The following is a 144,179-nucleotide window of genomic DNA, read 5'->3' on the forward strand; positions in this document are numbered from 1 at the left end:
TTTGAAATTGAAGTTCCATGAATAAGAGCATCTTTGCTATCTTTCTCTGAAGTCAATCTAGCTAACTTTTATTTTAAATAACATAAAATAAGAATATAACATTTGTAATATGCATAGGTAAAACAAATTCCAATTACCAACTGAGAAAGTAAGTTTATCTTCTTCCAGTAGTGCCATAAATGAAAAGTCTTTGTCATTTCATATCTTCAGATTACTTTTCAAAATAAGACAATGATTCCACAACAAATACAATTTTATCCGGGAACAGGAGTCAGAAAATTTTCCCTGAACCAGGAATGTGATTCCAGTCTACATTATATACTGAGATACTTAATTCAGTTCTGCATCTACACTGGGCTGGTTTATAATATAAACTCAGGTTGAGTGATCAACATGTTGAACAAAGTTTTTCCAGAAGGCAGTCTTTGGCATAGCCCTAGTCTCTATTTCTAACGGTATCCCTATGACAGTTAAACAATCTCCTTTCTTACCATTTTTTCCTCATGTGGACAACTAAGGCACACAGACGTTAATTAATCATTAATAAACTCAGAACCTTCTGAATTCTGCTCTTAGATAAAGTCTGTTAAAGTTGCTCTTTCATACATCCAGCTTGCTCATGGCTATTGCTACATCCAATGCGGGGGAGGCTGCTGGAAAGCTCAGCTGGGCTGAGGGGAAGAGAGGAAGCATGGGACCATCCCCTTTGGCTGCAACCTTCAGCTATTCTGCATCAAGTGTAATGTGAAATTGTACTCTAAACCCAATAAAAATCTGCTCTTCCTTCATAATCAGTTAACAACTCTTTGCATATCGACACAGTATTCAGCCCCTAAGACAGCAGTGGGAGAAAGGAATGCTTTAAGCCTGGTGTAGCTCTGTGCACCCTTCCTGGGCTGAGAGTTATGGAGCTAAACAATGCTAGAGCTCTGATACCTAATGTTTAGAATGAAATCTAAGTGATTTTACCAAGTATTCCTAAAATATCTTCTTTTCTTCTTGCACACAACTGAAATGACACACACTGAAAATAACAATGAAAATAAACTATAGATAAAGGCAGTAATTTTACACAAGAAAAAACTTCTTTACTGTGAGGGTGGATAAACACTGACACAGGTTTCCCAGGCAGGTTATGGAGTCTCCATCCTTGGAGACACTTAAAACCCAGCTGGACACAGTCCTGGTCAACGTGCTCTATCTGACCCTGCTTGAGAAAAGGGAGTTGGACCAGATGATTTCCACAGGTCCCTTCCAACCGCAGCTTTTGTATGATTCTGTGATTTTGTATATAAAAATAGACTATTACTTTATTTTGACAAACCATCAAACAAATGTTATTAAGTCACATTAATTAAAAGGCTGAATAGTGGCTGCTATTAAAAAGTCAGCTTTTGCTAGAAGCTGCAGTGATGCTTACAAATACACTCCTATAGGACATGAGAGGAACGGCTGTTATATAATGTTATTATTATACAGCCTCAGCATCATCACTGCTTCTAAAAAAGATAGATGCCGATGCATTGAGTAATTTAATCTTGGTATTTAAATCAGAAACCCAAAATGTGAAATTTAGAAGTACAACAAACTTTGATAAACTAGCAGCTTGCTTTCTTCGGATTTAGGTTTCGGACAGGGTTCATCCATATTTTATGCTTCAAGTTAAATATAAGATGCATAATTCACTGAATAGTACAAACACCCTCAATAGTATCTGTGAGTTAATAATTAGATTTTCCTCCTAACACAGCACTCAGTCTTTATAGCTCTGTTCACTCTTTCTAAAAGGAGAAATAGGATGGCTTCCTGCAGTTTTATTTATTGCTATTAATATAATAAAATTTTGCACAGAAAATCTTCCTTTTTATATGTAAATGTTTTCCTTTTTCTAGAGGCAGAGTAATGGCTAAAAAAGTTGTTTTTAGCTGTTTGTTTAACATACTATGACCTTACTTTCTTTATTACAAAGTAAATACAGAAAAAAAACTGAATTCTTAGAAGGTTTCCATATAAAACAATGTACATGAAATCCCCATGCAATGTGGGCAGAAATAACTACCAAAAATTTCTACCGTTAACAAGCAAATATGACTCAAAAGAATTTCAGACACCCTATAACTGCTGCCTCTAAGAGCAAATCTCTCAGTCATTCACTTCTATAAGTGTTTCTTCAGATTGGACTACTTTCTAGGGTAAATGCAAACAAAAAACGCAATATTACACTCAATTCCCTCCCATCTTTTTCAAAATCCAGCTGGGATATTTTAAAAAGTTTTCTTTGATACTAAAAATGTGCTACCTTTTACTCAGCCAAAGGCTATACCATTTTAACTGTTCTGAGTTTCTTCAGGCTGAATTTACGGAAAAAGAAAACCACCAGCAAACTCTTACTCAGACTTCTACACTCCATTAGTCTATAAGCTTGAGCTCGAAGCAGAATAAGTTAATGTAAATGTTGCTTTTATCCATTTGTTTTCATACAGCACAACAATGTTTTCTTCATTATAAAGTAAAATCAAAATAGAATTGAAAAGGCAGGAAAATTACTTTGTTTCTACAGCATGCCACGGCTGCGGGGGCTGGGGGTAACTAGACCAGACAAAGAGTCACCTTAGTATTATTTCAGACAGTAGTTTATCAATCAAATATGACTTGTGAAGTGGAATATTTGAAAACAAAGCAAAGGGGACAAGAACTAGAACGAAAATTACCTAAATCTACAAGAGCCACCTACAAAGCAGCAGTGTTTTTATGGTTCTTGGACTGACAGTCATGATTTTCGCAATCTTTTAAAAAGGTTTCTATTACCACTAATACACAGGGCAAAATGAAAAAATGATGATCCTCCAGAAATTGTGTTTTCATGGATAAACCTGCACTGGCGAGCAACGCCCAGAAAATAACACTTGGAGTCTCAGATTTGCCAATAGATGAATCTATAGATATAAAATAGATTTGTTATAACGAGTTCAGTAGTGTCAAGCCAGAACTAAGATGTGTGTCTGGTAAAAGTGAAGAGGTAAGGGTTCACGTCCCAAAGCCTCTGACTCAATGATCTCAATGCTCATCTTCTCATTGTTCAGAGACCCATTAAACTTTTTTTCCCAGTGAGGCAGGATAAAACAAAGTAACATAAGGGCTCAGATGTCCTTCGATAAGTCATTTTAGCTTTCTATGTCCAAATTCCCTATTAAAAATTATAGTATTCTCCTACTTTGTCAGCATTCTGTGAGAATGTATACAATGAAGAAAGTAAGGTTCTAACATGCTATTTTAATAGGGCCATCAAGTGATGTTTCAGGCAGAATTTTAGATCTCATAAAATGATTTGGGTAGGCCACAGATGTCCTAATCAAAGTCTTCCATTCATTACTGTGGGCTTTATGCCCAAAATCACTCAACAAACATTGCTGAATACAGAAGCAGCTTACTTTATTTTTTATGCATATTCACTGAGTTCTAACTCTTTGTTTGCTTGAAGAACTTATAAAAATGCACAGTACAAAGCAAGACATAGTTCTTTATTTTTATCATGGTTCTGAATGCCAGAACCTGGCAGCACAAAATGTGGCTTTGCTGTAGTACCTTGTTGTGGCTTTTGGAGACTTGTCCAAATAAGCTCTACATTCCTTAGATCCAAATCTAGTGATTCTCACTGTACTTTTTCTAACTATAGTTCTGCAGTCAAAATATAGCTGCCTTTGTTGCTATTGACTTTAGCCAGAATTAGAGGATGAACATCCTGTAGCTACTTTGATGATGGCAGCTGATAACCAATTTTCAGAAACTTGGCAGCAGATATATCACCAACCTTTCCAGTGCCTCTTCATTCCACCACAACAAAATAACACTCTCAGGAGGGAACACTAATGCAACAAGAACTTAATGCAGGAACAAAATTTCAGCTCATGGCTTGGGCCTTGGGTTCTTGCCTGAGCTGTGCTATAGATGTGTCTGTTCACAATGCTGTCTCTAGCTCTGTAACCTGGATGAGCCTCAGATTTTTTCTGTAGCCTTGTCTCCAGCCCTGTCTCAACTCCTGACAGGATCACCTGGATGGACTCTGGACCTGGCTCATCACCTCTCCTTGCCCAGAGCTGTCTATGTGCCCCCTTACTAGCACCTGCTTCTGCTAAAACTGTTCAGGTACTGGGGGTCTGTGCCCTCATTGGTAAGGAAACTGCCCATGCTACAGTCACACTTGTTTTGTAGTTGGGATTAGGATTAGAAGAGAGACAAAGCCTAGGGTTCTAGTGGTTGGGAGGCTGCCAATGGCAGATTTGGGCTGCAAAAATATTCTCTCTTGAAAATTTTTATCTGGGCCATGGCTGGCATTGTCTGAGGTTAAGACCCCAGGTATGGTTAGGATTCAAGGAGAGAAAAAGACTGAGTCCTGTTGTGGTGGGGCTGCAATGGGGTTGCCAAGGGTTGGTGAGAGTTTGGGCTGCAAAAGGAATCCTTCCCTGAGGAGCTCCTCCTCAGGACCACAGCCTGAGGTCATGAGCTAAGGTTAGTGTTCAACTTTGGAAAATGACAAAGCCTACTGCTACGGTTAGTGGTGGAAGACAGACAAAGCCTAGGTATTCAGTTATTCTGGAGTGGAATGGGACTAGCAAAGGAAGGGTTGCAACCAAAAAGTATGCCTTTTGCATCTCAGCCACAACCTGGATCTTGGATTAAGGCTCAGCTCACATGCAGTTTAAGAGTAAAGTTTAGTATTAAGATTACAGTTAGTATAGAGACAAAGTCTGGGGCCCCATGCAGATTGAATCTGCAAAGGTGATGTGAATGGAATGGGTAGGCTTCAGAAAGAATTGTCTCCTCAGAGCTCTTTCACACGGGTCTTGACTTAGGGTGTTGGGCTAAGGTTCAGCCCATCCCTACTATAAGAGTTAAAGTTAGTCTTATGAGAGAGACACAGCTTAGGGTCTAGTTTCAGTGGCACTTGCAAGGGGACTGCCAAAGGAAGGAACAGGCAGGAAAGAAAATTCTGCCTTGACAACAGTTACGTCTTGGAAATGATGTGGTGGTCCTTGGCTAAGGCACAGCCTACACCTGTGGTTAGAGTTTGGATCACTACATATTTCTGTATTGACAAATTTTTTTTTTTATTTAGACTGCCTCCTGTGTTTTTTAAGTCATCTGCCTGTTTCTCATTTAGATTTCCCAGATCCTAGAAGAATAAACCTGATCTCACATACAGACTGCATATCTTAGTGTGCCAGGCCCTCTATCACACATAGAGGGTATCTATCACTATTACGTCTTCTATCAGGACTTTCTGCGTGGCAGTGGGATGGCACAGTTCACCCTAATAGGATTCTCTGCCAAACCTCAAGCTCCTCTGTTGTTTCTTAAAGAAAACATGGAAGAGCTTTGGAAATATCCCTAGCAGCATTATTGCTATTGAACCACTTTGTCAGAGAGTGAGATAAGAGGCAAATACCAAGCAGCCAACAAGGACTACTGGCACATCTTCAAATCCATACAGCCTGATAGTGTTTAAACTCTGGGTTCTTCTGTTTAGGTATTTTGAAAAGAATTAAACTCAGGTTTTCATGTAAGCCCCATTCATATCAACTCTAGGGAAATCCATGTTCTCTGAACAAATTATTGACAGGTAAAATATAGGGCTTTGGATTCAAGAACAGGTTCAGATCTTCTGTTTTGCTTATGAAAGGATTTTTCCTTGTTTGTTTACCACCTTCTGTAAACAACAGAATGTATAGCCAGTATGAGCATTCTTCCAAAACATGGTTACTTTTCTAAAGTTTAAACTACTTTTACAATATAAAAATGGAGACTTTCAAATCTGAAATATTCAGAAGTTTGCTAGATTAAGACTGAATCTTAAAACTTGGAAAGGGATGAAATGAAGTGTTACTTAAAGAGTTCAAAATGCTTGCATTTTTGAATGCTACTCATGTAGCCACAAAACATATAAAGAATTCTGTACTTCCCAATCTGAAACAACTAAATTGTATATAACTCTCTGCTGATGCCAACTTGAATGTAAGGGCTAGCTGGGTTTTTTCCTAACCCAGTTCAATTAAAATATTTTATGGACGACCATCCAGGGAAAACAATCAGGAATTAAAACAAAAAATTATTTACTCTGTAGCTGAGAAAATAACAAACTTTTAAAATACAATATCTGTTTGTTAGGAAGAAGGGGAAATAGAAAATGAATTCTATACCACAGGAAACAGTGACATACCACAGTCTCTTGCTGGCAGATGGACTTGTATCAGCAAGATAATAAAATACAGATTGCAGGACACAGAGAAAAAAGAACATGTAACAATTCTACTTACTTTTGAAATTAAAATTAGAAGTTCTTTTTCCTTTCTAACTGTAGTCAAGGAATTAGCATTGAAGGGAGAACTCGAGCACATAAATTATCTCGGATATTGCAAGTTAGCTGATAGGTTTTTTTTCTGTTCCATGATATTAGACAACAGCATAATGGAAATAGTACCTGTAGAAGAAGTACCATTGACAAAAGTTACCACTTTTGTGGATAAGCCAACATTCTTTCTCATATAATGTGAATGCAGAACACTGAATGATACACAGTGACTTGGGGGCCCATCTCTGCCCCACATTCCTGAGTCCAGTCTTTTGTTATTGTGGCAACCAAATCCAGTAATCACTTTTAGAAACTAAAATGTCATATGTGGTATTGACTGAGAATGGGTAGCTTTCAAGTCTTACATATTTACTAGCGTAAACAGAGTTCTAAATAAATATTCTCCCCCCTAATCCTCTCAAGAGCGATAACAATGTAAATTGATTGGACCTAGTTTCCCGTATGTACTGGGGAATGGTTGTCAACCTCTCCACCTACATATTGACTGCAAGAATAAATTAACCAATAAATTCTGAATAAATAAGGAAAGGAGAACTAAATAGATGGAATCTCTGATACTTGGATGATTTATTTTAAAAAGCCATTTGAAGGCCCAACTATATAATTAATAGGTAAGGTACAGAAATAGTAATTCTGAAAGTTATATGAGATATAGTGACACCTCATACTTTCAGAATCCCATATTCTGAACTGTACATAATTACTTTTATGTTACAAAAAAATCAAGATATGAAGCTTAAAGTTGCAGTATTAAAAAGATAAAAGCTGAAACCAGTATAAATCATTATGTTGGTATAAAATAGATTAAAGGTAACAGTCAGGAAAGGGAAGTACAATAAAGGTTTTCTAGAGCTACTGAAAAAAGATGTAAGCTTTGTCAAGGGGATGAAGTAGCTTACAAAAAGGTTCTGTTGCTTACATTTTCGATCCCTTCCTGTGGGCAGCAGATAACAGTTTGTCTCAGAAAGTTATCTTAAAGAACCTCTTGGAGGTTGAGAGTGAAATGATGTTTGCTGTGAAGCCAAAATAGAAAGAAAAGTTGAAAATAGTTTTGTGAAATGGAAGGAGAGATGTTCATGTATCAGTTTGGAGACCACCTCTACAGAACATATAAATTGTTTTTTATTATAAAGAAAATGGTTAATATGAAAGTTGCTAAACATGATATAATAGGGCCTTCTGTCACACCATATATATTTGATCAGTGAAAACTCAAATTGCCTAGAAGCAGATCATAAACAAGAGGTGACTCTTCACACATTGTGCAGTTAGGCTGTAGAACTCCTAACTGTGAAAGAAGACTGTGTGAATAATAAGAATTTACACTGAGTGCTACTAAATACTTAGAAGTTAAATATCTGAGGTTCAGTTCCTCTCCGAGCCACAGTTAGAATATGAAAGACATTCTGGAGAACTTGTCACATATGCTTGCCCTTTACTCCTCCTATTTGCTTTCAATCAGTGATGGAGATGGATTGAACCTTAGTCTGACACAGACTTCCAAGACATCAGACTAAACCATGGAGAATATGTTTGCCCAGCATAGGGAATTATTCTCTTCCAATTCATCTTTCTTCTTTACCCACCTTCAAGGCTGAAGACAGTGAAGGAAATAGAATGGAAAAATACTATGATAAAGAGGCAGAAATGACAAAGAAGGGAAAAACATAAGACTCTCTGGGGAAAAGACAAACAAGTGAACAGGCTTCTGGAGAACTTTAGCTTCCCTTCTAATATATGTAAGAACACATCAAAGGTGGGAAAGGCAAGTTAGGTTTAAAATAGTGTAATGGAGAATCAACTGTAGCAGAAGGTAGGAATTTGTTTATTTTAATACATGTTTTTGGTTTCCTCAAGTTCCATCTTTTCTGTGCTTTATCTTTGTAGTTTTTTAAAAAAAATTGTCAAGTGTGACTCTCTCTTCATGACTCTTCTAACAGTTAGCAGATGTCTCCTGAAGGAAAATGGGAAAAGGTGTGCAAAACTTTAGAGCAAATCACAGGACTTGGTCCCAGATTCTGAAAACATGCAGTTAAGTTTCTGCTTTCTAGAGAGGATGACAGCTAGAGTTTTGCAGCCTGAGAATCTGGCTAAGGACACTGAAAAGCAGTAATAGAATTCTGGCTAGACTCCAGAGGTTTACAACATTAAGAGAGCTGGTGGGTTTATCTTCTCGCATAAATTTGGTGAGTAACTGGGTAAAGTTGTTTGGCCTATTTTCCCCTTGGCTCAGAGCCCACTTCAAGATGAAAACAGTTGCTGCTATGATAATAAAAAAAAAAAACAATCTGAGCAGAAAGGGTACCCATCAGGAAGGCAAGCAGTAAGTGAGCGTTAAAGCTTTGTTCCCCATAGAATCAATAAATAATGCAGGCTGAAAATGCCCTTTGGAAGTCGTCTGGTTGTTCTCTCGACCACCACTAAAGCAGGGCCAATCTGCAAATTAGATCCAACTTCAGAGTTAAGACTGGGTTATTCAGAACGTTTTCCAACAGTTTTGAACATCTCCAGGGATGGGGATACCAGAATTTCACTGGGCAACTTGTTCCAGTATTTGACCACTATCATGGTGAGATTTTTTTTCCTTATGTCTGATTGGAACTCCCTGCATTGCAGCCTGTGTCTGTTGCCTCTTGTCTTCTCTTTTTGCACCTCTGAGTCTGACTTCATCTTCTCTATGCCCTTCCTTTGGCTCACTGAAAATAGCAGTCTCCTCTTTGTCTTTTCTTCTTCAGGCTAAACTAACCAAGTTCTTTAGCCTGTCCTCATTTGTCATGTGCTCATTTCTGTGGCCCTCCACTAGACTCAATCCAGTATATTAATGTATTTCTTGTACAAGGAAGCCCAAAATGTGATGCAGTGCTCTAATGCTAAATAAAAGGGAATGATCGTTCCCTCAATATGCTGGCTACACTCTTGTTAATATGGACCAATATGTTCTTGGCCTTCTTCATCACTAGCTCATATGGTGATTTTTTGTTCAATTTCTTCCCCACAGCAATGCTGTCTTTCCAATCAGAACGCAGCCTGTACTGTTGTGTGGGGTTTTGCCGTTCTAAGTACAGGACTCCGCCCTTGTTGAACTTCATAAAGTTTTTGTTCATCCATTTCTTCGATGTGTTAATGTCCCTCTGCACGGCAGCCCTGTCCTCAAGTCGACCACCTCTCTCTGCCCCACTTTCATATGCTAGCAGTGAACAGGAACAAGGGGTTTTGCTTATACTGGAAGGGGTTTTTTTATTCTTGGAGATTTCTGACTGATCTCTTTTATGGTCAGAAGTGCACATCAAAGGTATAAGTTATGTCAACGGCTATATTTCTTCTACTCTTTACAGATATGTAACAGCTTCTGATAAATTTTGTCTTCTGGGCAAACATGAAATGAAACATCAGTTTCTTCCACAACAGAATTCTGAATGATCCTGCTGCCATGACTCATAGCATCTTTTTAATAGAAGTAATCTCTTTCAGAGGGAGAAGCAATATCTGACTTTAAAGGCACATTGTTGACAAAAAATATTCAAACAACAGATTTCTAATTTTATCAACATTTCACGTATAATTGTTGAGGAGAAGAAAGTGGAGAGGACTGAAATAAAATTTCCACCAAATTTTCAGAATAAGAAAGACTGAATTACTCAAGGAATAAACTCACAATTAACAATAGTGTAAAAAAAAAAAAAAAACAAAGTAAGAAATACATGATTAAAACCCCAAGACTACAAATCAGACTCCACTACTGGTGAGTTTTACAGGGTGCAATGCTGTGCACTATGCCCAAGGACCCCAGGCCCCAGTTGCTGCTGGATCACAGTGCGGATCCTCATCAGGGTAGAACACAGGCACTGAATGTTTATAATGATACTGAAGTCGTGATAGCAGTTTTTTCACCACATTAGGATATCTTTCGGACAACTCGTTTTTCTCCTCAGGATCATTAACAACATCAAAAAGCCAAAGTTTCTTTGCTGGTGGATCAGACGACTGAATCACTGACTCATTGAACAGAGTTGGCGGAGGGAACCAGTGACTGCAGCCTACAGAAACAGGAATAGACTAACGGTTAATTCTCAGATACACAGCAGTAGTGTGGAGAGGCAGTTACATTGTAATCAAGAAAATCACTGGGTTGCTTGTCAAGCCACTGGCCAGTGGTTGTTCCTGCAATCCTTAACTCTAGCCCAGCACCCAAGTCTCCATAGACCAGGACTACCTCTACAAGAGTCTTATTTGTACAAAGGAGCTGCACCATCGTTAGGAAGGCAATAAGCTTCACCTTTGGGATTCAGAATTTCATTTCTCTTAATTTCAAAGCAAGTCATTTCATGGACTTTCTATTTGATAGTTTTTCCACAACAGTGAAAGTCACTTATATTCTTCGATGTTGCAAGGGTTTTGTATGCATTGTATGCATTCTAAAAGTGCCCCACCTAGATTCTGGCACATAATCAAAACCCTGAAAACTTGGGAGTAAATAAACGAATTGATAGCTTATTAAATAAAATGAAATTGGGGCAGGGGGAAGGGAAATATGACATGTTGGATGAAAAGGAGTTACTTCAATACCTGGATATCCAGTCAGTAACTTCCATTTTCCATGTCGAATTGCTGCATGCATGGAGATATTGAAAAGTGCATCATCCCATGTAAAAGAACTGTTCTGTGATAAAGATGTCCTGTTGTCAATGCCAAGACCTTGACAGAAAGTAAACTAAATTAGAAACATTGTATAAGCATGAAGTCATTTTTAGAATTCTGTTAGAAAACAAACCAGTATAATTTGCTTATTTTTTGTGTGTCAAGTGCAGTATTTGTTTTATATACGTGTGTGTGTGTGTGTGTGTGTGTGTGTGTGTGTGTGTGTGTGTGTATGTGTGTGTGTGTACAAAGATCTGTGTTACAATTCACTGGATATATTTAGCTCTTAGATCTTGAATTGCCCCACAAAAAGTAATATGGTTGCCAGTGGAGAAAGTCACTTCTGAGTTCAAATAACTCTGTGGGCAATAATCTCATATACAAGCACATATTAAGACGACTCATGATTGTAATTGCTATGTTGTTCCAGTTAGGAATACAGGATTGAAAACTCTCCTGATTCAGTGCTAATTCTCCTAGATCACTCCAGTGAACAAGTCATAGGTCCTGACTTTTATCCACAGACTGTGAGCTAACTCCCTCTGGAATAAGCTGGCTGCATTCACACAGATCTGCAACTGGCCAGAGAGGTAATTCTAAGGCATAGCAACTGAGGGAGCGAAAGGCATGTCTTCATGTGTTTCGGGTAGAAAGTCAAATATGACACAGACCCATCTCCAGATACTGCAGCAAACTCTGTCAAGTGTCAGCTATGCCCAAATTTCCTCTCAGGAGGAATCTTGTAGCTCTTTCTAAAGGAAGCTCAGAAAAAAATTAACATACATGTACCAGGGATGATCAGAAGTCCAGGTCTTTACTGAAAGCAGGAGGGAGTCAGACAGACACACCAAGAGCATCCAAACTAATAGCCATCTCGAATCTCAGCTTTTATAAACAAGATCTGACTTTAAGAAATAAATCCAAGACTTTTATATTAACTGTATCAGCTGATAACTGTTTACAAAAAGAAAAACTAAAGGCAGTTCTGTAATCTGACTAGAAACAAGACATCAGGAGGTAGAGAGAAACCAATTTCGATTTTCTTGCATCTTTCAAGAGATAACTTTCAATTAATTTAGGAAATCTAAAGGACTCAGCAGGCAGACTTTTGCCACTAAAACAAACAATCAAAAAAACTTATACAATGGTGTGAGATACTTAGTATTAGAAGCAGAACTAGAGGCTTCTAAAAAGAGTAAATACTGTTAAGTCACAGTGAGGCAAATATACAGATAGATCAGACAGAAGAGAGCAAAAGGAAGTCTGGAAATAAAATGCTGGGACACAATATCTCTAGTTTTTATGAAGATCCTGGTAAATTTCTGTTTTATTACTGGTCTTTATATTTGGAATCGTTTTTTTTTCTTTGATAAGCGCTTCTTGTGCATACTCAAGTTCCCTGTTTACATCTTACTTCTATAATGTTTCCAGATACATACAGCTATAAGAGAGGCCCACTTGTTTAGAATAAGCATATACAGATAGGGAGGGCTCAATTCAGTTTAGATCACGAAGCACTGAAACTGATGATTTTTAAAAAAACAAACTATAAAAAGAGAAAACCTAATAAAAATCTCCTAGAAGATTTTCTTGTGGAAAATAAATGCACACATGCAGACATGTGTGATGTCTGTAGCAGATACATAATTTTTAAAAGATTAATATTGCTTAATTCTCATCATTATATTATGTATTATTCTGTCATGCTCTTTGTTACTGGGAATACTCATCTTTGCCATTTACCTTCTTAAAGAGCACAATGAAAGATAGCCAGCAGATCAAAAAAACACAAGCACGTGATTTGTACATTGAATCCCAAAATTGCAATACTAGGGTTTGGTCTAAAGGAAAAATTATGAATTCACATTTCCAATTTTAAGGTTTAGCATGGAGAAAATTCTTCCAGTTGCTGATCTAGTGTATGTGAAGCCACAGCAATACACAATATAAGTTATTTAAAATACTTGAAACAAACAGTATGAAAGATTGTATTTTTAGATACACTTTTCAAAATATTGTTGGAATGCCATGTATCAAACTCATAATAAAGCTCTAAAAGCTAAACTGATTTTTAAAAAAATCTTTATTTGTTTCAGGTAATGAAAACAAGTAATTCTTAAAACTGAGCAAATACTTTTACCAGAGCTTGCAGTTGAGGTTGTCTGATAGAGTATTATCTATGAGAAAAAATTACTGAAGAGAAAAAGGCAAGTGCACTCACACTGAGCTGCATATGCAGAACTCTATCAGTCATGCTAATTCACCCAGTGCAAGTCTGTGTCTTCTGCCAAAGAAATGTACTGTTTGTTGTTCGGCCAAGCACATTACTTCACAGGCAGTACAGGTCAACTTTTATCAGACATACCAGCCACAGAAAATAGACTGATGCTCACTGGAGTGAGCTCAACACAGCATATTTATAGGACTGCCAGATTACGTAATTCATCCCATCATATAATTTGTCTCAAACTAGTATATTCCTTCCTCCAACATTTACCTGACTTTCTTCTTCCTTTCAGCCCTGCTGTTAAGTTTCCACCTCTGTCTTTATTCTTCAGCTTCTGTTATTACAGATGAAATGCAAAATTATTGGACAGTCTTCTCCCTGCAGTATGAATTTTACAGAATTCCCTTTTCCAGTTTGGTAGACTAAACAAGTCACATTCTTTTTGTTTTCTCTATAAAATGTTCATTCCCTAGGATTCTCAGCAGTTTTTCTCTTCATCTGCTCCAGCTTTATTTTCTTATTTTTTCAGCATGGTTGACCAGACAGCAACAATAGCCTAATACAACTAATTCAGCAACCAGACAGATGCCTTTTATGGATCTGTCTTATCAAGTCTGCCCTCAAATGCCCACATACTCACTTTATAGAGTTAGGGCATATATCAGAACTACGATGCCTTTGCCTATGCAAAGAGGCTAAAAAATTTTTTTTTTCTGCCCTGTGATCACCAATGTATCAGTGGCCAATTAAATACTAAAATTTTTCTTTTACCTTAAAAATATATGATAGCCTTTGCCCTCAGTTTTCTTATTTTCAAACAGAAGCTTCTTTCCTGAAGCTGCCTTGTGAGCATCACCAGATGCTTTACTTCCTTTGAAGTATTCTATTGGGAAATTATACTTTTATTACCTCAGAAAGCAATGGAATTTCATTCAGCTGTTTCTTTTTAAATATTTAATGCTACAACCATTAAATTAATCTAAATATTTTACTGTTTTTGTGGCAGTAGTGGGTTACCAAAAAAGTATTTAAATAGATTTTATAGCTCTGTAGAAAAAAATAAAAATATAATACTTCAAATAATATTGCCCTTGGATAAGTGACTTCAAAGTTTATATAATATTCCAAGACCATCCTCAGTCTTAACAGCCTGAAAACTCATTTTATGTCAGATTTTAAAAGAAACTGAGGTGGCCAACCCCTCCTTATCCACAAAAGTAGTTTATGATCTAAATACTTTAATAAATCTGGCCCTCAGCCCACTATGAAAACCTCAGCTTAGTTGATTTATTTTCATTGTTGCACATAATTTGTCTCTATAAACAGACATATTCCTCATTTTGGCATAAATTGATTAATAATTTCCAATAGCTTATCTGTATCTTCAAGAGATCTGATTTTCAGAAAAGAGACATCAATCAATTCTGCTTAAAAATCATCGCACAGATATCAAAATACATTGAAAAAACAATAGTTGCATTTGCAAAAATAGTTGCCATTTTATCAGTTTGAATATTCCATAGCATACCCTTCAGGTTAGAAGCTGAAAAATTTACTACCAGATAAATGTACAAATAACATCCTGAATTACGACCAGAGCATAGGAAAAGTGAGTGGTCTTTCAGAGCATTAAGTCTTGCTAATGCACCAGCATATGTACAGCATCTGATGTTCAGCATCAGTCAAAAAAGGAAAACTAATATTAGGAATGGCAAAAAAAGGAACACTATGCCACAGCCTAGCTCCATGGCATGCCTCACGTTGGACACTGCGTGCAGCTTTGGTCCCCACATTACAAAGCGGATACAGAAAAACTAGAAGACGTTCGAAGACATGAGACGACAAAGGTATGGGACAGCTTCTATATGAGGAATGACTAAACGTCTCTTCATCCTCAAAGACAGACAACTGATGTGGGACAGGACAGAGATCTGTGAAATTGAGTGGCACTAACAATCTGAATAGCGAACAACTCATCATTCCTAATTTGGGGAGAAGGGCCCTCAACTAACCTATGAAACCCTATTCAGAACAAACAGGATATATTTTGGTATCACTAACTCAGCTTAAGTGTGGAATTCCTTGCCATTGGATGGTGTAGATGCCAAAAATTCACACAGCTTGAAGGAGTGATAAAACTGGAAACTGGAAGAAAAATCCATCAAGGGCTGTTAAACACAAAAATACAACCCAAATACAAGGAGCTCCATGAGCTGCAGGTTGTGGGGGAGTTCACGGGGGATGTATTTTTATGTGCTTGCCCTCTCACACTTTTTCTTACACTACGACCACTCTTGGAAACAGGACCTATATGAGCAACAGCAATTTTTGGTCTGACACGGCACAGCTATTCTTATTTCCATCACATACAAGATTTTACCACATTACTTTCATTTCAGGACAAATACTTTGTTTACAGAAAAAGTGATATGCCCAGGCAGATTTACACAAATTCTTTATTATATTAATCTTTATGTGTAGTAAACTAAAAGGGTAGATATTTTCATAGAAAGGTAAGAATATACAATTAAGATTTAGATTTTACTGTAGTTTCAGAATTACAGGTACATAAGTCATTTCTAGCATACCCTCTAGTTTAACTTGTAATGCTTTTCTTAAAAGAAGGGATGGCATAAGTAGATTAGAATATTCATTTATATTATCAGTGCCTTCCAAAGCACAGAACAATCCATATCAATGCAAGCAAGTCAGTTACTTGCTTAAGGATTGTTTTTCATTTATCTCACAATGAAAATAAAGAGTAAAGTCACTAAAATAATGGATTCACACCAGATTTTCACCACTGTGATTAAGAATCTGATATCTACATTATTTCTTGCTTTAGTCATACAATTTTAAATTAAAAAGAACACAAATATCACAAAAAGACAGGTTTTGCCATACCAAATAAGTTCCTTGGTACATTCAATTTAGCAGTGTGTCCCTGAAAGTAATTAATACCTGACAACTAAAACAGAAAATATAAACCAAAAACTCCTTACTCTGACTATGTCATCTGAGCAATCCTTTCTTTCATTTCACTTTCATTTCACTTTCATTTTTCTATGCTCTAGGCTTGGAATGTGCCTAGCCCTGGACTTTCCTTCCTACCCTTTCAACAAACCCCTTTTGACCTCACTGAGTACTCCACGTGTGCTCTTGAGCCAACACATCATTTAGGTTGGACTGGTAGCTCTTCTGGAGAAAAATATTTTCTTCCTGTGCATTTTTACGTATGCTTACAGCCTCCAAGTAAGTCATTAGTTCACCTATCCAATTGTGCAATGATTATAGGGATGGAAAATAGGAAGAAATATTTCTTCCCAGCCCTTCTAGCAATGAATATGTACATGAGCTTTGATCATCCATTTCTCAGCTTATACAATCCTCCTTACCTATCAGAAACTCGGATATCTAACACAAAAATAACTGATCACCATGAAAAAGACAAAAATGACCAAAAATCTATTTATTTTCTATGTAGCATGAAACCTTTTCTATTCTTCTAGTGTTGCTAGCCAACACTTTGCAAAGTAAACATTTCAAATACTCTGTTTGTATAAAACACCACAGTTTGCATAAAAAGATTTAAGTAGTAAATATCTACCTGTTTGTATAGATTTACAAAGCAAAGCAAAATACAATTTGGATTTCTTTTTTTCTTTTTCTTTTCTTTTTTCTTTTTTTTTGGTAAAAGGCAGGCTCAACTTCCAGGGACTCAGTCTAATAGATAAATTGTGGGAAAATGTCATTAAATGTAATAAAATTATTTAACAAAATTATTTAAGGAAATATTCATTTAATTTCTGTTCTCTAATTTCTAATCATAGAAAGGAAGAAGATAAACTGCAATCTTTCAGCTGAGATGTAAAAAAGGGAATATGTATGGGATTACATATATCTGCTATGTTTATCTAGCCAACTATATATTTGCACAGATCCAACAAGCATATATAAACTATTCTTCTCCTTACTCCCCTACCTCTCTTTTCTCCTTCTAATCATGAGACCAATTCAAGTAATTGGTAGAATCCTAAAATGTGGTGATATAAATAGACAGTACATCTAAAACCAGAATATTCTTCCTTCAGTCTATGATTAAGATGATCCATGCTGAGAAGTTTTCTTGCAGAGTAAGAGATCAAACAACACACAGTTTTCTCCAACATGGCATTTACTGAGATCCTGACCACAAAAGTTAGAGGAACCAAAACAGTATTGCTTGAAGCATGCTACATTTCTGTACCCTATAGTCTTACGTACTAGTGTGGGGGGAAGAAACACTGGGAATTGCTCCAAAACATTGGGTTTTGGAGGGAGACAAAAGAATGTTAGTTTATTATTTATTTGAGAAATAGAGCCCTACACAAGGAGTTATTCTAAACAACCTAGCTGACTGTCAGATGGATTGCATCTCTGCAATTTTCCAGTGCCCTACACAATAAAAACAACCTTCACCTACAAGCAGCTACATACAGTCAGCATCTTTCATAGATAACAGAAGCAGACAAAGCTTGTACCTCCATTTCTTCATTTGCAAAGTAATGGCATTAACAGTTATCTACCTTTAAAAAGATAAAAAGAATACAGTATATTTCCTAAAGGAAAATTCAAAAAATAACAGCATTCTCTATCGTCAAACTTCTGTTTATAATAATATACCAGCAGGCTTAGCCACATGACAGGGAAAACACAAATGGCTCCAAGCTTAATTGCAACCCACTTAATGGAAAAGACTGAAAAGCACGTACTAAGGAAAGGCACAACGAACTAGTTTCTTTAGATGGCTCTCACTCTTCCCAGGGTAAACTGGAAGCACATCTGAACCAAATAATAAAAAAGTGCTTCTGCTTTGCAGGTCAGTAACAAAGTACATTTAAGAGCTTCCAGACAAAGCTATAATACCATCAACATTTCCTATAACGGAAACATGTACGTGTATTATCCAACCTGGGGAGCTAAATAGTTTGACACCTTGCAGTTCACAATGCATACCATACAAAAAGATTCCCTAGATATTCTCCTAATAACTAAAAACGTAGTTCTCCAGACTTCTACTGCAGTAGAAATTTTCAGTCTGTCTAAGCAACTCTCCCTATCACTTAGCTGGTAACTTCACTCCCATATTTAAGTAATATCACAAGGTCCCCATAGCATAGAAGTTTATTTCTATTACACTGTGAATTATTTAAGGGAAGCGGGAAGGATTATTTATGCAACAACCCATTATGAATAGCACAAACCTTACAGAGACAAAGCCTAGTCCTACAGAGAGGAGAGCTGAGACACTCCTCCAAGATGGAGGTTTCCTCCAGCCTTCCTGTTTCACATCATATAACTCATGCAAACATTTTGAATGACAAAAGAGAAAATAAGTCTTTAAATTGGTGATGGGATATTCTGATGGGATTGTGTAATTTCAATTTCACTCATACCAGATTTGTACATAGGACTTGGAATTTATATAGGAATACATGCAAATATAGTGAGTGCATCATTTGGTACAGATTCTCAAGTCTTTTAAATTTTAATTTAATTATGTATGCGTTTTTCTAGCATGCATAAATTTAAAATACTTTGTGTGCACAGAATGTTTTAGATTTGCTGGCAGTCTGATTTTGGGCTTAATCAAACTATTCAACAAAAACAAAATCCAAAGCTGAATTAAGATTGATTCTTCCATACATGATTTAAAAAAAAAGAGAGAGAGAGAGAGAATGGTAAACAAAAAAAAAAAAAAAAAACAAAAAAAAAAAAAAAAAAAGAAAAGAAAAGAAAAGAAAAAAGAAAAAGAAAAATCCAGATTACTTTCAGTTTTCCTAGTTTGGAAGTACCTAAAACTGAGGAGCATGGACAGAGGGGTGGTAAGGAGGCTTAATATGGGAACATAACGTACAAATACTCTTGAGCATAAATCTTTTTTGGTGAAGGTCAGTTTAGCAATTGAAAAGCTGTTCTCATCACACTGATCAGGTTCACACATAACAAAAGTAGTACAAATCTATGGACAGGGTCATCAATCTAAGCTGATACTGGTTTCCATTCTACTTGAATTGCTTTTCTTTATTGTTTGGATTAAGCACCAGCAACTAACATAAGATTTTTCTTTACCTACATATCAGGAGATAATACATTAAACATGGTTCAAGTTTTTCATCTAATATAAGCACTAGACCAAACTACTAATTAGTTGTTACAGCACTGAGAACAGCAAACATAGTACATTTTTCATTTTTATCAATGAATATTAAATCGGCCTCTTCCAAACTATTTGAATATCTTGACTATGTCCCTAACGCAGTATGAAAATTTATAAAGACACTAAAATCTTCAACCAGTCAGATGATTCAACATAACTACTCACCTGAAAGAAAAGAGTAAGACTAAAATTTTCAGAGAAATCTTATTGAAAAATAATAAAAAAAAACAAAGAACAAAAGGAACAGCTAATATTTTTGCAGTCAGAAGATACATTTAGACCATATATATCTTCTATTTATAAATGGAAAATCTTTTTAAATGCCTCATTTGTTTGTCAGTTCAGCAGTTTGGAAATTCACAGTTGTTCTTCATGCATTTAAGAAAGAAACCAGAGAGGAAACCCTGGGGATATTTCTCTCCTCTACAGCTACAGAAGAAAAAAAAGTCATTATAAGTAGATGAAGATTTCCCAGGAACCCTCTCTGACAAAGACAGTGCTTTTTACTATCCTGCAGCCATGGAGTCAAGCATTTCACCATTGAAGGAATGATGCACATGCTCGCTTATTTGGACTCCTGTCTACACTGCACAATGCAAAGCCATGCAAAGCCATCAGAACTGTATATTAAGGGATGAACATCTCTTCTCAGTAATTTGGTGAAGCTTCTGGACCTTCCACTGCAGTATATATAAAACAAGATTGCTGAATATGAATGATACCGATTTGTTTGGGTACAAAGTACCTTTAAAGCCACTTCAACTGCCAATTGTCCATAGACAGAAAATTTTGCACTGTGTGTTATATAGATGCAGTAAGATGGTGCTTCATCGAGATTTTAGTTTAGCATTTTATAAAAAAAAAACTCATGGAAATGTAACAACAAAAACAACCTTTTGCTTGACTGCATTCTTTGAAGCAGACTGTTGCTTAGTTTGATTGCTTACCATGAAATGCACACAACCAAGCACACTCCAGGAGAAGTTTTAGGAAATTCTCTCTAATTGCTCTGATGAAGTACATACAACGTAAAACATGTTCCTCCTGCAACTGATTCTCCTCTGCGATCTAGTGAACAGAGGACAGCAAACGGGGTATAATCTGTCCTGGCCGAGTGTGACAATCTCACCAGTTTGGTCCTATGCAAATTGTCCTATGTTCTTTAGTGGTAACAGCTAAACTTCAGTCAACAAACTGTCAAAAAAAAAAAAGAAATTAGAAATATCTTCCACAAAATGCAGGACATTTTTGCAGCTTCTTGTTTAGAATTCAGAAGCAACTATTCCTGAGAAGAATGCCTACATAATCATTTTTAAAAGTAAAGCATCACTTGGAGTCTACATAAAAAAAACCAATGGATACACCAGAGATAGCTAGCCTATTTTTTCTTGGGATATATGATTTGAAGCAACTTCATTATATTTTCCTTGCAATTAACTTAATATGAAACTCCTACACTTTTGTGAAGAGATGGAAACAATGGCAGGAATCACAAAAAAAAAAAAAAAAAAGGTTATTGAGACATACCACAATACATACAGCTACCATCGTTATCACAATAAAGTCAGGATTTGGGCCCTACTGCATGTCTCAGAATACATATAGATATATATTAAATCTTGACCAATATTTTCCCCATTATCTTTGTAGTTATTTTGAGTCTATTGCAAATTTATTCTTCCTGAGAGAATGTCTACAAGGAAATACAGAAAACAAAAAATCCGTTCTACAACAGGAAAAGTTAAATATAAAAATTCCAGTCGCTGATTGTAATAACTAAACATTCTAAGCTCAGTTAGTTCATTTAAACTGTTTTAATGAAACCTCCATATACAAGGAATATCTGTTCTGTGACCTGGCTGTTTTTACATACATGTTACTTTTTGTATGTTAACAAACCTATAATTAGCAGGTTATTTAGTGCTTCTCAGGCTTTTGCTTTCTTATGAAACACCACAGCAAAAAATCTTAAAAATGAAAAATAAAAGTTGCAAGGGAATGCTGAATAGTATTGTCTAATTAAGAAGCATTTTCTCTTTAAGATAATAAATAAACATCATTGATGAGAGTAGAAAAACATCTTCATGGTTATTTCTTCCAAAAGTTTATCACAGTGTTATGAGGCTGTTACAGATATTTGATGCTTCAGAACACAGATAACTCCTCGCACTGCTGGAGGGAAAATGTTGCATATTTTTTGAAAAGATTCAGAAAAGATTCACTTCATCTACCATAATACTCTTACCTCCAGACATCTACACATGTAAAGTAAATTATTTTTTGCTTGTCTTCGCATTCTTTTAAAGCCTAGTGTTTTTCCTTTGTGCTTAGAATAAATATATAAATAAATAAAATATTCCATGGTAGTTCCAAATGATAATTCAAAACTCAATGGCCCTTTGAAAGTTATGATTTTCCCACTTCAGTTACATCTGTATAACCTTGTCTTTGCCCATCCTTATTGGTAAATCGAATTTGTAAAGCTGCACAAGTAGGTGTGATGCCTTAATTAACAGGCTGCCTGTGACAATCCAGGGGAAAAATTAAAACATTTTAGAAAGACACGAAAACAAGTCTGCTATAGCAATTTCTAAATGGCTCCACAGGCTAATAAGATCTTTGCACACACATACTTTTAACTAATTTCTTTTTTTCTGAACTCTGATGTATGGATCAATTACTTGACCTCAGAAAGGAAACTCTGGAAATGTCAAAGCCTCCTCCAGCCTATACTGTTACAATGAATTACTGCAGAAATAAGGTTTTTTGCTACCTCACAGAGGAAAGACATTTTGTGACCTTTTGCTGCTCTACGGCAATAATGAGTTTTCTACAAAACTCTGAGAATTTCTGTTGCTTTATTAAAATAAAAATGTTTGAGAAATAGCCATGACCTTAACCTTGGAAGAATTAATAGAACACCAATTTTGAAGAAACAGATGAAGCCTGAGGCACTAAAACTTCCTATTGTCATTTTGATGATGCAAAGGTCTGTGCCATACACAGAAACTCACACAGTGAAGTTCACTGACCTTAAATCATTTAGTGAGTTAGCTCCAGTCTTCATTATTATTCCTTTTAATTTTAGTTTTCTCTTAGTGATGCTTGATTTCAAATATAAGATTTACATTAGAATATCATGCTCAGTCTGTTACCTTTCAAAATGCATGTTCTCCTAAACATAATGTTAATGGCAGTAGTAAGCATATAAAAATATTCTTACTGTTGTTTCAAAGTATTCATCATCTTGGTTTTTTTACAATGTTTGATTTTTTTAAAAAAAAAAATCTACTCAGTAAAATCCAGGACTCTTAACAGCCACAAAAAGTCTCCATAAACTTCAACAAGGCCAAAATTTTATATAATTGCACAATAATTAAAAAAAAAAGTTATTCTAAATGAGAATAAGCTACTTTCTAATACAGCCTACAAGATCTAACATAGCAAAATGTGATCTTCTAAAAGGAGCACTTTATTTTTACTTCTCCTAGAATGGAAAAATACAAAAAATTTTTTAGTTCTTTTAATCTTTTTTTTCCGCCAGGAAACAGATTTAAACTGAACTGAATAGTATTGATGAATTACTAATATCAAAGTCCATATTTACAGACCCTTACATATGAAACACACAAACCCCACTTAAGATACTAAGAGGTAACACTGAAACAACTATGAGGTAACACTACATTAAAAAGAAAATTTCCAAGTCAGAGAAATTTCATTTGACAAAGGTAATCTAGCCTCTAGACATTACACATTGAGAGCTGCATAAAAAAATATAAAATATTGGTGTTATTTTCAAATAGATATAGGATCTACTGAAGCACAGAAAAGAAGAACTAACAAGGGATGACTGAATTTCAGATAGGATGCTGGCATTGAGCCAGTCATCAAGTGACTTAACATCTCTAAATTCTAGAAGAGAGCATCTATATCCCAAAGGAAACATGGGATTAGTATCTATAAGACTACCAAAGTGGTAATCATCATATTTAATATTGATATATTGATATTGATATACCTAGTACTGGATACTACAGTGATGGATGCCAAGGAGCTGAGGCAAAGTATAACCACAGGCCAACTTTTCCAACAAGAGCTGCACCTCAAAAACTCCATGGCAGCAGAGCTGTGGCTGGCTTGGAGCTATGGCCTCCCATAGGGATTATGGTTGAGCTTTGCACACGACTGTCAGACCAGCATAAAACACCATGGAAAGTGGTTAAGTACCCTGTGTGGCTCCAGGGCCACATGTTGGTCTCGCTTGACTTTTTAACATAAAGAGGGTCATTTGGGTTCATGACTTACTTGTAATAAAAAGACAATAGAGTTGCTGATGAGCATGCAGTATGTTTAATTTTGCTGAGAAATGGAAATTCTGAGAAACAAATAATGTACTTTTTTTCTGCATTCTTGATCATTTTCCCATTCCAGTTTTCCCCATTCCATTATGTACACCTAGTCAGCTAATTAGACTAGTGGCTTTTCTTCACATTTTGATTCTCCAGGAATGGATTCCGGGTATTAGCCTGGCACAGACATAGAGTATAGTTATCCTATTCAAAGTCCACAGAGCACTCATCTATAAATACCTACACCTACTATAAACCTCTGCTGTTATTGGATAATTCCATTACTGAGGAATGTTTTTTTTCACTTTAATAACTGTAAAACAGCCAGGTCATCAGTAATAAAAACAGGGAAGAAATCACTTCTGGTCTGCAAAGTCTCTGGAATCATCTTTCACCTGGGCACAGTAAGTAATAAATGGTGCCTAGAGGAGCCTAGAGTGTCCATTCCATAATCAAGATGAATCCTTTTGGTATATATGTGGATATAATATATAATGCTGTAGCTAGCAGGCAATTTTAACATCCATGAATGATATATCAGTACCAGAAATTAAATGGTCTCTCTATTGTAATATATATGTTCAATCTGCACAGATCTAGCACCCTATAAGCAATCATTTATTTTAGCAATTAATTGTGCAATATATGAGGTAATGCCTTTTTCCAAATGTCAAGGAGAGCAATGTAAAGTTTGTTCAATTAATTTTACTCAATGCAAGTTTGGAGAAAAATTACAAAACATTTTTAAAAGTTCTCTGAATGTCTGTCTTGGCTGTCTGCCTTTATGAATAGATATCTTCAAAATAAATTGACTACAATTTTATTATGCTTTTGAAGTTTTAGTTTATGGTAAATCTGAAATTTTAAATGAAGCAGAAGTTTTTTCAGCCCCAAACAGCTCCATCCAATCAACATATTTCATCTGAATATATCTTTCTAGTTTACTTAAAGAAGTCAACTTCCTTTTGAAGAGGAGGTAAAAGTGTCCATAGGAGTAGTCTAGAAGATTTTATAAAATTTACTAACTTCACTAATGAATTTAGCAAGTTAGATTAAAAAAAGTGTATACTGACAGATTCTGATTAACAACTCTGAAGTAAAGAGTACATTTTCTTCTACCATTCCATTCAGTTCTGATTCTCAAATAAAAGTGCCTACTATGAGATATAAAATTTCAATACTGCTTCAAGACAGGCCATCTAGCAATGACTGTGTGGTCAGAAATATGTTTGGTTTAGTAGTTATGGGAATTTAGACTTAAATCCAGTTGGTTTTTAATTCAGCTGAATCACCAAAGCTTGATGAAATGCCATAATGCTGTCTAAAAGAAAGCAGATCTTTCACAATGGAAGAGCTGATGTCACCCTCACAGTTGCCAAACCAGCAGATTTTTTTTTTTTTTAGACAAAGCAAAAATGGGACAGAACACAATTTTCTGTTTTTTTCTTTCCCATACATGTAAATAGGATTTTAATTTATGTAACTTTTAAACTATTTGTATGCATTTTATTTGAGCTTTTGTAACATTGACATTGCAGAGAAAAATACATTCAAGGTTGTTTCAAGGTAACTAACTGCTGTTTTTAATTTTCTTAATTTACTACTAAACTCTAAAGTTAATAGAAAATGTGACTGTTTCAAACATAAATGTGGAAGAGACCAGATCTTTCATACCAATGTCCTACTTTTACATAATTGCAAACTCTAATAAATTACAAATCCACATTGAGACACAATTTCTGAGCCATGCACTCATCATTTGGCGGGGAGGGGGAATCACTGGGGTTACGAAGAAACAATCAGAAAGACAAACATAATGGCTTTAGCAAGGAGAGAAAAGAGCAGCTAACTCAGAGCAGCCTGGGTCCCTCTGCATCTGCCGAGCTCACCAGCCTGGTCTAGCACAGCGAGGTTGAAGTAGAGGATTCAGCACCACATACCTCCTCCCTCAGGTTCCGGCTCCACGAGCAGCCAGCCAGCACTAGGAGGGTTGGCTCTCCCCCTGCCTCCCCACTGACTGTCCAGTCGCACAGTCCTGCTCACCCCCACCTTGCTCTGGCATCCATCAGCCCTTCAACGTGGAGATTCAACCCACCTGCCCAGAGGAAAACAATCTATTCCTCACCCCAAATTAGCTGGATTAGTTGAATCAGACCATGGACATGTGACAAGTGCTGGAATAGGTGTGAAATAGGCATCAAGAGCAATAGGGAGGGGAGGAAGTAAAGAAAACTGCTGGATCACTTCACTCCATATCATGAGACAGAAACCTCAAAGTTTAATTTCAGAGCCACCAACAGAAACAGTCTCATCTGTCCCCAGAATTTCCTTCCAGCCCCTTCCTTTGTGCAAAAACTAGTGTTTGGCAAAAGTTGTATTGAGAAACTGATCCTGGGAATATATTAAAGAGAAAGAAAAAGGTTGTTACAATCCAAGCAAATATTTGGCCCAATATTCAATTTATAGCTTTACTAGAGTGGTTTTGGTGACCCAAGAGAGGGGAGAGTGCAACAGAACAGGACTTGCTCTTTGATAAGCATTATCAACCTATACTAGCTTAAACTTTATGAAACTTCTGCCTCCAGCTGAAGTTCCCTAGTGGTTCGAACTGATGTAGCTGTCAGGTGTAGTCCCTCCCTCTGCCACGACCAGCTATACACTTCCATCTGCTCCCAGTCATACAGCCACATGGTAACTTGATTCGACTGGTTGATTTGGTAGAAATCTTTCCTCTTTCTTTTTTCTTTTCTAGGCTAGTTTGACAGGCTAATCTGGCAGAAGATTTTTTCTTGTCATGTGATTTCCAGATCCAGCACAGAAGTGGAAAACGTTGGGAGGAAAGGGAAGATAGATTGCCCAGTATGGCAATAACACAACATCAGACTGGCTTTCCTTCAGAGGCAACGTTATCCCTTCCCCTACAGCATGGTTTAAGGCCTTCACCCTAGTCTCGCACTCCTCTGTGAAAACACCACAACTGTTGTGGGTTCACACTGTAAACCAGTGGTGGGTTCACACTCTAAACCAGATTAGTTCACTCGAGAGAATAAAAATTTAACCCTGATCATTTCACTGGACTGCCACAGGTCAGAGAGCAGCATGATGGCATGAGTCTAAAACTGAGGACAGGACTCCTTTTTAGCACCAAAGGGAATAAATGAGAAATTGCAGCCTGAGATAATGCAAGAAATGTTTATATTTGGATGAAGAATGCTGCCCTCAGAGAGAAATGGCAATTGCTTGAGACAGTAGAAAAAGACCTGTCATCATTTTCTTGTAAAACTTCTACAGTCAGACTAGACTGTTTTTCCTCTTATGTTGTTTATTTTTAACAAAAATACAAAGTACAGTACTTTGATATGTGACTTGTGTATGGCTCTTGCATTGTATTTACTATTGGACACAAGATCCTGAAGAAAGATAGGTGGATGATGAAATGCATCAGATCTGCTGGAGTAATCCCAGCTGATGTTCAGATGTTAGAAACCAGCACGCTGAGAGCTTGAAAAATTGTATGTTATCCCATGAGCAGTAAACACACAGGTGAAGGTGTGCTCTAACAGACCAGAGTGGCAAAAGATGAAGTTAGCTCTATAATCAAGATAGTATTTTCAAGCTTTAATCTGACTTTCTGTTGCATATTTAGTTTTAACAGTTAAGTTATGACTAAATTAATTGCATCTTTTGGTCAAATTCTTCCCTGAAAGAATGCTTATATTGGTATAAAAACTTTGAATAAAACATACCCCAGTTTTCCTGTTTCAGTCAAAAATCCATAGATTACACAAGACGTCCCATGATTCATGTTCTTAAAAATACATACATAATTCAGATGAAGATAAATGTATCCCAGATGAAGATAAACATATCCATTAAATAAAAAAATACATGTATCCACTAAATAAAAATAATATGTACTGAAAGAATGTATGCATTATTTGCAAAAGCACTAAAGAGTTTAGGAACACTGAACATGAACTGAGTACAAGTATAATGATAACTTCAGTCTCTGTGTGCATGCACAATCATGACAATACAATGCCTTTCGTAACGATATGATCAGAGCTCTCCTATTTTATCCCCGGGCTCCTGAAAGGCTTTTTTTGTTATGTTTAATAGCATCTTGAGATTCAGTTTTCTGTTTGCTGTTCTGCAGTACTCGCAAACTCAAAGGTTTGGCTACTCTGCATCTTCCAGTCACTATTTTACTTTCTATTTCAATTTCTACAAAAAAAAAAAAAAATAATAGTACAATATGGACACTTCATCTGGCGTAAGAACCATGAAGATGGTTTAAGTCAAGTGACATTTCAAATGGATTTGGACAGAGGCAAGATGGGCATAAAGAAGGCCAAAGACTTCAACACAGGAGGTGAAAAGGAACTGAGCAAAACATATACATTTTAACACCAAAGGCAAAGGAACACTTTAATCTCAAAACAGGACAAGGAGAGAATGAACAGTCAAGGCAAGAAGAAGACCAAGAATGAAACAGAGTTTTTAATCACCTTAGTGACAGAAAGATTGTATGAGCAATTACTTTAAAATGATTTTTTTAAACATGAACAAAGCTATAACTACTGAAAAAACGTAAGTACCTACATATTTCGAACTTTGTGTCTCCCTAATCTATTAATAATAGATATACCAATATAATTTTTCTGGATCCTGACCATAAATTTGTTACTCAACTTGTACAAAGAGCACAGATATTTTAACAAATAGGTTGAGCTGCATACATAGAAACTCATTCCCAATTACTCAGTCTTCTAAATAGAAAACTAATTGTTCCGCGACATTTTGAGAAAGCATAATTTCACTATCCTGGTCAAATCCTGCATCAAAGATAATAAAATGACCCATTCTGAAAAACACAAAATCATTCCAACTTTCAATCAATTCATAACAAATCAAGCAGTTTATGATAATAGTTCAAGTATAAAGAAATCTAGATTCTTGTCCCCAACACTGGATTATAAATTAATATTCTCTATTGCATTAGAAATGATGCAGGTTATTTAAAAGAATGGTGATCTGAGAAATACAGTTTTATACTACTGTTACACATGATAAAATATTCCTATCTTATCTAATCTATCAGTAACACAATCACTCTCAAATCCTCTGAGAATGATACTGTAAAATCAAAATTAGGAAGAAACACATATATTCATTTGAGCAGAAGCACTGCCTGATCTTGACTGTAAGTGCTATTATGGCAGAAGTGAATTGGATAGCAAGGTTAAATTGCCAAAGTTGCAAGCCTTTGCTGAGAAGGGACAGAGAAACCCTGTGTGGTGCATATGGACATGCAGGAAAATAGTTATATTTTTGTTTTTAATATGACTCTAGTTTTGAAAGGCATATAAAAACAGCTACACATACCCATCCTCCTGCTCTTGCTGGCTAAAAGTCACATCTCATCCAGAATGAAAGTTCTGTTTTCTACACTTTTCCCCTCGCTCCCCCTGTCTCGCAGAACATATATGTGCACACAACAAGCAAGGAAATAACACACAGTGAATAGTGAAGTGTAAGCAGACTAGGGCATCATGGAAACAATCTGTGGAAATACTTCCTGAGCTTTGACTCCTGAAAACTTCCTTTTCTCGTCCCCCTTGTATTTAAGCCAGGAAGCTCTCTATTCAAACACCTCAGCTAAGCTCAGTCTTGACAGTGCTCACAAGCAAAAAGATGGTCTCTGAGGTACACCTCAGAATACCACATCAAGGCAAAACATTAAGCAGGAATGCAACAAGTTATTGAGAGTTCTTTGAAAGGAAATTGGACAGGCTACACCTTAATTCCATCACTACGTAGGAATTATCTAATGTCGGCTGGACAGCACTGCCTACAGATATGTACAATGTTGGTCCTTCTCAGAGAAGCATCATGGAACAAGATGCACATTGCAGAAGACCATCTTACTCATTTCCATCAAGTTACTACAGAGTAACTTCCATTTATCTTGCAGAGAACAGATTACTGCTCACATGGTACCAGTTTCCCTCTGTCTGGATTTACTTCTTCATTTAATGAAACACAGGAATGCTATGAAAACCCTGGAAAGGACACGTTCCAATGTTCTGCATGAAAAAAAATCTCTGCTTGGGAAGTTTGTAGTCCTTAGCAAACTAACAATGTTGAATCATAAAACAGACCACGTTTAGAGAGCTATACAATTAGCAAATTTAAGCTCCAATTCATGTGATTATGGCATTAAAGGTCTGATTCATGTGATTATGAAACAAAAGCAACGACAAAGCTTGGAACTTTTGTTTCACACAAACTCAGATTTTCCATTTGCAAGGTCGATAATACAATCATATTATATAGATATATCAAGATATGGAAGGGTGAGCAGCTCATGGGAGCTACCTACTAACCTGAAGCACTGAAGACAGGGTGGTTTACGGAGGAACACTGCCTATGCACCTCAGGCACACAGCTACTCCTCAACAACCTCACATCATAAAGTGCTTCACTCAATACTCAGCAGCATACACCAGAGCTCTGTGAAATGGAGTGTGTGTTGATCATGATTCAGTACGTACTTACAGAGCCTGGAGAATGATGTTCCCGTACCTTTAAGCTAAACTACTTCCAGCAGAAGGTATCCTACTCTATTTTTTTCATTGGGAAAGAAATACTTTGCTTAAGGAAAACATGGAGCATTAGGAAGACAAACTATGCTTGATAAGCTTTTAAAAATCAATAGCATACTTACATGGGAAATCATCCACAAACATGGGGTCTATGTTATGAAGCAGTTCGACTCTGGGAGATGGTCTTCCTTCACTAAGAGAGATTTCAAAAGGAAATGTTAATTTTACTTTATTGCTCATTAGGATTATGCATGTTTTACATTATTTTTGTAATTCTAATACAAAACAAGTTCATATATATATAAGCTAATTATTACTGACTTTAATCTGATATTCTTTTCAGGCCCAGAAGCAACACCTTTTGCCCCAGTCTTCCCTGACTTCACTGGTGTTTATTGAGATTACTCCTAAGTTTACAAAGTACAGAATTGGGTCTATGCTTACCAAGCATTACATGAAAGCAGAGTTTCACAATACACAATTTTAAAAATCAAATTTAGTAGTGTAAATTAGCATGCTAGACTTGCTATGCCCTCTGCATACTCAAACAAGAACTGTCACTTTAGAGGGCTGAAGGCATTTGGCTAGGTGCCTCACCAAACACTAGAGGCATTGGCTTCAAAAGCCCCACCTTCAATCTGTTATTCAGACCAAGAGGTTTATTTAGACACTCTGTACTGTCTTCTGAAAAAAACGCTACCTCCTTCTCTAGTCATTGACTACACAGAGGCTCATTCCATACTATCCCTAGCATCAATACATTTGCAAGGTAAGTAAAACCTACTCCTAAAAAATTCTATCAAAGAAATTCACTCATTATAAAGTGCTCATGAGTAAGAAGTCATAATTAGAAAGCATGTTGGTTACATCATGAGAACATTTTTTATTATTTGACAGCGAACATAAACATTTTAGAAACTTCCAAATGGCTTAAATTTTCTCTCCTAAAACAAAAAAGAAGAAGGAAAAAAAAAGAAAGAGCTTCACTCTTCACTTCACATAAGATTCTAAAAAGATAATCCAGGCCTCTAAGCCACCTGACATTAAGAATACAAAACAAAGTAATATAAAACTTACAGGAAACCTCAAAAAAAGGCTAAGTTACTTTAATACGTATTTTGGGAGGAAGTATTTTTTTAATTAAACAGTACTTACATGTAGCTTAAAACTTCCTGTAACAACCAATTAAAATTAATATTGGTCTATTCCCTTTCTGAAAAGGCTTCCTGATGCTACACATTTTGCATAAATATAAAATTAACAATGAGGATTACATAAAAGACTAAAGATATTTAGATGATACAGCTTTAATGCACAGGAAGTTCTTTAGTTTATAGCATTAGGAATTCAGTGTGCAAAAACTGACAGAAGGAAATTTTTTTCCCAAAACACATGAAAGGTTAACTTTTTTCCCCTAGTATCTTCATTACTCACACTCATAAGTAAGGAGTGTCTGGCCTTGTTTAGCAAAATTTTATCTTAGATTGAATAGACTCACAGTGCTTCTAGATGCTCCACACAGTTGTGGCTAAGTGTACCTTTCCCCATCTGTTATCTTAACAGGTAACAGTAACACGAACCAATTAGGCCAAGTTAAACTAGGATGTGATTGTAGCATGGGAGCCATTTTTGTAGTAACTGCTCGGGGAGACATTCTTGTTCTGCTATTTCTGTGCTGTCTCTACATTTTTCATTATCCTTTTTAAAGGAAAGCAGACACTAGAATTACACTAAGAAGTCTAGCATCTTCCATCAGTGTCATACATAGAAGGAAAAAATAACTTATTCCTGTATGTTTCTCCTATTCATATATCCAATGTGCATATACTACTAGGCCCAAGGAAGTCCCAGAACTGAGGATACTCGTGCTATTAGAGTAGAGTAGTATTAGTATCACATTAAAGGTACTTTTTTTCTATGACTTTTAATCTATAGGGTGGATAAATGCACACTAAACAACATGACTAGGACTTAATTTGAATGATTATTGCATAGCAGGTAGAACACAAAAAGTAAAGATTATACCTGCATTAGTTTAAGTCTTTCATGCTGTAGAAGTAACTTCTATTGACTGCATTTTTTTCTGTGATTGCATACTGACATTAGTAAATGGGAACTGCTACTTACATACAATCAGGAGATATACTCCCTGAAGCTTATGATATTACTGTGTTAAGGGCTGTAGCACTATATATTGGTAATGAATTTGTCATTCAGTTTTGGTGTTATTTCAATAATTATTACACACAAAATGGAAGTATATAATCAGTACACATTTTTCACAAAATGACAGCCAGCCTAAGAATTCAGAAAAGAAGATGGCACTGTCCATTAAAGAAAGCAGTGGGCTGATGGAAAAGGACATCAGCAAGAGGCAGAATCAACATCCTGGGAAAAACAAGTAGAGAACTTACACTTGCACTAACAGAATTCCCTTTCCCTATGCCTAAACTCTCTCCTCCTTCCCATTTATGGAGCTCTGCCACAGACCTTGGGTGTCCTCAAAAGACCCAGTTTGAACAAAATATCCAACTTGGCAGATATCCTGACAAGAATATTTTACATCAGAAACATGTTCTAGACAGTGTAGCTGGAACAGGAAAGTACTAAGATTTTCTAGAGTATCCTACCTTTGCATCTTAGCAGCTTTCAGTGTAACTGTATCATACAATCCTCTACTTCGAGGACATTTATTTTTACACTATAATATGCTGTTAAATTAGTTCTCTCTCTAACAAATAAGGACCCCTTTTTCTTGGTCTGGGAATTATTATGCTATGTCTACTGAATATTTAATTAAGCAATTAAAAGATGTTTTTCAGAGAATTTCTCTGCATAAAAACTACTGGCTAATGAGCGTGGATTAATTTCAGAGTTAATACGAGAATCAGCTAGTTTACTCTGAGAATGTCATTATCTTCTTTCCTGTAATGTTTTTAAAACTTACAGAAAGATCTCTTATTCTTTAGTGAACTTGAGCAAACATCTACACGTGATCTTTCACAGCAGTCCTTTTTGTTTTTGTTTTTTAATAGGCACAAGGTGTCCTTGGGAAGGAATCCAAGGTCTTCCAGGGTAAATTTGTTTATCTTGCACAAAAACATCCTCAGTGTCACTAGGCAGAAGTATAATACCTTGCCATATATTGTATTTCTCTGGGTTGTATCTGTACACATTTTCCTAAAGTAATTATTTTTCAGATATGCCAGAAATAAATGTTATGCTCAGCTTTAGATAACTCATTCTTCAGCATTCATTTACAACCACAACTAACTGTGAGAATTTTTTCCAAAGAAACATTTAATTCCTCAGATTAACGTAACCGTTTGGTACATAAAAAAAAAATCAAGTTGATCTTACTTTACTTCATCCAAACAATTCTTGTACTTCTGATATTATAAAAATATAAAACTGTAACATGCCCTGCAAAATATTTAAGTAAAACTTAAATACTGATATTATTAGTGAATTTTTGAATATCATCTCTGATACGTACATGGTTTTAAAGCTTCCAGCTGTATTGTAGTTGTATTCATGATTATCTAAGGTATTAGAAGAGTGCAGTCTATTGTAATTTACTTCAGACTGGAGTTTCAATCAGGTGGTCAGAAATATTTTAGGAGTGGAGAGTTGCATCAAAGGGACTTTGCTCATAGTGGAACACACACTATTGCTGTTGGGAACAGGAGGGGCATCAGGGGCTGAATGGGAGAACAGCTGAAAACAGCAGTGGCGAGCTGCTGTGGCAGAAGGCAGCCCATGTAGCTATGAGAACTCTGGAATGGAAAGAACTCCCACAGACATGTCTCCTGGACAGAATTTTGGATAGCCAGAAATGGGCAGCTTAGCTTAGGAACTACTCATCTAAAGATATGCTACAAAAAACATTTTACACAGAAAAGCCTTTTTGTTGGCCTTCATTTTTACTGTAGAAAATTGTAACAGAAAGTCCAAGATTGGCATGAATGGAGAATAGATGGAAATATATGGGAGCAGAGACACCAGCAGGACACACAGTGTGAAAAATTAGCAGGTCATCAAGACCCCAGGACATCTGAGCACAATTTCATAGGACAAGGACATCAGGAGACAGAGAAAACTCTTGAATTGCAGAGGTAGGACTGAACAGAGACACAACTCCAAAAGGGTACAAAAAGTCATATCTAAAATGTTGACATGGTCACCAGCTTAAAAACAGAACTTGGAAACCTCTGCTCTGGTGCTTGGCTGCTGGGCAGACTTTCTGGACACACATGTTCTGGTCCTTGTGAGTGTGAGACTGTGAGCAAGTGAAACCTGTTTCGATGCCCTTTTTTTAAAAAAAAAAATAAAATAAAATAAAAAATCACATTCCTTTCCTGTAAGGTCTCCCTTTGATATTTGCTAAATTGTTGATACAATGTTGCAACAGTATTTCCTACAGTACTAGGTCAGTAGATTCATTCTGAAAGAGCCACAAGGTCAGTGTCCCTGTCAAAGAGTTTCCTAGCACTGTGCAAATTTCAACCTAAGAAGTTCAAACAATGAGAACAACAGTATTGCATTTTCTCAATTTCACCATTTTAGAAAACATACTTATACTATTTGCATTTGTTAGCTAGATAAGAAAGTTTTTGTAAAGTTTTTCTTTTTCTTTTTCTTTCTTTCCTTTTTTTTTTTTTTTTTTTTTTTTTGCCAACAAAAAACATTTGCTTCCGAAGTCAAGTTTTTCATGCCATTTGCTCCTAGCCATTAACTTTCTTCTGGTTCTTGTGTTAAAAAGGTGCAAAATGAACAGTTGCAGACACATAGGTTTTTCAGCATTTCTATTTACCACAAGAACATAATACAACCAATATCATGTTAATATAATTCATAATTTGGACCAGCAAACATCTTAAAATCAATATAGAAACTTCATTTTGTTTAAGGATTTCAGAATTCATATTAAAGAAAATACAAACACACACAATGCCTCTGCAAATGGATCAGTCATTTATAGTTAAGAGATCAGACAGATACTGGAATGGATCCAATACTCTCGGGACTTCTGCGTATATTTGCATTACCCACATACATAACAGGAGGTGTAGGATTAAAGTAATCCATCACAAGGAGCATATGAATCTATTTTTATTAGACCATGCTGAAAAAATATAGTACTAACATAGTGACTGGCTATTAATTTCCACTTTTCAGATGAGGTAGAATATTAACAAATTATATTTTCACTTATTATGAGCTACCTGGTCATAGAAAAGCAATGTATTTGAACTTTCCATCAAACATCACCAAAAGGGCATTGTGCCTTTGTTGTTTGCTATCCAATATTCAAGTGACCTTTTGAGTTATGATCGTGAAATTTGGCACTCGTTCCTCCTGATTATAAGTGAAAACCATGTGAAATTTGACATTTCTGGTGTAGGTCAGTCAAATAGCAATCTAACAATTCACAGAAAATGGCTTTTCTTTTTTTTCCCTCTTAAAGTCACACTAGACACAGACCCTCTTGTCTGGCACAATTAAAAAAATCTGAGCTCACCAATTCTTTAGCTGTGCTAGTAAACATTACATCCAGTCCTTACATGAGCTGGTAAGATTCAGGTCACAGGAGCATGCAGGGGATGCACAGCTGTACCTGTCTTTCCCTATATATAATTTTACCACAAGAGTGACCTGATCTGAGAAGATCAGTTCATGACAAAGTATTTCTGGTTGGAACTAAATCTGAAGCAGACAGGCACTCTGCTGGAAGCTAGAACAAAAGTTAGTCTATGGTTTAGGCTGGGATCTTGTAGATGCTAAGCTCTCCCACAAAAAAAAAAATCAACATGTAAAACATTTTACTGTCTCTGGCTGGACAGGAGACTCCATTTCTTTCTGGCAGTTAATGATCTCCGGTTCAATTATATACATCCGTATCTTCTTCAATTTGGAATAGAGCCATACAGCACAGCAGGGCACAAGGCCACAAGCTCTCTAACAGTCCAACTAGTACAGAACACTACAGCATAGCTTCTCAGAAACAGAGACAGCACCAGAAAAGCAAGCTAGGCATTATCTGAACATAATCTGAGCTCATGGGGTTTGGATATCCCAGTTAATATAGGCAGAATAAGAAGTGTAGAGAGTCAGAGGGAGCCCAGTAAGATTCATTAGTTGGTCTCTGCCAACTCCATTGGAGTTGAGCTATCTCCTGTACAGCCATCCAGGCATTTCTGCACTGTACTCCTGAGTGCTTCAGCTTCTGCCTCCAGCCACACAGGCTTTCTGAAAATATGGATACACTGGACATTATGTTACAGACCTAGCGAAATGGTTATACTTTGAGCCAGTGACAGAAGCTGTACCGTGTTAAACAAACTCTGCTGAATCAAAGCTGAATCTACACTCAGCCAGTTTAAAGTCTGCACAGATTTCCCACGTGTCCAATTCCAGAAGCATACTGCAGAGATACCAATTTTGCTCTATAGCAAGTAGGGCTAGGTCCATAAAATTTGCTAGATTGTACTGTGGTGTGCAAAATCAGCTAATGAACTTCTGGATCTTGGAGGACTTGAAACAGTACATCATGTTTGAGTAATACTGTGTCTGTGTTGATAAATTCAAAATTAAACTAACACCGTTCGGAGATTTTGCATCTGAGACCAGGATTAATCTACAACCTGGATAATTCTCTCATGGGTAACAAAGTTAACTGTACTTATACTTCCCCCCCCCATTTAGGGAAAAGAACATTTACATTTTCCCCTCCTGTTTCAGCTCTGTTCTCTAGGCTCATTAAATTCTTTTCATACTAGAATTCTGAATCAGTCATCTGGCATGCAAGTTACCTGATAGTCTTCCAAACATCAAAGCCATCCAGAGGCTTAGTGCCATTGGTATGTCCTCCAGCAAGGTGCACCAGCGTTGGCAGCCAGTCAGAGATATGGATAAGTTCATGACTTTCTACACCTGTCTGTTTCAGTAAAGGACTTGCCACAAAGCCTACTCCCCTCACTCCTCCTTCCCAAAGGGTCCACTTTCTTCCTCTCAGTGGCCAGTTATTTCCACCTGACAAAGTCTGTCCTCCATTATCTGAAATACAAGCAAGCAAAAGAAATTATTTGTCAGAAAGAAACAAAAGAAGCCTATCTCCAGCATTCACTCATCTATTTAAAAAATATGCTCACAATATAGGAGTGACATGCAAGTACTTGCATACTATTAGGTATTCATACATGTTGCATATCCAGAGCATACTACAAAAGTAAGTTAATTCTTACAAGAGTCTTCAAAATTCTTATAATGAAAAGCAATGATGCCTAGCATTACCACAACCTGATGATTTAGAATGTGACTGTTAAGAGCAGCCCCTGGTGGCTCTAGGGATATGATTCTTGCTTAGGGTGTGAGAGCTCCTGGGTTCAAATCCCAGATGAGCCCTTTGTCTCCTTCTCTGGAGATCTTCAAGGCCTGCCTGGATGCAACCCTGTCTAACATGCTCTAGGTGACTCTGCTTGAGCAGGGGAGTTGGACTAGATGATCTCCAGAGGTCCTTCCAACCTTAATGATTCTATGATTCTAAGCATAATTAGATACCCAAAGCTTTCAGAATCAAAGGCCTTAAAAATTTAGTTCCAACTATTTCCCCAGGACCACATGAAGAGTTACTGTCAAGGCCATCATTAGTACTCAAACCACACTATCATTCTATTTTCAAAAGTACTAAGTTATACTAAGAACACAAAGCTATTATTCCAGTGTCCAGACTCAGAGTTCAGAACAATTTTCAGGCAGCATGTGATTTCTGATGTCACAGAAAACTGAAAGGTTCTCAAGCAAAAGGAGAAAGCCTGAATGAAACGAATTAGTTAAAACAATCTGCAAATATGCTGAATCTATTATGTTTGGTGAGAACATCATATGAGATTGTTACAGAAAAAAGACAAACTGTTATGACAGTAACTCAGAAATATCTACATGAATTAGAGATAGGTCATGTAATTCTTTTTCAACTCTTTGTCTGACTGCTCTTCCACATTTAGAAGAAACTCTACATTCCTGAAACTGACAAAAGCAATGAGGAACATGGTTTGATTATTTGAAGTTCCTTCTGCTTCTACCATATAGTTATTCTTATCCATGCATATTCTAATGATCTTAGAAAAGTTATTGCTAACAAATCTTCCAACTTTAAGCAAAAATATTCTTTATTTTAAAGAGTTAAATATTATTTCCAATTGTAGATATTGAACTGACATTCAGTATTACTTTGTCTTATTTATATTTTGACTATTTTTTTTGATTAAAAACTAGGAATTTGAGGGAAGAAACAGAAAATACATGTCCAATATGTTACAGAACTTTACTGTAATTGCCATACAACAAAATGATCCCACTTCTGTTTCATTAATTAGGAACCAATGTAAACCCCTACTGTGAACATCTGTCTGCTGTGCACAAGAGACTCCTTTTATTCCACTAAAGAATAAACTAATGCATGTCTCTGCCAAGATTTCAAAGTTGGAAGCCTAAGCTAAACGAGGTACTAGAAAAAACAATGCTACCTGAAATGTGTAAAATGTTTGAGGCCCAGAGAGCTTCCAGGAGGGCTATTTGGCAACCAACAGTTTAGAGGGGGGAGAGGAAGGGAGAAGAGAGGGAAGAAATCAAGAGATTCAAGAGTCATCAGTATGAAATACAGGCAATCAAAAACTGGCCACCACTATTTCTCACACAGGGAAGACGATGGGCACTCAGAGCTGAGAACTCAAACAGCAGTTGCCAGTGACAGAGAAGATACTAGTTTTGACAACCCCCTCCACTCTTAGCATAAACATAAGTAGTGTGTGTCAGGAACAGTAGTGTGTACAGGGACAAGAGCCTTCAGCAGCTTTTAACCTTTAGTGGTATTACAGTAAATGTTGTCTTATCTCCACTATACTGGAATAAAGTTTGAAACATACTGTGTAATCAGATTCTAAATATTTAAAACATCTTCCTCCTATCACAAGCTACCGACTTTCTTTATCAGCTCAATAGTAGCATGAGAGTAAGTTCAGCCCTGAATGAGACTATCAGCAATGAAGTAGCAAGGAAATCACAGTAGCCAAGTGTCTCATTGAACTGTAGAGAGAAAAATGTGCATTTCCCGTACTACAGTCTAACTTTATTATATTTACTATTTTTTTTTGACATTTTACTATTTTTAGCTCAGTTGAAGACATTCACACTCTGCCACTTTCATTATGCAATGAACTTCCTGGGACAAGCATTCCATCTAACATACGTCCTGTAAAGAACTGTGTGCAATATCAGCATTCAGACAACATACATCCAAATCAAAAAAAAAAAAAAAAAAAAAGGAAATGGAAAAATGTTGACACGTAAATGAAAAAAACAGCATATGAAACAAGCTTAAATCCACTCATTTTTACTTCTCATTTCCACATTGCTAGAACTTGCAATTTCCTTCTCCCTAAGGAGTTTACATTCAAGTGACCCTTTTCATTTGATTTCCCAAATGAATTATCAGGAAAGTCTTGAAGGAGAGAAAAAGATGATTTCTGTTCTGATTCTTAAAACTTGTTTCTTTTCCAAGTAATCACAGCAGAGCTGGTGTGTCACTGTTCTCTTCTGATAGATTTTATCATTCAGACAATCTAAAAACTTCGACAGCACTTGATATAGTACTGATATCATTTTTCGAATTAAATCTAAACTACTTTTGTGTAGTCTTTAACATGTTATTTGAACATGTTAAAGATAACATTTAAGAGGAGCAAGTTACACAATATTGAAAGATCATAATGGAGTCTATATTGATAAACTTTCAAGCTAACTAGTAAATAATTAAAAAGGAAGAAAGGAGAATAAACAAAAAACAGTCTTTGTATGAGAAACAGATTTGAGACATGAAAAACAATAAATCATAAGGTACAGCAAGATAAAACTGGGTCAAAGGCCTGATTAAAGGTCTCATCAGCTTTACATCTCCAACATGAGTACTTCCTAGCGCATTCACTATTGTTTTGCCTCTGAGCTCCACTCCTTGAAGCCTGATGACCCTGCTATCTTTTCCATGAAAACTCTGTACCTCTTTACCACATACAGACACCTCAGACACTCCGATAGATGACTACATTGCTGGAGAAAGGAAACTACAGCAGGTATATCAAATATTTCAGCAGTTTGAGTTGATCACAGTGGGCAGATGACTCATTTCACCATCCTGCCATGCGTAATTTAGTTTACTGTAGTGCTGATAATTCTGAACAGTATTGCCTAGGCCAAAGGTACATTCCAGTTGTTTTTCTCCCTGAAAATGCTTCACATGGGGCTCTCTAAGTCTGTACTTAATCCTTCCTTCCACTCAGTGCATGTTTTACTTCTGTATAAGGTACTAAGTGCCCAGGGGAGTGGCTGCAATGATAATAAACAAAACAATCCCCCTTTTAGATCTCCACATGCCTACAATCACAGTGCATTCGAGAGGGATAAGAATCAATAAAAACCAGTTGTCTCATGATAAAACACAAACGTTGACAGAAGAGCTCCACAAAATGGCTTTATTAATGACTTCAGACCACAGAAGTATGTAAAATTGAAGTTCTACTATATCTAACCTGCTAAGATGCACCTTGACAACAGGAGACAAAGTGGCTTGCTGCTCTGTGTGTGTACGTAAGTGCGTGCACTCATGCATGCACGCATGCGTAGTTACCTTTCACCTAAAATACAGCTGAGAAAGTATACTATAGATGCTAAAAGTCTGCACAGGTTCAGAAAGAAAGAAAGAAAAAAAAGCAATACAAAAAATCATTGACAATTCTTAAATGAAAAAAAAAGATATCACCTCTGCCTCAGGAATTTCTTCAATGACAAACTTACTACAAAATGCTCTGGCGAAAGGTACCATCAGGCGTTCTAACGCTCCTTCCTAGGCATCTGCTACCGGGTGTTGCCGTAGGGAGGGAACACTTGGCTAGATGGATTTTCAGTCTGTGGCAGTAAAGACATTCTTATGGTCTCCCAAATAAGCTATTCTTTGCCAGTTCCTCATATCCTGAGCCTGGAACAAACTCCAAAGACCATATGGAAAATCCCAGTGGTTTAAAACAAACACTTAACACCTACTTTTAGGTAAAAGACAAATAGGATCATTGTTGCTTCATGTTCTACACTGGCTCCTTATCCAAGTCTAAATCCACTTCAAAACAACTTTTCCTCAATGATTTCTTGTTCATTTTTGCAACTGTTTCTCTCTATGACACATCCTAATACGTAATCTCAGCAGACAGTCTCTGAAGCTTTTAGAATAAAGGTACCAACAAGTGGCACTGATTTATAACGTTTCTTTTTTTTAAAGCTTGAGTCTTGCTACTTTAGCTGAAAACACAAGACTCTCCCCAGCATGATATGACAATTCATTCTTTCCTGGAAACAAACATCTAATAGGATTCTCATTAAAAATAACAGTGAAATTATCTGGAAAATGTAGTGAGCATATCTTTTTCTGTCTGGAAGAATCATTTTTGTAACTACATCTACATTATTTAGACTTCAGTAGTACCTACAATGGATTATGTGTATTACAAAAATTGTTAAACAAACCAGTTCTTGTCCCTAAAGAACGGATGAAAGGTGAGAAAATTAGGCTATATTTAGAAGTGATGTTAGTTGGTATAAGCATTACTTGACTAATTTATTTAGTTTTGTTTATTTCTTAAATGGAAGTATCATATATTTCTAAAGAGTTTTGCTGCTGGCTTCATTCAACTTGCTTTAGTAGGTAGCTTGTTATTTTTATCACTACCCTCATTCTGTGTTATTGTAAGGAGGGGATACCCAAGAAGGTATTAACAGAAGGTGACTGTCTTTCAAACTACTGTGGATTTTTTGCTAAAGGTAATGAAAAGGAAGGATTTGGGGGATGTTTTAAAAACTTTCAAGGTAAGGGAAAATACATTTGTCTTAACCTCTAAGACATAACAATAGAAATAAAGCTTGTGCATCTTGAATATACCTTTAAAAATTAAGACCAACATTTCCTTCTCCCAAACATCTGCTTTTGTAACTAATATTCACTGTCATATACATGGCATAGAATTTAATTTGTTAAATCTGTAATTTGTAAACCATCAAAGATGTTTTGCAGGAGTTCCTAAAGGAACTAATAAACAAAACTAAGTAGAAAGGCAGTTTTGTTTCTTCCAAACTCTTCTCTGAAGATTTGCCAGCTGCCAAACATTCTGACTAATGTATACTAGTACACTATATATATGCAGTGATGTGGGATACATGTAACTAGTAAACAGCTTAATGGCTATAACCTCTTTGAAGACACAGTTCGATAATAAAAAACAGGAATAAAACAATTCCGTGAGCAGTAACTAATGAAGCATATATGGATTCAAATGTTGGGGTTGACTCTTCTTTTGTTGAATTACTCTGCAACTGCCATAATAATCTATTTCATACTATGAAGATAATCCACACAGGCTATAGATATCCCTAACTGCGGGGAAGCGTCAGCTGGAATTTATACCTTATTAGACACTCAGGGAAAAAAATGTTTACTGGAGAATGAACGCTGACATATGCTCTTCCCAGGATCATAAGTATTTCTCTCCTGTGTTCATTCCTTACTAGGACAAGTTCACAGTGGTTACTGAACTCTGGTAATATTACTAGCATCTCTTTCCTCTGTTTGGCTACTTATTTTCTGAGTTTTGTCCAAACTTCACACACCAGAGCTAACACTCTTCTAATTAATTCAGTTGAAACAGATCAATGGCTTCAAAAGTTCCTGCTGAGAGAACAGGCTAAACAGAAACCACTCCTGGCATACTGCAGAAGGCCATTTTTCTAAAAAAGTAAGCTTAACCACCTCCAGTCATAACACAAAAATCAGTATTGCCTATGTACTGGAATGAAACACTTATTTAAATAGCTATAAAAATACCTTTGTGTTTAATCAGTGGGTGGTGGGAGAAACATAAGAGTTTCTAAAGAGCACTTCAGTACAGCATTCAACTTCAGTATACACTTCAACACACTAACTTCCTTCATTTTGTGGACCAGTGGCCAGAGTGATTTTTCTGTGCCTTCTACTACCTATACACAGTATCTTAGTGGCTGTACTAATGGTGTTGCCTTAAATGAATGCCCTAGAACAGAGGTACTAGAAACTCATCTACACTTTAAAGGTTTCCCTCCCTAATTTCCCTCCAATTCTTAGATAAGACCTAAACAGATTAATTAAAAATTGTAAACAATACATAAAATAATTTTGCATTTAATTTTATTCAAAAGCAACGATGTGCCTTGTCATATAGCTACCTTTTACTCCACCAGCAGAATAGATTTTGTTTCAACTATAGTAAGGTAATATTTTTTAAAGAGCACCTTTTTTTTCTCTCTCTCTTGTGACTGCTCAGGTTGCTGCATTCTTCTTACCACCACGATTGAGCTGCATCTTGAGGCTCCTTTGACAAGCCTGGCAAATCGTTCTGACCAACCTCCTTGGAGAGGAGGTCCTGAAAATTCTCCAGGGTTGTATATGATACTATTATTAAACAATTCTAACTGCAGTATTTCTTTCCAGTCTCTGTATTTTCTTATTGCAAATAAGGAGACACTAACAAGCCACTTTACAAGGAAAAAAAAAATCACTCTTACTGGCTACATTTATTATGTATATTGTTAGCGTGAGAACACCTCATAAAAAATATGCAGGGTTTACATAAACTCTCCTTAACAAACTTCTATATGTTCTAAGCCTTCCACTCTCACAAAAGATAAAATCAGATGGTTTAATCTTTGGTTGTATAACTCCAGTTATAATGGCAGAATTGTAATCTTAAATAGGTACTATAGTAATCCTAATTATTACTATAAGTCTATTAACTGTTTTTGGCATTTGAAGAACAAGGAGAACCCAAGAATAAAGAAAATATTTGCAATCAGAATTCTGGAAGTAGAGCATGTAATTGATAATTTCCTTTAGCAAAAATAAGTCTTAACAATGAAAGGTTTCGGTGCAACAGTCCACCAGAACAAGTTGTTTTGCACTGTAGGTTTCACAACACAAAAACAATTTCCGCATAAATAAATTTTGGCAAAAAAGTAACAGAAGAATAAAACTTTGACATCACCAAAATAAAAAAAAAATCAATAGGCAGAATATTTTATGAAAATAAGGTTAATAAATATTGGCAAAGTTTAAATATAACTAGTATGCGTACCCCAGGTTCATTTTTAAAACTAAATCATCCAAAAGTTTGGATGCATATATATATATATATATACACACACACACATATAGAAAGTATACATATTCATATATTCAGAGAGTAGGAAATACCAATCAACATTAAAAGGAAGCATTTAATCTGGAATCAATCAGAAGTAAAAAGAAAAGTGATGTATGCCAAGAAAGTCTCAGTGCTGAACCACTGTTTATCCTTTTCAAACCATAGCACTAGAGTATTTCAAATAATACATCTACAAGGGCAAAGCAAGCAGAAAATAAGGGTTTAAGCATCTAGGATAATAAACACAATTAAGATAGCAAAAATCAATTCACTAATCATTTATTATGTATTATATTTTGGTGCTTAATAACTTTAATCAACTATTACACCCTGTAAAGAGCAAATCTAGCCTAATGCTTCTGCTACAAACACTTGGATCCTTTTTTCTTTTTTTTTTTTCCCCCCCCCTGAAAACAATTACAGTAAGAAGACTGGCAAGTATTTGGTATCTACAGTACTTTTCAAATCCAGCATTCACATGCCTCAGCTTTTTTTCTGTTTTTCACCTCTGCACAAGTTCATACATTTTTAAATTGTTGTAATTTTCTGAAGCTGCAAGAAAGCATTTCCATACCCTGTAATTTCTCCTCACGGGCCCCTGCAGTAAGCTGATCTAGCACACATCTGTCTGGTACATTAACCACACCAAACTCAGTTTGAAAGGTTTGTCTAAAGTCATGCAGTATTTTAAAAGTGCGTATAGACCAGGGAAAATCCAACTCTGTTTTATTTTATAATGGAGATTTGGACATTTCAGTACAATAAAATTAAAACATCCTTGAAATAAAGGACAAAAGGCATCGTCCGCAACATTTATTTTCACGAGTAGCAGAGCTTAGACATAGGCTGCATATAATCTTGCATGAAATACATACACAAAATATTTGAAGGGGAAATATAGTCAGTAATACTTCATGTTGCTTGTTCCAATTTCTTGCTCCTGATTAATAGATTACTTTCTTTGTGAAAATGAGAGTGAAAGTAAGGTTGTTTCTCTTTGCTAAAAGAGAACAATGTAGTCCCTCCCAAATTCTCCCTCTCTACATTTAAAGTAAATAGCTGTTGTAAATTTAACTGAGAAGAATGCCTAAATTCACTTTTAGGTTTCAAGTGCACCCCCCCTTCTCTCTACTGATGAGAAAATATACATTCACATAGTCGACAGACACTCAGTAAAAGGAGGACTAGATAGGATTGCTAAATGACTGCAAATATGTTAGAAAGCACTGAATTTCAAGCATCAAAATTTGTAACTGCCAGAAACTGTCTAATAGCTGGCAACATCTATGTATTTTTATTCAGTAAAAGCATACAGAAGTTTATTTTTAATGTATTTGGGTTTCTTCATCTGCTTCTGGAGAGAGTGGGACTTTTAGAATAAGCCTATCCAAATGACATTATGGATCTAATTAGGATACATATTCATAGCAACTTTTTGAGGAAAAAAGCAGGAAGTGAGGCCACTGTTACCACATTTAGAGATGGCCTGTATAAGCAGCAATTAGCCAAGAGACCAACGCAGCTATACTTCTAGATGTGTGGAAAATATCTGTTATTGATCATAGTTACATACAACAAAAGATTCCCTGACTTCAGATGCAACAAAAGCTTGAAGATGTGCATGGACTGCAGTGAAGGCTGCCAACTTTAGAGGATCATTGCTTCACTTCTCTCCAGTTTTGTGTTTTTTTTTTTGGGGGGGGGGGGGGAAGGAGTGCAGGAGGGAGAAGGGGGAAGGGAGGACAGGAGGGAGGAAAAGAAAAGACTACTTCAATCTAACACTTAAAGAAAAAAAAAATCACTTCCAGGGGTATGAGGCTGCCAAAACTTAGAACTGCATGCAAACAGCACAGACAAGTGATCTAATCTACATGCATTAAAGCCTCATGGTTGCATCCAGAATCTGCATCTTCCCTCATAATATCTTGTAACCTCTTTTCTTGCAGTTTACAGCTATGATTGTATTTTGTCACTTATCTTACAGAAAATAAACACAGCAATCTGGAGCTAATTTAAGTGGTTTAGCATATCAGGATACAGCTGGGAAAGATTTTAAGAAAAAAGCTCCATGTGAACAATAGCACTGCGAAGCTGAACTGCAGAGAGCACAGGAAGGCTGTGCAGACAGCCTGGCAGACAGCTGTCAGCCATTCCAATAACAATCTATGCAGCCAATGAAAACTGGCTAGTGTCGAAATTCTCCAACCAGCCTAGGAACAGTAACAATAAAAATAGGGAATTAAGAAGTTCAGACCTAATGATGGGAGTGTCATGGCCATAATTCAGCATTAGGAACATTTCAGCTGTTCTTTGCCCATCTAGCAATAGAGCAACTCCTCCTGCATGTCTACAGTTTTTATATTTCATCCATTGTGGGCCAGATGTCTTCTTTTTTTTCTTGTTAAAATTAGTGTAGGCACATGCATTGACTTTACACAGTGTAAACTATAACTTGATTCAGGCAACTGGAGAGATTTACATCTGTTTTTTACATCATTTTTCTTTGAGAGGAGTGATTCGAGTTTTTAATCACTTGGGGCCTCAGCTATATCTAGAATATCTTGACTCAATTCATTAGCAAAAAGAAACACATCTGTTGGCATAAAGACATTAAAATGAAACCAAATTCTTTAGTTATTACCTACCACATCAAACATTTAAAAGAGGAACAGCAATCACCTTAACAAGTATCTCTCTTTCTAAGGTAACTCTCAAGCCAAACACAGAAACTACAATATCAGTTGAAATTTTGTCTGCCAATTTTCTAAACCAAATATAAGAATAGAAGCATAAAGAAAAGAATAATATGCATCGTACTAGTTTTAAATTTCAGGAAAAAAAAGGTTAATTACTTTGTGATCTATTGCAACAATTCCATCTCCCAGAGCTATTTCATCTTCCTAGAGATAATATTGAAATGAACCAGGTAAGCTTATTCAGTAGTTATCAATTAGGTGAAAAAGACATTAATCTTGCATAGGTATATTCAGCAATGTCCAGGTGTCTCCAAACAGCTATCTCAGCTTTTACTAAAGGCAATATCCAAAAGTCAAAATGGGGATGGGGGGAAGATACTTGATAAGCTAACATGGCACAGAAGTGCATATAATTAAGAGAAATGGAAGTTTATACAAATAATTTTATTCTCCTTTAATGATATAAACAGCATTTTTCACCAGTTTTCATAAATCTGAGTTTGTCAGCAATGGATTATGTTTTCAAGATGAGGAAATGGCACAGTATATATTTGTCAAATGAATACTTCCAAGTCATTTTCTACTTGTTCACTTATTTCTTTAACATCTTTGATGGATGACAGGTAATAATGGCTAGAATAACATACAGCCAAATACAACAGGAAAGGATGTTAAGTTGGCTAAAATTGACAGAACGTAACATTCTTCTGCCCTTCTTTGTCACACCAGTGCTACATTTAAGTGAACGATAGGAAGCAGCACTTAAACTCAACATTTTTAATCGAACAAAAAATGCTTTCATGCTGAATTTGTAGATTTTTTTCCTCTATATGCTAGAAACTGCTATGTTCTAATTGCTCCCTTTGTCTCAATCTCTGTAATATGCCTGCAAGACTCTGTGGTAGTTCAGTAAGGTCACTGGCAATTTCCTCTTGGCAAGACCCAACCTTTCTCCAACATCATCATCCTTGAAATTTCTGCCACTTTTGATCACATTTCCTGAATCCTCAAGTTGTGAAATACCTCCTCTAGCAACTATCTGGCATTACAGACCACATTCAGTCCTCAAATTTGCACATACAGTTCTCAGTTTCTAAAGGGAACGGTTTGTATGTACAACAGAAACAACCATAGACTTCAAAGGAACAGTCAGATTGCATATTTTGCTGTTGGTAAGCTTTTGGAGTTTTGAGAGTTTTTCAACTAGCGTAAGTAATGATCATTCCTTAGAAAGTTTAGTCTTGAAATTCCATCCTTTAGAGGTTAACTGGCTTCCTATTATGTTTCTGATTCTGGGAGAGAAGTAGAAGAAACCGCAAAGCACTGACAGAATCCTCTGCTCACAGATAGTATTTCACCGTTTACAGCGCTTTAGCCCCCTAGACAACCAAGTATTTCCCAGTACACCTATACTTTAGAAATAATCTAATCCTTTCATTTTTGGAAGAGTTCTTGCCTTCTTTTCTGTGCAGAAATTCCATATCTAATCTAGTGATACTAGAACCATAAAGCTTGTCCACTTTACGATTCAAGTCAGGCTTGCAAAAGGAGTTTGCAATGACTCCAAGTCTACCTGCTGCTGCTCACCATCCTTGATACCATCACCTGTAAGAATTTATCATCTCTTTCATATTTATTAACCAACCTATTCACATGATCACTCCTTAGTCAGCCTCAGTCCAAATCTGCATTAGCAAAGATCTATTGTTTGAATGAAACGAGCAGACTTATCTTAAGCAAGGGTAATGGAGAGAGAAAGGTGGCATCCTGTGTGGAGAAAGAAGGTAAACAGCTGGCTAGCCCTTTAGCGGGCATAGCTGGAGCGAGAGAGCACATTTGTCTCCAGCTACAAAAATGCAATTTGTAGCCTCCTCTGAGCAGCAGGATTGCAGTCATGGTTTTGTCTTCCTCATAAGGAGTTCTGCTCTTCTGAATAGCCTCTATCTGACCCAAAATACAGGTCCAGAACTCCCATCTTCCCTCCACTCCTAATTTGGCAAAGGAGTCACTAATACTTCAAATTCATTTTTAACTCTCTCTCAATATTATGGGTTCAGTGACCCATTAAATTAGCCAAGGTCTTTGGGTCTATTTTTTCCAAATGCCTCCCTCCTTATTTGCCTTAGGCTGCAACAAGAGGTGCTCCTCTGGCTATTGCTAAACCAATTTAAAGAGTTAAGCTAGTTAAAACCTCACCTATCCCAGAAGAGTCAACAGCCCCTAAAACAGACTGAAATGACTGCATGTATGCTTTCTCTCATTCTGTCAAAATTATCTGGATTAAAAAAAGAACAAAAAAGAAACAAACAAAAAAACCCACCCAACCACCTTAATTACTGAAAATGTTCAAGCTACCCAAGGTGTCTTCGAGAAAATCAAATGAAGCACTATGCAGTCTCTGAATGCAGCTGAGAGTCCTCAGCGGTGGCAGTGATGGGCACCTGCAGGCAGAAAGAGTCCTAACCTTTTAGTCCCACACATGAACAGTCAGGAGTGCATCACTGTCTACACTATTCTTTTCCTGAGGCATGCATTTTTATTTTCTTCATTTACATACTTTCCACTAGCTTTAACTTCCCAACCAACGGTAACTGTTAGCAAGCAGTAGACTACATTTACTAGTTAAAGTGTATTCTTTGTGGTCAGTAGAGTGTAACTATTAAGTTCTTTTGAAAAACTGAAGCACAGAAATAAAGCTTTATGGCACATCTATTCAAAGTAATATGTGATATATTCAAGGAGAAAGACATGACTTTGTATCATTTGCAGCCATAATTGCAATTACCATTTTCCATGGGGATTGACATTCAAAGGTTCTCTTGGTGGGTGGGGGTTCCTGCCATCCCCCAGTAACGTCGGACACGTGCCATTTCAGTCTCTACCTCTATGAAACAGCTGGGAAGGCTAACATTCTATTTTTGAGCCTCATCTCTAAATCCTATACCTCAGTCCAATAAATCTTGTTTCCTGGTGTGAAACTTTATTTTATCATGGTCCAAGCTGACTTCCTTATCTATGCTACAACATCCTCTCTGCACCTGCTATTCATGGCTGCTATTTACCGTGGCAACATCCTGTCAAAAATCTAGATCAATATGACGGGTGACATCTTTAGCTCCTGCTGCTCGAGCCTACACATTCGGGCATTTTCTAAATCTTGCATCCTCCAGCTTACTAGCAACGTTTTAAAGAAGTAACCTATTTATTTTTTCACATCCCTCAAAATCTCCTACTATAATTGAGTCCCTTTTCTTGTTTATCCAACTTGATTTCTTTCATCAATCTTCAGTCAAAGGAATTACAAAAATATTCCTACCGTTTCTCATCTTTTCCTCCACAACCTAGTCTGCATTTCACATATGCATTGATTCTCATGCATACAACAGTGTTCCCATTTTGCAAAGCTACTGTCCTGAATTATCAAAAAAACCTAATTCTTCTAGGCACTGCCAGATACAGAAGGCAATGGAGATTTGCAAATTAAAAAAAAAAATCTTATCCTATCTTGCCAGATAAATCATCTTATTTATCTTGCATCTTTCTATTTCAGAAGACAGACCACACATTTTCTCAGGACAAAAGTCACAGTTTCCCTGTATTTTGCATATCACACACACTAATCAGTGATCAGAAATAAAACTTCTCATCTGTCTTGAAAAGTAGCTAAGCTAAATTGTCATAAAGATGAAACCACTTAATACAGAAACTTCTTAGAAACTTCTTTCCAGAAGCACATTGAAGCAGCTACAAGTGCTTCAAAGAAAAGTACAAATCCTTACACTGATCACAGGGGGATTCTTTTTGTAGCCCCCAGAGAAAATGATTTGTAATTCAGGGCATGAAAAGCTTAACTCTCTCCTAAATTTTTCTTAGAAATATAGATGATCAAGAAAACCCAGAGGAAGAAAAAAACCCACAGAACTGGGATATATATATTTTTTCCATTTTAAAGTCAACATCTGTTTAACAGATGCAATATCTTCCTATTAAATACTTGTAATTTGGAGTAACTAACATTCCTGCATGTTAGGGTGGAGCTTTTTTTTTTTTCTTTTTAACTCAGAACTTGTAAAAAGTATGAATTACTAGGCATTTAGCACATCTGTATTCTAAAGAGTCTGTTGGTTTTGCTCTCATGTGAATTAAGCCAGTGAAAAATCTTATTTAACTCATGTTAAAGCAAAATCTTTCATAAATACAGGTCTATTATCAACTGTGCATAAGAATAATACAAAATGATAAAAAGTGAGAGAAGAATATAAATGACAACCATATTGAGCTTTTATTTGGAAGAATTCTTGTTTTTCTTTCGACAGTAGCCTTCACTTCCACATTCATTGGAGAAATGTAGGTTCTTAGAGAATAAGGGCAATGTACAAAAGTGATGCTGTACCTATCTCCTTGGCTAATCGTTTATTAAGAAACTACCTGATAGGAAAATGGTGCATATTTGGTAACATCTTAAAATTTAGTACCTTTAATAGTATCTGGTGATTTAATAGTACCTGATATTTTTGTAAATTCATTGTAAATTCATGACAGTAGTCTAAAAAAATCTACACGACAAGGAAGAAATACCTAAAGGTGTGCAACGAAGTATGAGTAAGGAAAAAAAGAGAAAGTTTTTTCAGCCTGGAGCTTCTCTAAGCTTTTCACCACTTGTAGCGTTATGCTAGGAGACAGTCCCCCACAGAGAGTGAAAGATACTTTAACATTTGGGTACTTAAGATAGGCAACCAAGAAAACCGACAGATATCCACAGGCACTCCAGCACCCAACAGGTCCTAGCAAAATAGGGAAAAAGCAAATTCCTTCCCTCTCCTCAAATTACTGATGCTTTTCCACTGTGCAAAAACTGAGCTCAACAAAAACTCCAGGCATAGCCCTGCTCCAAAGCAAAGAGGTATGGAAACAGTCGAGGATCAGAGTAACCAAAACCAGCAAGGTTCTACAAAATAAAATAAAATGGGCTTTAAGATGATGAAAACTTAAAAACAAACTCACGCTTTTGGGGACCTTTTTCCTTTTCTTGTTATGCTACCGCATTCTGGGCCTTTGAGAAAGGCCTGAACATACCAACCACAAAGAACTCTGTAAAGGAAAAAAAAAAAAAAGAAGAAGAAGAAGAAGAAGAAAGGAGAAAGAGAGTAAGAATCCTTATTTTGTTCACTTAGTTTGAGAGTATCACATTAGCAAACTAAGAAAAGTCGAAGGAGACTTTAGAATAAATTGTAAATGACAAGAGAAAAGTACTTCTCTTCTAATCCTGAATCTCACAGCATCTAAAATGACCCTACTATATTGCTACTGTTAGCTAAGTAGCACAATTCATATTACAGAGGAGGAATTATGGGGAATGATGGACTGAGGACATCTTTCCAACCATTTTTGTCTCACTGATCCAAAATAAAATGAATCTCTGAAATTGACGTCTAAAGATGTTACTTCTTTTTCTCATTTGATAATTCTGTATTTGTTTCATAATACTGAGTTTGATTTGTTCTATTCGATCTTTTAACATGGCACTAAAAATCAAATGCAATTCAACTTTGAATACTAGTGACTATATTTCTTTTAACAATTTTATGTATTTTATGACTGTTCAGTTAATGTTCTGAGTTACAAGAAGTTGTCAGTTTGAAGCCTTTTCCACCTAATGGGTTTTGATTACTCTGTCTCAGAAAGACCATGCAGTGTATCCTAATAAAGATAACAATATACCTGTAGAAAATGTTCTCTTTCTATAGTTGCTACTTCTAGTACTGCTTAGTTGTTGTGGATTAAAGGAACTTTTAAAACTAAACTGGAAATGCGATATGTAAGAAAGGGCACAATCAACCACAATGTGCTATGACCAATTTTTTTCTCTGTCTCACATTAAGGAGAGGAGGCCATCAATTAATGGCCTCCTAGACTGATTTTGATTTTCAAAAGGCTTTTAGCAAATCCTATCTTTTATACTGCACAGCACTCATAGAATACGTACAGTTGGAAACCAAAAAACCTCAAATACTTCCCTTAGCAGTAACATGAAAATTTTACACAAGTTACCATCAACATAGCCAATTGCTTCTAGTGAGAGAAGCATAACAGTTTTTAGTGATGACCTTGACTCTATCTTGGCTAAATATTTACATGGGCCTCAAGAGACAAAAGTGAGCTAAAGGCATTTTGTTATCCTGCTAAGCTATTACAGATTCTCCCCTTCTGCGTGATGACATAAGTTTGTCAATGTTCCTTTCAGGAATAATTGGGCCATATACAGCTCATATCACTAAAAAGAATACTAGTATTTTTATATTGAAATCCAAGGAAATTCTGCAAAACAGATCTTACAGGAAGGCATCATCCAACTAGGGCCTTGAGGGTTAGGTCCACTTTTCCTCCTTCCCCTGAATACATCTAGCAATTACATTTCCCCTTCACTGAAATGAACAAAAACCAACTGCCAAAACCTCAGGACATCTCCTTCTACCTGCTACAGTCAGCACAGAGAATTGAATTACTGCTGCTGCCAAGGGGGGACAACTGAAACAGGGCCACAGCCCAGATACCTGGATCACACAGCAGCAGCAGGTCAGCTTTCTTCCTTGTAGCACTGGTAGTAAGCCTCCTCCTTTTCTTGTCCCTGCCTCTAAAAAACTGTTTTCCACTTTAGATTCATGTTAGAACAAGATTTAAAACCTTTCAGGTTTTATTACTGCTAATATCAGGTAATTAGTAACACTACATCAGTTAAAACAAAATAAAATGACCTAAGAAACAAAGAATAAAATCCTATGTAGACCAATTACATAACTGTATATTAAGGAAGAGCCCAGCTTTTGCAGTTAAATATTCTACTAGTATCCTTTCAGAAAAGGAGCAGGAATCAGATGGCATATTCAACTCACCAAGAGTTTAATTCTGTAAACATTTGGTTTATATCCAGCATTCCTTTACAGGACTGGGGCTTTAAAAGCAAGCATGTTCTTGTATCTAATCAGATCCATACGGAGGTCAGTGTGAGGGTCCATGCACACTGAAGCAGGACTGGGAAGTACATTACAAGTAACTGTGAAATTATTTCATATGTAACTTACAAAGTTTAAGAAGCAAGTTTAGTAATGGTCAGTGTCTCAGTATTCCTGAAAACATAGTATGCCAATGGAGCGACTCACTTTATCTACAGTATTTCCATAAAGCAAATTTCAGAGATTCTCAACTTAAAAAAAAAAAAAAAAAAGAGGAAAGAAAGAAACCACAAGCAACATGCAAGCAACAGCCTTAGACAAAGATATAGGATGGGAAAAAGAAAGTTCTAGGTGAGGGCAAGGGAGAGGGAAAACAAACACCCCCTGCCCCCCCAAAAAAAATTTATCCCCACATCTTTCTTGCTTTACTCTGTTTCTGAAGGGAAGACTATATTCTAAAGAAATCAAAACTGCAGGAGGCTACAAGGGAAGTTGACACCTCTTTTCTACAGTGCAAAATGTTGTGCTTTCTATGATTTTGCTTTTTCTACTGTTGAACTATTGACTGCCTCCCCAATTTCATGGTAACAAAAAGCAAAGGAGGACTACAAGCAACAATGATACAAAACTTTTTTAAAAAATCTATTTAACAGACATGATACCAGTAAAAATCATTTAATATGTATTTATTTTAAAACGAGGTGATGGATATAAGCATGAGTCAAGTCTACATGCAGGATTCTTGTACACAAAGTTTGGACGAAACACTACAAATAACTGCCAGTATCAACAACATAAGTATGCAGTTCAGGTTTTTTAATCTTCTTAATTTTGTGGGTGAATTAAGCATTTATGAAAGAGAATTAAATAGCACTGACTAGCGCCAGACACAATATGAGCATGCACTAGACAGTTTCAATGCACAGCTTTGTAAATGCATCTCATTTTTGACCTCCAACATTCTTGCTGAAAGTCTAGGTCACAGAACAGGACTTCAGAGCCTTTCCTTTGTGTGATTTAAGCTCATGATTGTGACTCACAGTTAAACAGAGAGCACTGTCAATAATAGTGGTAAAGGATCACATTTGGGGAAAGTTTCTCCCCTCTGATCTCCACAGCATGAATAATGCTTATTCTGTACATGTTCCAAGTACGGAACTCCCATTGAGGTTTCATAAAAAAGTACAGAATACATGCAGAAATCTACATTGTGGATAAGCTACTCACAGCATGAATTAGAGAATAACTTTGCCCTTAATTTGAACTCAAGTTCTTCCCCACACTGCATTTGAAAGATCCATTTGTTGCTCTATTTTCCAATTGTTCTACAAATGTGGCAGAAATGTTAAGCTCCCTGATGGCTAACAGGAAACATACATTTCCAATGAAATGGACCAAAATTGGCTGAGATGAGTTGATGAAAAAACATCTGTTCGGTTGTATACTCTCAGTTTAAATAGATGGCTCAATATAAGCAGTAGGAAAGTAGGAAAGTCACATAAAAAATATGTCTCTATAGTACTTATGCAGTATTATAATTTCAGTGCTTAATACAAATTTTTTTGTGTGACAGAAGAACTACGGAAAACCTTTCTGCTGGAGGCACAATAAGCAGAAAAATATACTTTCTCCTATATGATTTTGCTCATGTAATTCTTATTGTCCTTAACACACAGCATAGGGCTTTTATTTTCCATCAAAGAAACATATTACTTCTTCTGCATTAGGGTACCAGGCTTTTACTGAGTTGTGTGTAGCTAAATCAATTTGCTAGTTTTTGTGATTCACTGGAACTGTTTACTATTCTGACTTTTCTGAAGTTGGAAAAAAAAAAGAGTAAAATTGATCTTATGGAAAAAATGCCATACATTTTGATGCATACAAAATTCTATACAAAATAGCTACAAATCTAAATACAAACCTAGATCTACAACAGCTCTGCACACAATGCACTTTTTCATCCTATTCAATTTTTTTTTTCCTTTCCAGTACAGCTTTACTGGTAGACGCTATCCTAGGGTGGACAGTTTCAGGCGACTGCTTTCATTGTAAGCAGCCTCAGTAATTAAACAGGTCTCAGTAGTTACAGACCCTGCTGTGTCAGGTCTACACTCCCATTCAGCATCAGTAATTACCAGAGAAATACAGACAAAAATTTTAACCTAAAAAAACATGTGAATTACCTGACAAACTTTCCATACGCTTTCAGTAAGCAAGTTAAATAAGACATAGTTGAGAAAACTTTGGACTGCTCCCTGTGCCAGAACACTGAACCAGAACTCTGGTGTAAAAGAATCTGATCTATAGTTTAATGGTTTCTTAAACACTATTATTGAGGATATAAACTAGCACAGCTTAAGAGCAATCACAGTACAATAGAACTTTTTGACAGCTGTGCAGAATTATTAAATACCGTTACCATTAAAACTAACTGTTTTTAGTATTCATCATTACTCCTTGGTCTGAGAAAAAATTTGCCAGGATAACTATTGGCTTGCTTCAATCAAAGCAGTAAACGAATCGGGCTAGTCTGTAGCTCTGGACAAAATTCATTTCTCGATTTCATTTACAAGCAAATTTTACTTTAAGTATCAGCATTTGCTTGAAACAGGAAAAAAAATCAAGATTTCACTTATGTTGGAATTATAAATACATAGCAGAAAAACAGTGATCATCTCTGGCACAAGGTCATTATGTATCAAGGGATCTGATTTTGGAAAGTTGGATTTTTCAAGGAAAAAGCAGAGAGAAGGGATTTTTCATGCTAGGAGGAAAGCAAAACAAGCTAGCATTTGCTACAAAACATTTAAGATTTCCACAGGATTCAAAAACATGGAAAAAAAGTTACCTATCTCCTGACTGTCTGTATCATCTTAGTTTTCATTCTGAAATTAACTTTCATCAAAAGGTAACACCTCTGTGAACACCTGCTTTTTATAATATATTTTTATAAAAATAGTCTAGATCTTTCATTACTCTTATCTGTATCTTAAGGTATGAATTCAGATGTCCTGTGTAATACACAACACTACTGCAGAGATGACATTCTTTTATTCCTAAAAATATTTACTCTTATTATGCACACTTTAAATGGGAAAAGTGTGTAAATGAGACCGAAAGCCAACACTGGAATATGAAACACCAAATACATGCACCTTTGCTTACTTCCAATTGACACGCAATCATTCGGATCAATGCAGATACAGTGATCAACTGCACATTTTGCTGTTACAGTAAGCTTGAATGATCAGGACAGAAAAGTAATATTTGGAAGTTTACAAACTCAAATAACTTGCTTGATTGAAGGTGTTTTCAGCTAAGACACGTGTGTATTTCCTCTTTAGAAAGCAGTAGATGCTTGGGCACTTTCCTTGCTAACAATGCACTGAGCCTTTCAGAACTTCCTGATAGGACTCATTAAAGCACCTCTTCAAATCTATAACTGAGCAGGTTTACTATAAATTGTGCCTAATAGCATACATTCAAAATTAGCTCTTCTAACAAGATCAGATACTAATTGCTATTACCAACCTCTCCTTCTGTTAGCTCAAACGATCTGGAATCGAAAGTCTCTCTGAAGTCTCTTACCAGTAAAAGAGAAAAAGCAGAAGTTTATTAAAGAAAAAAGGCACTAGGAAAATGATAAAAACAGTCCTTAAAGAACCAGTAAAGGGCACTGTAGGGCATCCTGTAATTCAGATCTCCCCAGTTTCTACCAAAACATGTAACTGGAAACAAGCAAAAACAAAAAAAAAAAACGGTATTTTATCAGACAAGAGCTGCAATGTGCTGGACTGAAAGAGATTGAAAAGTCTTTATTAGGAAGAAAATAATATAAAGTTTCAAAAAATATCTAGATATCTAGGTATGAGTGTGTGGGAGGGGGAGGGAGGGGAAGGGATTGTATAAACATCAATAATTATGTCCAAGACAATTTGTGCTCTTATCAATCATAATCCTAATATGATAAAACAACCAACTTTTGGAGTGAAAACTGTCCCTGTCACATGCTCCATTATGGACAGGATTTATGTGATTTCCTCTTAACAATGTAAATCATGGCTTGGAGAGAGAAATTCTACATATTTTACCTTTCAAAGCCCTCTTACGGCAATTAACAGAGACTACAGCGCTAATCCATGTTTAAGAATTAACATACATACTGAAAGAAAGAATGGTAAGGAACAAGAAAGTTACACAGTCAAAATGACAAACTATATTTTTAAAGGATTTAAAAAAAAATGAAAGTTAAATAAAACAGAGGATATTAGTTTTAACATTGAACTGAAATCAAGTCAGGCTCTTTTGCTGTAATGTTGGCAAGTTTCCATCTATGTTATTTGTAATATGTTGCAACAACTATAACACATGCTACACAGCAAATCCCTACTTCTCATCTCAAGCCTCAGATCTATATTTGAAGCAAGACTTGGACCCTAAGTCAATGTTAATAATGCTGAGCTAAATTTGTATTACTTCAAGGCTTATTATGTCCTCTGGTTATTTTAAATCAAAGTCTTCTTCAGAAAAGTTATAGTTATGTTGTCTTATATTTTCCAAAAGGAAGAATAAATCTTATGTCTCATTCTTTTCGATTTCAAGTGGACAAAAGTCCATGGATACCCGAGATATTGTGGCATCTTTTTTATTTGCTTCACTTAACAGACAGTAGCTTCATCCTAACCAACCATTTCATTCATTATAAAAGCACTTGTATGTGAAGTATAAAAGCTGTTCTATAAAACCAAATTCTGTTTTCTATTGCACCAGTGAATAATTTTCAAGCTACTGCCTGATATACAAATGTAACACTACATACCTTTGAACTGTCTAGTTTTTTTTCTTATTTACCCATATGAATAGCTTGCCTATCTATACAAAACACAAAAAGACACCAGAGATGTTGATTTACATGGTATACTGATGGAGTCAGACTTGCTAATGACCAGGTTACTTCATTCTTGGCCAAATATTTCCATTAGGCCAATAAGTCCTTTAGGACCTCAAGTTCTTACACACATTTTACGGTATCTTTTTAAAATGTGTTGTAGTTCCATTTGCTAACTGGCATGTTTTCAAGGGAAGCCTAGTTAGGCCATAACATTCACAAATAGGAAGAAACATTACAGAGTTTAATAAAAAGAAATCTACCATGAGAGTAAAGATTAATCACGTTCTAGAACATCAACAAGGGCAAGTGCAGAGTCCTGCACCTAGGAAAAAATAAGCCCATGCACCAGTACAAGCTGGGGGCTGACCTGCTGGAGAGCAGCTCTGCAGAGAAGGACCTGGGAATGCTGGTGGATGACAGATTGACCATGAGCCACCAACGTGCCCTTGTGGCCAAGAAGGCCAAGGGTATCCTGAGCTGCATTGGGAAGACTGTTGCCAGCAGGTCAAGGGAGGTGATCCTGCCCTTCTACTCAGCCCTGGGGAGGCCTCATCTCGAGTACTGCATCCAGTTCTGGGCTCCCCAGTACGAGAGAGACATGGAGCTACTGGAGAGAGCCCAGCGCAGGGCTACAAGGATGATCAGAGGGCTGGAGCATCCGCTGTATGAGGAACAGTTGCAAGAGCTGGGCCTCTTCAGCCTGCAGAAGAGAAAACTGAGGGGGGATCTTATCAATGTCCATAAGTACCTGAAGGGAGGGTGTCAAGAGGACGGGAACAAACTCTTCAGTTGTCCCGTGTGACAGCACAAGAGGCAATGGGCACAAACTGAACCACAGGAAGTTCTGCCTGAACGTGAGGGGGAATTTTTTCACTGTGAGAGTGACGGAGCACTGGAACAGGTTGCCCAGAGAGGCTGTGGAGTCTCCTTCTCTGGAGATCTTCAAGGCCTGCCTGGATGCAGCCCTGTCTACCATGCTCTAGGTGACCCTGCTGAGCAGGGAGGTTGGACTAGATGATCTCCAGAGGTCCCTTCCAACCTTACTGATTCTATGATTTTATGATTTCAAAGAGCATCCACTAAAAAGAGGCCTTTAATTTTGATGTATGGTATTTAATGGTGGAGGAATCAATCGGACGACTATGTTTGTTGCAGGCTTCCTGGCTGGTATAGCAAGAGCAAATCATTGTATTTATGAATTTTGCAGCAGTGGGAGGTAAACATCCAACTGTGAACTTTGGCCAAAACTAGACAGAGAATAGCAATGAATTTTGTAAAATTTCATTCTGCAAATGTAGGGTCCTCATCTCTTTCCTCTACAGCTTTTCAACAGTAGAGTTACCAATAACAAAACAGAGATAATTTTTACAATTCTGAGTCTGTAAATACTATGCTGGGGAGACGCACGGACTCTGTTCATTAAAACTGAGGATATTATTTAAGCTTCTCTAGATTCTCTGTTGCAGTCTTCATTTAAATCCTTAAATTGATCTTACTGATTCTTAATTCCACTATATGGATAGAGCTATCTTGAAGAAAGTTCCTAATCTGATAGAGAAATTTACTTCTTTTGTCATACCAAGCAAGAGGAGGGTCTACAGGTTCTACTAGGGTGCCCTGAGGCTGGTAGCAGGGGCACAGCTTCCCCAAGAAGGTATACTTTGAAGGGATTAAAAAAAAAAAGAGAGAGTTTAAAAAGTATGCCAGAAGACAACTGGGAAAAAAGGGGAAGGGAAAAAGGAAAAAAAAAAAAAAAAACTATCCTTGGCATGAAGTAAGCAGCAGAAGGTAAGGTGTACAACAACTAAGAGAAGGGAAGACACATTTTCATTATACTTTCATTATACAAACCAAGGAAAACTAGAAAGACCTAGATTTAGGACATAAAGGAGTCTGGGATTAACAACAAAAATCATCTCAAGCAAGTGTGTAGACCTAGTTCCCACACTTATTATTTTAGGTAATATGATACTAAAACTTCATACCCATATTCTAACTGCCAATGCACACCAACACTCTCAATTACAAAGGACTTGAAAGCTGTGCAAATAACTTGCAGAGGGATCTCACACAACACCACTCTCTCCACAAGACACCAAACCGGAGATCCTCTGGTGTTTCTTTTCAACCTAATTTTTAATGCCCATTTTGAAACACAATCTGAAAAAGCTATGAATATAATATTGAAAAGCTGAATAAATTTTATGTTTTTTTTCCCCTTCAAATACTTAATGGTTTCAACATTTGTTTTCTGGAAATCGAGTCTTTAATGCATACAATGTTTTATGCCTGTAGAGAATAGTTGCGTGAAGTAAAGTGAGAAGACTGGAAAAAATGAATTCTGTCTTGTGATCTGCCTGATCTAGGTCCAATTTCCTTGCATTTCAATTATATTAAATTCCACTTCTAGCAGTCTAAAATGTCAATTAATTCAAAACAAATCCAATTAGGTTAGACAAACACTGGATTCTCCTGATTGCCTGACTCTTCTTGAAATGTACGTGTAACTGATGATATAGATAACCATTGTTAGAAGCAGAGCGTACTGTAACTGTTTGAAAGAGCCAATGTTTTATAAACAAAAAATAAATTTGTCTTCTTAATCAAGTGATAATCTATGCTTCCAATCCAGATGTCTTTAGTTTTACTCCATGATGCACTGAACAAATGTTACTGAAATAACTATACCAGGAATACATCAGCAAAGACTAGAATTCTTCCATATGGAAGAAGTATTGCTATAATTTTCGTTATGGCTTTTCTTACTTTCAGTTCTAAATATGAAAACACCATAAACAGAAACAGGCACTTTCCTAGAACAGTTATCAAAACCTGCTAGAATCAAAACTTGAACACTAAGATAACACCACAAGGCAAACAGGTTTGGATTTAAAATAAAATTCCAAAGGCTATACAAAACAGCCGGTAAATTCAAAGTACATCATTGCTTTTTTTTTTTTTTTTTTTTTTTTTTTTTTTTTTTAAGTGTTCACAGAAAATGAACTTGCCATTTTGACAGCCCTAATAGAAAAGCCTGGACAAAGAGCAACTGTCAGCTTTGCAAGGTTATTTCCCACTCCCAACCAAACAAGAACAATAGTTTTCCTGAATTCTAGCCAAGTTGCTGTATTTAAAAAATGTTCTGTTGCATTATAAAGCAATGTCTTTGTTTCTAAATTAGGAATGAATTATCTGTATTATCCTAATAATCTAGATAAACTGGATTAATTTCCACTGTATTTTATATATATACACACATACATATACATAAATACATATATACACACATAGACTGTATAAATATTAGACTAATCTGGCAATCTAGACTGTATCATCAAATATTAAATTTGTTATTAATAGGCCTTTGCTTCCTCAGGGTAAGGTGCTAGTGAAATACCTGAGGCAAGACAAAAATTACATATTACATGTAAGTAAGAGAAAAAGCTTCCAAGTCCTTGCTGCATGGCAGCTTCTCTCTTGTATAATATGAGGCAATTTATAGGCTTATCAGACAGCTACCTATAGATGTGTTTCAGTAGTGTTCATTCCTGACAGATACTCAGCAACTTCAATGGTAAGTAAGATGTCCCCAACTTCACCACTGTTCTCAAAGCTTTTATAATGCTGCTTTTACTGTAATAAGAGTATCCTCCATTTCCATAGACACTCCTTCAGAGTTGTTTTACTCATACTTAAGATAGCCACAGGAATGGGGGGGGGGGAGAAATTGCTCCTTAGAGAAAAAAGTTCTGCTTTATTTTAATCAGCCTTTTGTAGTTACAAAATATACTGAGGAAAAACAGAGGGGTGAGAATTCTCTGCATTCAGCTGGTTGGACACTGTATCAAAGGTACATACATACACACATTTTTTATATATATATATATATATATATGTATATATATATATACACACACACACACACATATATATATATATTTAAACTTACCAGTAGAGAAAACAAGAACTGTGTTATCCCAAAGACCGTATCTTTTCAGAGCATCAGTAAGGTTTCCTACAGCTTCATCCATAAGAGTCACCATTCCTGAATAACGGCGCCTCTTTTCATCTTTAATGGAGGAATATGGTTTCACGTATTCCTCAGGGACCTCAAGTGGTTCATGGACAGACTGAAAAGCGAGGTACAGAAAGAGGGGCTGGGGTAGAAGAGACGGAATGTAAATTAGTTGAATGTAAAGCATTAAATGCAGAAGTTACTACAGCAAAAGCAGCCGTCGTAAGAATTGTGTTTTCATTTCTTCTAGACTTCTCTCTCCTAATCCCTAAGCACAAACTCTGATAAACAATTTATGCAAAACTGTGAAAAAACTCAGGTGCATCTTTCCTTCATAATCACAGTTAAGTTTCTTTCTGTGACTCTTCTCCCACTAAACATTCTATTCTCTTTTTAAGAGAACAAGCTACATGCTAAATCATTTTTAAAAATTCATTTGCCATGATCTGTGTTAATAAAAATAAATAAATAAATGAAGAAGGGTAGCAAGACAGGGTTGTACAGCCAAAATGCACTCTGACAGGAGGCAAGGTAAGTTTTGTGAGTGCCAGTTCTCACATTTGGTTGTCCTCTGTCCTGCTGAAAAGTCTCAATTTACAGCACAAGCATAGGTCTCTGCATTAATATTTCATTAACATTATTCTAAATATTCTTTAGTGTTAAAGTTATCAGATAAAGTGACAACTGCTGACTGTACCTTCTCAGTTTTATGATTAGCTATCAGATCTATAGCTCTCTCTGTGAATAGATTAGTGGAGTACATGTTTTTAAATCCAGTTGCAACTTCTTCTCCATCTCGAAAGTCCAGAGCACAGCGTGTTACATTCTTTGCTTTGATGAGCACACAGTGGTCATGAGAGTAGTAATCCTCACTCCCCAGAAGATAGCCTAGAACAGGAAAAGATGACAAATAAACAGACCAGCATAGTATCGTATACATAGGAACATCAGAAAAATTTGTCAAAGATAAATGTTAAAGATTTAGTGGATTTTAACCTAAACACTCCTCCAGCGTTTGATGATCTATATTGACATCCCGGGACAAGACTTAGTGGCTCAATATTTGACACTTCTTAGGCTTTTTTTGCTAGTACAAATAGTAATTCCAAAACATACAAAACGTTTTGATATTTAATGACTATGTACATAACTTCATATTAAAGACATTAGCATTAAAGTAATGCACTCATAGCAAGGGCAATGACTTGTCCAGATACTATTATGATTTTTAGCTGGTATGATTTTGTATATTTGCTTTTGTGCAAAAGGCTTCTCTCTATCAGGAACTTTGGAGTTATTATTTTGTTTGCCTTTATTCAACAACATCAAAGTATAAAGCATTTTTCATGTCAGCGGGGAGGCAATTTCTGATCTGCTACTGACACCAGCTGGTGAAAAGAGACAGTATTATTTAAAGATCTCCGAAACAAACAGACAAGGCAAAAAATAGAATAAAGATTTGCTCTATCAAGGCACATTCTGTTGAGTACCTTTGCTTTTTACTGACCAGAAACAAAATTCCTCAAAACCCTCATTAATTATTCATTTTAAAATTAGATTTCACATATTTTCCTTTTCAAATACCCTGGGGAAAAAAGAAAAAAGAAAAAAAAAAAAAAAAAAAAAAAAAAGATGAAGCCCTCAAAATTATATTCTCAAGTTCTGCAAACTCAAACTAAAACTAGGGACAAAACTCCAAAACAGAGTTTACTTGAATTATTATTCAGCAACTTCAACTACAGTTACTTGTGCAACAAAATACGTACGGAAAGAAGTAATATTTAAAATACACTTCTTACATATTTTTAGAAGAAAAAGTGGCTTTTCTTTCAAACCATAGCAATTTTTTGTGCAGCCTACCTATATCAACATACTCAGTTAGATACAAGTTGCGTTTTTCCTATTTTGAGTGCTCACTAGGAGACACAGTGTGTCAGGTTTGCTGAAGAAATAAATGCCCCTAATTGCAAACAATACCTATTATGTGAACATAACAGGATATTAAACCACTATATCTTATGAAAAATAATTCCTTCAGTGTCATGCTGGGCACCCAATTGTCATGACAACCTAGATCTAGCCTAGGCCCCTGTATTAAGGGCTTACTCACTCCCAGGGTGAGAGTTAATTATCCTTCTGTGCTGCCACAAAGAGCACAGTCTATTTTGAAGGGATGGGAACATGCAGCCAAAAAGGGCAAGGCCATACACCCTTCAGCAACAAGTCATGTGTACTAACTTAATTCAGTCACGAACCTATAGTCCCAAGCTCCCTCAAGAGTCAAAAGACACAATCAAAGGTAACAATTCTTCCCACCTAAAGTTTGAATCATTACTATCTATAAAGGGAACATAGTGTAACCAGGCTCTTCATCTAAATACCTAAAGTTAGACAAGAGGAATGTGGGCCTTAGTAAGTATAATTTAAATTTTTCTGTTTCTTATTTTATTAGCTGTAAAACTGGGCAGTAATACTATCAACATTTTAGAAAACTGTTTTGAAGATATTGAACTGTTTTGAAATATTGCATCCAATAAAAGCATCCTGAAAACACCTAAGTGGGGATTAACAACTTTTACATTCAGTACCAAATGGGAAGAGATGCCTTACAGACTATCTGATTCACATAACATTTGTAATACTTGTGCAAAATTATTAGACCTCCAGGCAATACTGGGACAGGAGCATTGAGAGAGGAAAAATAAATCATATGTAGTTACAAGTTGCTTTGCAATGCGCTCACATTTGGACAATTTAATTCTGACATTTTTTAACCCAAGTGCTTGACTTCACAACTCTGAGTAATTTTAACAGGCATTGTGGATGCTGTTTTATAGAAGTTTTTACACCATCTTCTTTGCCACAGGCTCTGGGAAAGCGGTTTAAAAGAAATGATGCTCTATTATCAAAGCATGAACACAGCATGGTATAAAGTGTATTTCTCTTTTAAAAAGATCGGCTTCTTGGGAGTATCTTATTATTTACAGAACAAGTAATGTCTAATGTCTGATCTAATGCAAAAGCTCAGTTTAAAGATGCCTCTAGAAAATATACTGATGAAATCAGTATTTTGAAATATTTTGAATATTTTGAAATATTCAAAAATACTTTGAAGTATTTTGAAATATTTTGAATATTTTGAAAACTTGAATTTCATAAACCTCACGGAACCAAATTAGATGTGGATCTAAAAGAAAAAAAAAAAAAAAACTTTCTTTGCTAAATTCAACAACTATGACATTTTCTTCAACAAATCTTAAGGCTTTGGCATGCATTTAAGGCATTACCTTATTTTAAAAGGTTATACAGCTATACCTTGGAAACAGGCGTACTCAAGTGTTGATTTAAAACTACACTAACAGTAAATCTATTATTTTTAGAAGAATTAAGCAGTTTCTCATTATTTTTAACACTATTTTTATCATCCACATTAAATCTAACCATTACCAAAATAAGTATCAAATCCTCTGTGGGTTGGAAGGCATTCTTTTCTGTACATCCCTAAATGCCACTTCCCCACCATGTGGGTAACATATCCCGCCTCTTTAAGTAGCTCTGGGAGGAGTTTCTCATCCAGGGGGAGACAGCTGGGTTGACAGGGCCAAATTATTTGGTGTTGTAAACCTGTGTGGATCTAGAAAGAAAAAAAAAAGAAACAGATATTAGTTATAATGTAATAACATATTCAGGTAGGCAACATTATAAGCAGGTGCAAAAAGAAACAAAATAGTAGAGCAAGCTAGCATTAGTTCTAGAGCCTCCTGTTTTCACCAACATACAATAGAGGAGGTATAAGAAGCCAAAGGTAGAAGACAGGAGGAGTATGGAGGAAGATAATGAAATAGTACTACAGGTGTTAACTAGGAGAACTTTCCAAGGATAAATTAAGTGTAATGAAAATCAAAGTCTTCTGTGTTTTCATCTAAAAAATTATGTTTGAAGACTAGGGGCAACATTTCAACGTGGAGCGAGAAATTTCAAGTGGCACTAGAGACAGGCCCAAAAAAACAGCCTTGCTGTTGAAGCTGCAGAACTTTTGTCTATATCTGAAAACAGTCACTGCATAAAAGGGTGATAAAAGCCAGGAAAGCAAATCTTTGCATTACTGTTCTAAATGGACATGGTATACATGCATATTTATACATGTATTTACATACTTAAAGTGAGTATGAGCACTCTTAGAGTGAGTATTTGAAAACTGGAGATAAATTAAGTTTTAGATACAGTCATATCTGACTTCTAATGGCTCCACCTAAGTTTCCAGTCTTAGAAGTGACTTAATTACAAAAGTATTACTGATACAATACTCCAAGTAGTGTATTTTGCTTGATGCAATAAATACTTCACTACTGTGCACTATAAACTTAGTTTTGTCAGCTTTCTTATCTCCCCTCAAAAAAAAAAAAAAAAACAACAATCATCCTAAACCAAGGACAGAAAATAGACACACAGGTTTAAATACCTTATTTATTCCCTGTGATCAGTCTCTTTCAAAGCACAAAATTTCCAGGATCCCCTGGACCACAAGACAGCTGATTTTGTAACTAAGTAAGCCCTTCAATCCAACAAGCCACACGAGTAACTTCAAAAGCATCACTTAGCATCACTTTGAATTCACTTTTAAAGCAAATGAGCCCTGATCTTAACTGAGTAGATAAGTAGGCTCTCATAAAGTTAACAACTTATTTTCTCCCACACTGGAGCTGGGGGAAAAAAAGAATCTTAAAAAAAAAAAAAAAATTACAAAAATATTTTTAATATAGTGAAAGACACAAGCTAACAAAGCATTTTTATAGTCTTTATAGAAGACAAAAAATTGAGAGGAAACTAAGAAAATCTATAGTTTTCATATATCAATACTTTGCTCTTCTTTGTTCTTTTAAAGCAAGATGCTTATCAAAATTCCAGCTTTGGAGAGGACCAGATTTTTGCTACAGTAATCACACTAATTGTAAAACAAAACAAAATCATGGACATTTGCTACATAATTATTTCATGCACAGAATATCTCCTCAATTTTATATAGCATTACTTCCATTTTCTAATATTATTTTACTAATTTGTAACAAGGTTAACATTAAATGATTAAATTATCAAGTCAGATGCATACCATGAATTTAAATCAAGATTGAGCTATGAACATTTCCAATTTCCACTTTTAATAGCAGTGCAGAACCTCCAGTTAATAACAAACCACTTCTAGACAAACAGTTCAAGAATACGAATCGTATTCTAGGAACAGGGAAAATAAAGCATTATTTTAGGTTATTTACATAAAAATTTTAATAGAGCTGGCAAAAAGATCAACTCTATCTTCCTAATCTTTATTATGGACTCCTGAGGTTTCTAGGAACAGAACCAAAGTTGCTATGGAAGGGTATCCTCTAGAATGGTCTTTCTGAAAGAACAAGAGATAACATATCCACTAGTAAAAAAAGCCATTTATTTTCATTCTGAACAGTTTCCTTGACAAATCACTATGATTAACACACACATGTAGGTTTTTCTGAGAGGGTAGGTTTCTGAAATACACTTAATCCTTTGTCAGTTCCTTCTTTCTATCCTTACTGTGTATTTTCCTTCCTCGTTTTTGCTAAAGTTGTTATAAAAAGATGAGGGAAGAGAATAAGAAAGTTAAGCAGTAATGTGATGAAATCTGATTCTCATAACTGTTCAAGAAAAAAAAAGAAAAGAAAAGGAAAATTGAGAGCATAGACTACAAAGCAGCTAGATACCAGGTTAGCTTGTCTGCACTCCATCAAGAGGCCAATGGAGGTACAGACATAAGGTATCATAAAAAGGAGGGCGTACAAGTTAGGATGTATGCAAATATTGCATTGGAAAATAAGTCACATAAACTGAACACACATTGCTGCTTATAGGCATGCAAGATCCATCTATCCAGTCAAGCACCTAACAGAAGAGGACAATATCAGAGGGCTTTTTCAAGACATTGCCATGCCTTTTAATTTGAACTTAAGTGTACAGACACCTCTGCTTTTCTGAAGTAAAGTGTCTTGCAGCAGACCCACATTTAGCCAACTTTTAAGCTAGCGAACAAAAAAGTGAAGTAGGTATGGTTTATTTGTGTGTAAACACACTTCATCTTCGTAAGCATAAAGAGCCTCCCTCCAAATGTTTCTTAACTGAGATAAACGGCCAAGCCACATGCAGTATTAATAGCAAGCAACAGGAAAAAGTCAATTAGCTGTTAATAGCCAGTATTAGCTAGTTAGCAGTGCGTTTTATTTAACCCTTTCAGAGTACAGGACCAGGAATACCAGGAAAAAAGCTATGAATTAAGTGTGCGCGCAAAGGCAGGAATCACCGTGACAAGCAGTTATTTCAAACCACCCCTAACAAAAAGCACATTGGATGTATTCCCGAATAGCTGGTGGGTTTACACTTTTTTTCAGCTGGATTTTTACTTGCCCCCCCCTCCCTTTGAGGGTCACTCACGCCATTCCCCACCAGCGGATACTACAGCGTACCATACTGTGTGAAGTTTCACACATAGACGCAATTCGGGGCTTCCTGCTTCTCCGCTTTTTCCGCTCTGAAAACAGGCGCTCCAGGCAGCTCCCCCGCGGGAGGCACAGCCCCGCGGAAGGCGCTCACGGGCGCCCAGCGATCACGCGGACCGCATCCGCCTTTCCAAGCCGCCGCGAGGCTCGCCCGCCGCCGCCGCCGCCGGCTCCCCCTACACTCGCCTCAGCGGCCCGCGGCGGCCGTTGGGCGCAGCCGTTGGGCGCCCCCCGCGCGGCCGCTGGGCGCGGCCGTTGGGCGCCCCCCGCGCGGCCCTACCTGGTAGCGCCCGCTGAGGAGCTGGCTGCGCGACGGCGTGCACAGCGGCTGCGTGTAGTAGCGCTCCAGCCGCACGCCGCCCGCCCCCAGCGCGTCCAGCCGCGGCGTGCGGACGGCCGAGCCGTGCCAGCCCACGTCGCCCCAGCCCAGGTCGTCGGCCAGCACCACCACCAGGTGCGGGGGCGGCCGCCGCGCCGCGGCCAGCCGCAGCAGGCACCAGAGCAGGCAGAGCCGCGGCCAGCCGCCCGCTCGCCCCGCCATCGCCGGCCCCCGCGCAACCAGGAACTGGGCCGCCGGGCGCCCGCGGCCGCCCTCGAGCGCAGCGGGGCCCGCCCCGGGGCTGGGCCGCCGGGCGCCCCGGCTCCGCCCGCGCGATCTGGCTCTGGTGGTAAAACATTCCTCGAGACAGTTACGGGGTAGGAAGGAACTGAAGCAACCCAAAAGCTGAAATAACAGCTGTGTTAGCTGTTTCTTCAGAACATGTAATCTTCTAAGACAGTATCATAACTACTAACCTAATTATAATCTTGATGTAAAACCTAAGACTGAGTACTGTGAGAGGACAGAAATAACTGTCAATTCTACTCAAGTTTCATTCATCCATGGAATACACATGAATCTCAGTGTCCATTAAAAGATCAAGTAATCATGTGTTTGACATTTAGTGGGAATGGTATGTTATCTACATTCCCAAATTTATACAGCCACTTGGTGACAGGCAAAAAAAAAATCCACATTAAAAATAACATATAATTATTTATATATTTATAATATTTATAAATACTATAAATAACATCGCTAAATAAAGTCAATTCTTGGACTGAGCACAGATGTGCTGAAAGTTCTAGAAGAAGACTTTCACTGCATGCTTTTGTTCATCTCAGCTATGGCACTTGGATGAAAATTAAACAAGTTACACAAACAAGACACCCAGTCTTTCATTTTGGGGAAGCAGGCACACAAGGCCTTTTTTGCTTAAGAGCCCAGTGTCAAAATTGGACACTGGTATTGGAACAAGAAGCAATAATACTCTCCTGAAGTTAGTTTTCCCTGAAGTGAATTCCATGATTACTGCCAAGCTGATACATGACTATGAGTTAGATTTTCATTGTGGAGAAGTGATTCATACTGTTCAAAAGACTGGAAACTTCCATCTTATCGTATTTTTAGTTCAGATCCCATCACCAGTTACAGCTATCTCACTGAATTATGCATTTCACGAACTTCTTTCATGTCTTCATTATATGTAAAATACTATTCAAATGTTAGCACATTCCCATGGAAACAATTCTCATTCATTCAAAATAATTACCTTGAAACTCTATGCAGTGCTGATGAAAACAGAAATATTGGATATAAATTTTGTGATCAAATTCATAATACCTATTCACCTAGCATGGTTTAAAAATTATTATTGTGTTCAAGTACTGCTGAACTCATTTCCCCTTTTAGAGGAGTGTCAAGAGCTATTTGCTATTCATCCTACTCAACAGAGTAAGATAACCTGCTTGCCTGAGTTGTCAGAGTCATAACACTAAATCAAACCATCTAAAAATACACAGCAAATACAACTTATTTGCACAGTTGCAGTCTGGATACTGGTGCTGTCATATTTTCTTCGAGGTTTTTATTAATTACTATTTCAGAAATTTGGAATCTCAATCAGAAAATACTATTTATATTAGAGAATATTCTCTTGCATCAAAAGAGTAAATCTGGGAAGTGTCCTGTGTTCAGATGTTCAGACACTTCTGTCTCAGTTTACATTTTCTGAATTTGAATTTGGATAATTTGGATGCTGTTTTGAGGTTAGCAATTAAGGAAATCATTCGAGTCTCTAAATTATGGTATCTGTGTTGATTTTATCGTTCCACACAAAGTATGGACATGGTACATCTTGCCATAGTATATGGGAACATGGAACATAAATTTAAGTGGTAGTAGTAACATCCACTCTGGAGTACTAAAGCTCTCTGAAGCAGGGAGAAGAATAAAGGAAGATCATATAAAACATGTCTGGAAAACATGCCTATTGAGATGTCATAATCTGTTCACATACAGAAAATTCAGTATTTCAGAAAATCTCCTAGATGACCAACTGTCATTTTTTCACATCATTACAAATTTCTCTGCCTTTTAGTTCATGTAGCTGCAGAAGACCCTAAAGATATCCTTGTCAGTCTTTCCACCCTTTCATTTCAGTTTGATTGGTTGGAAGCCGTCTTCAAACAAGCATGTACTGCTGAAACATTCTTGCTCTTACTCACTTCCTCTTGCTATATGTTGACACCATAAGTTTATGCAACATTGTATCACAACATACCATGAAAAGAAATAATGACAGGAAACCACAAAAAACTGCTGAGCTTCCCACCAATTTCTTCAGGTTTCTAATTTTAATTTTATAACTATGAAGGATTGACCTGTATGTGTGGCCCTCTTTGTGGGAATCATCTGTAGTGCTTCTTCCCCTCAGAAAAAGCATACTGTGCAATGTGTTGCAATGTTTAGCTATTCTAATAAATTAAGGATAAGTTGACTTGGGTATCACAGCAGTAAAAAAGAAGCTGTGTAAATTAGGAAGCCCAGAGACATGGCTATCGCAGCTAATGTGCTTCTAATACTCAGCCATGCTTGCTTTAAAACTGCTTCAGGTATCTCTACTCAGTGCTTGTAGCTATTCCTAAGACATAACACACTGCAACAAGTTGTCAGATACTCCGTTTGTCATATTTATGGTCAGTAAGGAATATGAAATTGTTCTGGTCTTACAAATGGGCTATAGTAAAGAAACCTTACATTGTATCACCTTTTCCCAGAAATCATGTCTTACATTTTTTGGTCTAATTCCCTAAATCTTGAAATGACATGAAAATTAACAGGTCAAGGCTCAAGCTTGGCTGGCTTTGGATGACATCAGCTGTCAATGAGAAACCCATAAGAAAGCAGTATTTAGGCCTCCTCTCTTTAGATCATATGTATTCACAGTTTACATAAAGCCTTGCTCCAGAGTTTTCATGGTCATGTTTTGAATCTGAGCCTGAGCACAAGAAAGCACTTACATGCTTGTTAACTTTGTGCACATACCTAAACTAAAACATACTCTTGAATGCCTCACCAAATAAAGGTAGAATTTTTCAGCAGTCTCATGCTCCTGTTATCTACTACTATTAATATTTTTAAATGGGACAGGTCATCTACATTGGCATGTAGGAAGAAAATCAGTGGTTAGGAGGTTACAGTTGGAAATGTGGTACAAATACATGGAAGAAACAATTTCTGAGCTCACCTGAATATCGGAATTTTATCTGTGATTCATTATCTTTTGCACAGGTTGCAGAAAACCTGCCCTTTCTGAACAATCTGTCTGCTCTGGTCAACATGTTAATGAATAGCACTTCTTTCTTCCAAGTTGCAAAGGAAAATCTGCTTCTAGAACCCTCAGAGGCATGTGGAAGTCATCAATGAAACAGAAGTGGCTTCCACAATTGCTGGACAAGTATTTTGATATAGCAAAGGCTATTGGGAAAGTGTATGCTAGAACCTGTCTCAGGGTAACCATTACCGTACTGTACACTCCAGGACATCATGGCTAGTGAATTTGCATGTTCTTGCGCAATACTGAAATTATAAACTATGTCCTTAAGAATTGCTCTCCTCCTCCATGTTCTAAATCAAACCATATTGCCTTGTGTTGTATTCTAGGTTTCTTAAATGATAAAGGAAAGATAGTGGCAAGTATCTCATGACAAATAATATCACCTTTATCAAAATAACATTTCCCATTGGTTCAGCATAGTAGAACCAAATCACTTATGAAAGAGTAACAGAGAATAATTTCTGAATGGATTTTTCACTCAAGATAGCAATATGTGCAAACCAGCCACATCTTATATTCTCTTTTGACCTGTATTGTAAAGGATGAACAGAACAGCAGAACCTAATTCCAACTTTTCTTAAATCTTTAGCAAGAATAGGTGTTCATTATTCAAGCTGTGTTTCTACTGCATATTCTATTTATACATTTCTTCCTTGCTGAAGATTTAAAGGCATCAACTCATTTGGAAGAAAGTGCATTTTGGTCATTCTTTGTATTTATATGACCATAGAAAAGGATTATCTGTAACCTAATGTGGAGTTTTATTCATTTACCTGGATGAGGGGACGGAGTGTCTCCTCAGCAAGTTTGCCGATGATACCAAGCTGGGAGGAGTGGCTGATACACCTGAGGGCTGTGCTGTCATTCAGACAGACCTGGACAGGCTGGAGAGTTGAGCGGAGAGGAACCTCATGAGGTTCAACAAGGGCAAGTGCAGAGTCTTACATCTAGGGAAAAATAACCCCATGCACCAGTACAAGCTGGGGCTGACCTGCTGGAGAGCAGCTCTGCAGAGAAGGACCTGGGAGTGCTGGTGGATGACAGATTGACCATGAGCCAGCGATGTGCCCTTGTGGCCAAGAAGGCCAAGGGTATCCTGGGCTGCATTGGGAAGACTGTTGCCAGCAGGTCAAGGGAGGTGATCCTTCCCTTCTACTCAGCCCTGGGGAGGCCTCATCTCGAGTACTGAGAAGACTGAGGGGGGATCTTATCAATGTCCATAAGTACCTGAAGGGAGGGTGTCAGGGGGACAGGGACAAACTCTTTTCAGTTGTCCCGTGTGACAGCACAAGAGGCAATGGGCACAAACTGAACCACAGGAAGTTCTGCCTGAATGTGAGGGGGAATTTTTTCACTGTGAGAGTGACAGAGCACTGGAACAGGTTGCCCAGAGAGGTTGTGGAGTCTCCTTCTCTGGAGATCTTCAAGGCCTGCCTGGATGCAGCCCTGTCTACCATGCTCTAGGTGACCCTGCTGAGCAGGGAGGTTGGACTAGATGATCTCCAGAGGTCCCTTCCAACTTTACTGATTCTATGATTTAAGTGGGAATTGTGACACTGTTGTGATTCAAAAGAATTGCTGAGCATATTACGGAATTTAGAAGTGTGTTTTAATCATTTATTGTGTTCCTGTTGCTAATATTCTGCTTATTCAGGTTATCAAATATTTAACATTGAAAAACCCTTTGTTGTGGCTTTATTTATATATTTTAATTATCAGTATTTCTGTGTAATAACATGGTTCTTATTGCTGTTCACTTTATAATTAACAGGAAAAGGATGAATAGTTCTTCAGTGTCTGTATCTTCAGATATAGACCATTAAATCAGCGTTCCATCATGCAGTACTTTTTAGTTCTATCCAGAAATTGAGCACTAACATCATGTGTGTTGTAAAATATTATGTAATCTACTAGAAGATCCATATAAAATAATGACTATGAAGAATGGACTTCCTCTAAATGTTTAATTAGGAAGAACTAAATTTTGATCTTCTGTCAGAATTTCTGCTGGGAAGGAACGTTAGCAGTTCAGTTTCCCTTTAATTATTATTTTTTTAACCATTGTTGAAATTTATTTCAGTACTTTAGAGAGCATTTCTGTGCAGAGCTAGTGATATTTTAATGATAAGTTTGTGACATCAAGGAGTAATGATGAAGTGCTTTACCCCAAAGACAGGCAAGGGAAGAACTACCTCTCAAGGAGAAAGAATTTGCTATTAGCCAATACCAAGAGCAATTGTGTCCTCTGCTATAGCTCAGATCTCCTGGACAGTATGTGGGCAAGCTGACTGAGGACCTCTTCATTCCCAGCCACTTTCTGCTCACAACTGCTACTGAGAAGGAGGAATGCACAGCAGTTCTAACTTTGCTCAGATCTCTGATGTGAATAGCCCATACAAGGAAGCAAGGGGATGACACCATAAAATTCCTCAGTAATGTAGAAATGAGGATCTTGTATTTAGTGATTAATGAATCTGAGTAGTTTGATTTTCTTAATTTTTTAGGTATAAATGGAACAATTTCTTACTGCACGATTTCCTGTACTCACTATCTGTGTTTACACTTGGGGACTTCTACTCTTTCCTTGAAGGCGGGTTCTTGTTGGTTCAGTCAGTACCAGTGGCTCTTGTATAATAGTTGCTGAATAATTTTTCCCTAAAAGTTCAACTTCCAAATTCTGACCAACTTTGCTGAGTTCTGTGGGAATATATGCAAAAGCCAGACTGCGCTGAGCACTATAGCTGAAACAGCCAGATGTGGTGTTGCCAATAACCTGAAAAAATAAACAAACACACATCTTTATTTTCAACACACAGTGAGGTTTCAAAAAAGAAAAAAGCTATACATAATAAACTTAAAATACTTAAATACTTAAGATATATAAACTTAATATATCAGGTAAGTTTTGAGTGTGTCACGCAGTTCATAATTTTCTTCACTGTGGGTGAAATCACCCTAAATTGGGATTTTTTTTACTCCTTAAAACCCCAGTCCATTCCTATTCTAGTCAATTAATTTGCAACTGAAACAAACATTATTCACTTGTGCACATTTATATATACAATAATTTTTCTGCAACTGAGTGTTTCAATACCTAATCTGTGCTGAAATGCAGCAAATTAAACTTTGTTGTTTTTTTCTTTTAAGTGAATAATAAAAGTGATGTTAGGAGGCTGGTGAACTTGCAGGAGAAATAATAGATGACCTAATACTGTAGTCTGTTCCTGCTCTAGTTTCTATGACTTGATAGTATTTCACAATTTTATCTGTAGATATACAGAGTTAGTCTTTGCTTCCTGCTTGAAGATCAGAAAATAGTATCATAGCCTCAAATTGTTCTGAGCCAGTGAAACAAAAATAATACATTCACACTTGAAACACAAAGTTAGATTCTGTTTATGGAGAATTAATTTTAGTGTCTTGTAACACGATCTATAGCCCTTACCTTGCCATTATGCCACACACTTTCATTTCCCTCTGGATCAACGTTATCTGTTTCTAGGATGAGATACGCCAGTCGCCGCTTCAAACCCTTTTCTTTAATCTGCTTCAGCGCTTGCTTTCCTATGAAGTCTGCTGGCTGAGAAAACATAAGATAATGATGATAAATGGTTACTCAGGTTTAGCAAAAAGGTTAGAGATGCATTTGTTTTCCTATTGCTTAAATGTTCTATGTGAAATACAGATTAAATCAAATATTTGACAGACATTATATCTTGACTACAATAAGTGATATGATTGGTGATTTTTTCAGTATATTAATTTGTCTAGAGCTCAGTCCTTTAATAGCCATAATTTCAAATGTTGCAGAAATACACATATAGTGAAATACATGTATAGTGAGACATATACGTTACAGCAGTATTTGCCCAGTTAAGGTTGTGAGCCAGAAGACAGTTTTTCATTCCAGTTTGTATTGAAAAAAATGAATTCCAATACACAGATCCTAAAGCCCTGGCCCTCCTCAGTGGACACTCATCTTGTTTGATGTTATCAGCAAGTGTGATAGTAACTTGATATCATTTCACTTTGGCATCTCTGTGTGAGGATGCAGAGCTGGCAATTTGCTTGATATTCTTGTTTTTATGTATGTAGTCTTTTTTTCCTGCATCTGCTATTTTATGGGATAATGCAATATTAGGTACAGAATATTGTCATTTGAAGTTCTCCTTTTTCAGCTTCCCTAAAGAGCTATAAGCAGATCTTCACGTTTCTAGAAGCAGATTGCATAAATGTGCAACAGATACTGGGGCAGACATCTGTAAGCCTCAGTAATCCTAAAGGGTTAGATTGGAGCCAAGTGAACAAGAACAATGTAGAAACTTGCCAGATCTGTCAAATTTAGATGATGTTACTGGAAATATGGAATGACAAGTGGAAGGAGTGAATTGGAGTTTACTACCAGTTCTTGCTGAAGCCACCTTGAACAGGCAGTGTGGATCTGCAACTCCTGATCTTGGTCACCTTTAGAGCAAACATACAGCCAAGGCATTATAGCCATATTTGTCAGTGTGATACCGTATAAGTGATACCCTATAATTAGTGGGTATTATACCAGTACTGTAACTACTAATATTGCTGCTTACAATTAATATTGATTTATGGAATTGACCTGAAATAACAGTATCAATACTAATGGGCCCCTGGCTTTTTTTAAAAAAGGAAATTTTAACTGGATAATTGGGGAGGGAAGGAGGTCCTCTCATCTTTTAGTGCTAGTGAACAATCTGAATTCAAATGGGCAGGCAGGCAGCAGAGCCTGGGAATGAATGTGTGAAGAAAAGAAGGAAAGGGTCAAGAGGTGGTAAAGATGCTGTTAAAAGAATGCACAAGTGGACAAACGAAGTTTTGAATTGCACATGGGAATGGATTAACTAGAAAGGCTGATGCGGTTATTGCCAGTACTGTTTGCCTCACTTCTCTCCCTGAAGTTGCAGCTCCCAGAACATTGTGATATATAGTCACTTTGGAAAAAAACTCTTTAAAACCTGTATTAACATAGACGCAAATTAGTTTTAATTTATAGACATACATCAGACTCTAAGCTACATTTGTATAGAAATAGATCTGAGATGTGTTCATTTTGCAATGGATGTAGCAAATTCCAAAAGAGATCTGAAACAGGATAACTTCCTCATCCATTTCAGTTTGTTTTGCCATTACATCCGAGTCAATAGCCTGAAATCTTGAGGATGACTGGGGTGCTACTTCAGGAGACCTCAGTAATATTCCTACCCAAGGGGAAAAGGGAACTACAGGACAAGCTACAGCAAGTGGGTATTTCAATACTACCACAATGATTTCTGCTTGCTTTGCCAAAAATGTTCCTATGGGTGTTGTGAGCAATCTTCCTTCCCATTACAAGTCTAACTTTTTTTTTTTTTTTTTTTTTTTTTTTTTTAAGTCTCCAATGTTTTAGTAATAGAAGACTAAGACTATATGATTTGGGTTATATTTTGCATATATTAATTACAACATTTGAATTAGAAGATGTCACTTTTCACAAAATTACATTTCTATTATACAGGAACATACAAAAGGGAATACCTACAACTAAAAAGTAAGACTGTATATGACAGCATGTCACCTAGACTGAAATGCTTTCTGTGACATGGAAATGTCCACAGAGCAAACTTAGCACTGAATCAGCTCCTTCCTATATATGCAAATATAGTATCTGATATTCAGTCTCAAGGGAGGTGATTGTTGTACCTAAAATCAATGACAGCTGACCTAGGGCATTCTGACTGGCCTTCAACTGCAGTTCTTCCATAGGTCTTGCGTTAAATTTTCCAACCCAACGTGGATGTTACTGATATAGTAAGACATCTAAAATGGCAGTATAAACGCCTGCAAATTCACATCTTAAGTCTCTTAGTAATCAACAAGTGGTAACAGACAGGAATCTCTCAGAACTAGCTTCTGACAGCATTCTTGAGGGTGACTTAACATAGGAAAAAGGCACTGTAAAGTCTTCCAAAAAACAGCTGCAACCTTTCACTTTGGGAATGTAGTATCACACAGCACTGATATAGTTACTGCTGTACTGAGAGCATGACTTCTTTTTTTTCTGGAGTATTCAGATACCTGTAGGTGGACAGGCATAGACAGAAGTGAAACTCATCCCTTTAAAAAATTTCTGATTTTCACTGTGATTTTTTTTCAATAATATAACTTAATTTACACCTCTATAAATTCCCCACTTACAAATGAAAACACAGTTTCCATAAAGGTTAATGCAGCAATCATAATTGGAGCCTTGAGTATGACCCAGTAACAGATGTGTACTGCTTTACTGGGTTGCTTCAAGATTAACTGTATAGGTGACAGTTAACTCCTGTTAATATACTAATTACTGGAACCTTGAAGTTGACAGCAGAAACAATTTTGACTTCCACTTGTTAATTATCTGTTAGTGGTATATATATGGAAACTATTAGAGCAAGCAGGTTGCATGTTTAAAATCTATGTATTTCTGGATCATTCCTTGCCTATTCATTACAGATACAAAATGAAATTCTTAATCAGTTCCAATTGGGGCAGCTTCTGGCCACCTGGAATAAATCACTTTATACTTTTTTTCGGTTTATTTCCTTTGGAAATAGCAAACTGCTATTCTTTGAAGATTAAAAATATTCTTGTCTCTAGAATTCATTGGAAAAATAACCAAGAGGTAACCTGGCATTCTCAAACTCTACAAAAAATATATGAACACACATACACATTTTTTCAAACAAACAAAACAACCTATTAAGTAATTCTCATCATAAATCTGATTCATTCACTCTTCTTATTTCACAGTTCTTGGATCATGACAATTGTACTCTAAGCAGACTTCCACCATTATTCATTTTTATTTTATGAGTGTACATGTAGGCATGAGGGCTCCTGTCTTCCCCTCTCTGTCCCCTTCTCTTTCTTTCTCTCTCTCTTCCTCTCATTGTCACTTAGTCTGGCTATTCTTGGTAACAATGCCTTCCTGTTTCAAGAAGAAAATCAGCATGGGTATTGCCTCTATTTGCCTTAGCTTGTCACACTAAATGTAATGCAAGATAATATCCCATTTAAAACAGCAGACTATAGTTCACTAAAAGAACACTTGGAATCAACATAAGGAAAAAAGATGAAACCCCAAACCCAATGTCAGATTTAAACTTGTCTCATAGTTCTATTGTCTCATAGTTTTAAAAGAGTAGTCAGGTGTGATGACATGCAGTAACAATCTGTAACTTTTACTACTTAGAGTAACATGAGTTCCAATAAGCTAAGCCTAGAATGCAGAAGAATTCCATTTTCTTGGCATGAGCTTTCAAAGCACTAATTTGAGGCAGATGTAATAGTCTTCATAAGAAGTAAAAACACTTCTTAAGAGCAAAATAAGGGCAACATCATATAATAATACAAGTGCAGTTCACTAGATAAAAATAAAAATGGTGGGTTGTGCTTTTTACTGGTGTTATCTATAGATTATAAGGCAAAAATGTATTTAAAGGAAATCAGTTAAAATTTTTCAAATAGCATATAGCAAAGGGGACCTATTTTATCCATCTATTAACATATTCTAACATAATAGACATTTTTATTTGCCTTTCCCTTTTCCTCAGCACAGTTTTAACTTGTGTCAGTTACCATATGTTGGCCAGTGCAAGATAAGATTTGTTGTTTTTTTGTTTTTGTTTTTGTTTTAAGAGTTCAGGAGAGATTAGCCAATGTAGTCGTTTCAGGCACAGTGATGTAACCTACAAAGTTTAACTCAGAGCAAGTATTTCAAATATGCTTGGCTTTCAACATCATACAGATCCTAATTCTAAACCCTCCAAAAATCTTTTGTTGCTTCAAGGAAGCAAAGGGACAGAAATTTTCTATAGAACTTCCACCTTTTTTTTTTAGATTTGACAGTAGGAAGACAGGTATTCAGCAGTTTAGCAGAATCAGTTTTGTGTTTCTAGGAAGAAAAATGTTATACACATTCAATAAATAACTGGCAACAAAGATATGCAAATCTCTCTTAATAATGAAATGCTGTAATTTATTTGGTGTACTACTTATGACTGCTGGCATACAGCTAAATTATGTACACAAAGCCACCCAACTGAGTAAGGCAGCACCAACAGCTGCCACAATCTGCTACCACTGCATTACAGCATTCTGAAGACAGCATCTATACAATATTTGAAATAAATTATTCTTATTTGGACGGTTTTAAATCAGGGCAACACTCCAAATGATAACCCCCTCACTAGGGTGATAGCCAAAGATCATTTTCCTCTGCAGAAAGAAAACATTTGGCAGATTTCCTTTTCCTGCAGCAAATCAAAGCTAACAGTTCACACTACACAGAAGTTTTCTAAAGGAAACGCAGCCAACCAGTATGAATGGCACTTGCAGCACTCTTCTTTCTTTCAATCTGACTAAGTAGTTCTTGTAAGCAAACAGCCACTTTAAAGAAACTGATTTCTGATGAAAAATACAATTATTTCAGCTCAAAATTCCTAGCTCAATGGATCTTATTACATTATGTGATCCACTAGCACTTCTGGGAGTGACCTACGTGTGCATCTTACACAGACGACAAAATCATTGCAGAATTTTTCCAATGTATTTTATACTTTGTGTAACTTGATCAAATAAATCCTCTGTTACCAGGGTACTCTGGACTTTAAATGAAGTAACAATAAAGGTGAAAAAGTCCCTGAGTAAATAAGCTATAGGTGTAATAAATGAGTAGCAAAAGAGAGAAAAACAAAAACTTTCCCCTTTCTCCCAGCCACTAGACCCTGGTGGGTCTAGTACCTCTTATCCATTACTCCATTCTTTTCCAGATCTCTCTGTTTTCCCTGAGCTTCCTTATACCTTCTTCAAAATTCATGCTCTTACTTCTTTCCTCCCTTTTTCTCTTGGAAAAGGAATGGCACAAAGCACAGTCTTATTTCAGGTAGAGGAGTGAGGTCAGTGATGAACACTATGCTCATACTCTCTGAACAGGAGGGATGCAAGTTGGAGAAAGATGGAAAGCTGGAAGCATAGACAATGGTAATAAGGAAGAGTTGCAAAAACTGTTTCTGGTCTGCTTGTCCAACATCAAAGAGTTGGACAACTATTCCCAGTAGGCCTAGTTAGCAACTGCCAGGTGTTACATCTGTTAAGCCTGCCCTATATTGGATTTTAGAAGTGAGAAGATAAAAATGAACCATTTGCCATAGTCAGGCAAAAAGCTCTCCTTTCGAAGTCAGCGATTGCTTTACTAAAATAAATTCACTTAAGAAAAGGAAAAACATAAGCAAATGGCCATAAGTGGTTGTTTTCCCGTTTACTCCTCACTTCTGGACTCCCTCTTTCCGAAACCCTAGACTCTCCTTCAGATGGAGAGGCTTTGATGTCACCACTGCTTAACGACACTTCAGCCCATGAGACCTAAGCACAGAGTTACCAAGAGTTACTGGCTCAGAACAGTAGCATTTTACACACACATTGATACGAATGACTACATATGATATGATGCTGCAGAAAATCAGAGCCAGCAAATACAGCCTCCTTTCTGCCACTTTCTCCACCCTCCTCACCTAGCATTGCATGGTGTTTGTGGCCACAATCCCTTAGGCCCAATGGCAGAACTTACTAAACTCTATTCTGCTAAGGCTCTGTTATGGAAGGTAAGCTCTCTTCAGTTGTGCCAATTCAACCCTTTTTAGGTGTTCCTTCTCAAAACTGCATCCATGAAAAGATGAAAAAGAACCCTTTTCCTAAAAGAATGTACCATTTTGTGCTTTAATAAATCAGAACACATCACTTTAGATCACTTCAACACAAACAGTTGGGTTGAGAGAACTGAGGGGCAGTTCTGGCAGAGGGGACAGGAGAGAAACAAACAGCTGGAAAGAGGAAGAACTTGCTATCAAAGAAATAAAAGGGGAAAAGTACAGTCTTACAACTGCTCATCTGACCCTAGTATTAACAAGTTATATATAATAATGCTGGAGGTCAGGTCATGCTCAAGGACTCTATATTTGATTTATAGCTGACCACCCATCTGCATGAAGCTGTTAAGCGTGACATCCAACTTCTATTCATAATGAATGAGCAATTAAATGCTCATCTATGTAATAGATTCAATACTAAAAGCCTCCACAGAAATCAGATGCCAAAGTCAGAAAGAGAGGTTTGGACTTGTATTCTAAAGGGCATTTCTTAACATCTAAATGCAAGCAGGTAATGAGTATTGCTGGTGGAGATGAGAAAGAAACACTGAGAAGCAGATGGGAAAAGGAGTAGCGGAAGAAACAATCAAGTAGTAAAAAAAAAATCTGTATTATGGGCTGTAAGAAAAAGCAAAGGGAGAGAGATTTTGGCATAGTGTATAACTAGGAAAGAGGTCTGGAATGGAGAACAAAAATTGCCCCAGTTCTGTAAATAAACAGAACTGAAACAAATAAATATCTGACTCTGATAGCAGCATCTCCTCTTAATGGTAACAAATGCAAAATATTAGCTAACTACTCAGCTCCAAGTCTGGAAGAGTGCATCAGAACAGAATCCTAAAGGGATTTTCAGTATCTACTTCCTTCTCTTCTCAAAGAGAAGCTGTTGTAGCAGAGAGTGCCCAAGAGATGGCAGTCTTGTGTACAGCATAAAAGAAATTTTAAAAACAGTTTCGTAGTTGTATGCTCTTGATGATTATTGGCACTATTGGATTAACATGGAAAATCATTCTAAAAGAGTTCTTTTCTCTGAGGAATTCAGATTAATATGGAGATTTTTCACTGTAATATGAGATTTACTGGGCCTTCTGGACCATTATGCTCAGGAGAAAATAGGATGTTTTAAGAATATTGTATTAGTTACTAATAATCAAATAAGAAGAAAGGAAAAGCACATGCTAGCAGTTTATGATGACATAAAGAGCTTCTGAAAACAGGAAGGAAATAACTTTTTCTCTGTGTCAGTAGTGAATGTAATAAGGAGTAATAAGTCTAAAGAACAGCAAAAAAGATCTAGAATACAAAACAAGAAATATTTTTCTAATATGAGGATAGTGAATCATTAGACTAGATTGCCCAGGAAACGATGGTATGTCCAGGAACAGTCAGTCCTTATAACTTTAAACATGATGTTTTATACACAGAACAAGGTAAACATAGATATAGTTGATAGAATAAAGAAATGAGCATTTTCACCAGTTGGGGGCACCCGCCTAAAGGAAAAATCCCTGCCAGAAACTACAGACTGAGATGTCAAACAGATATAACTGTTGTTGAAGTTATCTGCTGCTTACAGTTCGTGTCCTGTTTGCCTTAAAAAAATTCCTTAATAATAGGAGCACAGATAATAACAGAATATTTTGCTTGTCTTCAGTCATGATATCCGCTAAGAAATGCTGAGATCTGTGCCTTGCCAAAGGGACACCAAAACTAAAAGTAGGGAACTGTAACTAAAAAGGGACTCAATAACCCCAAGCTGCCAAGAAGCAGAGTAAATAATCTCACATGGTGCTTAATGCTACAGTGTTTAGACTGCTTAGACTGCTTCCAGTACCTGAGTTAGCTCAGGTAGCTCTGCAGTGTCAACATACAGTTGCAACCATCCTTTTCTCTGAGTCCATAAATAAATACAGATTATTTCCTTTTTCACATTAGTTCAGCAATACTGGCAAATGTTTTAGGCCAACATTATCTACAGTGGAGTTTTATTCTTTGCCCATAGGTGCGCAACAAGAATATCTGTTTCAGAAAGCTGTTCCACTTCTGCATCTTAACCTTGCAGAAAAGTGTGCAGAACAACAAAGAATCAAGTGCTTCACGCACATTAGTGCCTTTGCATGGTCTGCATGGGCATCTTGGCAAGTAACAGCTTTCGCTTCTTATACTAACAAAAAACAAAAAATAAACAGGCATATCAAGAGGAGCTAGAATGAAAAACTAGTAGTAGTAACATTACTTTTCATTGTATTCCCCTGCAGTCCTGGTAATGCTCTCTTTAATATACAAAAGTGCCTAAAGAATAACCAGAACATTATCCTGTTATGTACGATTCTCTATTTCCTGACTAGGGCAAAATTATACTACCTAGTCAAAACAGTTAGGAATCCATACCTGTGGGAGCTCCACTGACTCCCTGCGAGCACCATACCCTCCACTGGATTAACTCCATAGCTGGGAATGAGGAAACTTAGAACTTACATTTTATGTCAGAGAACAGACTGATGCCAGATTGGGACAAAAGTGGATGCTTTATCAATTCTGCAAAGGTCAAAGAACTTTAATGTGTATGGATAAGTGAAGTAGATAGAGAGAAAAGGCATCTTCCTGAGCTCATTCCTGTTTCTGCCAGAGAACTTGTTCATATTGATAAAAACACCATTTTAGGTTTCGTATCTCTCCATAATTCTTGCCTATCCAAAAATTAAGATTTGTTGCTTATTTGGAGCTGTGACTTAAAATTCGGTATTCCTTTTATCAGTACCATGGTGCTTCAGCATGATATGACAAAAAATATTAAATGTCATTTATTATCTGACTTATTACCCTTTCAAATATAAAGGGAATACAAATCAGAAGAGAATTTGTCCCTGTATCATATTACATTGTTGTAAAGATTGCGTGCTTCACAAACACTAATTTTTCTTCTCACTCTCCCTTTATGTGAAAAATTGGTACTTTTCCTATTTTACAGATGAAAAATTGAGGCATAAAGATTAAGTTAGAAGTATCCCTTAATTTAGGGCACCTAACTTGAAATGCCTAGGACACGTTATTTTAGGTTACAAAATTCACATCCACTGCGCAGGCAACTGCTGTTTGAGTTAGCTGGCTAAATGGTAGCAACAGAGGGCATTACAGCTGCACAGTAAAAGATTTCACAGAGTTTCACAGGAAGGTCCTCTTTTTGACCGAGAGTGGACGCTTGGTCTGGTTTTGTTTGGACTGGAAAAGCGTATACAGAGCTACTTACTACTTACTTACTAAATAGTAGTAGTAGTTGTCTTACTACTACCACTATCTTACATTGGACTCATATTTAAGTTGTCAGTCAGCAGTTCTTCTGAAGTATCTATTATTTTTTCAGTAATTTCTGTACCAGAGTGGGAGTAAAGGAAAATGATGTTACAGAGAACTCCCTTAATAAGAATAGGCAGATAAAATGATTTCACTTTTTTTCATACCATAAACAGGCTAGTTCAGCTTGTACATCCATACTGTAAGCTGTAAAACATACATGACCTAAATTTGTCTAGAAAGCTATTTCATTAAGAGTTATTTTTAATATGTTAAATTCCCCATAGTCAACATTAAATTGAATATTTGCAACTTCTTGATCTAATGTACAATTTTGCCAGCAAGAATTACAGAAAAGTATGAAACTTTTTAAAATAAATTTGTATAAAGTAATGACTCTTGTATGCAGTGAAAAAAGATGGTTTTCTCGTTTTCAAATACCTATTTTATTTTACACGATATTTATCTTTACACTCACAGAAATAATCTCCCAGTTAACAGAATGCTTTGAAAATAATGTATACATACTTATAAACATAAACATACCTTGTTTAGCTTTATAAAATATTCCAGTCCAGCTTCCAAAGGATTAGTGTCACAGTTCATCTATTAAAATAAATAAATAAATAAATTCATACGTGAGGGATTGTCACAGCATTTGTTTCTTTTCATTCTGTGCACCCTTCTACTTTTTCCCAGGTCAGTCTTCTACATTGCATTTGTGCAACTTCCATTTGAACACACCATGAACAGCCTATATGCGATTTTCAGCAAAGTACCTGCTATTATCATTAATTCAAGGCATAGATATACAGATAATGCATCTAAGTTTCCACATGCAAAGTAAAAACACATTTCTATCGGAAACAAGACTTTTTGTTAAAACAGAATCAAGTCTGCAGAAGCCCAAATAACTGAGGTACACACATTAATTGCAATGCAACACAATGTCTTAGCTGATGAGGAAAATAAATATACAATGCCAATTATACTTACCACCTGCCCTTACCACCATCTTAGTGGTAAGGGGGAGTGGTCTGTCAGGCAGCATTTGGAGCTAAAATGAAAATATTTATCAGTGGGCAAAGGGAAAGGATCCCTAAAAGCCCAATATTTCAACTTCCTGAGTTCTTTCCTTTCCAAAGGAGTCAGGAAAAAATCAGATAAGCAGAAATTATCCTCATTTTCCGTAAGTTCTTTAGGGCACTTCAGAAGTTTCTTATTGCAAGTGAGCAAATTCAGCAGACATAATTTAATGGGAAATGAAAAAGTTCCAAATACATTATGAAGCACAAATAATTGGCCTCCCATGATACAGTTACCGCAGAAATAAAACATTTTCAGAAGCTATCAGCCAAACCTTTGATTTCAAAATGCTGAAACTCAGCAAAACCCTCATAATTTTTGTTATACTCAAGAGGAAAAAAATATCAGTGAATCAAAACAAATGTCTCTGCCAGAAATGCAATCACATAATAGCTATTTTTATCGAGAAAAGATAGTGTTCTTGGTTATAGTGGTTTTCCATGCTCAAAGTAAATTTTCTTTACATGTTGGAACTGGAACTAGTATTATCTGTGTCAGCTCTGACTAAAAGCTGTATAGTCATAATGAAATAAAGAAAACAAACAGAAGGAATTACAAAAATATTATATTTCCTGACCTCTGCCCCCCAGGCTCGGAAACCCTTTTCCAACCTTAAAGCATTCAGAGCATATGTTCCGAAGTTGTCAATTTGCTCTTTTTGCCCAGCTTCCATGATAGCACTATAAAGAGCTACAGAATCTTCTTTTCTGTGATAGAGCTCCCAGCCCAGTTCACCTGTTATACAAACAAGATTAATCAACTCAAGACTGAAACTATTCTAAAAAATATAGTTCTGTCATTGGTACAAAGTAAGGATCAATGCTACAAATACTAATATACATTCTTGGCTCAGTTGAAAGCCAGATTACCTGCAAGAACCATTAGAGAACTTATGTGATATATCTTAAGGAGTGGTACTATTATTCTGATTTAAACTATTAACAGCAATCAGGGGAAAATCAAGAACAATTGATAAGAAAAGGACAGGCAACAAAATCACAGTGAGAGATGAAGCTTAAGGGCATTATAAACAGATGACGAACTGGCAACAGAACAACAAATGTAGTTCATTATGTAAATAAGGATAAAGGCACTATGTGCACTATATTATCATATTCAGTACGATGGAAATGAAATACAAATTATAACAACTTCCGCTGCTTCAGACTGCTCTGAATTTAGTCCACTTCAGTAGAGATGAACATAGAAAGAAATAAAAATAAAAATAAAAAGTAACTGAGAAAAACAAATGCTCAGCATTTCAGTGTTACATTTACAAAGCGCTTAACAAACACTAATATACCGTAATCCAAAAACAATTCTTGACGTTGGTTTCGCAGTAAATACCATAGAGGTTATCAGAACTGGCCTTTTGTTCTGTAAAATAAATATTTACATAGCGGGGTATTCTAGAGAAAAAGGTCTTTGAAAGTCTGCACTTTCAGAGTGCAGACTCTGACCAGATCACATTTGAAAATCAGTGTACTGGGTTTGCTCACACATTTATATATAAAATGAGGTGAACCTATTGTTTATGAAGACATAATAAGATTTATTTCTGAACATAGTTTTAGTTAAATTTATGATTTCATGTATTAACTATTAATCTTAAGAGTCTGTTTTCTCTATTGCTTACCTGTGTAGGATATCCTAATAGCAGTAACAGCTATATCAGAAAGTTTCAAATGTCTGGACTGGAGAAACTTAAATGAACTGTCACTCAGATCCTCAGTTGTCAACTTCTGGAGGACATGTCGTGCATATGGACCTGCTACACCAAGTACTCCCATCTCATCTGTCACGTTTTCTATATCAACTTTGTATCCACCTCTGACCACCTCTTCTTCCATCCATCTGCATGTAAAAGACAACATTGATGTTAACATTTCCATGAAAAGTAACTGATTTACATAAGCATTAGAAAAGAAGAATTGTTAGTATTAATCTACCCAACAGCTCCCAATCTCAGCACCTTTTCAAAACCTATGGAAGTATACGCTACACTAGATAGTCACATCCATCACTGATGTAAAACAGTGTTTTCTGGTGAGATAATTGATACAGGAACACAGACATCTGGGATACAGCAAGAAAAAGGAAAGAATTTAAATGGGTAGAACAGTATTTTCAAGATAAGGGGAAGAAATTATATCAGAAGACTTGACACAGATTTGCCTTTGATCCATTAATAAGAAGTTAGTGTACAAAGAGAGTAAGAAATAAACATAATGAGCATCTGAAATCTCAACAAAAATTCCTGTGTTAACATATATGTACAACTGGGCTTATTGCTTTCTGATACAGGATTTAAAGCGTTGGCAGGAAGTTCAGTTTTGAGCCTTATTTTGATCAAAAACATCAGCTAGGTGCTGTCTTTCTGGAAGATCTCAAAATAAACGAAAGAGGTATATTTACAATCTTGTGAAGTACTGTTTTGTTACCCAATATTAAAAGATCTCAGGCACAGGAGAGAACCAAATGGAGCTGCTGAAATTCTTTGGAAGTAAATGCATTCAGCCTGGTTCTGCCTTTTTTACTTGCATTTGGTGCTTTAACATGCCAATGTTCCTACTGATTCCCACAGGACTGCTTATAGAACAGTACATTATTCACCACGTATTGGGGCAGCAAATCTCAGTTTTTTATGTTTTGATTCATTTTAAGGACTGATTTGTCAGCAAATTCCAGATTTTCTTCTCCAGTAAGAAAACTCCTTTTTTAGTATGTGTGTACAGTCATTAGTAGCACCAGAAATTTCACTTAAAATGCATATCTTATGAAAAACACTTTAATGCAATCATCCTGCAAGTGTTTCTATCTCCTCTCCCTTCTTTCTTCCATTTCACCTTGTAATCTCAGAGCCCCAAAATCTCAGAAAGCATTACTGCAGTATTAGGAAGACTGTACTACCCATCTGTATTGGCTAAGTCAGTGCCTCTGCAGTTATCGATGTTTAACACCCATCTTCTTTTTGTATAAGAGAAAACACTGGAAAGGAATAATTCTGCTGTGTCCCATCATACAACGTCAAACATAAACAGGTCCAACAACAAACCAGGAACTACTTATATTAAAGTAGATTACATAACTTATCAGTAAATTGTCCATCTTTTTACACCAAGGACATTCCAGAATGCAACTGCTTATACTTCAGGATTCATTTCAACTGAATTTATATACATAGAATTCTCTTAAACCCAGTGAAATTTCTCTGAGAAATAATCAAGAATTTGGCCCCTAGTCAAAAGGTTTCTATATTATCATACCTGTACATCATTGTGTACTTATTGTATCAAAATTAAACTTACCTCAGATCATGGAGTTCTGATGCAGAGCCAGTCACAAGCATAAATTCTCCAGGATACAGCTGAGAGACTGTTAGTTCAGCATAAACTTTTCCTTTTGGTGTTAACATATGACTTATATTTGTAGAACCCACCTATAAAGTAGAACTCATAATTATCATAGCTGCAAAATAAGACCTTTTGATTCTTAAATATTTGAAAATATATGGAAATATGCCTTTGTACTTAAGTCTTCAACTATTTCTCTTTATTTGAAAGAATAACTTTTTCTGTATTCATTCTGCTAAACCAGAATAGAAGACAGATAAACAATTGACCAGTCTTAAACTTTACAGTGGAAATTTCACTCTTTCTTCACAGGAAAAACTGTATTTTTGAAACTAGATGAATCGAGGCCTCTACAAGTATTTGTTAACTGTATATTATACAGGGCTTTCTTATGCCACAGTTGATTGAAGAATGCATTTTCAAAGCGAATTAATCCAATCCCTTTTAGTTTGACAACCAGTAGAATAAAAAATTCTGCTTCTGTTATTGACAAAAATATTCTTTTTGAATCATGTGAATAAAGCTTTCAGATCCCAAAAGGATAACATACTCTGCCCACTATAAATCCCATTACTTTAAAGAAAGAAATACTGAGCTGCCTGATGATTTTGTGGCCCTGTGTACTAGCTAACTATGAATCTCCACCTCTGTTTATCTGAGTCAGGTTTCTGTGTAAAAATGTGAGCTCTTGAGGTAAAATTTCCAGCAAGAGTTACTAAGCTGTGCCCATAAAATGTATTCATGCTCATCAACCATACAAGTAGAAGTTTGAATGTGCCATAATTGTTGCGCTTCTGTTTCCAGAAACAGAATTTAACCTCTTATGTTTCATCCTGCTTTCACGAGAATCTTACCAATCACTCAGCCTGTGCCCAGATTTCAGAGAATGAATGGAAGAAGTAAAAATACTGCAGATACGAATATTATTTTGCAAGGTCATATTACATTAATGTAATTACTGATATAGTACAGATACATAGTTAAATAATCAGGCTCTGATGCTAGCTACACCCAACCTGGCTGTGACACAAGTGTACCTTCATTGAATTATTTTACAATGTAGACAAGCACGAAAGGCAACAAAATCAGACTTTGTGTGCTTAAATAATCAGCTGTTGTGAATGCTGGGTTTTCTTAAGTGGATATTCATTTTATGTCATTTCATAACACTGTTCATTTTATTTTGCTTTTCGTCTCCCCGCCCCAGGCAACACCAATTAAAATTCATAGTAAACTCTACCTCCATTCTCATAATTTCCTGTTTAATGTTGTTTTCCTCACCACTACATACAAATATATAGCAAATGTTATCCATGCCAGCTGCTGACATAGTTACCCCACCTTTACCCAAAGTAAGACAAGCAAGAAACTTTTAATCTACCTTACTATCACAAAATCAATACAAGTGGAAAAAAATGTAACACAACAAGTCAGATTGATCTTTCTCCTAAGCCTATTGGACACCACTCTTGTGTACAGCATTCCCACTCATTTGGGTCTGACCCCTGGCAGATGTACCCACCTTCTGAGACTATTAATCTACTTGCTGGGCTTCCTCCCTCTAGTGTTTGAAGTAGCTAAAACCATCAATTACAACTCAGTGAAATTCTGTGCTGAAACAAGCAAACCTCATGGCTATAGCACTAAAGAAATGAATAATCTTCTGACTGGAGGTGCATCTCCGAATCTACAGATACTAGATGAGAGTGGAAAGCAAGAAGATAAAAGGGATGCATGGAGCACTACCATGAACTAAGGGCCAAGAATAAGAAACCTGGCATGGTTAGTCACAGTGAGCCTTTTTTGAGAATGGGATCGTATTCTGAGGAGCTGTGAGCAGAGTCACATTTGCAGAGAGAGGAAAGGTGAGAGTTGGAAAGCTGAGCAGCCTGAATATTTGCAATGCTGCCTGCTCCAGGCAACAAGTTCTGAAACAGGGCTGCTATGAGAGGGCTGAAAAATAAGCATGGGTCACATTTAGAAAAACTATTCCCTTGTGCATCTAGGAGGAATACATCATCCTGCTATAGTCAGGCAAGAGCACATTTCACTGTTCTCCTCTGCTGCCTGAAGTTGCCACAACATGGCACATTTTTAGACAGGCAGCTCCCAAGCTCTTCTAATGCTATTATAAAAATATCCAGGTGAGAGTCCATTGGCCTTCTTTAGATAAAGATTTATGCCAAGGGGTATTTCTGGTTGGAGACACTCTAATATATAAACTCCATGGTCATGCACTTAATTAAGTAAAATATATGTCCTGACACAGGAATTTCTGCAAGGGACCTGGAATATTTGGCATCTGAAAGATATTACAACAATATTACACCTCATTTTCCATTTCTGAAATTGATTTAATTTCTCTAAATCCTGTATTAAAACAGTTACCACTGTCCCATTTACCTTTGGAACAACATTTGCAAATAGATGATCCAGTAGTTTAACAGAATCAGTGCCTTTTACTTTAAACTTGCCAAATGGTGATAGGTCAATCACACCAACTTTCTCCATAACCTGTTTATACTCACGACCCACAGGGTCAAACCAGTTTGCACGCCGAAAACTGGGTCTGAAACAGAGCATTTATACATATAAAACACAATTTGGCCATTTTGTGCTCTTTTCAGCAAAATGAGGTTCTCATTCTTCAGTTTGAAAATCACTCAAAACAGATGGACTTTCCTAATTGTAGGTAGCTTACCCAATATATTCCTTGGTCTAACATAAACTAATTATTAAATCCTTTAACAACAGAGTAGTATATGGGTTGATGTTTTATCATCCATTTTGGAGAATAAACTGTTAAATATTCAAACATTAGAAGATCTGGCAGCCTTTCATTTCTTTTCATAATCATAAATTCACAGCATGCTTCATTGCTGAATCATTTATTTGAGCTAAGGTGTCAGAGCTTTATTTTCTGAACACTAGAGTGTGTCTCCTCTTTCCTTTGTGAGCCTCATTTAGCTTGGGACTCCAGTAGTCCTGCGGAAAACATAGGTATCCGCTAGACACTCCCTGATGCAAGCACGTGACTAAGTAGCAGGCATAGAGAAGACGTAGAGAAGGACTGGGCTCCTTCTTTCCTAGAACTATTGAGACAGGAATAAGCTTTTCCATGAAAACATGTGCTGCTGATCAAATAGGGAGCAAAGAAAATATATATTTATAATAAGTAAATTATTCTCTAATCTCTTCCATGAGCTAGCAAGAACAGTTACAGGATACCTTGACATGTGTCTTAGAACGTCTACACTATCAGAATGAAACGGATTCTAAAATACAAAAAACAAATTTGCTTAAAAACAATAATAGAAGTGCTACCTAATAGATATGCTTTAGCTGAAATGAATAATAAACATGCTTCCCACTAAGTTTAACTGGCCCTTGCTGTCATGATAATTTACCAAGCAATAAAAGATGTAATCTTTCATTTACTTGTATCCGGTTTCATCTCCAGGTTTGTAGAACCAATGAGGTTGTTCCCATCCTGCATGAAAGCCCATTGAACATTTCGACTTCAGTAAATCATAAAGCCCACTGACTCTTTCTGTTGGTCTTCCAGCAAATCTTTCTTCTTTAGGATAACCAACTAGAAAAATAAAAACATGGTATAATGTACATCACCACGTTATAATACATAACACATAAACGCAAATGTCTAGAGTCAGCCCTTGCTGAAACCCATTCTCAAGATACAAATTTACTTAAAAAATTATCTTCTTACCGATGTTATTAAATCCATAAGATTCTCTTGCTTTGGCTGCTGTGTATTCTGTGGTAGTCCACTTTCCATAACGATTTGGATCTAATTCTATCAAGTCAAATGGAGGCTCGCCCTCAAGAATCCAGTCACTGAGGTATTTTCCTATGCCACCAGCATGTATAATGCCATATCTTAAAAACAGAAAAAGACCTGCAGTGCTGAATCATTTTTATCAATACCAGCATTTATTACTAACATAGTTTCAAAAATATTTTGAATATTTCTTTCCTTTTTTGTTTTGTTTTGTCTTTTTTTTCAAAGATTAATTGCTTCAATGATAGGTAGTTCTACTACCACACTCCCAGTAGCAAAACTCCATTGCTGACGGGTTGGTAATTCTGGTGCTTATGGTGACAGGAAGCTCTTTCTTTCTCTGAAGTTCAGAATTTAATAGTCCTTTCTTAAGGTAGATGGTAGAAGAGATAGTAGAAGTCCTCAACAATTAATACTAAAGAAAGTTATCAAAGTTCTGATCTCCAGAAAATACATTTTCTAGCAATAGAACACCTTTTCTTTTTTAATCCTGAGATAGAGATATTCCAGCAGCATCAGTGAAAATTTACGTTACAGTGACAAGAGCAACAACAACAAAAATCAGGAGACAACCCTAGTAATACAATTTTAAAGAATGCAAGCCCTTAAACTTGAAATACCAGGAGTACCTTTTATACTGCTACACAGAAAATAAAGGAAGATAGAGGAACTGGGGAGCAGAACTAGGAAACTTTTTTTGCAGTGTTGTTAGATTTAAGGGAGAGTTGCCTTTTCTCACCTGGAATACCTTCTCTGTCTTCCACTATAATCATGGAGAGGGCTGGTTCCATGACATGCATGCTAACAAAATATGCACATAGGAATTCTCTGCTGGCAACTGTAGTGACAACCTGTCCTATTTCTAACTAATGAGTGTGTAAAGGATCAGACTGTAGAAGAGATCTTCTGTAAGAAACCTGTATTAAATGAACAATATCAGACAACAAAGATAGGCATTCAAAAGTTAGGAAATGACAAATTTAAAGTTCTTTTACTTAAACCTTTTTGTGTGTAAGCATCCTAATTAGAACTTTCAAAATGCTTGCCATCTTGATTTTCATAGGCAAAAGGCTATTTTTTAGATGTGCTCCAGCCAGGTCGCTGAACTGAACACCAGGGAGACAAGGATCTTTGGTGTGTTGCAATATGCGTATGTCACCACCCAGTCCAGATATGTCCAAATAGTATTATGTAATGCTAAACTATAGGCATGTCAGATTGGACACTGAAACTGAATGGTTTGATGACAATTAATTGTTAATAATGAGTGATGTAAAACATTTTACTTTAATGTCTCTGTGAATCAGTTTACCATGCTTGAAAAGGTGACAAAATATTGTTCTATCTAGGGGGTACATGAAAACAAATTCTTTGTTATTCGTGAAATGTTCCAATGAGACCACAGAAAAATCCTTGATGAAATACTAACTCGTCCTGAAAACAAGTTTAGATTAGAATGTAGTAATTAAATCACAGAGACTCATACTGAATAGTGAAGCTAAAACAAATTTGAATTGCTGCCATCAGCTTTGCATTCTGAATTCTATGTTCTGAATTAAATATGCAAAGATCTTATGGAACAAATAGGATGTAGTCATTTAATACTAATGCATATGCATAAGGAATTCAGATTAAACAGGCAACTTAGTTCTGGCACTTCCTAACTTTAAAATGCTTCACTTCATAATGTTCCTGAGAGTACTTTGATATAGTAGTTTTTTATCTGTAGTTTTTCATTTTTTAAAAGTAAAACAGAAGAAAAGACAGTTGAGCACATGACATTATTCTGCCAAACACACTTCTGTTCAGCAGAAACCTTCAGATTCTCAGTACAAGCTTGTATCACCACAACTGATGCGCTAAAGACTAGCGCTGGTAATGTGCCACCCTGTAAGGACTCCAGAAGAACTAGCAGTTAAAGATGTTAATTAGGCAGTTCATGGGCCTAAGTTCTGTGAGCATGGCCACAATGCTTCCAGGAACATCTCCTCCTCCAAAAGAAACTTTAGCCAGCTCAAGTCTTCCTGCACCATTTCTGAAGCTGAAAGCACCAGGGAGCACAGCACAGAGACCACTGCATGACTGTGGCTGCTGATAGATCAGAAAACAATGAAGCTTTTTAGCTCGGGCTGAAGACCGCTGAACCGATGGCAGGGTAACCCCTGGGCAAAACAGCCTGGGAGGCAGCTCTGTGGTGCAGAGTCACCAGAGTGGGTACAGCCCCACACCCACGCTGACTGGTGTCTGCAGAAGGCAGAGCTTTCCAGCTCTGACTCTGTGCAAGAAGTTGATGCCATTATGTTGCTCCCAGCTGCACCTAGATTATCAGAGATTTTCAGTCACCTGAGGTGCCCATATACCCCATCACATAGGCTAGCAGAGAACGGACTGTATTAATACCTCCACTGCAGTTCTGCTACACAGGAATGAAACACATGCTTTGCAGGGCTGGAGTGTTATACGTAGCTGTAAAGGATGGTACAACTCAGGAATCTCAGTCTTCACATGAAGATTAAGAGAAACCTATGCTTTAGTGAATACAGGCTGCCCTTCTCTTTCTCCCTCCAATCCCTGCCAGACTCGATATTTTCTGTCCTGTCTTCCATACTGTCCCTTCCCTATTCCTGTCTCTTACTTGCTTATGATCCCTTATTTTACTTCTGCTTTCCACTCCTAGAATTTCTCATTCCATCCCTCTTTCCTAGGCAATCAAAGTCCCCACACTCATTGGTCTCTCTTCTAGTGTCCCGCTCCCAAGTTCAGCTATATTCTATCACATTTCTGCAAAAAGAAAAACCCTATTCAGTCTCTGGCTGTAGAATACCACTGTAGATAGAATCCAGGAATTTTAGTGTATGATTGGTGAGTCTCTATCAAATATCTATGAACTGAAAGCTTTTTAAAGGCTTGTAAATTAGCCTCATGGATAGACTTTGTGAAGAATGGCAAAAAGGCCTATCTGTTGGAGAAAGGATATTTCTGCCAAATGTCAGGTTCTTTCTCAGAAAATCTCAGAGCTTTTTAAATGAAAGATTAAACCCCAAAAACTTAACACTGGCAAAACAACATACCTTCCAATAATCTCATTCTATGGAATGGTTACATTGCTTTGACTTAAAATTACCCGAAGAAAATTCTAGCCCACTCTGTTAATGTTTTCAAAGTTATAGGCAACAGAAAGCAGTCTTAAATGGGAAGCACTGAGCAACCTTACTAAGTGCTGCAAACTCTACTAATGACACTTATTAACTTTTTTGCACATTACACTGCCTAACTGCTGCTAATTTTAGATGATAAAAATCCTCTGAAGTAACAGCACTAAGTCCTCTGTCACAATGTCCCTGGTAGTTGACAGTGAGATAAGGATTGCTAATGCACACAAAAAATTACAACACTGGTAGAAATACTGCAGTGACCCAGAACAGAGTCAAAAGTCCCTGAAAAGTAGACAGAACAATCCAATGGCAGACTGTCTTCTCAGCAACATGATTGCAGCCTGTGTCTGAATTTCCAGAAATTATTCAAATTCCTGAAATAAGTTGTCTTAAGAGAATTAAATGTATAATACTAGTCTTCAGTTATTCCTATGTGGAACTTCGATTTTTCTCCTACTGAGGCAAGTGAAGGAAGAAAGGCCAAAGACTGGCAGCATAATTAACAAATCAAATCGGTCTGTCTGGTGAACTAGGATTAGGCAAACTACTACTGTAATTAGTTCTGAAAATGTTACTAAAGATATTTTTTTTTACTCCAAGAAGCAAAAATGAATACCTTTCAAAATAAACCACTGCAAAATTACCAAACTCCTTTAATTTGGGGGCCTAGGAAAGCATATTAGTGATACTGCTTTATCTTATAATCTGAGGGTTTGTTTGGTTTGGACTGAAAGGAAATTGGAAAAAGCTGAGCTGTATTTTGAACAGAAAATTAGGCAACTGGAGGAACAATGTAAATAGAACATGTTCAGTAACATGTGCCTGGAATCAGATTTAGTTCATTTTACTTATCTTGAATCAATGAGCAAACTAAGATAATTAAAGAGACATCAGTAAGAGTTTTACCACTGACTTCAATGGAGCCACAGTATATATGATGCAAATAGCATTCAAAGAAAATATCATAATGAGCAGGAGAGAATGAACAACACCAGTAAGACCTATTCTGTGTCTATAACCCTAGAGCAGCTAGTCATCCAGAGTGCCAACAGCACCTTCTGCTTAGTATGCCTTCAATTCTTCACCTAAAAGTCAGTATCATGTATTAGTTCCCCCTGTACCACTCATTCTCACAACTTCAGTGAGACCATTTTCTGCTTCCACCAAACACTTATTGAAAGCAATGTAATTCAAAGTTATTAATAAAATGAACTGGAAATTGTTTTGTAAAGCTCAGCACTTTTACAGCTTTAACTTCCTGCACACGCAGTACCAAGTACCACCCATTTATTGCTGCTCTCTGAAGTGTCACTAACACTATCCTTCAGAAGAAAGGGGGTAGAAGGAAACAAACTGAAAAATAGTGAGAACTAGGAGGAAGCTCTAAGAAAGAAGCAAGAGCTATATTATGTGGGTACTGGTGATTAAGGCTATCTACAATTATATTTTACATGCAGCATGTACAAAAAACACCCCCCAAACTCACAAAATTTTGCAGTGTTCAAACTGTCATTTTAACAAGGTGATGGACAAAAGTTGTAACAATGAATTTACTCACCCAAAACCAATAGCTACCCAGTAATTTCTGACACCCTGATGTGGTCCCACCATAGGAAGAATGTCTGGAGAATAGGTGATAGGACCCGCAATTGTGTTTATGATGTTTGCTTGTTTCAGAACAGGTACCATTTCCATAGCAGTCTCAATATGTTCCATTATTCTGTCTAAATCAGACTCAAAAAGTTCTTTTCCAAAACCTGCACAAATATTTGACTCATATTATATATTTGTTAACTGCAACTGAAAATACTTACATTTTTAATACAGTTAGGCAATCTGTATGTATCATAGCTATATGGAATTTGTCAGTATGTTCAAGCCTTTCTCATTCTAAATGGGAAAAATGGTATGCATAAACCACTAGTTACCTGCAGGATCAAATTTATTGTCACTGCATTTACACTGTCACACAAATTCAACACTGAAGTAGAAAGGATATGGTGAAACACAGAAAATTCCTTTTGTGTTAATAAAAACTACTTATTTTTCTCACTATGGCAACAATTTGGGCAGGGAAGGAAAGATATTGCCTCTGTCAGCTTATGATTTCATTGGTATATAGTGAATTCCTAGTTATATTTCAGTCTGGGCTCTGAGCATTATTGAACATCACTTTGTAGCAGGACTTGACACACTAGTGGAGACACAAACTTGAGGAAGCTAAGACAGAGCAATACAATGCCCAGCAAGGCTGAATGTTGTGTGTTAGGAAACGCTTCTTTTTTAAAATCAGAAAGACCATTGACTTAAGATCACTTTCTGTCCAAAAATGAATGGACAGTTAGGGCCTAGATATAACACCGTAAATTTTTATAAGCCGCAATATGATGCTTTGAGTTGGGTTTTTGGGGAAAAAAAAATCTATAGATCTACAACTCTCTTTCACTTATTTTTGAACACAGCACTTTGTCTAAGACATTCCTTTGCTGAATCTGTGTTCCTACTTGGCTGCTACATTACCTCTGGGGCACAGCCAAAAATCCAAAGACCTTGCTAGCACGCTGGAGAGAACTATACCTTTGAACAATCCCTACTCAAGTGAAAAAGCCTACAAACCACAGATTTAATGACTGGATCTAATCACAACACATAGACACCTGCTCAAAAAGCAGGGTTAGACCGTGTTGTAAATGCATATTCTGTGCCTATTTCAAATAGTCTTTTTATGATGCTGTGTTGTTTCTATTTACTTTTAATTAGAGATTATAACCATTCTTTGAAAAAGGTTCCTGAACTACAGTTGCACATTGCAAATATTTTCCATTTTCCATCATGTAAGGCAGTGTGACAGGGAGGGATTTATACATATTAAATGGCATGCTAGTGCTTATCAGTTTAAAGAAAAAATGTTTAAATTACCAGGTGGGACTCCATTTGTTACCCATGAGTCCTGTAGCTTCATCTTCTCTTGTCTTTCATATGGACCAAATAAAAGTCCATCTCTCTCTTGCCTTAGATAATACGATCCTTCTAAGTCACGAATCACAGGCAGTTCTCTTTTCAGGGCTTTTACTTCAGGAATACTTGAAGTCACAAGATACTGGTGATGAACTGGTATGAGAGGGTGCTGCAGACCAATCATCTTGCCTATTTCACGGGCCCAAAAGCCTACAGAAGACAACAAACAAAGTACTAATACTACAAAGTACTAATAAGTAATATTTATTTCAACTAATAGAAAAAAACAGTAAAAAAATTTCAGGAGCTATTCTGCTTTACAGCAGGAAAGAAAGATATCATTTTTTCCACATTTTCAATTTCAATTTATCTTTCTTATTATCCAGCATAGCCTTTCAATACCCTCCATAATTTCATCTCCTTGCTCTCAACTATACCACTATACATTATACTAGCATACAGCTATTCAAAAATATAGTTGAAAAAATATGAATTAGAATTCTAGGAAATTCACAAGGGAATTTAATTAACAGTCCCACAAACTCATTGGTTTGTTTCAGTAGAATACGTCTGCACTTCAGTTCTAGCACAAAGTCTGAAAAGCAGAATAAATTAACTCACATCATAAGTCTTAACCTAGTCTTTTACTATCAACCAAATGAGCTAGCACACTTACCCAAGAGGGCAGCAAAGTTCTAATGCCTCAGTAGAGCCAGGCACTACTTTCAGCCAGCTAACCTCACGAATTTAAGTTTCTCTCCTCCTTCTCATACATCACGTGACTTGTATTAATTAAGTTTCTCATGCAATAATCAATGCATTATGATGTTCCTATTGGTGAGTAGTCAGCATGCTTTCCAATAGGCTTCCAGTTAGAAGTTCTGATACAAGCTGTGATCAGATAAAGTGAGCAGCAACTTCCCTGGCCCTGGGGCACACTCAGGGCCCTTCATGTAAACCACTAGGCATAATTTAAAGACAACCTAAATCTTTTCTGTTAAGGTCCCTCAAGACCAGCTGTTTCTAGCTGCCAAGGTGCATCCACTTAGAGATGTACCTGTGTCAAAGCTAACTGTGCCAGTTAGCTCTGCCAGGCCTATTCGTTTGGGTTCTGCATCATGGCTCGTGCCTGCTGTGAGGATGCAACATACAGATCGGGGAATCAGACAGACACAATCAAGTGGGAAGGCAGCTGCTTGAAGAAGCTTGGAATATCTTTCCACCTCTCTCTCCTGACTCTTTGGATCTGGGAATGAAGATCCAAGAAGTAGGAATGGAGGGGGAAAATCCAATGAGGCAGCAGCCCCAGGGAAGTATGTGAAGTTGAAAATCAGTGTTGGGGGAAAGCAAAATGGAAGAACAAGAAGAGGTAGTAGGCCTTTCAAATAAAAGGTTATGTGCTGATGATTGCCCAGTAAAAGCAGGCAGTTCAGTGTTGTTCCTGTGTAACCAGCTGATCCCAAACCGTTTATGTAAAAATGTCTCCAGTAATATTTGCTACCTAACGCAGCTGCCCTTTCTCCTGGGACTTATGTTCATGATGCTTGGCTTAACAAGCAATTTTTTTCCTGTTTATCGCTTACTTGGCTTCATATCTAGATGTTTCTACCTCCACCTCCACTTTCGCACTCTCTGGTCAAATTTAGCTCTCAGGGCCTTGAGGGCACAAATAAGACTTTGTGGCCCTGACTCCCCCAAGGCCTCCCTCCACATCCCTGCCCATGGGCCCAGGAGCACCTTTCATCTCACTCCCTGCCAGAGCTATGTTGCACGTGTGCCTGTCTGTAGCTCAAATCATGTCACAGCCATGCCCATGTCTGGCCATAGACCTTGTCGACCCAGACACTAACCTGCAGGCTGGTTTTCTGGCTTGGCTTCTTTGCCTCATCACTGTGGACCTACCAGCTCATCACCAGGCTGGGTCTGACCCAGCTGGTTACCCTCACCAGACCTATGCACTAACTTCCTTGTTTGACCTCAGACCTGCCTTTGTCTGGTGATCTGGACTACGAGCTGTCCCTAGCTGCCACCTCCAGCCTGCTCTGATTTCCTTGCTGCAGTACCGTAGGAGGGGGCATGGCTGGTAACGCCCCTGCCCTGCCAATTTTGCCACTGTGCTTGGCTCACAGTCCCTCAGGAACCAGCTGGACCTCACTGCTCAATGATATCAGCTTGGGAATACATCCTTCCATCTCTAGTGCAGCCAAAAGACAGTGCAATTTGGAAAGTTGAGTTGGGCTGTGCTGGCCTCATGCCACTTCCTCATGCTAGGAGGAGGGCTGTCAATCTCATTATTACAAACCAGCCCCAGAGCTTAACACCCACAGTTCTTTTAAAAAACAGAGTTTCTGAGGGAGAAGCCTTCCACGGTGATTCACTTGACAATTGCTGACAGGCATATTATGCAAGGGAGAAGGAAACTCAACAGCATGATAACAGAGATTTGGTCAGTTAAAAGCCCCTGCCCATTAAATAGTAAAAAAACAGTATCAGTTGTTCTATATTTATCTTATTAAGATTTTTGCTTCTTAACTCCATCCTCACAACCTGGAGGAGACTCATTAATAGAACAGTTGATAAATTGATCAAATTAGCTCAAGGAAATCATGTCTCACTCATGACATTTAAGGCTACTGAAACCTGATTTTATGCTCCTTTATAAAGAACACAATCAAAAAATTTTAATAAAATTGAATTTCTAGTACATTTGCAAAGGCTTGCTCATGACAAATACAGGTATGGATTTGACAGGAGGCTACAGGTGCCTAGAGTTGCCTGATACCAGAAAAAGTAATGCATTTGCTCTTATTTGCCAGCTATCCTTGCACAGTGACCCACTCTACCAAGCCCAGGCCAGGGACTAGACAACTACAACTATTGCTTATACATATTGCAGTAATGTAAGGGTTTAAATCTCTCAGCATCATTAGGATAAATATACATAAGCTGTCCTCCCACAAAATCAGTAGAGGATCTGCTCCTCGATACTTTTCTATTTGGAGAAACCCAGTAATACTCACACAGTTGTTTTCCAGGACATAAAATATTTTGGCAAACTATTAATTGCTTGCTTTGAAAAAAAAATAATAGGAGCTAATTCTTCATGAAATCTTTGTGTAAGAAAAGCACAAATCTTTCAAATCTGTAAACATGTTGAAAACCCACAAGGCTTTAATTCTTACAATTATATGGGGAAAAATGAGGTGGGAATGTTATAGATGTGTGAAGATGACAACATACGTATATGATAGAATACAATGACATGTCAGGAAACCAATTTTAGGGAGTTTATTTTAATTTAGACATTTCCATATGACTTACAAAGATGACGAATGTTTAAGGTATGGTCAGCTAATGATCCACGCTGGAAAAGGGCAGAATAAAGTAACAACACATTCCATCTTTAGTATTAAACCCTGTTTTTCTGCCAAAATTGCTTGGACTTCAAGAGGTATTTTTAAAAGGAATGATGTTCCAAGAATGTGTTTCTAATAAATTTATTATTTTGCTTACCCGTTAAAACAGCACCAGTGGGAAAATGTAACAGCACCAATGGGTAAATGTAACAGCAAGTATATAAAAAGATTGAGTCTTAACTTTCTTTTTCTTTGAAAATAATACTAAGTTTTTTACAATTAAGCTTCCCAAAGCCTATTACAATCAGAGTTGTCTGAATATGACCTTCATTTGCTGTTGAACTAAAGGCAAATCCTTTAGGTATGCTCAATACTAAATCTGAAATATTGTACTTCTAAAAACAAAACAAAAAAAAACAAAAAAAAAACCACTTAAGCTAATTGCTTATTTAATCATCAAGAATAACAACAGCTGGAATTTACTAAATGAAATATATTATAGTTTTTTTGTTTAAAGTTTTTGAACCATGTGCAAAAGCCATTACAAACACAAAAATGGCAAAAAGAAGAATATGTTCACTGAAATAAAATTCTAATGGGAAGCAGATGTCAAGTTCTATCACACATAGTAGAGACAAATGAAGACAAAAATTTTATCTCTGGGACATTTGTAATGATTATATTGTGGAGACTGCAAACATCTGATGCTGAAATATTTACTGGTGGTATCACTTAGCATATCTGTTGAACTATGTATTCCAATCCTCATTTAAAAAAAATTCAGGAGAAAATCTTCCATCACTACATACGTATGAAATAGTTGTGAGATCGAGTGTGTGTAGGCATGCACCTGTGTGTTTATATATACATGCACACATTCAGTATAGATAAATGAAATTCACTATTTTTGCAGATTTTAATCAATCATTCTATTACAAATAGAATGCAAATCACTTCAGCAGGCTCAGTACAAGTTAGCTCATGTCAGGGATTATTTATTAGGGATCTGCTTTCTTCAAAAATGGAAATCTCACATAAGGAACAGCTAAAAATTGGCTGGAACTAGTTTGTTCCAGCTCCACAGCAGATGTCAGCTGGGGTGGGGGGAAGAGAGAATGTAGAAGGCCCTCTGATGTATTCTTCTGTGCTCAGACTGCAACATGAGCCTAAAATATGAACTCTGAATTACTAGCCATGATCTGTAGAGGAATGAGGCAAGGCCGAGAAGAATGAATGTTAGCGGACAGAATTATTTATGAAAGATATGGGTTATATAGTACTGATTTCATATTGTTAGCCAGCATGTTCAGCAAGATGTGCTTCAAATGTTCATTTTGGCTGAACAGTTAGCTACACAAGAGAAAATTAACTAAATGCATCTTTAGTATAGTAAGTTATTAAATCAAAAAAAAGACTATGAAAATGTCATAAGGGTACATTCTGGTTTTACAAATTAGCTTCAAAAAGCAGTTATTAGAAAACTCTGCTTAATGTCAACTTGATATATAACCAAAAGAAAGACAACTATGCTACAAAAATATAAGGAAAAGACTACATTTTTGATACTTCATCAATATGTTCCAGACCCAACAGTTCGGAATAATGAGTGCTTAGAAGTGCGTAAATAAGAGGTCTGGTTGCCAAAAGAGCTGCTTTTCCATTCTATAATCTCAGATCATTCCCAGACTGGTTGACTATTGACATCATGACAGGATAACTGGCTGGCTTAGAACCTCGAGGTGAACTTTACAGATCCCTGCCATTTTAGCTAAGCTGATATATCGCCAGTGATCACCTATGGGTGATATACGACCAAAAGAGAAAGCATACTTCGCCAGCTGGTTTCACAGTTGGTCTGAAAGCCAGGAAAGATCTAACAAGGCTCTCTGTATGCATTCCAGACCATGAAAGGAAGGTCATGTAGTAAGCACAAGTTGTTCTGCCCATCCCTTGAGTTCAATCCTCCATCTTATTCCCTCCAAACTTCTCTCTATCCCAATCTTCTCTCTTTCTCATCTTTCCTTCTTACCCTAGTTCTCACACCCTTTTCAGCTAGTTTCTCTCACTCCATGTGCAAATCAGTTTCCCTCCTTTGTCAAATCCTGTCTCATCTGGCTTCTCTTCCTATGATCTACTCACATTTACCTTTCCCTCCACCAGTCTTCAGTCCTCAGACAACTCACACAGTCTCAGTTTTCCAATCTGTTTTGCCCGGAACCAATCCTCAAGTACCTTTCCTAATCTTTTCACCTAAAAAGCTTCAGTTCTCTTAATGAGTCGTCATATTACTTTTTGCTCTCCATCTCCTTGGTGTCACTCCCTCTACAGTACCCCCAGGCTGAGCTTCCTTATCCAGCAAGTCCTCTCACTCACAGACTTTCCACTTACTGTCAGTGCTCTAACCGGGTACCTTTCCCAAACAGTTTTCTCCTCCAGCTCTATTTCCCTTCCAGTCCAACTCGCTTGTAATTCCAAGCACTAGCCATCCTTATTCTACTCACCCCATAAAGTGGTAAAAAAGAAGTGTTTAGTTTGCATGTAAGTTTTTAGACCTGATTTGTCTAGGAAAACAGAAACAGATCTGAAGGACTCTTGCCCAAAAGCTCTTTGAAACAGAAATATCAGTTTGGCTTCTTTAACACAATTAAGAATATAAAAGTTGCATATCTAAATACAAGCTCCTTTGAGTTAGGAAACTTTTACTGCAGGGAAAATGTATTGTTAAGCCAAGTACATGCTTAAAATACTGATCAAAGGGCAACAGACGTCTTCTGTTTCAAGGATATGTGGATAGAGTCAAATCTTAGAGAAAGGTAACACTGAAATACGCAGTATTATCTTACTGGATGCGAATCCTCAGTCTGAAAAAAAACAGCAAAGACCCTGCTATTTCATTTGTACATCCCTTTTCCCTTCCTAAGTAGCACTTATAAGAGGTCCTGTAATTTTAGAGGACAAGATGCATGTCTCTTCTACACAGTTTACTGTAGAATAGTAAAGCTCTCCTCCATTTCTAAAATGTAACGAGATAGTCCAGGTCCTAACTGCTTGATGGAGACTAATCAGAAAGAAATATTATGAATGTCTAGTAAAGGACAATTAACTCAAATGCTAATTTTTCACGATAGTGTTAAAGTGATATATGTAGACTGTATTTTACCACAAACCAAGTAAATATTCAAAAACATTTATTACCTATTTCTATAACCCAGATAATTCAGTACAGTTGCTGAGTATAAACAAGTTTGCAAATCCCAAGAGTATATAAATGCTTATATTAAAACCTACCTGCAGTGTTCACAACTCTTTTTGCTTGAATTACTCCAAGTGGAGTTTCAACTTCCCATGTCCCATCTGATCGGAAGTTCAGATTAGTCACTTGGACTGGGTAATTTAACTGAGCACCATATTTTCTGGCTCCTGCAGCCAAGGCCATAGTGAGAGAGTAGGGATCAATATGACCATCTCCAGGGTTATACAGGCCAGCCAAAACCTAAGTGGAGGTAAAATCACACAAAAGGAAAGAAAATAAAATTTGCTGAAGTCAACTAATTTTGTTTTAAAATTGCTATATTTCTGGAATTCATTAAATCTTAAGGAGTTAAAACAAATTTTAAAACTATATAATGTTCTAAAAGCTAAAGCTAGCTGACTAGACAGTGCTTTTAAGGATGCAAAATTCCTCAGTTCTCCCATGCAAGCCAAGGACCCAGTGCTTTAATACTATGGCATAGAATATACATTGAAATGCATGCAATCTGATTTTAGGAGTTTTTTTTTTTTCACTGCAAAACCAGAATCTCTTATAAATATTGTATTAAAGAAACTGGTCCTAGAGCTACATATCTGGAAGACCAACATTTAATTGTAATAGATATAATTTTTCATAAAATCAGGTTCTCTACCGTATCCATGTTCAATAATGGAAACAACTCTTGCACTTTCTCAGGCATGATTAAGTACTGCTCTGTCGGGTGCCAGCCAGCACGAGTCATTTGATATTTGAATTCATCCACCCTAGTAGGGGTTGAAGCAATTCTGATGCTGCCAGGCTGATGAAACCCCACAACCTAAAACAAAGAGCAAAAATGAATTAACTGCAAAGACCTTTACTTATCTCTGTAAATGCATGTTTCTATGCTATGGGAAGCACATAGGAATTTTGCCACTATCATCACTGAAAACAGACTCAAATTAAAAGTGTCCTTGAAGGAACAGGATTTAAATGTAAACTCACAGAGAGAAAAGAAAAAAAAATATGTTACCCAAATAACTTCCCAAATATACGCTCTCTTGAAAAATGTTGTAAAAAGGTTCTATTTAATATCATGATACTACTGTTTTTAATTAAGATTTGATTAATACTTGAAATTATGGCTCATAAATTTTCAAAAGTATATTAGACACGTCTGAAAATAAATACATAACAGTGTATATTATAGTTTAGCACCTGCATGATTTTCTACTGAGATACTACAAAATAAATTTAACTGATCAAGCAGTTTTACTGATACAATAAATAATCCCCTCCTTTTTTCTCTTTTTAGTTAGACATGGAATGCTTACCTTCCAACATAAATATTTAATTTCTATTTCTCTGTTTCCTCACAGTGTATTAATATTATAGATAAAAGAGATAAAAATTGTAGGAGAATTCACAATGATAATCTGCTGTAGTATCTTAGGCAAGCAGCAGAATAAGGCAAAAGGCATTTTAAGACAATTATCAAGTTACTAGACTAGCAAGGTGAGGAATATGCCTTTTCTCCTGCAGTTTCTACTGCAACTTGAAGCAAACATATGTTTAGTGAATGGAATCTATATGGCTGAATAATGACAGATAAAAAAATGACTCTCGTGTTTCTCTACATACTCATTCCTCAAGTTACTAAATAAAAGCACAGCTCTGAAAAGCAACAGGAAGAATTGCAGCAATCTTCTCAAGTACAGAGTATATGACATCATATGTATTTTCAAGTAGATATGTTTAAAGTAGGAATGTACAATAATCAACCTGTTCATTCCAGATCCTTGATGCTATCTTAACTCCTATAGAGTGCTGCACACACTCAGGCTGCTAAACTTCTGAGATGTTTGATGAAAATCATTTTCTTCAAGATTAGAGGGAACCTGGAAACCATCTAAAATATTTAGTGAATAAGCACCAGACTGTAGCATAGATATGCAGAGGACAATATATTTCAATGAAAGGGGAGCTTTATGATAACCATTAACATAGGGGAATACAACTTGTCAGCCCCAAACTTTTCTCTCTTGATTAATTCAGATCATCATATTAATGATCTGAATTAATATTTCAAAAGTTAAGGAGATTACCTGTCCAGTCTCTTCTTCTAGCTTTTCATATAGTTTGATGCTGTAAAAATGGATTTTCTTCAGGTTTATTCCCGGATGAAAATAAGTAGTTAAACCAGCCTCAAATTAAAAAAAAATAATAAAAGAAAAAACAGAAACACATAAGGATATGATTAGAAATTAGTGTTTTCCTTCTTTCCTTCTAGCTGTCATTCAAAAAGGAATTGTCAAGTTACTGCAAAGAAAAGTAATACATGAATGGAGCCCACCAGTACAAAAATAAAAATAATATTCTTTCCTTACTTATGGCATTCTTGTTATCTGCACACATGTTTTTCCACCTGTCTTTTCTCATCAGTTTTGTCAAGTCATGATACTGTTGCAGTCGTTCTCTCCTGTGATTTCCTTTATCCCTTACATTATTCAGTTGTCTGTTACAAATCTTTTGGAAGAGACATACAACTCAATTCCTGATCTCTAAAAGTCTCTAAAGGTACTCGTGAGAAGTCCTATAGCAGGACCTTCTGCCTTTTGCAAATGAACATGAGATAGAAACTAAACCTTCACAAAATCAAATCTGAACAAAAGCGATTACTTTCCTGTGGTGTGAACAACAGGGTGACGGAAGACAACATTCTTCTAGTCTAAACAGTTGTCTCCTGTTGCAGCTGTAAAACAGTAACTACTGTATTTCAGAGGTAGCTGAAGAAATTATGTATGTACTTTGGGCATCATTTTACTTGGTTTGACTTTGTACAGCTGTTGAGGCCTTTTGGGCTCATGTAAGTATTAAATCAAGAAGTACTACAGCCGCTTTTATCTTTGAGAAAATTATAAATCTGCCTACACTTCAGATATCTGCATCAGTGTGGATCTTTAGCAAAAAGTGAAGTTTAAGTCTTATTGAAGTTAAGGATACGCCTTTGTATTTCCTGAATTGGACATCGTGCTGAAACTTGTATTTCAATTTGAGGCAACAAAACTGCAAAATCACAATATGGTTTCAAGCTAAGTAACTATATTGATTTAAGCACACCAGTACATATTTTGCTAACTAAAATAGAGCTTATTCACAGATGCAGTTTGCTTAAATTAAGAGCCTTTATATATAAAGGTTCAACTTACTATAATAGATATATTAGAATGAATGCACAGTACAAGATTTTCAAAAACAGTTAAGGAAGCTAGTGGACACCAGAACCCCCTTTGAGTTCACCAACATTTTGAGAAAAAAAAAATCAACAGGGAAAGTCAAGATGGAAAGTAACATATGTAGTAGAGTTTTCATACTTTCCTTTAAGTTTCCTAGTAAGCACATACACCAAACTACTCTTGACTTTTAGGTTGTCAGCTCTGTTATATGGTCCATATTTTAAGCCTTTAACTTTTGAAGTTGGTGGAATAACTCTATGCATGTAAATAAAAAAGCAAAATTTAGTGCTCTGTGAAGATATTTTAATTCATACTAATTTAATTATACTTCTAACATTATACTGCAAAACATTATATTTCAAAATTAACATCAACATACACTGCATAAGTTACATCACATCTCATTTTTTTGAAAATATGGACCATTTTGACCCATTTTTCTTGGTGCAACTCCACATTTATATCCCAGTAGTATGCCTCAGAAATAAATTAGCTCCAAATGGCTCTTAGCAAATAGCTTGCACTCAGATTTACACATCCCTCAGAAAACTTAATTCATACTTGCTGCCTAAGATGACAGAAACTCAGTATCTTCACAGAAAGAAGTGGCTGTTTAGTGTTTTTGCTAGTCAAGGTGCCAACTATTTTCAGTTGCTCGCAGTAGCTAATTCTTCCAGAATAGAACGAGTATTTAGACATCCAGCTGCTAAAAACAGCTTGTTAACATCTCTACTCTGGAGAAACTGAATTGTTGCCATCAATTAAAGACAGATAGCAACCTACTGGTTAGTACATTCACAACCACTAATTTCAGCTGCTTCTTAAACTGTTGCCATTCAATCTGAATAGTGGTGGATTAAACAGCAGTGGCTCTATGATTCCTGCTGGATTCTGAAGATATTCAAAGGGGTCACAACCAGGAACCTGAGAAGCACTAACTTGGATTAGTGTTGGGAGAGCATGACACTCTATGTATGTCTTGTCCAGGACCTTTAACTTCCTTTCATAGGAAAGAGATCAATGATCTTTTCTACCTTTCTCAAAAGTTTTTCCTGACTTTCTTTGCGAGGATTTTGTCATTCTGGCACCTTAAACTTAATACACAATATCATAGTGTATCACATAGGTGCGATGTCAAAATAAACCAATGAAAAACTGTAAAATTAATCATCTAGTAGCATTATATTTTTCAACTGTGTCTATATTTTTTCATAATTTTGTTCCCAATTTGTAACTATATTCAGTATTGTTCATTACCTGAACAATCTGAGTTCAAAGAGTGACCAAAGAAATCTGTAGGAGGACAAAAAATCCACAGAGGGCCATATTAAACACAAAGTGAGCACCTTGGATTCATAAAGTCCCTGAAATACAAATTCCTGGGCTAAGTTAATTTTCTGGAAAAATATTGCTATATACCTCTCCTGTTCTTATTATCATATCATATCAGCACCACACTGGACACTGCTGGAGATATTTGGCTAAAAGTGCTTTTGATACATGTGGTTTTATGTTGTTGTCAACATACTTATTTTGATTTCTTCAGACTAAAACCCAAGGCTGTTTCACTGCAGATTTCATAATTAAGACTTGCTTGCTTTTTGTTTTTTTTTTTAATATTTCCTAAAGGTCTTTTTATTGTATACTCTGAATAAAGAAATAAATTATGCATTGACTACTGTTTACATTTCTTCAGCTATTTTCAAAAATCTATGGGTAATTCATTTACATGTACTGGAAAATTGTAAATTTTTTAAAAAAATAATAAAATATTTTTAATTAAATAAACTTTATATTTTTTAATTAAAATAAACTTAAATTATTTCTACTGCCTTCTTTTATTGATATAAACATTTTCTGATTAGTGTTCTGTTATTTTTCTGAATGTAGTAAGTATTTCCAGTGCAATGAAATTCCATTTTAGTGTTCACTGTCAGGTAAAGCAGTTTTGAACCAAATGAACCACAAATTACTTGCAAGCTAGCTATAAAATAATACAAATTTAAAGGCATTTAATTGCCAGAATTAAACCACAAATTCTCTCTCTGACATTTAAGTGAAGAACATAATTTTAAACACACATAATGCCTTTTGGCTTGGATAAGGAATATTCTTAGTTAAAGAGTGCATTTGGGAGACAACTCTAACTTGATAGAATTATATCAAAATTAAAATCATGGAATCACAGAATAATTCAGGTTGGAAGAGACCGCAGAAGGTTTCTGTCCAATCTCCTGCTCAAAGCAGAGTCAGTTATGCAATCAATTTGCCCAGAATTTCTCCAGGCTGGTCTTGAAAATCTTCAAGGATGGAGACAATAATACCTCCCTGCCCAACTACAGGGCTTTGCATTTGTCTGTGTTGAATTCTGTAAGGTTCCTCTCAGCCCATCCCTCCAGCCTGTCCAGGTCCCTCAGCATGGCAGCCCTGCCCTTGCATGGGTTGACTGGTTCCTTAAATTTAGTGTCTTCTACAAATTTGATGAGTGTTCACTTATCACCTCCTCTAGATCACTGATAAAAATACTAAACAGGATGGGTGCCAGGACAGACCCCTGCAATACTCCACTTGTTACCAGCATCCAGGCAGCCCATTACCCACTATCATCTAAGCCAAACTATCCAAAGCATTGTTAACCATCTAGTTGTCTGCTCATGCAGACCAAAATGTTTTAATTTGTATTCATGAATATTATGGGAGGCAGTGTCTAAAACCTTGCTAAAAGTGAGGTAGATGACCTCTAATGCTCTCCTTTTGTGCAAAAATCCAGTCATTTTATCATATTGCTTTTATAAAGCAATATATCGGGTTCATCAGGCATGACTTACCCGTGGCAATCTATATTGACTGTTCCCAATTACCTTCTTGTCCTCATGTGCCCAGAAACATGATCCAAGGCTCACACCATGATTTTCTCAGGAACAAAAGTAAGGCTAAGTGACCTGTAGTTTCCTTGATTGTCCTTTCAGAAGACAACATTTGCCTTTCTCTAGTTTTTGGAGACCTCACTCAGTCTCTACAGCTGATAGTGAATGACCTTGCAATGCCATCAATATCTTTGGTGCAGCCCATTAGTGAAATGTAAGAGTTGAGTTTTCTCAAGTAATCCTTGACTAGATCCACATCCATTGCTAGTAGTTCTTCTCTTCCTTGAACCCTGGTTCTAAGCACAGAGGCCTGGGAAACCTTGTCCGTGAACACTGATTCAAAGAAGGCATTGAGTATCTCAGCCTTTTCTGTGTCAACTGTCACTAAATCACCCACCTCTTTCAGCAATAGTCCCACATTTTCCTTGTTCAGCCTTTTACTGTTAATATAACTTTAGAAGTTCTTCCTGTCACCCTTAATATTCCTTGCAAGTTTTAGATCTAGTTGAACTTTAGCACTCCTAATGCCCTCTTTAGATGCCCAGGCAATTTTTCTCCTTTGTAGCCTTTCCCTGCTTCCACCTCCTGCATACTGCCTTTTTGCACTGGATCTCAATCATGAGTTTCCTGTTTAGCCAAACTGTCCTCCTGATACAGCTACTTGTTTTCTTGAGTTTCAAGATGAATCATTCTTCCACTTGGAGACCTGCTCTTAGCTTTGCTCTTTTTTTTGTAAGACAGATTTTTCTTGGTGTTTATGAACATACTCTGAAAAGATAATTTTCTTAGAAATGATTACTATACTATAAAATGCTGAGATTTTAAAGGTTTTTTTATAGGTTGAAATTTTTAATATTGAAATTTTCATGTATCAGTTCTGATCTGCTCTAATCTGTTTCAGATTTTATACTAACTCTATCATTAAATTAAAATTCTGAAGGGAATTGGCGTTAGTACAGTTATCATCTATATTCTCTGTCCTTGCAAGTTTGACCAAGTCTTAACAAGTTTTAATTTGTCTTGTGCTGTGATTTATTAACTATCAGCAGCAAAATCAATTCAGTGTTGCAAGGAAAAATATTACATAACAGAATGATACATGCTAAACATTTTCTTAGAAAACACCTTTTCAAAGAATTACTATGGGAAAACCTATCTGCTGAGTTATATATGCCATGTTCTGTCCTCGAGGCTTCAGTAAGATTGCAAACGATCTGACCTGCAGTAGATAACAACTTCAGGAGGTCTTAAAGCCTGAGTCCTGACCTAATTTATACATATACAGTAACCATTACTTTGTCATGGTTAGATAGGTATGAGCAGCACTTGCTCTGTTATTTATGTTGTCTTGTTATTGTTAGTATAAAAATGCACACACTTCCAGTGCTGTTTTCATTTAAACGAAATGAAAGTCAGCCAAATTTATGTCAGATCTGAGAAGTGGAAGAAAGTTTTGGCAGAAACACTAGCAGGAATATGATCCATCTGAAATATGACCCTGAGCACTGGCAGAACTTCCTGGACTGTGAAAGAGGGAAAACTTGGTACAGTACAACGACATCTGAAGTCAACTTTCAACCTTTGTGGCTGCAGGCAATATAATATGTGCCATCTCACATTCTAATTATTTGTGTAATTTTAATCTGTATCTAGTACTATATCACTGTGAGAAAACCACAGATATGTGCACAGTATCTGGTGTAATAAAGAAGTACTAATAGTGACAGTTTTATCTTTCACATCATGTGACACAGATTTATAATCAACTTTCTCATCTTCAAACACAGCACTGTAATACCAAGTCCAACAAAAAGTGATAATACACCATGTAGTTTCAATAGTTACTCATTTCTAACTTGTCTCACAACAAGATGTCTTGCTGCGTTAATCATACAACATTCTGTTGCAGCAGGCACTACAGAGCAGCCCTCCCAATTCCCTTGTCAGGCATCTTCTCTGCTGCACTCCATGTCCATTATTACTTTTATGGCAAAGTTCCTCACCCAGCATTCACTACTAACTGCACTAAGAAGTGCATGGTAAAATAATGAAGGAGAGGTTGCTTTGATGAGCAATAAAGTAGAGCAACTACAACAAAGGAAACATTTAGTAGCAACCCCTTATTCCATGTTCATGGTTTCTTACTCAACAAGGGGATCTTCTGACATACATTTTTTTCTGTAAATGTTTTGGGTAAATAGATTTCAGTCTGTGACTTACTCATGTACGTTTCAGTCAAAGTACTTCTTTGAACATATGACACTTATGATGCATGGTGTTCTGTTCTCTGAATTGTATCAGCTATGTTATGTTTCTGTTTAAAAGGAGCATAATTGTTGAATTTTGTTTTTCCAAACTTCATACAATGTATTTTGGTTTGGTGTTTTGGGGGGCTGAAAAGCAAGTAAAATGAAATATAAATGAAGAGAGACACAAAGCTACTGGAGAGAGTCCAGTGTAGGGCTACAAAGATGATGAGAGGACTGGAGCATCTGCCCTATGAGGAACGGCTGCGAGAGCTGGGCCTCTTTAGCCTGGGGAAGAGAAGACTGAGGGGGGATCTTATCAATGTGTACAAGTACCTGAAGGGAGCGTGTAAAGGGGATGGGGACAAACTCTTTTCAGTTGCCCCATCTGTAAGGACAAGAGGCAATGGGCAAAAGTTGAACTACAGGAAGTTCTACCTGAATATGAGGAGAAATTTCTTCACTGTGAGAGTGACGGAGCACTGGAACAGGTTGCCCAGAGAGGCTGTGGAGTCTCCTTCTCTGGAGATATTCAAAGCCCGCCTGGATGCAGCCCTGTCTAACATGCTCTAGGTGACCGTGCTTGAGCAGGGGTGTTGGACTAGATGATCTCCAGAGGTCCCTTCCAACCTTACTATGATTCTATGATTCTGTGAAACTTCAGAAGAGGATGAGAATATAAATCAAATAAGGTCCACATGACTCATCCTCCTTAATGTGCTTCTGAAAGGCACACAGATACTACAATTATATTACTACAATTATGCCAATAAATGCTCTATTATATGAATAGAGTAGTTTTAGGGACAGCAGGCTGTTGATTTTACGTTATTTTTTATTGCTATATACAGGGATAATTTTCTTCCAATTTCATCCAAGTCTCACTGGAAGTGAACAGAAAAAGCATCTATTTTTGTGTCAAGCTTTATTTAATCCATTACACTACCCACTCCAGACACTGACATAAAAAATACATTATTATGTACATGCATATTGTGCACCAGTATCTCCACTGGATTAGTGTAACTATGGGAGATGTCTCCGGTTGTCACTATTACCTATATGTCTCTCTAGTTCTTTCTGTTAGAGTACAGACAAACATTCAGCCTTGGAAAAACAGTGTATGGTTGTTCATTTTGCTCCTTCAAAATTTTGTATAACATCAGTGGCAGAAAAGCAAGTTCTTATCTCTAGTAAGAGTCAATTTCTGGGACAGTGAAACTCTCTGAGCACTGGCCACTGAAGCTGCTCCTTAATCACCTCTTACAGGATAGTGTATATGTGAAAACCAGCTATACACAAGCTGGAAGTGTGAAATTCGGCTTCACATTATACATGCCAATGCAACCATTTCCAACAATATAGTCTGCAGTATAAACCAGCTTACTTTAGAAATAAACACTAAAGTTTAAAAAGTCCAAATTAAACTAAAGTTTAGAAGTCTGAGCCCAGTTAACTGAAACAAATATATTATAATATTAACAATTATCTTCATATTTTAGCACTTCCCATCCAGTAATTTCAAAATACAACATTTATCCCTAATTTCATTAAATGAGAAAAGTGTATTACGGATAGCTGAACCAACTTTTTAGAAGTCACATAGCAAGTCTACACGGTAGATCCTTTTAGTCAATGCTAAAGATTGTATCTACAAAAAGCCAGGACAATTAATCTCCAGAAAGCCAGGGAATATGAGGATGATGAAGAGTTCAATCACCATTAGATACACAAACTGTTGATAATCTGAGAGATTGATAAAATGTTTCTTACTGCATGCCAAGTAGATCCTGCAGTGAGCTCAGATTTTTCCAGCAGAACAACATCCTTCATGCCAGCTTTGGACAAGTGATAGGCTAGACTCACACCAATGCAACCACCGCCAATGATCACTGTGTCTGCTCTATCTTTTCCCAAGGAAGGGGATGGATTTTCTTCCCTGGGGGGAAAATAACAAACATGACTTTTGTCCTTTTTTTTTTTTTTTTTTCCAGCTCCAGCCACAAAATTACCTTGAATTACCTTGTTCCTTGTTTGGGAGTCTGAGTAACACAATCAATTTAAATAAATGACACTTTGTCTTCTCAACCGATTTAGAGCCTAACCTGTTCACTCTTACCATCTGCTTTTAAAGTAAATGGTCTTAAAGGGTCATATACGTATATATGGTACTAGCCAAAAGAACAGGATAAGCTTGCGTCCACTCACAACTTTATCTCTTTGCTATTTGCTCAATTTACCCTTATGTAGTACCCTATTTATCAGCAAGAAACTGTACACCTGAAATGACACTGCCAACATCTGGCTTTTCAAAAGTGCCATAGTATATGCAAGAAAAAGAAAACCTTTAAAAAATGTCTGTTTTGACATGTTCTACTTTACTAAATCCAAACATTATGGAAAGCAGTTTTTCTCATATGCTACCATATTACGCTGCAGTTTTACAATTACTTTAAACCAGTATATGCCAGTACCACTGCCATAGGTGGCCCCATTCTGCTTCACCTTGTCTGTATCATCCCTTCCAGAGGCAGCCAAGTAGCATGCCAGATCAGGAAGTTTATCTAAATTAAAAATAGCCAGTTTCTCTTGTGTGAGACAAGGTGGAACCTCTTACTGCTGCAGCAATACAGACTACTACGAAACTACAGCATCTGTCTCATCAGGACAGTTACTCAATGCTTGTTTAATTTTATCTTCCCTTTCCCGGCATACATTTTTTTTTCCTGTTTGTCTTTTCAGCCTCTCTGGCAAATGGTTATCTAATGTTTAACCAGCCTTCTACCTATTCCCCACTCAGAAATCAAAACTATTAATTGTATCTATTGTGAATTAAAATCTTATAAAACAGCCTGAAATTTTAACTGTAAATGCAGGAGGAATATGCATCATGCTTACTCACTCTGTGGGCATGAATGAAAAAGAAAAGATATGGGAGCACAAACCACCACAGATCTTCTCTATCTAATCCATAATAATGCATGTGTTCTTCTTTCAGATTAAACATTAAGTTTTTCAGGTTAACAGTAAGCTGTTTATCAGACAGATGTGCAACTCTTATGCAGACTCTTAGACAGTTTTATTAGATAAACATAAACCAAACTCAAGTGTGAAAGGTCTTTCTACGCATCTCTTAAATTGTGACTTCGACGCTGCCTCACTTTGACTCCCAACTTTTTTCAAACCTTTTCTTTAAAGCCCAGAAGCCTGGTGAGAATCTGAGGGGCACCTTCCCCCGGGACTACAGCATTCACCCAGATGCTTGCTGCGCTGCTGTTGTGCTCCCTCACGGAGGCGGCCCCCCTTTAGCCGGGCATCTCCTCACCCCAGCCTGGCTCTGCTCTCTGACCGGGACACCGGGGCCCATGGAGACGCAGAGAGGCCTTCAGGGCCCCGAGGGCACCCGGCAGGCACGGCGGAGCTGCGACAGGCGGCAGAAGGCGCCAGGTTCCCCCTGCACCTCCCGCCCCGCCAGCCCGAGCTGAAGCCCCCGGGGGCGGCGGCCTCGCGCTCGCAGGTGCGGCCGTTAACGGCCGCCGCGGGCCGCGCCTGCCGGCGCCGCGGCACCGCGCTTCGCGCCAGCGAGGCCCCGCGGCCGCGCACGCGGTCTCGCCTCTCCCGCACTCACCGGCTCTGGGCGCCCGCGCCGCCGCCGAGGGGCCGCAGGCCGGGGGGGGCGGGCCGGCCGCCGCGCCACGGGGGGCGCAGCCGCCGCAGGGCTCCGCGCAGCATCGCGCTCATCCCGCACGCAGCGCGCCCGCGGCGGGGAGGGGGAGCGCCGCGCCGGCTCTGCGCCTCCCCCGGCAGAGGACGAGCTCCTGCCCTCGCCGCGGCCGGGCCCGCCCCTCGGCTGAGGGGCAGCGCGGCGGCGCCCGCCCGCGCCCCGCGGGTATAAAGGTGCGGGCGGAGGGCGCGGAGCTACTCTTGCTGCGTGCCGAGCCGTTGGGCGATCTCGCTGGGCGCGGAGGATGTTGCCGATCGGGAAGACCGCGAAGCAGGGCAAAAGGGTAACTTCCCCCCGTGCCTGCCGCGGCCCCGCACGGGGGCGGCGGGCTCGCCCCGCCGCGGGCCGGGCCTGAGGGAGCGGCGGGCCGGCGGCCGTGCTGCGCGGCGCCCTGGGCGCGGAGCGGGCGGGCAAGAGCGAGGGGAGCCTCTCGGCGCCTCTCGGCCGCGGCGGGCACAGCGCGGCCCCGGAGCGGGCCGGGCCGGCGGCGGGGCCTGCCCGGGGCCCGGCTCTGCGCGGGCCCCGCTGCAGCGCTGGTCACAAGTGAGGTCTTGGCATGCCTGCAGTTAGGGGCGCGTGGTGCAAGGGTAAAGTACGAACATAATAATAGCTGTACTTACCAAAGAACTGTTAAAAACCTTTGGACACTATTATGGTATATAGCTAACGTAGCTTGAACTTAATGCTCTAACACTTTTGTCTTAGAATTTTGATTTCTCTGAACACGTGGAATGGAGCCACCAAAGTTCAAAAAAAGATTTTGCTTAATGTTGTTTGATGTGCAAACTAAACAGTGCTCACAACACATTAAAACTACAAATGTGTATAAGCATAAATTCTCACTGGCTGAGACTTCTGTCTTCAGCATCTTGCCGACTTTATTTAAAAGACGCAATTTGCTCTCCTCTGGATTTATATGACTAAATGCCAGCAGTGTTTGTAATATGACTGTAGTCTCCAATGTATGCATGCCCTTAGCACTCTCATTTAGTTAAAGGAATAAACCAGAACAAAAAGCTATTCAGGTATCGTCTGTTCATTAAGGCAAACATTTGAACGATGTTTAAATCAAACTCAATAATGTCGCCCTGCTTGGAGGGTCAGTGGAATCACATATTCCATCCTTCTTTCAGAAGGACAGTATCATCATTAATAGTGCACTTCTTACTCAGAAATGTTTTTATTTATTGTTATATATGTAACATATAAGGCTACAGCAAGAGAATAGAAGCAAGTTCTAGGCCTTTCTGGTAGGTCAGCTATAAATGAAGGAGGTAGTGAGGCACATGTTCTGCTTTTTATTTTTTGGCATATACCCTTGCCACCTAATTTTGGACAACTAGCAAAAGAGTATAAATGCCCTATGTTCCCGCTGCAGGGAATGGACAGATGTATCTCTTGAGGGCTCACTTAAGATCTGAGCAGCCATTTTGAGATATGTTTTCCCTCCACTGTGGAAAGATAGGACACAGGTAGATCAAGCAGACTTTTCAGCTGCATGGTTCAATTAAATTCCTAAAGTTGAATGGGAGGATCTCTTTATATAGTCATCTGCACTCTTCATGGATAGATGTGTGGATTATGTGTACTCCATTCATGGCAGCAAAATGAAATAGTAGGAAGATGACTCACAAAAGCCTTGGTTAGCTTTTTACAGATACTGTTTTTTGTTATTTAGCACCAAATGTAAGTACTACTGGATTGCTTGACAGTACAAATTTGATCTGGATCAGACATAAGCACAGTTGTATTTCTGCTGAGCCAAATAAAACAGTGTTAATACTGAGTTTGTGCTGGGTATGTGCTTGTTAAACCAATGGTATTTTATCCAATATGGATAAAGTTAAATTTATGTGCAGAGATGATATAAAATCTATCATAAAGTCTGTTAAGAAGTTATTTCCATTTTACTTTGCTAGTTCAGATTCATTCAAGTTTATATTAAGTACTTGGTGCTATGTCATGTCACCTTTGACCTGCTATTAGATACCCTGATGCCAGATTTAATTTATCACAATATAGTGTGGTTATAGGTGTATATAATACATATTTCACCTATATGTAATATTAATATATAATATATTAATATGCTATGTTAAATCATGGTTTATGTTGCTTCGGTGTGTTGAAAAGGAACGTTATTTTAAATTGTAGTTTAAAAATGAGATTTGTGAAGGAATACTGCTTTTAAATCCTAGAAATGATTTGTTAGAAGAAAAAAATCTGTTAAGTGCAGTGCATTTAAATATGATGTCCATATATGATGTCAACATGTACATAGTACTTGCACCTGCTGAAGTTGCTTACACATTCGAGATTTTCTCCCCCTGCACTCCTGTTCTCTTGATATTAAACTTCTGAAACGTGCTCTTTCTGTAGAAGGTTCCTTGGCAGGCAAAAGAAACAGGACTTGGTCCCTGCAATCTCTTGGGTGGCCTTTTTTAGGCCCCATCTGAGGCATTCTGTTGCAACTGCAAATTGGTTAATGGCAAACACAATCTTTACAAAGTTTCCCAACTGTTGTATGTGCAACTGAATCTTCTTTATAGACAGGCATAATTGGGAGATTCACTGCAAATTAGTGAGTTTTGTAGATTGGGTTTTGCCCCAGTTCTGTTGAAATCACGATAAAAGCTTGCATACTTTCTCAAAGTCATGATATTCAATATTTTGGCAAGTCCACAAAGTGCAGTGAAATGTGATGCAGAGATTTGCAACCACTTGCCCAAGCTCATATATCTGCACAGCAACACTGTGCAGGGAAGCCCCATAACCTTGCTGCCATGTTAGTGCCTGAGCCAAAAATTGTCACCCTGTCAGCCAGGCCTTGTAGCCTCAGAGCAGCCTTACACTGCTATGGTTGGTACAGGAACTGGCATAGTTGGCACAGTGCTCCTCCTTTTTGGAAAGACATGCTCTCATCCTTCCTAAAGGGCTGTACTAAAGAGTCATAAGTGTTTGTCTTTCCTAGATGTGTTATTGGAGATGAATGAATTAATAAAGCAGTAATTATTCAGAAAGATAATTTAATGAAAGTTGGAGACTAAATATTAGAAAAACCTTCCACTCAGTACACAAACCATGCTCAACTTCATGTTTGTAAGGCTTTTGTATCCAACTCCCTCCAAATTTTATTCACTATCACCTGAAGTAGTAAAAACTAATATGACATCAGAAAAGATGCCTATGGAGGGTAATTTGAGTCTTACCTTTGATTTTTTTTTTCTTGTACCCCATACCTTTGTAATAAGTCTGCAATCATCCAGTTTTAAAAAGTCAAATGGAATTACAGTTATGATCTAATTGCAGAATTTATCACCTAGAGATGTTCTGTAATAGCAAGGTACTTTGTGGAAAATTTGAGCTAGTCAATGAAGCAATGAAAGGAATACAGCATAAATATATTTTATGTCCAGTCAATATATATTGTTTTTACATTTAAATTTTACAAAAGAATTATCACTTTTTTTGCATTAGAGTACGTTTCAAGGCAGAAGCAAGGTTAACCATAGGATGCTGTAATGTTTGTAATTTGGCATCTTGAAACATTTCTGGAATGTTCAAAACAAGCAGGATATTCTTTCATTTTATAAGTCTAGGTAAGCAAACCCAGGCTAGTGAAAATAGGCTGTCAGAAAACGAAGGCCGAGATCACAGCATGTTGAGATGTATCTTACTTGCTAGAAAAATGTTACATGTGTCCTTTTATGCCTGTTGTACTATTTCGTCTCGCTAGCTCCTTGTGCTGAGGCATTGTGAGGATGATCTTTGTGGCTAACAAACAAATGAGCTAATAAATTGGTCATTAATACTAGTGTTTTGTTCTAAAAAATGTCACATACATTTTACAGAAGTTGGGGCTGACATTCACTTTGATACGAATGGAATTGGACCATTGACTTCCAGTTCAGGGGACCGTACATCTGAAATACAATAAAACTTACTAGTGAAAAGTCTGTGTAATATATATGCATATATTAAAGTCTTATGTTCCTGTAAAACAGACCATTTACCATTTTTTAGAAGAAAACTTCAAGAATAAAATGGATTGTTTTTGATTTTTATAGTAATGATGGTTTTGGTAGCCTGCAAATACTTATGTTGTTGTCTTTGCAAATACAGGAGATGAAGAGAAAGACATAGAAAACCTACAAAGCTGAAGAACTGTAATTATTAACTTTCTCCTGCTTTCTTCAGGGTATTCTAGAGCGCTTAGATGCTGGAGAAATTGTGATTGGAGATGGAGGATTTGTCTTTGCCCTTGAAAAGAGGGGATATGTAAAAGCTGGACCTTGGACCCCTGAAGCAACTGTAGAACACCCAGAAGCAGGTCAGTTTTACTGTACAATGGTAATCTTGTAGTGAAGGTAAATATAGTTGGGTGTATAGTAAATACATAGGAATTCATATCAGATTTTCAAATAGATGTGGTGTTTGACAGCCTAGCATAACGCACCCTTAACAGCCATAGAATTTATAGACAAAAAGCTCATCTGAGCTCATATTCTTGCTCTAATGCTGGCCAAAATCAGTTGGCCAGGGAAGAATATAAAAGTAGTGCAAATGTATAGTGATAACTCCCCAGAATGCTCTCCCATTTTTCAAGAATTTGTGGCCAAGGGACTTTGTGACCCAGATATGGTATCTCTGTGATATTTGAATTGTTTGTTTCTTACAATATTAGTTTCCTTTTTCTGAACCTCTTTAATTCTTGTATCACGTCTGTCTATTTTGATAATATTCAGTGATTTCTCATGAATTTGTCCAGTATATTCTTGAGCTGATATAAAATTTTATGATTTCCCACATCTTGTGATGCTGAAATTCTATAGTTAACCATCTGTTTTGCTGCGTTCTGATCATTCTAGAACTTCTGTACTGTTATAAAACAGTTTGCTTATTAATTCTTTCAGGAAAGTACCAACTTTAAATGAATGATAGAATGGAAGAGGAGTATTTAATGCATTTGGCTCCACCCTGAAAAGGGGAATGATAAAGTTGCAATAAAGCTGCACCAAGTGCTGTGGCAAGGGTCTTACCTTTTCCTCTTGCCTCTCCCATTTACTGGAATGATTCTCTGCATTGGAGGGGACAAAACAAAATCATTTAATGCCTTATAGAATAAAGATTATAGTATATAGCATAAATACTGCAATTGCAGATATTATTATCTATTTATGTATGCTTTAATATAACAGAGCATTTGTCCTAGTAATACTATGTGCAATTAATCCCACAAGCCAATTCAGAATATCCTGGACAAAAAGTTTTTTTCTTCTATCTTAAGTGTATGCCCTTCCAAATTAATCTTTTTCCCCTGTACTGGAGGAATAAGATCTTTTTCCTTCACCTCCTCTTCCTTATCAGCCATCTCTATCACTTTTTTTTTTTTTTTTGGCACACTTACCTGTGTATTCGCCCTAGTCCTTCTCAGCCTTTAAATACTTCTTTTTGTGAAACATGCCTATCTTTGGGTCAGGGACAGTCTTGCATAATGCAGAGCTCCAGATAAGATTTAAAGGGTAATGACCTAGTTCAGCTGGCACTCACTTCCCAAAAATGCATCCCATCAATCCCATCACCTCTCTCTCTCTCTCTCTCTCTCTCTCTCTCTCTACACCTATACCCTTTTCTGCCCCCACAGCAGATTACTAGCACATCCCGCCTTACAAATCATAGCACTTAGGCCATGCTGCTTATTTCCCCCTTTGCTTATTTCTTTCACATCTCAAAAGCCCTCAATCCTCATCACAAGTCCTCACCCAGAAGTGTAGATCTCAGTCTGTGGGGAATGTAAGGCATGCCCATAAGTGGAGCCAGGTTGTCACTTTGAAGCAGAGGCACCACTGTAACTATCCTTATGTCAAGCATTTATCTGCACATGAGAAAGAAGCAGTGATGGGAGATAGAAAGGACTGGTGAGGACCGGATGACCTCTCAATGTAGGGATCCCCAAGCACCTGGTTGGACTGCTAATGCTCAAGGCGTATTTTGCTTCTATTTTCCTATATTGTTCACCAGCATGTTATCCAAATGTTTCCCAAGTAAACTGGACCGATGTATCAAAGTCCTTAGAAGGCCTCAGAGAATACTCTGTCTTAATTTTCTGTGAGTTTATATGTAGAAATGCATTTCCAGTTATGAAATGCAAATTTGAATTGTTTGTTTCTAACAACATTAGTTGCCTTTTTTTGGATCTCTTTAATACTTATCGCATCTGATAAATAGTGTATATATTACAAAGTGATTCAGTCTAGGAAGGGTCTGTTGATTATGGGCTAATGCCATTTGACTTATCTGGACAGCGTTAACCATTTGTCTTGCTGAGATACTGCTTCTAACTAAGAGTGAATTCCTTGTTCTCACATGATGCTTCAGGAATACCTAGCTAACATGTGCCTTCAGTAACTTAAATTTTGTAGAGCTAGTTGAGTTTCTTTTATATATTTTATATGGAGAAGATGTGTAGATGGCTTAAACAAGCTAAGTGGACACAGATTTGTCTTAGTTGTCATAGTTTAGAGCCCAGCCATCTAGTAATTGCTACTGATGTGATAATAGCTATTTATAGAACATATTGCTGGTGTCTGTAACATGCTTATAACATTTTATAAGTCCTTTATAGGCTATTTATAAATATATTCTTAACTAGAAATGTATTAATTTATTTTAATAAAATGACATTTTATTAATGGGCTGCCTTCCCTCCATTACTGCTCTTTGCTCCTGCATTCTCAAAGGTCATGTTACTTTGAAGGCAGGTGTGAAGAACAGAAGGAGCAACTGGCTAGACCAGCTGGTATAAAAGCCAGACAACTGTGAGCCCTCCTTCAGTTTATAAGGAGAGAGGGAAGGGGACAGAGGTTTTGAGAATGCAGCAAGGAATGCAAAAAAATGACTGAGTAGAAGGCCATTATGTCTGTTATGTGACGGGAAGTTTGGAAAGACTAACAAGTTGAAAAATGAGATCTAAATACTTGTTTCAAGCAGGATCAGATGTCTTGGATACAGCTCTGTACTGAGACATATGTCTATGCACTTACTGCCCCCATCTCCTGTTAGCTTACATTCCTATCTCTTATGACATGTCCAACATATGCTGGATTGAAATGAAAACTCAGTGCTGTATGTCTGACTCTTAAGATGCATCAAACTGCTAACTGTTTAGCTTCATATGTAGTGTTTTTCCTCATTTCTCAAATAGTGGGGGGAAAAGGTGGCTTAGGTAACATGCTAGAAGTCACACAAGATGTAAATTTACAGGGTGGTTTGGATTTTTTTTAGTGTTGTGCAGACTGCATGGACTTGACAATTGTAACTGTTCTAGCTATAAAAACTATCTGCCTGAGATCAAATAATATTCAGGCTGATACTTATAAAGTCACTTTTACTCTGTAAATGTGGGCATATTCAAGAGTCTGCTGTTTACATACCTGATAGATTGGGATAGCAAGTTCCTTATCCATATATTCTAGATTGTTTTTCTTGCCGCCTATGTCACCATCCTTACACAAATCCCAAGCACTTTTCCAGGAATGCCACATTCATATTTAAAAAGCATTAAACTCTTTAAATTTAAAACTGCTCTAGTTTATTATGGAAATGGCATCAAGCATTTGTGAAAATATTTGCAGAGTTCTTTTCCCATTTCCTGACTAGTTTTCATCAATGTTGTTTCATGAGGTAGAATAGAAAAGCATGCTACAAGACATCAGAAATGTACAGAGGCATTCAATAGTGTATTTAAACACTGTATGGAGAAGAAAAAAAAAACCCACCTCCCTGCAGTAGGAATGTTTTTACTCTGCTTGGAAGGCTGTTAGACTGAAATTTGGTCCTGATAGTTCAGGCAGATTCCGAGGACTTTTTGAACTGCCACTCTGCTGCAATCTGTGATCCTGGGGAAGTCTTCCTGACTGTTGTCATAATAAGCATTGTATTAGATCAATGTGGTTACTCAAGGGCTGTTACTAGAAATGAAATACTATAGTAACAGGAGGAAAGCAAAGAACACTGATCCCTCACAGAAAGCAGACTTGCTCATTGCTCATGTGTATGCAGACTGACTCTAGCAACTACTCTTTGAGCTTTTCTGGTGTAGAAGGCTGTTTGTAGTAGCTGAAGACAGTAATTTTATTCTCCTGATACATTCACATTCAGCTAATGACACAGCTTGTCTGTAGACAATGAGGCTTATAAACTGAGACTTCAGGGAAACATCTCCAAATGTCTGCCTTAAAAATTGCAGTGTTCTCATGTCTGTATCCAATATCTAGGGGATAAATTATTCATGTATTTGCTGTAAGCTCTTTTGAGCTTTTTAACTCTGTTTTACATGATCAGCAGTGTCCTAGAAAATATAATAATTCTAGTTTTGTGGGTGTATATAAAATCAATTGACAGTTCTTGTTCTGCTGCTACTGTGGCAATTGCAGTGTACTCCTTACAAAGCGACAAAGTCAGAACTACTAGCAAGCTTTCTCCCAAAGTCCTGATACAGGAAATCTGTCCACTAAAACTAGTACCAGCCTCTCCTTCAAAAGAACTTTTGGCTCTGTAGTAAAATCATCATGGATAACTTTGAGAAGGATTAAGTCAGTGTTTGGATTCACTTTTCTGGAGCAACTAGTCATCTTTTAATTAAGTTCTTAGCAAAATAGAGCTTTGGTCTTGGCTGAGGCTGAGTTATGTAGAAGGAGGAAATTAATAGAATAGTGGAGATAATGGAACACTATATTCTTCTCTATAAATATCATCTTGTTCTTTTGTTTGTTTCCAATATATTTTTTTTCTATTTTCTTTTTCATAGTTCAGAAGCTAAGAAGGTACGACTTTTAAACTTTTTCTTTCATTGGCTGATCTTTCTATCTGCTATTCCTTATTATACTTTGCCAGTTATCTACTCTGTCTTCCCCAAACTACTATGCAGTTCTATAAAGTGAAACTGGGAGAAAGTAGAAGATAGGCAAGGCAGCAAACAAAACTGAATTTACTGATGAAATTTACTCATTTGTAGCAGAGAATGACTAAAGAGAAAATTCCTTTCTTCCCATTCTTAGAACGTTAAGTAGAAAACTATGTATCATGTAGTGCTGCTCCTCCCCATATCATAAATGGCTCTTCCAGTAAATACAGTATCATTTATTTAACAGTACTATAACTTCTTCTCTGAACAAAAATAAAATAGTATATAATAAGGGTCAATAAACATTTAGTTTTGGGATAACAATAGTAATAACTGTACCAAATGTTTCTTCCTTGCCTCTTTTAATTATTTTGCAGTTCGTCAGCTTCACCGGGAATTCCTCAGAGCTGGATCAAATGTTCTACAGACATTTACCTTTTATGCCAGTGAGGACAAACTAGAGAACAGGGGAAATTATGTAGCTGAGAAGATAACTGTGAGTAAAATACTGTTTTGATGGAGGTTTGCAAAAAGTGGATTCATTTGAAATGGTTTACTAGAGGAATTACTGCATATTTTCACAGCTTCTCATAACAATTTTGGCTGCATTTGAGGACCAGAGAATGAGATGATATGATTCCATAGTCTGGAATATTAAGAAAGACATGGTTAAGGGGGTAAAGTGACAAAATGGGGCAAGGATGAAGGGAGGAAAGAGGATGCCTATATCTTCCAGTCTGAGGAGATTAGAGTATTGATGTTTGATACAAAGATATGGGGAGGACTAAATGCCCAGACAACAAAATCAATTGGAAAAAAAGAAATGCTTTAACATTCAGAGAAAGTGTGAAGAATCCTAGCGAATGACTAGATAGTAAGAACTGCAGGATTTTAAAAATCGTATCTTCGGTAAAGTACCAACTAATAAATCCAAGGTATATACTAAGATCAAAATTCTCATTCTCATGTGTAAGAGTAACCTGGTACAGCAACGAAAGTACTGTGATGGTGTTTACTTACCCTTTACATGGAGGAGATGGGTACTGTAGGATGTTGGGTGCCTTTACTAAATGCAGGTCCAAGGTCCATGGGGGCTTTTGGCACAAACATACGTAGATAGTTCCTTTGAGATTAGAAGATCTACCATTGGATGTTTTCTCTAAACCTTTTCTCTATGGTCATACTTTCTGTTCCTCTGGTAAATAAAGAGGATTTTTCAAGGGGCAAGGAGAAAAGAATTTTTGTATAGCTGTGAAGTTATACTAGCCCAGAAACAAGAGTGATCTGGAAATTAGAGAAACCTTTGAGGCTAAATTAAGAGGTCACCTTTACCCTAAGACTGTTGCACATATCGGGATGAAATCCGTAGCATTGCTCTCAGAACGTATTTGATATCAGATCTCACCCATGTACATGGCTTATTGAATAAAAATAAAAAGATTTGTTATACAGATGTATCTGCTATGCAAGTAAGAATCTAATTTCATACTTCTTTCCAATTAATAAGAAGTCTGGAGCCTGTTTCTGTACAGACTAGAATGAACCAGAATTCTTCATATCCTAAAGAAGAAAAGCATTGGTCATTATGAATATTGAGATACTGTGAACAGCTTATAAGTTACTAATGTGGGAATTATTCAAAAACAGATTGGTTCTACTTCACTGGGTGGAGTCAGAACCAACATTTTAATGAGTATTTTTCTAATTCTTACACTCATTTAGAATGTGCCCATATTTAGCCTACATGTTTATTAACTTTTTCAGACTAGCTGATTGAGTTCCAGTGAGAGGATGAATGCTTTATTGCTGCTTACAGCTTTACTTTTACAATTCAGAAGTATTTCAGTGTCTATAGTAAAAATACCAGTTCAGGGGTTTATAAAAAAATACATTGTTTAGTGGATGAAACATCAGGCATAAGGTCGTATGGCTAAATTCATCTGAAATGCAATACCTTTATAGTCAACAGATATGATATGAAATGTCTCAAGTGATAGTCCCAGAAATGCGATGCCTCTGCAACAAGCCATTCTGAAATTCCTTCTGCCATGCAAAATGATACGAGTCTTGGAGAGCAGCTGGAAACTAGAATGCATTGCAGTAAAGCTTTCAAGATTGATTTGATGCCAGCTCTATGGGCAGGTTCCTCCAGGCACTGACTGGTTTATGTCTCCTTGTTGCGGAAGAGTACGTTCTGGATGCACCTCACTTGTGAGAGAAGCAGTAATATGTTTGATTGTAGTAAGACAGTGATTTAACAAAGCTCAATTGTAAATAAGACAGTGATTTAACAGGAGTTGATGGCAAGATTCAGTCAGGTATTTATTGCAGAGAGGACAGGGTCAGACAAAATCATCAAGGAGACCATCCTGTTGAGTTGTGAGGTTTGGAGTGGTCCCCCTTGCTTTCTGAACTCCTCCTTAGAGGAGTCTGGGTGCGGCTAGATTCAGTCTTAGTCCCAGGCCTGGTCAACAGCTTATGTCTAAAGGGTTATGTGCACAACCAGAGATGTAGTTTATCTAAGTTTGCAAAGTTGTAGCATGCTATTAGTCACTTACCTGAGGCTGTGTCATGGGTAAGGAATCTCTCGACCTCAAGGAGTAACCTTGAGAGGCATCTCTGCTCAAGAGGAGGTTCTGCAGTGCAGTCTGCTGCCATGCAAGAGAGCTCAAGGGGCTCTGGGCTTCCTCTCCCATCCCCCACCCCCAATTTATGGGTAAGGTGATTGACTCATGTCATATTTGCATAGTAGATAGATTTTAGGTGGTGCATGCTCAGTTAGCCCCTGCCTATGTGTTGCTGAAAGAGAGGTCAGGTTGGGAGGCGAGGTGGGGAGCACACTGCACACTTCTGCTCCAGGAGTTCCCAAACATGTACCTGAGTGCCAGTGCAATAGAAGACACTCTGTCACCATTAGCTTTAAGAATCAGCTGGATCTTTTGGGGCAGCTATGAAAAACTTCAGCTGAGAGAAGCCTGTGTAGCTTCTGAGACTGGAAGTAGTCCCTGGGCCACAGAGAAACCTGCTCTGATCAGTACTTTTTTATCCATCCCAAATAATGCGTCCTTTCAAAAAATTATTTTTTTCCCAGCTTAATGTTTTCTTTACAAGCTGTTCTAGTCATCCTGATTTAGCTATAGAGAGAATGTGTCTTTAAGTCTAGGTGGTTAATCATATATATATATATATATATATATATATATATATATATATGGCAATATGTTTCACTTTACTATTCCTAAATTGGTGACTTTACCATCAGATAAGTGACGATACCTTTTTTTAAATAACTTCAATAAATGTATACGAATAGTATTCTATTAATTTTCAAAATTTAAAATATAATAAAATCAATCAAAGATTGTAATGAATAATCGATTGAAATTAAAATTTTTTCTTCCACCCCCAAAATCTCAAAATAGAGGTCTAAACAAATACACTTAGGTACCTCTAACTCATCTTCTGAAAGGCAAAGGAAATTCTATTTCACATCAAATATTTGCTTTTTAGAGACTGTTTGTATAAGAAGATGTATTAGAGCTAATATGCTTTTGTATTTGATAATATGATAACTTAAAAATGAAAAATTCCTTGTTTCCTAACATTTCTGTTACTTTTTTGAAAGATGCCAATCTCTGTAATCAACCCCAAAAAAGCTATTTAAAAATATATATATAAATGGATATGAAAAACTCACTATGGCTTTTGACTGTTTCGTCCTTTCTGTGCTCTAAAATTACGTTCATATCTCTGACCAGGTAAAACTGATGTAATCTATGTTCATACAGGGCCAGAAAGTTAATGAAGCTGCTTGTGACATTGCAAAAGAAGTGGCTAAGGAAGGTGATGCCTTAGTGGCTGGAGGAGTCAGTCAAACACCATCATACTTAAGTTGCAAGGATAAAGTTGAGGTCAAAGCAATCTTTCGAAAGCAGCTAGAAGTCTTTATGAGAAAGGATGTGGACTTCCTGATTGCAGAGGTAAATCTATAAAATAATAACGTACACCTTCATTTAATAGAGCATGTAAACTTTCAGATGTCTAGTCTACTTTTGGAAATTTGAGTATATGTTGCTTCTTCCTTTAAAATCTACTGCCAAACTTTTATCCCAGTAGTATTTTTGTAAAGGCGTGGTAGTATTTTCAAGTGTTCTAGAACCTTTAATCCTAAATTTCTATCTTAGCCAAGTCAAATCCTGCACAAGAGCAAAGAGGATAGGTGAATGTGGTCTTGACTAGTCTTATTTCTTCTTGTAGTCTACAAGCAATCAACCCATGATGACTTCTCTATATGGAAGCAGTTCTTTGAGAATAAATCCTAATTAATCCCCTGTATGGGCATTCTTATTATAGAACAGGAGTACCTTTTTTTTTTTTTGATTAGTTTAGTATACTGACTTTAACGATTTTAACTGTGCAGTAAGTGAATTCAATAGAATTTTACTAGTGTAAATCAGAAAAGGCTCAAGTCATTGACTTATTGGTGGATTTGGGGTTTGGATTAATGTGTTTATGCCTCATCTCCAAGGAAAGAAAGTAGCCAAGTTTTAATTTCTTTTAGTATTTTGAACATGTTGAAGAAGCTGTCTGGGCAGTTGAAGTGCTAAAAGAATCTGGCAAGCCAGTTGCAGCTACAATGTGCATTGGTCCAGAGGGAGACATGCATGGTGTGCCACCCGGACAGTGTGCTGTCCAGCTGGCAAAGGCTGGTAAGAATCTATTTTAATCTGCCCTTTAAAATTATGAAACTGAGTAAAGCACTTAAACATTGAGATAAATGGATGTATATCTTAAGTGGATAGTGTCCTGATTACATCTAATAAAAGTTTTGATCCTGGAGAAGAATTTCAATGTACAATTTAGTAGAGAAGTCTTGAAAAAATACATGCATAAAAATGCAGCTATGAAATCATTATTAACAAGGTGGTATTAGGGGCAATACCACCGACAACTATCAAGTAGACCAAATGCTAAAACTGTTCAAGTTTGGTTACAGAGCCAGCTCCAAATTCTGGGCTTAGAATTATGAAACATACGCAGAAACCAAACTTATCTTTGATTCTCTGCTCCTGTTTTTTTAAAAATGTTTGGAGCATAATTCAAATCCAGGATGAGAAAAGAGGATGAAAAGCTTAAATCTTTTGTCTTGCAAAGGCAGTATTTTCTGCAGAACAAGGAAAAGGACAGAAGGCATGATGGATGATGCAGAGATTTTATTATTTGTTCTGAACTACTCTTTTTCCTTTGGATTTGGAGTTCAAATCCAAAGGCCGGATCTGTGTTAGGAACCTGCTGAACATTTGTGTATGTGGCCATCCACTTGTTTTCACTGATGATTAAGGCAACTGTACAAGGGTGAGAAATGATTCCATCACAGCGTTTGGTCAGGAAGACAAAGAAGAGTGCAATGAAGATGCAAATGGAATGATCAGCCTCAAGAGAGCTGAGGTTGGCTTTCATCCAACTGCTTTGTGTTAAGTAGTAGTAGACACAATGGTCGCATAGAGATCACCTGTTTTGCCTCCAGAATGCTGTGGCTAAGAACTTTCACCTCCCACTTCCTGAAAAGGGAACTGAAAAGTTATTTTTCTCCTTCCAGGTGCTTCTATTGTTGGAGTCAACTGCCATTTTGACCCAGATATTTGCCTGAAAACTGTGAAGCTTATGAAAGAGGGCTTGGAGACTGCTAAACTGAAAGCATACTTGATGTCTCAACCACTTGCTTTCCATACACCTGACTGTGGGAAGCAGGGATTTATTGATCTTCCAGAATTTCCCTTTGGTAAGACATAGGCATCTTTCTTAATTATCTGATTCTTTTTTTTTCCCTCACCCTTGGTTTTTTAGCTAACCTGAGATTGCAAGGCTTCCTTCAGTTCAGTAGCATCAATCCCCATTATTCTGTCTGGCATTCTGCATAGAGGGTTTGCAGTTAAATATTAGATTGAAAAAGGGAATGGTGCTGCTGTACATCGTCCATATAGGGAGGGTATTTCAGTAACATGGTAACATGCAATTGAAAATGAAATTATGGTGAAAATAGTTGAAATTCCATGACCTAAGTTCAAATCTGATTATGAGCATTAAATTCTATTAACTTTGGTAGAGATGCCTCTTTCACCTCTGAAACTGAATTTCTAAATGCTGCAGTGTAGCATTTACCATAAAACCAGAAGTCAGATTGAATATACTCATATATCTTCAGTTATTCTTATATAGCAGTGACTTCCTAGAACAAATATCTCTATAAAGTTTGGGATTATTTCAAGTGTCTGTTCCAGCTGGACTAAACACTGAAGAAATAGCTCCAATCACATTGTCAAAAATCCATCCATTGTAAACTCAGAAATTGCTCTTTCCCAATCATTCTCCAAATTTTTCAACTCTTCTACTTCACTGGAGCCCAAACATGTAATTTTTAACTTTTTGTGTGTGTGTGGAATAAGAAATATGACTATTTCTACATTATTTCTTACCAATGTTTCTATAATACAGAGTACCCAATTTTATAGTCAACTCCAATCCAGTTGTGTTTATCAGCCCATATGGAGACAACATTGCTCAGCGTAGGAAATACTCCTTAAGAAACAGAACATAGAAGATAATAGATATTATCTCAATACTCATTCAGTTGATTACTCAGATGCCATAATTGTGGATTACCTTTTACTGTATTTCCAATATCAATGCTATTCACATAAGCAGTTAGAGATTAGTTTTCTTTTCCTGTGACTTACTGTGTAGCCAACAACATTCAAAAGGGATTGAACTGAACTGTAGTGCAAGTACAATGCCAAATACTTTCTAAATTGTGTGACCTAGTATGTTTTTTTTTGAAGTAACTTGATTATGGAATTGCTACTTCTGTTACAAGCAAGCTATTAGTCCAAATGAGTTTTGTACCCTACATTTCAAATTTTTTCCAACTTTACTGAGTTACCAAGGTTCTTCCAAGAAATTCAGCCCGGGTAAAAGTATGTTTTGTCTCCACAACAAATTGTCTCAGTTATGTCATACCTTCTCTCCTGCTTACTGCACTGGCTTTTCACCATCCCAAATTCATAGTCTGTTCCCTTAAAAATGCAGGAAGGACTGAACCAAGGATAACCTTAAAAATAAGTAAATCCCAAACTCAAAGGACATGCTACTTCAGAGGTGAGCAGGATCAGAATTATCAGGAGGATATCCAATGTGAATTTTCATGACCTAAATTAAGGTGTAGCCTCTAACTTCATTCCAAGTTCAAGTATTTTGAATCTTGCTAATACAAAAAATAAAAATCAAACTCTTGCATCTTTTTTTTTCTGGAGAGATGCTCATATGATAAGGATGATGTGCAGAACAAGGCTGTTCTTCCTCATGCACTGTACATAGAACCTTGGTGCTTGACAGCTGTAAAACAGCCTGAAGACATGAACTAGAGCAAATACATTAAAAACTTAGACTTTAAATGCCTTTGGACTGGAGCCCCCCAGCATTCTGGGTTGTGATATCATCCCATAAGTCCTGTAATATTTAAAAGTGTAGGGATTTCATGTACAATGTATATACAGAACTGGATTGTTAATATAGATGCATGATTATTGCAGCTTGTAATGTTCAGTCATGCAGGTGTAACACTTTAATATAAGGAAGATTAGAGAGACTAGAGAAGAGAATAAGTTCTTTGATGTTGCTAATAAATGGATTAGCAGTTTGGAAATGGATTCATCACTAATATGCTTAGAAAAAAATCTGAAAAGATTGAAACATTCAACCACTTTATGTGTATACAAGGCTTTTGTATTTATGACTTGTATCCACAAGGGATTCAGCAAATCATGTCGTCTTAAGAGAAGAGGACAAAATAAGCTAAAACTCTAAATTTATTAGAAAAATGCCTTCATTTTCAGATATCATGCATTCTTCTCAATATCAGTCTATAAAATACGGTATTGAAATACATGAAACTTGAGTTTATAACAAATTTGAGAGGTAGATGTGATTTTCAGGAGAATATATTTTTTTCATTTGTCTTCCTACATAAATGAAAGAAAGGGAATAAAGCATGAGCCTGAGCACTCATTCAATGATGATAACATGTCTGGGTTCTGAAAATATTCTGGGATATTTAAAAGCGTTGGAAACTCATTTAGCCTATTCATTCCTTTATACAGCTCCTCTGATTGCAAGCAAAAAAGATAGAACAGATGCAGTAAGTAATCAACTGAATTGAAAGTTTCACTCTTTGATTTATTCTGATTGTTGGCTCATACGTTACAAGCAATTTGAGATCTCAGTTTTCAGAAATTTGGAGTCAGTTAGAGAAGCCTGATTCACTGAATGTTTTCAAAACCCAGAAAGAGCAACTGATCACTTGATGGCAGATAAGCTATTTGGTAAATCATTGTTAAACTGACCCAGTTAACAGTTTTTTGTGGAAGATACTGTGCGTATAGAGGCATTTAGATATTTGAAATGTACATAACCTCCGTACAGGCAAAAAAGATTAGTTGCTAAAAGACATCGGCTATGTTGTATTGGCAAACCACAGCATCCAGATGCTAATAGCATTTATCTTCAGAACTTTTTCTAGTTTTCTGTGCCTTGCCTTCAGTGTTACTGCAATTGCTTTCAAATGTCACTAGTTAACCAAGGACAATCTTTTAGGAAAAATATCCTGTCAGCCAAAGTATACCCGATTATCTCCAGAGTAGATGCATAGAGGGGCCAAATCTAGAAGGTTACAATTTCCTTATCAAAACTTGATGAAAATTTCAGTCTCTTTTCCATATAAATTACCGAACCGCTAAGCTGTAGATTTTTAATTCTAAATAAAGCCAAGAAAAGAAATGCTGTACAATGACAGGTATGGAAAATAGAATATTACTGAGTTTTAGCAATGGGGTGGGAGAAACATGATCTAGGTGGAAATTTTTTTCATATACTTCTTGTCTTGAATCACTGTTTCACAATGTGTACAGGCAGTTTTCATGGCATAATCTGTCCCTGCCCTTTCAGAGAAGCTAGGTTGGTGCTGTCCTTATGCTCCTGAAGCACAAGGACTGATTGTGACAAGGTGGGTGATGGAGAAGACAGGAAGAATCTCTACAGTGTTCACTTGGACTTTTTAGTCAGTTATGCAAGTAAAAAATTAGTGCAAGATGCTGCATTCTTATGTTCATCCATTTTGTATCAATTCAGCATTAGCTTTTTACGGATACATGACAGACAAAGGAATCGTACATTGGTGCTTCTGATGCTTTCTCATACAACTGCAGGACTGTACACAAACTTACTTTTGTTTAAACAACCCTCCTAAGCTAGCTTCATCTGCCTTTCCTTCTCTATATTAGACCGTCTACTTTTCCTTTGTCCAGACCTTCTTTCTGAGAACAATAGCTTTCTGGTTAAGAACACTCACTTTTTTTCCTTCTCCTTTTTATTTCCTGAACCTGCTTCTTTAACTCCTTCTTAGACTTTGATCAAATCTGCTTTGCATGTTAGCCATTTTTGTGACAGGACATAGGGAGGAGAACCCCACCTCTCTTTTGTGGAGATAAAGCTGTAGTACCTCACCTTGGCTTCTGTGCCCAGTGTTCACTGTCCTGACATTATGCTGCACTCTCTTCATAACCATGGTGGTTCATCTCCTGCAGTTGTGTGTAAGAAAGGAGGAAGATTTTTTCCTCCTGTATTTTTATTTTAATTCCTTTGGTCTTTTCCTCCAATCCTTGGTCTTTTCTTTCCAGTTGTGCCTGTCTTCTATCTCCTTGTGTCTGATGTGCACTTTTCCTTGTTAGTTCTTTTCTCTATATATTCCTTTTCTTCCAGAAGTCTTTCCTCTCAATCTTGTTGTTCCTTCACTCAGCTCACCACAACCTGCAGCAGGAAGAGGGACTTGAGAGATTGCATCTTAGCTATCCTAAGTCAGCTACAGGCAGAACTTTCCACAAGAATTGGGCTTGAAGAAGCACACTATTTAAAGCTGGGTTGTAACTGAATAAGGGATGAGCTAAGAAATAGTTACAGATCCCAGTTTTTAGTGAAACAACTGGTTGTTGATAGCTGATCTTGGGGGGAAAAAAAAGGGTAGAAAGCATTTCTAAGGAATAATTAATAGGCTTATTTCTGTTACAGGTAAGCTGATACCATCTCCTTTCTCACATTGAAGTTGTGTAATCAGATTTCCGAGATTGCTCATTCAGAACTTTCTTGAAGTGGTGTAATGTCCAAAACTCCAGTACTGCAGCTAAGAACTCTAGCAGAATGGCAAGCATGTGACTTACAGCTTGATCAGTCTCAGATTTTATATGTTGCAAGACAAAGGAAGCTTACAACACATATGGCTCACCAGAGCATAACAGCATCTAAAGCTAGACTTCTAAAAGTTTGTATGATTAATTCTAGCTCAGACGGTTCATTTACAACCTACAGCCAGATTTGCAAACACTGTGCGAGTGCACCAACATGTGACTTCTTACTAAAAATCTGCTGAAATGAAGCATGGTGGAAATCTAAGCTATGAATATCCTTTCAGGTCTGGAGCCAAGAGTTGTCACTAGATGGGATGTTCAAAAATATGCAAGAAAGGCCTACGACTTAGGAATTCGTTACATTGGGGGCTGCTGTGGATTTGAGCCATATCACATCCGAGCAATAGCTGAGGAGCTGGCTCCTGAAAGAGGTTTTCTGCCTGAAGCTTCTGAGAAACATGGTAGCTGGGGCAACAGCCTCAGCATGCATACCAAACCCTGGGTCAGAGCAAGGTATGTATATCTGAACTGGAAAGCTCACCAGCATATGCTTTGCAGTGGCTTATGTTGGTCCATCCAGCAGACTGATTTAACCAATATGGAGAGCTAAATAGTACTGTAACCATTCTGTGTTAGTAATTTTGAAAAATAAATCTGATCTGAGAGTAGTGAAAGAGAAGAAGGGGCAGTAGGAGAGCTCCAAAAATACTTAACTCCCTTTAAATGAAAATTTGGTCTGAATGAATGTGAAAGTAACTCATGACAGTTAAGACATTAAAAAAAAAAAAAAAAGATTCATGTAAAATAGCTCCTAATAGTGAGTAGCTTACAGTGTTCATCCTGAGAGATGACATGTTTTAAATATGTATCATTTCATTGCATGCTTTCATTCATCTTCCTTTATTGAAATACAAAATCAGCCTGTGGAAGTTAAACCACCATTGCTGAGAGTTGTCTAACACACAGTTAGTAGTGTGAGATGCTGGAACAAATATTAAAGTTTCCTTTCTTTATTTAGGGCAAGAAAAGAATACTGGGAGAATCTGAAGCCTGCTTCAGGCAGGCCATATTGTCCTTCATTGTCAAAGCCAGATGGCTGGGGAGTAACCAAAGGAGCCAAAGAGCTGATGCAGCAGAAAGAAGCAACAACTGAACAACAGCTGAAGGAGCTCTTTGAGAAACAGAAGATCTAATCCACTGCAGTTGCCTAAATGTTAGAATGATTTATCTACAGAGCATCTTATATTTCACAAGAGAGAATTAGTGAAGATGAGTACCCTGATAATTTATCAGTTAACGTGCAATGAGAAGGACAAAATGTAGAGAGAATGTGATTACGAATTAAATATGTCAAACTTTGACAATAAAATGTTTGGACAAATAGTTTAGAAACGCCCCAATCAGAAGGAGGTGTGGATTCTCGTAGTAATTGAGCTACTCTAACTACTGTACTTTAGCTAAGTGCCATTAATTGGGTGGACACTAAAATACATGTTGGCTCTAAATACTAATGGGCTCAACTCACCAGTGAAAAAGAAAGAAAAAACCATCTATAAATACTGTATAACTGGATTCCCACTCCTAGCCTATATTCAGCTTAGGACTATGTAAGAGCTTCTTCAGAACTCAGTATTTGTTGAGGGGAACTTCAGGCACATGCGAGTTAGTGATGCTTCAGACACGCAGTTATCAATAGTCATCTCCTTGACTTCAAGAGAATAAAGTAAACTGAAAAAGAGATCTTGGAAACTGAATCAAAAGACAAGGAAAATGAGAATGGGATTGTGTAGGAGTTTCTTATATGCAAGAAAAAAAAGATTGAGAGAGAACTTTCAGGAAACAAAAATGTCAGGTAAAAAAAATCTCATTGTTTTGGTGTCAAGGTGCTGTATACACAGGATTTCCTCCTCTGGAAACTAAAAGACTTAAATTTTTCTGAATTTTTTTTAAAAAATGAACAAACACTATTCTGTGTTACTTTTTATGTTTTAAGGTATGCAAATAATAAAAAGAATACATACCTCCAGTAAACAATTGTAAATTTCAAATGAACCAGCTGGTTTTTTTAATATTTCACTTGAAACACTTGCTTATCTCAAAATGGCACTTAAAACTAAAAGATTCCTAAAATGTAGTAAAATTCAAAAACCTCCTTTTTCAAAGGGTTATAAAACATTCCATGATTGGGGCGGGGGGGAGTGGTGGTGGTTGTTGTTTTTAGCAGATTGATTCAGTCTAGAGAAAATCAGTTGTAGACATGAAAAATACTGTTAGGAAATAGATTAATCAGTGTACTTCGGTACACTGAACTTGTTAAGATGAATTTTCCTGGGAAGGGCATCACATACTCTTCAAAACCATAAAAGATACAGTTCTGTAGCTTATTTTTTTGAAACACCACAAAATTTAGATAGTCTCTAGAATCTCATTCTCGCCCATTCTATATTAAAGTCACTACCTTCATGGAAAAAAAAAATCATCCTTTAAGTTAGATTGTTGAAAGCTTTTGTTGGGCTATGTTTTATGGGTAAGCCCACATCATTATTGCTATGTTGGTATTCTGCAGTTCAGGAAACATCTTAGTATAACATTTTAATAGGAAACTTCAGATATCCTTTTCAGGTTGTTATTGGTTGACATATTTTAGAGAAACTCACCTGCCTTTACCATGTTTGTAATAGGTTAAACTAGTTATTACCTGGAGAATTTGCCTTAAAGCCAAAAACAGAGAAATCAAGGAAGCGGATACTTTTAAATATAGCTTATGTAGAAAGCATCCACATAAGTGTGTTTGATTAAACCCCTTTCCTTCCTAAATTCTTCTGCAAGTCCTCCCTGCAGAAAGTGGAATGATGCAAAATCTGCAAAACACCACCCAAATGCACACAATATGAATGAGGTATGCATGACAAGGTGGCTTAAAATTGATAAAGAAGTGCTTTGGGCAATCGTTATCAGTTTAGGGACTTCCTGAGGCAAAGGATGCAGCTGGATTATTTAAAAAGAATCCAATATTCAAAAAAACTCCCATTGTAGAGAATATGAGATCATTTTGCAAATCAGATGTTTAAGAACCATGGCATTTAAGAAGATGCTCAAATATGATTTTAGGCACTTACTTTTAGATACCCAGTTTAAATAGGACCATCTTTTAAAAGATACGAATGATGACAGGAAACATTATGAAGAAGTTTAGAAGCCATTCAAGTTGAGAGCTGACCCGACAGGGAAGCTACCCAATCCCTGTTTGATACCTGTCATTGGCTGGGCTTAGAAAGGCATTGAGCATGGGATGAAAACGCATTGAGAGGGTGTTCCTTACTGATCTTTGTGTGATACATCACTAAAGAACCTGCAAACTGTTGTGAAGAAAAAAGGGAGTAGCAAAGCCAGCAAAGCTTTATTTCCCATTTCTTTCTGTGCAAAATCTTTGTGAGGGATAAGGGAACTGTTAGCTTTGTTAAAGCTTGCCACTGGTCTTGCCATTGAGTAACATGACACAGACTGCACAATCTGAGAAAACTTGTTTCCTTAGGAAGTCTGTCTGAAAACTTAGATAATTAAAACTGAAAGAGGCTTTAGAAGGTCACCTGGTGTATTTATTATCCTAAGGCAGGATCAGCTAGCTGTTCATAGGAGATGTTTGTCTAACCTGTCTAGAAATACACCTACCGATGGAGATTCCATGCCATCCCCAGGCAATCTGATTATTCCACTCTCCTTAGCAATTTTTTCCTAGACTGAATACTCACTGATGGATTTTAAATCCATTATTTCTTTCTAGTTCATTATGGATATGAAGAATTTATTCCCTTTGAAGGTTTACATTTCTTGTTTCACTCTCTCAATTAAACAGTCCCTGTTCATTCATTCTTTCCCCATTGCCTTTGTTTGAGCCTGTGATGTATCATATCCCACAAAATCAGCTTCGTCAGATCTTCTCTCGGAACTTTCTAGCTCTATATTTTTTACCTGGCAAGAGAAGTGAAGAGATCTAAACCTTGGAAGTTCAGATCCAAAAATGAAAGTCTGATGTCATCTAAAGAATAAACCCTTACAAGGCTGAATATAAGGACAAGAGGGATCCAGATAAACTGTACTTTCTACACGTTCACAGTCCTACACATGAGAAAATGGCTATATTTTTAGTCAGCTCCAAAATTCTCAGTAACCCCATGCAAAGATAAAGTTTGTCTTGTTGCCTGAATACATGTAGTTTAATAGTCAGATATGCTTTCTCCCATCCTGTTTGTCCGATGAATCTGTAAACTGTAGGAAAGTAAGGAAACTCCAGATAAAGGTATAAAATCACAGTAAACACAGGGCTTTTTTCCTGTTCCTTTGGGAGGAGTCTTTTTAAAAAGTCCTACCTAATCAGAAGTCTCTATGTACCATGTATGTCTTTTTAAAGCCCTTTATAACTTATGCTTTCTTTTTCAACACTATACACAAATGCAGCTGCAGGTTTGGTGACATTTTTTACCTAAGCATGAGATAAAGTGGTTTCATATATCAGTCTTGTTCTACTCCATTGACTCTGTAGAATATTTAACATAAACTAATCTTATTTCAATCTGCAATGTGTTAAAATATTTTCAGTATAGATTCTATTGAAATAGGAAGGGCAGAATATTACCATAAAATATATTATTTCAGGATCTTGCTTCATTACAAAAATTATTCTGTATTACTGTTTCTTTTGTGTTCCATTTTATTGACCGAGATGTCATCTAACATAATAAGTTTTATAAGAGATAGTAATCTGCAGCTCATACAATTTCACGGAATTTGGTCAACAGTGGGTGATGTGTATACATGTAACTCCTGGGACACACAGTCTGTGCCAATCAATTACCTCACATATTTAGGAATCAGAAGATAGAATTTTAGTATATTTTGGCCAACTCCACTCTGGAGCTTATTTGTCTAGCAAAGTCACATATCTGAAAAAGAAAGCAACAGAATTTGAGGCTATCAGAGTGGATGATAGTTGCTAAGAAATGTATGTTTGGAATAGGGAGAAGAATCATGAGTCTATCTTATCACTAATAAAGTAATAGCAAACACACATTGATCAAAACATGCTCTACAAACAATACCTGATATTGATGATTGTTCCAAGAGTATTTTTCAGCATTCATCTGCAAACATTTGCATGTTAGCATTTCAGTTCAGTGAAAAAGAGACCAACTGGAAACTGAAACACGAGAAGAAGAAATGGTGAAAGTTAATAAAATCTGCTTTGCAATTTATCTGTTTGCAAATCAAGCGAGTACTAGAAAGAGACCCAACCTGTTCAGCCTTGTAGGCTAGTCTTTGCTTTTCGACAGCCAAGGTAACAAGTGTTATGGCAGATATTATGTTAAATCTCATGATCTTTTTTTAAAATTTTCAATCAAACAAAAAAGCAAGGCAGTTCCACCCAAGAAAGAACAAGTGTCTTACAGTTTTTAGATATTCTTAAAGATCAGGCATATGTTATCACTGTGAAAACATTAATTACAAACACTGTTAGTAAAAGGCTATCTTAAGAGTAATCTAAAGATAAATTTTTGATAAGCAAAAGCTAAATCTATAAACATATATTTTTAGTAATGTTTTAATATAAGAGAACTGTATCAGCCTGGAAC

The 144,179-nt window shown here is 37.0% G+C and overlaps 3 protein-coding genes across 3 annotated transcripts in view; 1 reads left to right on the plus strand and 2 right to left on the minus strand.

Moving 5' to 3' along the window:
* Positions 1-10,043: 10,043 nt before the first annotated feature.
* Positions 10,044-69,890, minus strand: ARSB (arylsulfatase B). Its single transcript, XM_062600387.1, has 8 exons — positions 69,714-69,890; positions 66,670-66,856; positions 63,920-64,110; positions 63,157-63,364; positions 37,204-37,447; positions 30,514-30,584; positions 10,937-11,065; positions 10,044-10,407 (listed from the first exon to the last, which is right to left on the minus strand). Exons 1-8 carry the CDS (start codon positions 69,735-69,737, stop codon positions 10,142-10,144), a joined length of 1,320 nt encoding a protein of 439 aa, XP_062456371.1. The 5' UTR covers positions 69,738-69,890; the 3' UTR covers positions 10,044-10,141.
* Positions 69,891-74,919: 5,029 nt separating this feature from the next.
* On the minus strand, positions 74,920-119,426 carry DMGDH (dimethylglycine dehydrogenase). Its single transcript, XM_062600386.1, has 16 exons — positions 119,314-119,426; positions 117,459-117,624; positions 109,442-109,540; positions 108,010-108,174; positions 107,393-107,597; positions 100,710-100,958; positions 99,349-99,547; positions 94,564-94,733; positions 94,275-94,428; positions 93,240-93,405; positions 90,792-90,922; positions 89,120-89,337; positions 88,061-88,218; positions 86,944-87,003; positions 76,851-76,985; positions 74,920-76,178 (listed from the first exon to the last, which is right to left on the minus strand). The coding sequence occupies exons 1-16, from the start codon at positions 119,424-119,426 to the stop codon at positions 75,963-75,965; spliced, it is 2,604 nt and encodes an 867-aa protein (XP_062456370.1). The 3' UTR covers positions 74,920-75,962.
* An 82-nt stretch (positions 119,427-119,508) lies between these two features.
* The window catches only part of LOC134153875 (betaine--homocysteine S-methyltransferase 1), a 25,364-nt gene continuing 693 nt past the window's right edge, over positions 119,509-144,179 (plus strand). The window contains exons 1-8 of the mRNA XM_062600388.1: positions 119,509-119,692; positions 123,607-123,739; positions 128,692-128,810; positions 132,103-132,294; positions 132,876-133,023; positions 133,914-134,096; positions 138,834-139,062; positions 139,568-144,179. The exon at positions 139,568-144,179 is cut by the window's right edge and continues 693 nt beyond it. Of these exons, the coding sequence (XP_062456372.1) occupies positions 119,654-119,692; positions 123,607-123,739; positions 128,692-128,810; positions 132,103-132,294; positions 132,876-133,023; positions 133,914-134,096; positions 138,834-139,062; positions 139,568-139,742 (1,218 nt within the window). The 5' untranslated portion in view covers positions 119,509-119,653 and the 3' untranslated portion in view covers positions 139,743-144,179. The remainder of the gene's footprint in view (positions 119,693-123,606; positions 123,740-128,691; positions 128,811-132,102; positions 132,295-132,875; positions 133,024-133,913; positions 134,097-138,833; positions 139,063-139,567) is intronic.

This window comes from Rhea pennata, chromosome Z (assembly GCF_028389875.1).
Source record: "Rhea pennata isolate bPtePen1 chromosome Z, bPtePen1.pri, whole genome shotgun sequence".
Lineage (NCBI taxonomy): Eukaryota > Metazoa > Chordata > Aves > Rheiformes > Rheidae > Rhea > Rhea pennata.

Excerpts from the sequence above, each read along its gene's own strand:
- ARSB (XM_062600387.1), bottom strand. The coding sequence starts at position 69,737 with ATGTGTGAAACTTCACACAGTATG. Across the intron at positions 64,111-66,669 it reads AGGATTTGATACTTATTTTG|GCTATCTTCTGGGGAGTGAG; the intron begins GTAATGGTTAGA and ends TTCCTGTTCTAG. Across the intron at positions 11,066-30,513 it reads GTTTGTGGATGATTTCCCAT|GTCTTGGCATTGACAACAGG; the intron begins GTAAGTATGCTA and ends CTTTCTGTCAAG.
- DMGDH (XM_062600386.1), bottom strand. The coding sequence starts at position 119,426 with ATGAGCGCGATGCTGCGCGGAGCCCTGCGGCGGCTGCGCCCCCCGTGG. Across the intron at positions 93,406-94,274 it reads GGAGATGAAACCGGATACAA|ACCCAGTTTTCGGCGTGCAA; the intron begins GTAAATGAAAGA and ends GCTCTGTTTCAG. Across the intron at positions 88,219-89,119 it reads TATTAGGATATCCTACACAG|GTGAACTGGGCTGGGAGCTC; the intron begins GTAAGCAATAGA and ends TTTGTATAACAG.